Source organism: Ictidomys tridecemlineatus, chromosome 7, assembly GCF_052094955.1.
Source record: "Ictidomys tridecemlineatus isolate mIctTri1 chromosome 7, mIctTri1.hap1, whole genome shotgun sequence".
Lineage (NCBI taxonomy): Eukaryota > Metazoa > Chordata > Mammalia > Rodentia > Sciuridae > Ictidomys > Ictidomys tridecemlineatus.
In genome coordinates this window covers 168,345,319-168,489,497 of record NC_135483.1, presented here as the reverse complement: position 1 = coordinate 168,489,497, position 144,179 = coordinate 168,345,319, and the positions used below count along the sequence as shown (strand labels likewise).

At 39.4% G+C, this 144,179-nt stretch overlaps 1 long non-coding RNA gene across 2 annotated transcripts; it reads left to right on the top strand.

Moving 5' to 3' along the window:
- Window positions 1-47,107: 47,107 nt before the first annotated feature.
- Window positions 47,108-124,331, top strand: LOC120892797 (uncharacterized). Of its 2 annotated transcripts, none has more exons than XR_013423651.1 (2): window positions 47,108-47,316; window positions 123,157-124,331. It is a non-coding gene; the product is annotated as an uncharacterized LOC120892797 (long non-coding RNA). The 2 variants fall into 2 exon arrangements; XR_013423652.1 differs by lacking the exon at window positions 123,157-124,331 and adding an exon at window positions 53,591-53,899.
- The last annotated feature ends 19,848 nt before the right edge of the window (window positions 124,332-144,179 follow it).

Here is a 144,179-nt window from a genome sequence, read left to right as displayed (position 1 = left end):
AACAAAAACAGTTTGTACGGTGTTGCAGGCCTGTAATCCCAGAGGCTCAGGAGGCTGAAGTAGGAGAATTGCAGGTTCAAGGCTTCTCTCAGTAATTTAGCAAGTCCCTCACTACTTAGTGAAACCCTGTCTCAAAGCAAAAAGAAAAAAGTATGGGGATGAGGCTTAGTGGTTTAGTGCCCCTGAGTTCAATCCCTGGTTCTAAAAAAAAAAAAAAAAAAAAAAAAGTGCAAAGGAGAAGAAAAAGAGCAATGGAAATGATGTACGATAAATAAAAGTGTGGCAGAGTGATTGAAGAATGAAGAAGAGATACACCAGAAGAGATACTGAAGGCTCCCTTTGTCTATGGATTCTGCATCCACAGATTCAACCAAACTCAGATTAGAAGAAGGAGGAGGAGGTGGAGGAAGAGGAGGAAAGAAGAGAAGAAGAGAAAAAGAAATAAATTGGAAATGAACATGTTATTTTTTTCTCTTGTCATTTCTTTAAACAACACAATAAAACAATTATTTACATAGTATTTACATTATATTAGATTTTACAAGTAATCTAGAGGTGATTTAAAGCATATATAAAAAGCATATGCCTTTTATATAAGAGACTTGAGCATCTTTGGATTTTGATATTCATGGTGGGGTTCTGGAAGCCTCCCTTGAAGATACTAACTGTAAGTATACAATATAAATAGATATGCCATCATTAAAATTAAGAACTTCTGCTCTTTGCAAATACAGTGCCAAGACAATGAAAACAAACACTCAGATCAGTAGACAATATTTGCAAATTACATAACTGATAAGACTATTTCCAGAATATTTAAAGAATTCTCAAAGATCATTAATAAAAACCACTGGAAGTAAAAATGGGAAACAGATTTGAATAGGCATATCACCAAAGAATATAAAACAGATGAGAAATAAAGATATGGAAAAATGCCAAGCATCATTAGTTTCTAGGGAGGTGTAAGTTAGAACCTTAGCAATATATTAGAATCTCTCAAATTAAAAGGACTGGTCATATCAAGTGTTGGTGAGAATGTGAAGGAACCAAGACTCTCATGAAATGCTGATGGAAATGTAAATGGTGCAATTACTTTGGAAAATAGTTTGGCAGTTTCTCAAAAACCTAGGCATACATCTACCAAATGACCTAGACTTTGTATTCCCAAATATTTACTAAAATACAACTTTTTCCCAAATTGGAAAAACTCAATCCTTGGAACTTCAACTTTGTGATTTAATTTATTTCTAAAGGAAATATCATACAAATGTTAATATAGATAAAAATATTATTGATATTTTGAACATACATGCTCCTATTGCTGGTTGAAGAGCCATGTGCCTCCTCTAGGTTGGAATGTCATTTTATGTCTTTCAAAAGTCTCAACATCATCTGAAAAGCATCTTTCATTCATTCAACCTTTATTAAGCTTTCAATAATTATTCATAAGCTTTTCCTCCATTCTTGCTTAAAGACCTTAAATAAACATTGTTAACAAAATTATTAACTTGAGTACTTTTAGATTTCTTTTTATCATGCCATTATTTTGTATATTTGTATATTCCTAATACCTAAAATCCCTAATAGTGCAATTGTATTTGGAGTATTGTTTCCGATTGCCCAGCTCAGTTCTATTATGGTCTCTAGTTTATATTTTCCACTAGGAAAAAACATTTTTTTTAATTAAATACATATTCATTCCAGAGACTTCAAGACAAAAATTTCAGCCACCAAGAACCTGACTGATTATTTTGAACCTGAAAACAAATCTGATGCTTATTTCCTCTGTGCTGTTTTGTCTCTGGACATGCCTAGCAGCGAGGCTTCCTGATCCAAAGGTGTGGTATGAGGAGCACATTGGGTCAAGTCTGTATTTTAGCATCAGGGAAGATCAGTTTGCTCTTTCATAAAAGCGGAGCAACTTGTTTTCCAATCCCTGAGTCTCCTGCAAGCACTGGCATTTCCTTTTGGTTTGTGAGGAAGCTCAGCCTCCGAATCTCCTGCTGTTGTGACAGTCTTTGTCTCTGCCTCAGCAGCCCAAAGACCAAAGGAGATCTCAGAAAAGGGGACTGGTAGCTGCTTGCCTTGCAGTGGCGATATCTACATGATTTCACAGTAAGAAAAGATATCTGATCTTTGTAGTCCTCTTTGTTCCCCCTCTCCAAGTTCTACAGCCCTTTTTATCTGTAAATAATAAAAAAAAATTGTACATACATTTTCAAAATGTGCTGCATAATACAACTTCATACATTTAGGAAGCTGACAGCTGCCCTCTGAGGTATAGCCTGACAGCCTAAAATCCAGAAATCAATCATTTAGATATAGCGATGCTATGCTCTTGCTCCCGGTATGTATTGCGGCACCCAGGAACCACTTATTTGAGATATGCCATCGTAACTCTGATAGATTAAAGCTCCACATCCAGGAAACAATTGTGTGTGGGGGAAAATGCTATCATAGATCTGCCATGTTATAGCCCAGAATCCAGCAGCCAGCCCAGCAAGTCTGTGCTGCATCGGAGCTTCTAGAAACCTGTGAAGCAGCAGGATGACAGTTCTGTTCTTCAACAGCCCATTATGAACTAATTAGCATACATGAATTGCAGATTTGAAGCATTAAAGTGATGTACAAATCATTAATTTTTTGTCAAATCCATGTCATCCTTGTGTATGCCTTCCTATTTTAATGTTGCATGACAGTGAAAAGAGGTAAAATCCTCTGTATATAAAAAGGAAAGATTCGGTGTAGCTGATATAATGAGATCTATTTAAACACTATGTATTTTTCAGCTTTGAATATATCTGCTTGGGAAAAATGCTGCACTTGTCCCATTAGGGTTAATTGTGAAAGGATGTTAATATATTCAAAACCCCAGGGGTAGATCTACATGTTGTCTGAGCGAAACAGGGGATATAAGACCAACTTCACATTTGAGATTTCTTTTTGAAAAGTCCTCCTTTTGATTAATAAAATCTTTCTCACTGAGTATGGAAGGTGTACCTATCTAAGATGAGAGCTGAGTCTTTAGGTGTGTGAGAGCTCCAATGTAGCAGTTCTATTCTTGTTAACCCAGTGCCAAACTTAATTTATAGAGATGTAGACTGTAATACGGTAGAAAAGGGAAAACAACATCAAAGCTTCCTTTCATACTGCAAAAGGCTTCTAAATATTAATTTGTGGTTTTCTGTATTGTCTCTGTGTATTTAATTACTAAAGCTATTTGTGCTTAAACAAATGCCTGGTGTTTCATTTGAATTTCTTGTTTCATATTACAGTGGAGTCACAATGCTTAATTTGTTAGTACTGTAATAGTTTCCATGGCAACAGAATCTAATGTTATATATAAATATGTATGTGGGATGTATATATGTGTGTATTATAAATGTGTACTATAGATGATTATGAGTTCATTCCAACAGAACATTGCAAAAGTCTTAGCTCTGGAGGAAAACCCTAATTAAGAATATAGATATACTTTGTGAATGTAGAGATGGTCACAGACTTGGTTCTCTTTCTTATTCGGGAAAAACAGGATTTCTGAGAAGTGGGGAGATGTTTGCCTGGAAGCAGAACCATTCATGCTAACTCTTGTTCCCACCCTCTTCCTCACCAACTTTTTTTTAAACCACACAAACTCTATATTATGAAAAAAAAAGCCAAACTCTGCAAGGAGAGAGAGGCAGGGTTGCTTTTTCCACAGGATCTTAAGCTAGAAGACCGAGTGATGCTTTGAGAATGAAGTTGTAAAGGGTAAGAGGATTTGCTCTGTTTGCATTGGTGAGAGAGGGGAATTCATAATAAAGAAAAATATAGATTTATATATCATTTGCATTAGGCATTTCTCACACTTCCAATTTTTATTCACTCAGTAAATAACTAGGGTCTATATTATAGTCATTTTAAAGATAAGAAAGCTAGGGCTCAGAATGGGTGAATGAAAACTGCCCACGGTTGAACAACTAGTCATGAAGGTCAGTTTTGCTAAATGTCACCTTACTTTTCCAAGGCTTTCTTTAGTGCAACATACCAGAGAAATAAATCCACTCTTTCCGGTCTAAACTTCATACCTGATCTCCCGTGCATTAGAGGCTCAGACAATGACAATAGCATACCCTGTGCTGGAGATGATTCTTCTAGAATTAACCTGATTGAAAGGGGGAGTAATATGGACATTTCTGTCAGGAAGAATTGTTTGCAGACCCATGTAATAACAATATAGCATCTATAGTGACTTCACTAAATAGGAGTTTGTTTATCGTAAATCATCCTAACTCCAAGGATAGGAATTGTCTCTCTCTCCCTTTATCTACACCTCCTTTCTCTCCCCCCTCTATGTAGTGAAAACACAATTTCAATATTGGATGCTACACATTGCATTTGGACTAATTTCATTTCCCTGGGGTGAACCTGCAAAGTGTTGAGCAACCTCAGGAACTACGCAGAAAAATGGAACACTAGAAATTTGCATGTCATTCTTACACAAGGATCATACTAATAATATGTACCATTTCTATTTTAGTATATGCACTACAAATAGACCACAAGATTGTCTTTTTTCTTTTATAGCAATTAACCATAAGTTTCCAGGTAGTCCTAACTAAAACCCTGAGCTTACTTATATGACATTGGCCCGTCTTTTGACATACGGCCATGCTGTAGATGGCTATTATATAGGCAATAAGCAGCAGTTATCTTCTGAGATGATGCTTCATCAGGAATACACACTAATCTGAGGAAAGGGGCCACTGAGGCATTGAAAAAAATATCAAGGGCATGTTATGGTACTGGGTGTTTGCCAGTGGATGTTACTCATCTTCTTGCTACTTCTTAAATTTTTAGTTTCCTTTCTCAGGCCCCTCCTCTGATAAGTCATTTCAACTTGGTGGAATACTGTTAGCTGCTGCTCTGTTTTGAATGTATGTCTCTCTCCAAAATGTATATGCTGGAATTTAGCCTCCAAGGTAATTGTGTTAGGAGGTGAGGCCTTGGGAGGTGATGAAGCCATGAGGAATCCACCCTCACTCATGGGGTTAGGGCCCTGGTAAAAAGGTTCAAGGGAACCTTGAAAGCATGAAGACAAGAGCCATGAAGAGATGATGATAGAGCAGGAAGATAGATCTTGGGTACCTGATGGCATCATGTAACTTTTAGATGGCCTCATGTAACTTTAGATGGCCTAACTCTAAATTTATGATATGACAAAAGGAACCCTTCTATCCCTTCTGCCATGTGAGGTTACAATAAAAGGCATCATTATGAAAGCAGAGAGTAAGGCTTCACCAGACACTGCATCTGCTGTTGCCTTGGCATTGCACCTCTCAATATCCAGAATTGTGAGAAATATACGTCTATTATTTATAAATCACTCTGTCTAAGGCATTTTGTTATAGCAGCAGGGATAGACTAATAGAGCTGGCTTATAGGTATTTGGTCATTGGCTTGTTCACTGGTGCCTCTAGGGCCTTATAATATGGCAGCTATGTACACAGTTTGAGCAGGTAGGTTTTTGCAGTGGTTGTGGAGTAGAGTGGTCTAGAGCTAAGGAGTCACACAGAATTGGGCTCAAACTTGAACTTTACCTGTTACAACTTGTGTGACTCTAAACAAGTTTCTTATCTTCTCTAAGTCTTGGTTTTCTCATCTGATAAACAAGGACAATAAAAACCCTTCTCCCAGAAGATCTCTATGAGAAGAAATTAGTCAAGGCACAGAAAAAGCACCTAGAGGTATTCCTAACCCATGGCAAGTACTTGACTCATGTTCATTGTTATGTTGTGACTATAGGTCAAGTTGTCTTGGATTCAAATCCAGATCTGCCATTTTCATGAACAGGTCATTGAAAGTCTTCGATACTTAGTTTTATCATGTGGAAAATTGTTAGTGTGCAAGGTTAGAGATTACCTTTAATATACAAGGTATATCAAAGTCTCAATTAATAATTGGAAAGTACTAGAAATGGCACACACTCTAGTTACATGTCAGTATTTTGTCTTTATTCCTTATCAGGATTTTACTATGTTCAAGATTATGATACACTTGGATAAAATTATTTCCTCCTCACTCCCTTGCAGATGGGAGGAAATAGTGATAGCAAAATTCTGGCCAATGTAATCTAAGTGAGATTCCTTGGACAGAGCTTTCTTAAATAAAAATGGCAAAAAATCTTGCTTTGTGAAAGCCCCCTCCCCTCTCTCCTTCCCCATTATATACCTGGAGGTGATGCCCCCATCTTGAAAGCATGAGGACAAGAGCCATGAAGAGATGATGATAGAGCAGGAAGATAGACCTTGGGTACCTGATGGCATCATGTAACTTTAGATGGCCTCATATAACTTTAGATGGCCTAACTCTAAATTTATGACATGACAAAAGGAACCTTACTGGCTTAAGCTGATATTCCTTGAGTACTATCATCTGTATAAACAGTCCATGATGGTATAGGTTTTTGTCATATTAAAATTGTATTCTCTTTCTTCTCCTTATTATTCTTCTCCTCCATCACCATCATCATCATCATCATCATCATCATCATCATCATCATCATTGTCAGCATCATCATTGTCAGCATCATCGTCATCATCCTCTTCTTCTCTATGAAATGACCCCAACATATCCATATCGATGTTCTACTTTTATGGACCATTTATCAAAGAGGTTGATTTGGGGCCATGGAAGAAATTTAGTCAGCAGAAAGTATTGATCAGAATTCTTTTAGGGTCTCCAGTTCCATTGAGGGAACTAAAGAAATTCTAATTGCCTCTGAGACTCATGGGCAAAGCCCAGGCAATAGTTAAACCAAGCCCTAGGGTCCTGAAGTAATTGCTAATCAGGAGAGTCCTATGTATGCATTGAATCCACGGAATCCTGAAGGATGTGTGCTCTAGAGATCTATAAGTCTCTCCCCTCTTTGCTAATCTATGTTGAAAGTAAATCCCTGACCAAATTTAGTCACACTTAAAGATACATATTAAAGGTTTTTCAGAAGCCAGAATAATATAGTTCAGATAATCTATTCTACAAGTTTGATGAAATTCTATCTCTTGACCCATTTAAGTATTCTAACTGCACTGGGGCATGCGATGCTCATTTGGTGCCGATATGAGCAAATTCTAGAGGAGGGGTTTAATTACCTTACAGCAGCTATCAAACACTCAGAAACTGAATACAGGGTCAATGGCCAAACCCACAACAATCTAACAATCAGTCTCTAGAAAATATCCCTGAAGGTACAGGACACAGGATTTTCTATATTTTTTATACGATTTTGCAGAGGGAGTCTAGAATATTCAAACAGTCCTCCTGTCTTTGACATTACCCTAGTCCTGGTATCCCTAATTTAATTGGCAAGCCATTGATTTCACTGATGAAAACCCATTCTTTTTAACATGGATTATGCTAATTAGGAATACTCTGATGTTAGTGAGATATTAAGATATTTGAATCCACCCTCCAGAGGGTGGACTTTCTAATTGAAAGGCTAATTGATGACACTTAGGTTTTTTGGTTAGGGCAAATGACCAGTTAGCTTAGGCTAACCAAAAATTTACATAATATTGTACTTTCTATAAAGTATAGGGGAGGTTTCAATTACACAAATGCTATTAAGTATTATATGCAATTGTTAAAAGACAAATTTCAAAGTCTTACTGAAAGACCCCAGCCCAACAACGTCAGGCCTAGTTGCAAAACCACCGAGGCATGTCACAAACCTACGCAGGCACCAGAGGTGTTATTCAAATAATTAGTTAGGTGTAACCGGTTGAAAAAGGACAGAGAACCAGGTCCCGGGGCATGCCTGAATAAGCAGGAACCAGAGTGCAAATATGTACCTTTTATGTGGTTCTTTTTCAGTAGCATACAGTGAAAAACAACTTTGCCCTTTAGGTAATCTATATGCTGGGTTTAAAATTAATAAGAAACCTATTGTTTACCGCGCGTGAAAACTGCCCCTTTACCCTATAAAAATTTCTGTATCCCAAGCCCCGTGTGCCAGCTCACCAAAGCTCCGGCTGAGGTTCTGCTGGGCACCCGCAGGCGCCTGTGTCCCAATAAACAAACCTCTTGCGCTTCTGTAGCCAGTGTTTCGTGTGATTCTCCTTGGACAGGGAAACGGGGGTCTTTCATTACCACTATAGCAACCCAATTTGGTGTTAATTCTACAAACTGTCCAAACTCATTGGTTTAAGAGATAACCTTTTTTAAGTTAGCCTACTAATATCATCAATTAGAGTAAAAATAATAAATTTGGTGGCTGATATTATTTTGGAGCAGTATATAAATAGAGCAAGGCAGGATTAAAAAAACAGATCCACAAATAGTGAATATTTGGATCCATATAAGATATCAAATGTAAAATTATTATTAGATTATTAGAAAATGAGAAAACATAAATTTCAACTAAGAAGTTCCAAGCAAACCTTATCTTGTTATCTTCCGTCTCCATTTTGACCCTGCAACATCTGTCTTTGCAGGCCTGTTCTGATTTCATAACAATTTATGTGTATCTCTTTGATAATTTCTTTTTAGTTAATTAGCATTCACTCCATGGTTTCTAAAAATTTATTTTTAAACAGGAAACCATGAGAAGGCAATTAATGATTTTCCAAATGTGATGACTGGTTTGTAGTGGTATTATTTCAACTTTCAAATAAACTAAAGATAGATTCTGATGAGGGACTTAAGGGTCCTCTAAGCCATAAAGAGATTCTGAAGTCACCATCCCCGTGCTTCCTGTTCTTCAGGACTGTGCTGACCACCAACACACCCACCCACACAGAGGGGAAGTGGCTCATCCCTGCAATTGCTTTATGGCTTCATGTAAATGTTTTTAGTACTCTTTGGCCGTTTTTGGAAAGAAAAATCTTTCTTTTTTTTTTTTTTTTTTTTTAACTGTGCTCTTTTGTTTGTTGCTTCATTGTAGAGGTGGATATTGCCAATAGAGCACATCTTAGTCTAAGTTCTTGCTAATAACACAGTGCTGTGGACTAGATAAGTTAGAAAAGAGGTTTATTTTGGCTCATGGTCCTGGTCCAAGGTCAGAGGATCGCACATGGCGATGGCCTTCTTGTTGGCGGAGATCTGAGGCAGTGCAGGGTATCATAAGACATGAGACAGGGAGCTCGCCAGAGACCTAGTCCAACTGGCTTTCAGAGCAGACTCACTCCCAAGATAAGCCATCAACCCATGTATCCATTAATTATACAAATGGATTAATCCATTCAAGAGGGTAGAACCTAATCACCTGGTCCTACCTCTCACTGTCTCAAAATGGAAATTAAATTTCAACTTGAGTTTTGGAAGAAACAAATCCTATTCAAACAAGAACAGAGAATATTAAGAGGAGTTCTTTCTACCAGAGAATTTGGTTCAGAAAAAAATAAGCACATTAATTGAAGCTAAAACTATGATGAAATTGTTGAATATTCTTGAGGATGTGATAGGGAATGGGTAGGAGTAATTTCTACTTAAAGAAATTGCTCTTTTACACGCCCCCACCATGAGATATTGATATTTCACATTTTCTTGTTCTGTAAAATACAGGTAATTTTTAATCTCCTTTATAGAAATAACAAAGACTTGTATGAAAGGCTTAGTAGATACTAAATATCAAGTCAGCTCTTAATGATAATCTACTGAAGTCTTTATGGCTTGATCTGCTGAGAATTAGAAACCACCAGGCCTTCCTTGAAACTCTCCACTGGGAATAGCATGTGGCTCCTAAATTCTGTGTAATTAACCTTCCTGGAAGGGAAGGAACTAGGAACCCCATAGACCACTGCTGAGTCAATAGATGAAAAAGCACAGCCACAACAATAATTAACAGGTAAAGGGGTTAAATGGCTAAGCAGTGACCATCTGCATATTGGCCCTTTCTCTATTAAACCTATTATCAAAGGATGAGTGCCATGGTAAGGAGTTCAAAAGCATCCTAGCTCCCAACAGCTTTGGAAAAATCAAGCTGGCTTAACTGATGCAATTATTGTGGATTCACTGAAGTCTGAACGGCCAACTATTTAAAGCACTGTCAGGAAATATTAAATCGCCCTTCTGAGACTAGGATTGAAAGAAGGTAGGGCATCTCATTTTTTACATTAACGCAGGATTGGGCCTGATTAGTGTATGAAATATTTCTTTCCCAATTTTGGGCAGCATTAGATTTGGGCTAGTGAAATATAAATGAACATCAATTGTACATGACAACTGCTGATCCAAGCCACTTAAAATTCCCCAAATGTTCTTTCCTTTCTTAGACCAGCTGCCAGGGTCTCGTCATCAAAGCCAGCACAGCCGACCAGAGGCAGCTGTGTCGGGGAGGCCCCCTCTAAACTGTGAAGGGTTAGGGAGATAGCTGTTTGCTTTGCGAGGACATGGATCACTATCAGGGCCATTACAACATTTCAAGCTAGGTCACAGTCCTCTCAGTCACTCTGCATTTTGCTCAGAGACTTGGAGCTCAGAGACTGTCCCTGCCTTTTTGTTTCAGTGGGAATGTTATCTGTTTGCGTCACTACTCCTTCCTGCCTTGGATTGCAACCAAACAGTTCAAGAGAAACATACAACCTCAAATGTTAAAGTCATGGGAGTAAGGATGGCCAGTTTACCTAATAAATCATTTTGCTCATGATTTGGAAAATGGGTGAAAACTGGAAAGTTTTAATGACTTTGCTCTCAGGTTTGCTCTTGGAGAGAAATGGAAAGAGTGTTAATCCTGGGTATCTTAATGGTTTCCTTGAAGCAACTTTTTGGCCAAAATAAACAGTTCATTATTTATGAACTAATTCAAGAGGTAGGACTGATTTGGCTCTTTAGAAACAAGGCCTTCATCCTTCTACTAGTCTAGGGTAGAAATAAATACCTAGCCAGATCCACCCAAGACAGCAACCCCTCTCCAACACTCTCCTCCCCTACCCAGTCTTGATTTCAAGATGGTATCTTTAAGATCTATCAGAACAAAGAGTCCATTAATTAAGGAACTCACTCCAAGACTATACCATTAGCCTGGGGGGACTTGTTTTATTCCATTAATTTGAGAGATGCCACTTTATATCCAGTGATAATTGGTGTAACTCTCTCTCTACCCACTTATAGGGGAAGACATGCTACCATTTACCTTAAATTCAACATTATACCACAGTTTACGCTGGTATCCTACATTTTTCATTGTTAGTGAACTTGAAGAAGGACCCTTTTTGGTGTTTTGGAAGATGATTTTATTTTTACCTATTACCTATGCAAATATTTTGTGTTTGGCTAAGGCTGGAGCTGATAGAACCAAAATGCCTAGCAGATTTTGGATTGATTCTGGTCTCCACAGCCCGGTCTGCTCTTTGCTATATGAATTGAGCATGAAAGGTCACAGTGAATCAATCCTGGCCGAGGTTTGCAAAAAATGTGAATAGAAGGTAGTCAGTCATGGTAGCTCCCTTTTGTGAGAAGGTTATTAAAGTTCACTGGAAAACAATTTCCCCAATCTCACATTTATAATTGAATACTGCTGTTGTGAAGTTTCAATGAGATGAAATATGTGAAAGTGCTTTGTAAACTCTGTAAAATAAAAACTCTGAAAGAAGAGCTGTATAACTATTAACTGTGGTAAGTGCTAAAGAATGGGATTGCCTGAAAAAGTCTCTATATAATTTATACATTTCTCTAATTTAAAAATTTTAAAGCTCAAGTATGTTTTATGTACAAAGTCAGCAAAAATATGTGAGAATTTTTCCTTGTTTTACATGTTTTCCACAGGAAGGGTTGTAATAATAGGGTGCATTTTGCCATAAAACTCACTTTGCCGGGGATGTCACAGGACTAAACAGGGATAATTATCAAGAGTTTATCAAGGGAAAAAATTTAATATCATACATGTAGTAGAGGGAAAATGTTGCTAGATTTTTCTAGAATCATAACATTCTCTGTGTGTGTGTGTGTGGGGTGTGTTTAAAGGGTTGCTGGGGATTGAACCCAGGGCCTTGCACACATGCTAAACACATGCTCTGCCTAGAGCTATACACCCTGCCCTGTAGTTATGATTCTGAAGTTATTTTTGACAGAATTTGAAATGAGATCCTGTTGTGCTTTCAGCCCAGTGTGTAAAAAACAAACAAACAAAAAAGCACAATCATGAATATTCTGGGGAAACTAAAATGAGAATTGTTTGGCAATTGAACATTGGGCCATTCCAAGTCTCCTTGAGAATTGCCCTGTGGCTTGATACAAGTATAATGAGAACAAATTTAAACACCATGGGGCATCCTAATGGGGTGTTCTTATGAAGGAGACAAGCACCTCATCCCTGTCCCTTCCTTAAGAAGTCCATACCTGCTGCTCTCTTATTCTTGGGTTTTCTCATCCTGAGTTCTAGATACTTCCTTTGGACTCTGGGGATTTCAGAAGACTGGAGTTGGCATCTACCTCTGCCATTTTGAACTGTTGAAGTTGAGATCTTGTGCTTTTAGCTGTTGCACATCTCTGTGGAAGGTCTGTGGAATGAAATGAGATTGGCAACAAAAATAATAAATGCATATTCACAAAGAAACCCAAGATGGAACATTACTTATTTCTTGTCCATTCTACCTTGCTGGCCAACATTTAGGCATCTAATGATCCATTGCCTCAGGACCTTGTTTTCTGTTGTTAATTTGATCAACTAAATGCTGCTTAGGAGTTGGTGATGCTAATGAGTTAACTTAGTACCCACCTCAGGTAATATGCTTACATCCCAAAGGAACTGAAAAGAACTTCTCCTCAGGCTTGGGAAGGGGAGGAGAGTATGGGAAGCTGGTCTATCTCTATTTGGCTCCTTGCCAGACACTCTGATGGAAATCCCTTATTCCTCAGTTTTAAATCCACACAACAAACCTATCAGGTATGTATACGTATAGGATTTCAGAAAAAGTATTGACCATATGTAAGTGGATCAATTCACTAGGGAAACTTAAGTTAACAAAATGATTGAATAGGAACTTACACTATGATTGGGAACTTGGATCTTAAGAAAAGAAGCTGTGATTTGGAATTTATGTATTATTTAGTGCTTTGTTTATCTTAATAATAGGTAATCAGGACTATTAGAATGTGTGTATAATCCAGGATTAATGATAGCACTGAAGGAGATAGAAAAAGAAAAGGACTCCCTCTCTCTTTTAGTAAAAATCCCAAACATAAAAACAAGAGAGAATAACATAGTGCCACTCCACATAGCAGATTCAATCCAGATTCAACATTTATCAAGATTTTTCATCTCTTGTTTCCTCTGCCCCCCCCTTTTATTCTGAAGTATGTTAAATCTAAGACTTCACAATATTTCTGTTTTATAAAGTGATGATGAAAAATTATCATTTTCTTTGAATATCTTTCCTTCATCAACCAGGATTAATTGATTACCCTAAAATACAGTTCATTATAGAAAAGTGAGGTTAAATGTTTAATTTTCCTCAAAAGTTGTTAATTGTCATAGTGAAGTATTATATACCAGTTACCTTCAGTTGTGACCAAGAAGGAAGTGTGTGTGTGTGTGTGTGCGTGTGTGTGTGTGTGTGTTGTGTGCGTGTTTCATTTTGATTTTACTTTTATTTTTTTGGCCACCCCTCTCTGTTTGAGTAGCTAAAGGGACCATGGTTTTTTTTGTTGTTGTTGTTTTGTTTTCTGGGTATTTATTTTTTTTTTGTAGTTAGTGTTTTAGCAGATGTTGTCCATGTCCTGATAATATTACTTCAGTGTTCACCATTTCTGCATATGATGATGCAAGCTCACCAGCTCTCCACCTGAGAGTTTTATCAAGCCCAGGACAGAAGAGAGTACAAGAGAATGAATGCTCCAGGAACGTTCTCAGTGAATAATGTAGGAGGACAAGTGTGAGGTGTATTTCACACAATTTCCCAGGATTATCACCAGGACTCAACCCCAGTTGCTCTCCACAATAATGTGCTTATTAAGATCTCTAATATTGACCTCCTACTTTTTCCTGTCATACTTTGCCACTCCCTTACCCCTTTCTCCTAGAACCATGTCCCAATAAACCGCATTCCCTCAATTCCTTATCTCGAGGTCTGCTTCTGAGAGAAATAGAGTTAAGCAAGCTAACCCCAGGGTGGATACAGGAAACATACATTCATACATTCGGGAGCACTGGAATAGCCTTCACTTCTGGCAACTGGGGCAATCATAACCCCTGGTAAGGCAGAGCACCAGAGTTTCTTAGCTTTCATCCATGGTCGATGGATATGGGAAACATGTGGTAGGGATATACTTGATACAGTAACTCTAGTGCTTGAAAAATGTAGAGCAGGAATAATTCGGAAGATTGGGCAATGTGTTCATGTCCATGGGAAAGAAGAAAATAGCAGTCAGGTCAGTAACCTATCAATTCAGAGCCAGAACGCCTCAGTGGTTGTGTTTAAAGAGACCCTCATCTTCTACATCCAGAAGGCTAACTTAACATTCAGGCTTGAGATTTAAATATAAGGCAGGTAGATCTACAATCTGAATTCACAGCTCTTGTGTCTTCTACATCAAAATTAGATGTAATTAGGGCCTTTAAAACTAGATTGAGAACTTCTGGGTGGATACTCTTGAGTATTGTCAATGCCCGGAAATTCCTTTGAGTCTTCTGAACCCAGATGTGGTCCACTCTTCCTGGCTAGTGAGAAGCAACCTTCCATTTCCTGGAGGCCATGCAAAATTTTGTCCGAGATGGATGTCCTCTCAGATAATGTTTGCTCTCCCTGAGATCCTTCTCCTGACTTCTTTCGTTGCTTCAAGACCTATGTTACCCAATCCAGCAGCCAATAACTCTATGCATCTATAAGCCAAATCAAATGAAACTAAAATAAAAATTATCCTTATTAGATATGATCTATGACTGCTTTCAAGTTTAAGGAATGGCAGAATTAAATAGTAGCAACAAGAAGCATTTGCTAAAAAAAACTAAAATATTTACTGACTTTTTTTAAAAAAAATCTATGAATGCCTCGTTTAGATCAGTTGCTGTATTGGACTTTCTACAATGATGAAAATGTTCTATAGTCTGCACTAATAAGAATAATTTAAAGTATTCAGTAACCACACGTGGCCAGTGATTTCCAGGTTGGACAGTGAAGACTACAGAACATTTCCATTATTTCAGAAAGTCCAATTCAGCAACTGATCTAAACGAAGCATTCATAGATTTTTTTTTAAGTCAGTAAATATTTTAGTTTTTTTAACAAATGCTTCTTGTTGCTACTATTTAACTCTGCCATTCATTAAACTTGAAAGCAGTCATAGATCATGCCTAAATAAATCGATGTGTCTGTGCCCCTTAATTTTACAATAGTTTTAGGTTGCCAGCTCATGGTTCCTGGTTTGTCAAGCCCTGGTCTTTACCAAAAAATTGGGGTCAAATCCAAGCCCTGTCCATGGCATGGAAAGAAAGGAAATTATCACTAAGGGCATATGTATGCCAACAAGTTTGAGGACAACCTGCCTGGGAATGTAACCTTAAGCTCCTCAGAAAGGATGATTATAAGGTTAGATAGTAAAGAACATTGATATGAATGCAGACAAGACTTTCAATCTGGCAAGGGCTTCTGGAGCCAAGCCTAATATACTCCAGAGTGACTCCTTATCTCCCAAACCTACCATTTTCTGGAGACCTATAGTAAATGAAGTGGAGATGCCAGAACTGTCTTGGCAGAGTATTAAGAGAAGGGTCAAAAGGGTCAGAGATGTGGCCATATTTGAATGCATTTATTGCAACACATCAAAACCTCAGCTATCTCTGTTCCCTGTGAGAGCCCAGAGGACATCCCTTCACTAAGGTAGCATGAGATGAGCTAACAGTTATTGTCACTTGTGGGCCTGGGGCTGGACTGGGAGGTTGTTGTTGACTTGGGCTACTTAGTATCAAAGGAGAAAAAGAGTTTCTGGCACACAAGAGGCCAAATGGCAGCACTTGACCAAGGTGAATGCGGTTTCTACAGTGGGTTAGCATAGCTCAAATGACAATGCAGAGTCCTAAACCAACATGAGTCTGTGAAGATATCTAATAGACCATGTTATTCCAATTGTATTCTTGGGTAAGAATGTTGGGCAGGCAATGATATGTTATTTGACTAGTACAACCCAAGAAGATCAGTTGTGGGTATGAAAAATCTGGTGTTAAATGCCATATTGGAAAATCACACTGTTCTTTGACCCAAAACTCCATGAATTGAAGAGGAAGGTGTTTAACTTTGAGAAAATACGCTATGATGCTACAGAGCACATTACAATAGTTTTCTCCCAATTTATCCCCCAAATTATAGTCATTTATCAGATAACTATATACTTGGGGAAAATGGATCATTCAAGGAATTTTGGGTATTTGATTATAGTTGATACTTATAAACAAAGAGAACCAGAATTCCTATGGGTACTTACTTCGACATGGAAGCCATGTGATAATTGGAGTCCCATCTTAGGTCCATTTCATACTGAATATAGAGGGTATGTGATTCCACCCAGTGATGATTTTTTTCCAGTTCCTTAGTGCATTAGCAGGGTGGATTTACCTAGAAGCTTTACAGAACCCTGATGTTCATTGCTTGACTTTGTGGTGTTAACTATATAGGAAGTAAAGGATATGAAGCAGGCAGAATAATGGCACTTCAAAGATGTCCATGTCCTATTCCCTAGAAGGTTAGGCTGTTGCAAAGGACAATTAAGGTTACAAATGCAGCTAACATTACTCATAAGCTAATCTTTAGTTGAAAACACATTGCATTATTTGTGTGTGAGAATGTAATCACAGTCCTTTGGAATGAAGAGAAGGGCACAAAAGAAGTCAGTCAGAGAGAGAGATGAAGATACAATGCTGCTGGCTTTGAAGGTTGAGGAAGGAGTTATTAACTGAGGAATGCAAGTGACTCCCAGAAGCTGGGAAAGTTAAGGAAACAAATTCTCCTTTAGACCCTCCAAAGTGAACATGGCTCTGCCAACACCTTGCTTTTGTCTCAGTGAGACCAATTTTGGATTTGTGACCTCCATATATTTTATTGTTTTAAGCATTACATTTGTGGTAATGTGTGGCAATAGCAACAGAAAACAAACATAGGAAGCTCTTGAATCTGAACCACTACCTTTCATACCTGTGGGGGATTAAAGCTAAAGCACTTATACATCCTGGATGAATGGTACAGATGAGTGTCATCCTGGAGAATCTAAAGGCTGTTGAGGTGAAACATCACATGCTCTTTTAATTCACTAGAATGGCTCCTGAAAAATTAAATAGATTAATTAATTTTTTAAAGATATTGGTTATTGTTGGCGTTGTTGTTTTGTTAGTTTTGTCCTATTGTGGCATAGTACTCCATTGTGTACATTAACATATGTACATCTGGTCTCCTGTTGATGGATGTTTTGTCTGTTTTCAGTTTGGGGGTATCATGAGTAAAGCTCCTATGAACATTCTTGAAGAAGTCTTCTTGTAGCTCTATGCACTGATTTATTTGGAGTATATAGCTAGAAAAAAATTGCTAGTTATCAAGTGAACATATATTTAACATTACTATAAACTGCCAATTTTACAAAGCAGTTGTATCCTTTTATCCCACTTAAGCAACATATGAGTTTCAGTTGCTCAATATCCTTGTCCATGCTTCATTTTATCAATCTTTTAAGTTTAAAGTTTTAGCTTCTCTTGTGTATACATAATAGTTCCTTGTTGTGGTTTTAATTTTTTAATTCTCTGATGATTGATGATGTCGAGTGTCGTTCATGTATTATTGGTATTTGGATATCTTTATCTAGTGAAGTGCCTGTTAAGACATCTGCCCATTGTTTTATTGGGATATTTGTCTTTTCCTTATTGGTTTGTAGTTCATTATATATTCTGGATATTAATCCCTTGTCAGATATATGTATTGCAAATATTATCTCATGGCCTAAGGCTTCCACTTTTACTTTCTTAAACATGTCTTTTTGATGAGAAGTTTTAAATTTTGATGAAGTCCAATTATAATTTTTTTGTAGTTACTGCATTTTGAATTCCCCCAAGAAATCTTCCTTTACCCCAAGGTCACTGATATTTTCCTCTAACAACTTTAAAGTTTATGTCCTTCTATTTAGGTCTATGATCTGACCCAAAGTAATTTATATGTATGAGTTAGTGGTCAAGGTTTCCTGTGTCCCTGTAGGGATATCTGTTGCTTCTGCATTGTTTATTGGAAAGACCTTCCTTTCTTCATTGAAATGCATCAGGGTCTTTGTTGAATATTAAGTGATTGAATGCATATGGGGTGTTTCTGAACTTTGCTATTCTGTTCCATATCCAAATACCACACTATATAAATTGTATAGCTTTATAACAAATCTTAAAATCTGACAATACTGCAAATTTCTTCATCTTCCAGATTGTCTTGGCCATCTAAGTCTTCTGCATGCATTTCCATATAAATTTTAAAATCATGTTAGAAATTTACATAAGTAAACCTTGCTGGAATTTTTATTGGGATTACATTAATCTATAAATCAATTTGGTGATTTTAGTAGATTGTTTTAATAGATTATAGATTCCTCTTGATTATGTACATAATCAAATCATACACAAACGAAGTTTTACATTTTTCTAATTTAACCGATTTATTTCCTTTTCTCACTTTATAACACTGGCTAGGACCTCAAGTATAGTGTTGAATAATAGTAGAAACAGTTGAAATTATTGCCTTGTCCTCAAGGCAATAATTTATCACATTCATTAACCTGTAAAAGGATTCCATTCCCAAACTTTGGGAGAAAAAGTGCTGGGTCCACTCAAAAACATCAGATTTCCAAGTCATCCAATAAATGGCTTGGAGCAATATTCCCAAATGTGATCTATGCTGTCTTACTTTCCACTTCTAGTTAGTATGAGACTTTGACAGATTGTTGTTCTTAGGGTGAAAATGAAAAATTAATATTAGAAAAGTCACCTTTAAAAAATATATTAATTTTTAGAGAATTTGCATGTCACAGTAAAACTGTGCAGAAAATACAGAGCATTCCTATTTACCTCTGGGCTTCTTCATACCCACAGAGCCTCTCCACTATCCAAAGGACCCCAGAGGGATACTGTTAGAGTTTAGATCTTAAATGTCACCAAAGGCACATTTACTAGAGGTTTGGTCACCAGTCTGTGGTGCTAATGGAAGGTGATGGAACCTTTAGGAGCCCAGTAGAAAGAAGTAGGTCATTGGAGACATGCCCTTAAAGGGAATATTGGAATTCTGGGCCTCTTCCTCTTGCTTTACTTCCTGGTTATTAAGAGGTAAGCAGCTTCCTCCACAAACTCCCTGCCATGATTTACTGCCAGTATAAATGTGAAGCAGAAGTTTTTAAATTTAACAAACTCCAGCTTATCAGTTGCTCCTTTCAAGGATCATGCTTCAGTGTTGCATCTAAAAGTCATCTCCACACCCCAGGCTGTCTAGGTTTTTGCCCATATTATCCATTTTGGATGGTGACCTACTTTGAGTTAATTCTCATGAAGGATATAAGATCTAGATTCTGTTTTTTCTCTCTCTCTTTCTCGCTCTCTCTCTCCCTCCCTCCCTTCCTTTCCTTCCTTCTTTCTTTCAGTGCTGGGGACTGAACAACCTAAGCCCTCACATATTGTAGGCAAGCAGTTGTACCACTGAGCTACATCTCCAGCCTTTTTTTTTTTTTTTTTAATGTGGATATCCAGTTGTTCCACCATCATTTGTTGGAAGGACTATCTTTTTTCTCCAAGATCATATATTTGAAAACACTGAAGAACTATGTAGTTTGCAAAGAAGTCTAAAGAAAGTAAATTCTAATAGGGCCTATGTGATGAACAGAGGTTTCATTCACCTTTGTTAATAACTCCATGAAGTAGAGATTATTATTAAATTGTTTGTTCAAGGTCACATCACCCAGTTCCTCTAGTGCAAAGTAAATAAGAGGAAAATCATCAGTGAGCTCTGACTTGTCAAAAATCAGCGGGAACACTTTAGCCTTTTTCTCACCAGCAAATATTTTGGTAATGTTAACTGAAACCTTCTTAAAAATTGTCCTCCAAAACTCTGGTGACACTGAATTTATCCTCTCTTCTCTCTTCTCAGTTCTCTTCTCTCATCTTGTTAGTTGTTGGTTTTCCCAAGAGTTTCTCTTATATCCACCTCTACTATACATTTCTGCTAATATCTCATTTCTTGCCTTTCTACTGAAACAGTCCCAAAACATCTTTCCTGTCTCCAGCCTGATTCCTCTCCAATCTAACATCTGGTATGTTGTTAGACTGACATTTAGTCATGTGTCTTCTCTACTTAACACCTTTTGAGATCATCCTCTAACTTTCAGAAAAAGAAACATCATTTAATATGGTTTCTAAACCATTCAGAAGTGACAGATCCCAATTCATCTCCAGTGTTATTTCTCATGGTCCCACTTGCATTTCCTTGAGCAAGCCACGTCTCTCTCATCTAAGGAACTTCTTGTGTGCTCTTTCTACTTCCTGGGAATCCACATTTTTTTTTCTTCTTGCCCTTATAATCTCCTGTTGTATTATTTACTTCGTTTTATTTTAATTAGGTGTTTATTTTTATTTTTCTCTGTTACATGGTAGATACCTTAGGGGCAAGCCCAAGCTGGCCTTAGCATTCACAGCCTCTGTAGCTTGGTTGGCACCTGTTAAATGGGTGAGTGAATGAGGTCCCCTCTGAGCAGATGAGCTTCTTGCTCTGATGACAATGACTGGCTCCTCTGGTGTTTTCCTGGTGCTGTCTGTGTCTCAGTATGACATTCTAGCTTTTCCTCAACCATGGAAAAGTTTTCATGGTCTGTTTTCATCATATATATCCAGTCCTGTAATGGTTCCTTTGCGATATTCCACTATCAACTCCTGACATCAGACTTCCTGCCTTTGAAGATCTAGGCATTGGCCTGCTGACTGGGCTTCTTTGTAGACAAATCTCCATTCCCTGTAATCTCCAGACCTACTTTAGTTCAGCTTGGAGCTTCTCTGGCTGCAAGGCAAAAATGTCAAGAATCTTCTTTCCAAAAAGCAGTTCTCTGCCACCTACAGGCCTCTGCTTATCACCTTAATAAGAATTGATCCTTGGAGTCCCAGCAGCCTAGCAATGAAACAGCATCAAGATCATTAAACTAAGAGTTTGGGAGAGCTGGAAGGTTATTAATTATAATTAAAGGTTAGAAATGAGGTACCTATCTGGTAGAAATTCTTGGCATAAATTATAAGGGAAAACAAGGTGACATAATTAGCAAATGGATAAACAAAATACCCCTGCCCCAGCCATGTATCTCTGCTGCAAGGAGGGAGAGAACCTGGAATGAATAAGCAATATAGAAAACAATGAGCAATGGAAAAGGAGAGCCAAGAAGCCTGATCCCTGGCTAGGATATTTCTAAAAGTAATTTTGCAAAGGATATTTTAGAAGAAGATTCTCAGCCATGGCATGAGGCTCAGGGCCCTCTGCCAGTGGCAGGTGAGGCGCTTCAGGCCCTGGTAAGTGGAGACAGCAGAGTGCAGGGGTGACAGGCAGGTGGTGGTCTTGAGGGGATGGCATGGGTGGCGAGTAGTTTCTGCAACGAGACTGCCTGTATATGCTTACTATGACACTTACTATGCCACCACTTACCATGACAAATCTATTTTGTATCTTGATTTTTCTCATATGCTTATTGGGATATTGTGGTTTATCAGAATCTAGTGAAGATCACATAAAACAGCTGATGTACAGTGCCCAGCACATAAGGTTTGGTAAATTTCCTTCTTGAGGAGTGAGTCAGCTCAAGAAAAAATGGTGGGGGTGCTGGGGTTATGGCTCAAAGGTAGAGTGCTCGCATAGCATGTGTGAGGCCTTGGGTTCGATCCTCAGCACCACATAAAAATAAATAAATAAAATAAAGATATTGTGTCCATCTACAACTAAAAAATAAATATTAAAAAGAAAAAGATAAATTGGTGGGGACTCAGATATCCCTACTTTAAATTGCAGGGTTAGATGGTAAGTTCCATCCCAGCTATCTATTCCTCCCATCCAATGCAGTCTGTCCTGGGCTATTTGCTCTCAGATCCATTCCAGCCCTTTTCTTGCTCAGTTTTATACTGCAGGATGGTGTTTCAGGTTCTCATGTCTGCTGTCTTTTGATTCATTTAGCAAGAGGCATAGGAAAGAAGATCAGAGGATGGAAGGAAAGGAACCAGCATATTCCTTCCCCTCCCTGTCTGACCAGGAAGTCTATGGTCGTTGCTGAGTCTCTTCTCTGGTTCCAGATCTCACTGGAAAAGCCCATCATGGTTCTGATTTCCACTGAGCTCTGCTGGAAACTGTCTCCCTTTTATCACTCCCACTGTAAGGTGGTGGCAGGAGATTCCTACTCTGGCTGATCTCTGTGTTCCCTTACTGTTTCCTATTTGGTTTTTGGTTCTTACATTACCTGTGCAACAAATCTTTACATGCAATTTTTTCTTTCTAAGAAGAGAGTGGGTTCTGTTTTCAGGCTTGGATTCTGACCAATGCCTTCCCCATTCCTGTCCCAGTCATCCTTTCAGGGGGCACTGCCTGAAGCTAAGGGGCACTACTTGGAGCTTGTGTGATATTAAGAAGCAAACTGACTGATTTCCCGCCCCTCCCCTTCCTGGAACTTCTCAGATTCAGAGGTGGGAAGTCCCTCAGTATGTACAAAGGCTGTTAGTCAGTGACATTCCCTAGCCTGAGCTGTGTGGGATGATTCCCCAACAGTCCCAAACATTGCTGCTATCTTTATGACAGCAAAGAAGTGTTTTGGCAGAAGCCAGTCTGGGCATCAAAATGCTGAGGCCCATATGTTTCTGCTAACTTCCTGCCAAAATGTTGTTGTTGAAGAGTACAACTTTTTAATTCAGAATAAAAAGCGGACTCTAACTCAGGGATATCTTTTAAGGGGGGGGAGGGAGAAAGCAAAAGTGAGTTTAAAATATAATACAAATGATAAGCAGGACAGAATGATCAAGACTGGGGATGAAGCAAATTAATAAAAGACTAGCATCTCCTACTATCTGCCTCCGCCTGGACCTCAAACCTCAGGAACTCATTCTTGCACAATAATCTGACCAACTTTCAAAACAAAATTGAAGATACAAGAATTACATCTTCTTGCCTTTGTTCAACCAACCCTTGTTCATCTCTGGTCTCCCTGATATTTGGATTCTTGATGCTTCTTCAGTGGGATAGTGTTTCTTCCCACTGTGGCTTTTGAGACTCAGCCATCTCCCCTTCTCCTTCCCTGCTTAATGGGCTCAGGTTCCTAGTTTGCTTTCAGCACTGCTTCTACCTGGAGTGTATACAACTCTTTGCTTTCAGGGTAAACAGTTCCTTGCATCCCTCAGGAATGTACCAGTAGGGCAAGCCTGAGTGCTTCAATACCCTCCTACCAAGGAAGGCATTTAAAAAATATAAACCAAAGAGTTGAGTGACCAAACCTAGCACAAAGAGATAACACAACAAGGGTCTGGGAGGTATGTAAATTTTCTAATGTATAACCTTTTCACTCCCTGTCACAAATCATCAATTTGCAAATTTTAAGGTACATTCCAGAGCTGGCAATAATGAAAAGGAGATGCTAGTCAGGAATTATGGATACACGGCCCCAGTGATTCAGAGATTTCAAGGACAATTATTTTAAACATAGGCTCTGTGTCATTGATCATATCCAGATCTCCAGGGCCTACTCTGAAGGTCACTTGCAGAGAGTTCCCAATACTCTGTTGGTGTCTTACCTCTCTCTGCCTGTTCCCTGGTTTGCTCATTTATACACCAGTCAGGCCAAAAGTATGGAGAAGAACAGCCAAAGAAGGAATCTCAATCATTCAGACACAGACATAGATGGAAAAATACCTAGGTTCTTTAAGCTCTGATGGGGAAATTATAAACCATCTTCTACAAAGCATTCCAGAAGTTCCCAGGCAACTCTAAGTTGCTCATAGTGATAAACCAGTTATTAACATATCTTTCATTTCGTTCCTTGTCTCAATTTCTCATTCCTCCACTGTGCTTCCTAAGATTACACCCCCTCGTACCTGCCCCCCCCCAAAAAAAAACATTTACACTGAAATTCTTGTCTTGAATACTTCTTTAGGGGAAATTTAACCCAGAGGCAATAGCATTCTTCATAGCCCATGAGTTGGCCCTTCCTACGTCATCCTTCAGTAGTTATTCAACCTACAGTTGAATTAGGACTTTTGAAAGTCACATCAATAAGAAATTCTGAGAGCAAAATGAAAAACTAAAACCTTAACATTAAGGTTACAATCAACAGACTTCTGAAAAAGAACTTGCATGGCTACTAAAGTCAAAATTGCTTCCTGTGATTATTTTATAAAGAACACTAAGCCCTGAGTAAGAATATGATTCCCTTTTCATAAAACCTAAATTAAAAATACTCTATTGAGGTTTTATAAACCTTCTTAGGAGAGCCAATCCTGTATCAGGAATTATGCTCAGTGTTTACATATCATGGTATTAAATCCTCACCATTTTTCTAGTATGATTAAATAAAATTAAGATCATTTTTAAATGGGGGAAATAAAGACTTAATGTTAAAGTGACATGCCCTAAATTTTAGATTTCCTTTGTGAGCATTCTTGGACCTAATATTCTTGGGATATATGTGATAGACTGAATACTCTGTCTCTAAATTCATATGTTCCAGGAAGTTTCTGACTTCTCCTGAACTGGAGCTATTTAATGGGGCTCTGGCCAATGAATAATAAGTTGATACAATGTAAGCCATATTCAGACCATCCCTAAAGTCTTCTAGTATGATTATTCAGCTCTTATATTCCCCCAACTTCACAACCTTGGAGGCCAGATATTCAAGATGGCAGCAGTATAGGATGGAGGAGGGCCACCAGTCATGTATTACATATTGTGTGAACTGGAAATAATCTTTTTAATGTCACTGAAATTTGGGAGGTTGACTATTCTGGAAACTAAGAGTGGATATTTTTTGCTTTGTTTTTATCATATCCCTGGAACTCAAAATTAACAGTATATAGCATTGGATTTATGCACAACTAGTAGGTAGTGAAGACACTAATATTAAACACTGGAAATTTTTGGATTCATTTTATGTAGAGGCAAAATACTTGGAAATTCACCACCTGAAATAATTTGCAAAATATACCATGTGATTACTGAGCTGGCACCTGTAGGGAGAAAGGCTAGATTAGGTATATTAGTTTATACTGGCTTTTAGCTGTGTTTGGCAAGATATTACATAGAACAGATGAGTCCAAAAGAGGACTAACCAGTTTTACACATAGAAATCAAGTCCAGGAATTGAGACATTGTAGGATTGAAAAAGCCTACTGCTTCTGGGTTCTGAAAGGTAAGAGGTGATGTTTAAGAAGGTGTTTCACAGTGAACACCCAGTAGGATGTGGAGAAAGTTGACTCTGAGCCCAGATCAGATTAAGGGAGTGGTCTTACTCTCCAAATTTCAAGTGTCAGCACAAACACAATGCAGTTGAAAGAGACAGATGTAGAGGTAAGAAATAGAAATAGAAATATATTTGAGAACTATATCTAGAAGTTTATTTTAGATGTGTTTATTAGCACATGGAACTGATTAGAATCATACATATTAAAGGTCCACTGAATTTTTGAGGAAATAGTATTCACCCCCCAAAAAAACTATAAGCCTGGAATACAGAAGGACTTTGACGATTTGAGATATAGGAACATTTGGTGCCCAGTAATCCATAAGCAGAAGCAAGCAGTGAAGGCTATATATCCTGGAAGAATGATTCCTCATACCCATTTCAGATGTGGCTGAAAAAGGTAATAAAAATAATAGGAGACTTTCCTAGGGGGCAAAATGGAGACTAATCAAATGACATCTCTCACTTGGTGGTAGGGAGATCTTCAAAATGTGTCTGGCAGGATTTCAGAACTATAGATCTGTGATTGCTTTATGCATTCTTTTCTTCCGTTTTCTGAATGAAGCATTGATCTAGTGTTCTGTACATCTATTCTACCACTGTACATTGAACAGGGAAGGTAATTCTTCTTTTTAAAGTTCATTGGTCTCTGGACCAGGAGAAACCACATTCAGGGACTTGATAGAAACTGATGCATATCACCCAGAGGTCATGGACTTCAAGCTGAATGCAGTGGATTTGGGATTAACTTTCTTGCTGGAGGGGAAGTGACTTCACCAGGGAGGAAGGAGCACAGGGGTGTATGGAAACAAAGAAGCAGGCTGATGCACAGCTGTATTGTTCTGTTGCACATGCTTCTGTGGATTTCCCAACTCCCTAGTAGTTAGGTCATGTGACCACTGGGAGTAGACAGATGATTTTCTACCTCCCTCTTCCTCCATCATGGTGACCTTGGAGGCCTGACCTTCCTGATGATGGGCTGACAAGATGAAAGAAGACAGTCACACACACATTGCACTTCTTATGCTGGAGATAACCATTCATGGAATTAAGTTATTGAGATTTGGGAGATTATTTGTAACCATGTTTAATATATTCTATCCTGACTGATATCCTCTCCTATTGTATCAGAGAATAATACTAATGTGAAGGATTTTGAGACACTTGTTTTTTATCCTTTATTTTATTTATTTATGTGGTGCTGAGGATCGAACTCAGTGTACCATTCATGCATGGCAAGCACTCTACAACTGAGCCACAACCCCAGCCCTTGAGACACTTTTTAAAAAAATTTTTTATTAGTTATTGATGGACCTTTATTTATTTATTTGTTTATACGTGGTTCTGAGAATGGAACCCAGTGCCTCATGCATGCTAGGCAAGTGCTCCACCACTGAGCCACAACCCTAGCCCGAGACACTTTTTAAGGATAAGGAAATGAATAATTTTGAAGCATTTTTGTGACTACTAGAGGCTGAAGTAATACAAATAGGTGACTAAGCAAATTTAAGATGAAGGCAGGCAGAGTTGTTTTTATTTCATAGTATAAATTATGTGTAAGATGAGATAAGATTTTAGAATTTTGAGATATGACATTTTATATAAATGGAAAATTAAATCCAAAGGTCTATTTCCACACAATTTTTGGAGAAAAGCTATTTTGAAAAAGGTTGCACTCTGCCATTGCTAAAAATATTGGTTTAGCCCCTCTATTAGATTTCTCTTGCCTCCTCACCATCTGGTTTGTCTTCATGCTTATAGCATTCTCTCTTCTGATGCACAAATTCATGAATTTGCTCAAGAAAAATTTTTAGCAATGTTCGTTCATCTTCTGGGTCAGAAAAGAGAATGACAACACCGTGTTTAGCAAAAATGAACAACGTAAGGTTTCTTCAAACTGGAAACATCTTTAAAAACCTTCAACAATGCTGTAGATGGACACTCCTACTTGGAATGATGGAAATTTTATTATCAAATAATGTAGAGTAATTATACATGTACACTACTAGTGGCAAAATCCAGTGTCAAGCATTGGGAAATAACATCCCTTACTTAGCATTTCTTGATTGGAAACGAGAAGGAAGATTATTATTAGGATACCACAGTTCCTGCCCTATGAGGATGTCTGGAGTAATGATTAAATAACCTTATCAATCCTTATTGCTATAATCCTTATCTCACATATATCTGGAATTGGACTTTTATCAGCTCTATAAAGCTGGAATGATAACCACAGCTTTGCTTTTGTTGACCAGATTGTTGATATGAGGCTGGAAATGTTCACATAGGAATTCACACCCCATTATCCTCCACTGTGATCTTATGTCCAATGTTATATGGACAAAGAAGAGTGCTGTGATCCATTGGAATGATTAATGATTTTCTTGTTATGAAATTAAAGTGCAGATCAAAAATTACTTGCTCCAGCTGTTGGCCTCCCATCTGCTTTCTAGTCACCAGAAAGAACAAAAACAGAAAAGGCTTCTGTTTGCCCTAGACTTTTGCATTCTCTACTACCTTCTCTGTCGGTGCTCTCACGTCCTCATGGAGACATCTCTTTCTAAGAATCTACCTAAAAATAAATTCTTAATGCTGGCTGACACTATGGGCCACTCACAGATTCCCCTTCTTTCTTTCAATGGCCTTGTTGTTTTTCAGATCTCTGCCCAATCCCTAAAACTCAGGTTTTCCCTGAGATACTGTGCTTACCACCTTCATGGCTGGTGCTGCCAGGCTGTACTGGATTTATACTCTTCACCAACATGAAGCTCTCCTCTCTGGCAGTGAAGCTGCTGTTTTTCATGACCCTATCCTGGAGAAAGCGTCTTCAGCCATTTGCCCATGTTGGTCCCTCTGTGTGCAGTGATTTTCCTCCAAATAACCCATCACCATTTCCTTATTCTCTCAGATCTTGGCTCTGGCCTTCTCTGACTACCTGATCAAAGTTGCCGTTTCTCACTCAATCCTTTGAATTTATATTCTCTCTATCTAATACATCTGAAATACTATTTGTTTATTTATTTATTTTTATTGTCTCTTTCCCACATTTAAATGCAACTCCACGGAGGCAAAGTGTTTATTCACTGTGATACCTTCAACACTTCAAATTGTGCTTGGCATGAACAATACAATGTGTGGAGTAAATGACAAAACTAAATCCCACAATCACACAAGGAGCTGTAAAAGGTCAACACTTTGGGGGTGTACTCTGAGGAATGTAAGGGGTCCAAGAATGTAAGCCCAGCGCCAGGGTAAGCCATTTTGAGTCTGATGAAAATGGAAAAATCAGCAATGCTGATCTTGTCCTCATTTAACATTTTAATGTTTTGTTCCCAACCAGTTTTATCCCACAATCTCTTTTTCTTAAGTAGTGTATTAAGATATTATTTGAGTAGGGGGTTTTGTGTCTGTTTAATTTTGTGCCTAAAGCAGGTAACTCCCTGATCTTGCCTATTCCCAGCCCTGAAATGGGGAGAACAGAGGACCCTGGAATTACCACTGAGTATGAACTGGTTGATCCTCTGAAAGCCTGGAAGAACTATGGCTTCTCTCCACAAGGTGTTCTGGGGATGGTTCTGATCATACAGCATGTGAAGAAGGGAGAATTTCTAAATGCAGGTTTTTTAGAGGAAATCTGAGCACAATGCCAAAACAGGGGATTTGTGACAAGCCATTAGTGAAGATGGTTTTAATAATGGTGATGCCGATGATGACAATGATGGTATCTAGACTGTGCATGTCTCTAATGAAGGAATTAGAATATCAATTTAAAGATTAAGGCAAAATTGACATTTCACTAAATGTTTCCTTGATAAAGAGTCATTCTGGAAATAAGCAAGCAAACAAAAAACCCCAGCCAACCAACAACAACAAAAATAAATAAATAAATAACAAACCCACAGTTTTATATACACCTAACACAATTAGGTTTCCTTCCAAAAACAGAGTAATCAGTGTTTTTTCATGTATACACCAGATGAAGTAGCTGGCTTGCATTTAAAGGACATGGTATGTAACAAATACATGCTTTATAGATCCCCTGGGGGTTTGGAGATGCTTCTGGTATGAGAGATATGCCAGGGGCTGAGACTGACAAGGTAACCCCCAAATTCATAGCTCCCTCCTCATTCTTTTTTCTTTCTTTTTTTTTTTTTTTAGATTTAGATGGACACAATATCTTTATTTTATTTTTATGTGGTGCTGAGAATCAAACTCAGTGCCTCATGCGTGCTAGATGGAACACTCTACCACTGAGCCACAACCCCAGCCCTCCCTTCTCATTCTTAGTCTCATTTAGTGCCCACACAAATTAAGTAGATATTTGTCTTTGTTTTGATCTATTGATGACATATATTGAGCTGAACTCACCCAAGTTAAAGGTGTTAAGATACAGCTCTGCTATCTGGACTACTTACTATCTGCACACATATGCTATTGATTTATATGCATGAACACTTAGTTTTCAAAACAGCTGTCTGATGTACTGTGCTCACTATGCTTTTTGGTAAGAACAATGAGAACCAGAAAGGACCATTTCCTCAAAAGTTATATAATATATCTTGGCATGGAAAATTCAAGTAGGAATTCAAAGACCCTCCTCTTCACCACCCTTTAACATTGTCAGCTTTGGCCTTCGGGTCTCTTCAGTCTAAGATATCAGAACTTGACCTTAGTCTCATTCACTGACATGCCATGCATTATTTAGCCTTGTTCATATTTTTCCCACACAGTATATAGAAAAGATACCTGGCCTGTAAAATGGGTGACTTTTTTTTTTTTTTTTTTTTTTGCCTTGCTCTGCCACTAGCTTCGTTTGTGACTTCAGGCAAGTCTCTTGGTTTCTCAAAGACTGTATTAAGGTGACTATAAGATTAAGGTTTCATATTCGATTATTTTCATACCATCTTCACAGCTCAAACCTTTCATTGTTCTATTTCATGGCTAATGCACTTATAGTTGCCACAAAACTCTTAATTGAAAAAAGTCCCATGACAACATTTTATTGAACAGTTGCTACTTTCAAACCATTGCTCCAAAGCCAAGATAGGACAGAAAAGTGAGATAGGAAACAATTGCAGATAAAAAGAGAATTTCAGTGGAGAGGATTCACTCTCAGCCTCAAAGACATCCTTTGTCGGTATGTTCTCCAAAAGCCAAGAGTATCTATACCACGCCTTTGCTACAAAAGCAGGACATATTTTGAGAGAAGAGAGCTCTTTCACACACAGATACCTCCGTTGGCCTCCCACAGCTTCAGTGTCCCAAGACTGTGGGTGAAAGCAACTGTGGATAAGCAGCTGTTGTTGGAGTGACAGAAGTAACACTACTGAACTCTGTGCCTGGAGGAAGAAAGACTAAAGCTTCAGGGATGAGTGTTCAGTTATTCAGACAGACGAAGTGAAGGGTTTTAAAAATCAACACCAAAGCACCAGCGCCAGGATGGGATCCTCAAGGAAGGAGTTGGGCGAGAGATACAGAAGCACACGGTGACAATGACTATGGCCTGACACCTCTACTTCACTGAGACCTCTACCCACTCCTCAGTGAGGCATAATTCAGGGTTGAGGATGAAGCCACACTTGGCCGTGTTTATGGCTCGCCATGTGTGTTTACACATAACTGTGATTTTGCTGTAGGTGCTTCATTTTAGGAGATAAACTTTTCTCAATTAATTTTAAAGTCTCTTTATAATATTCCTCCTTCCTTCTGCTCTTTCTTTCTCCCTCTCCTTCCCTTTGGTGGCCTTATTTGTATAAAGATGGTGAACAAAAAGACATTATTCCTGTTTCATAGAGATTTTGGACTTTGGGGGATGATGCAAAATTTCTTCCAGTCATACTAAGGAAGAATAGGTGAACCAGTAGAAAATAATTGACATTTTCTTTCGCTATTAAGTTTCCTGGGACTCTAAAGGACTCCTCATACATTAATGTCCTGTTAAGTGACATAGCTTTACACAGCTCTCCTTTAAGTAACATCTACTTCACTTTCTGGTGAAGCAGCAGGTAAAATAATTAAAAGTGCAAGAAGTTTCAACAGATTTTTTCACTAAGTTAGGGACAGTTCCAGAACAATTACTTTAGAACCTTGGAAAATGACTATACAATCTCAGTTCATTTCTTCTCACATTTATTCAACACAGACATGGTGTCCTCTACCAGATCATTGGCTACAAATTAGCAGGTGAGCATCCATGGGGTAGTGTTTATCCCTGGAGATTCAAAGATGAGTAAGACATGGTTCTTGCCTCAACAGTGTTCACAATTTAGCTGAGAAGAAAACACATACATAAATCATTATAAGCGAATGCAACAGAGGACAGGAAAGCAAGTAGTGCAGAAATGAGGAAGACTAGAGAAGGTCTCCCAGTGTAGAATCCTCATGAAGAGGGTCTGAAAAGTAGAATAGAAATTTTGAGACCTGAGAATGGGGAACTAAGGTGGGTTGATACAGCAGAGGCATTCCAAGCAAGGGCACAGAGGTGTATCCTGAGGAGGGAACACAGAGCATGAGGCTAGGTAAGCTGGAAGAGGAGGGCTGAGGATGAGGCACTGCTCCCCGCGTGTCCCTTTAGAGCTCAGATTGTCATCTTCTAGTCTAGGTCTTAAGAGAGCGAAAGGCAATTGAGTTGAGTTCAGGAATATGATGATGTTACATTTGTTTATCCCAGTTTTTCTGAAAATGTGTCAAACAAAGACTTTTGCATGGGAACATGCAGGCCATGCTCAAAATTGTCTCCTTCCCCAAATCATCAGTCATGTGCCATGGTCAGGTGCTTCAACTTGCCTGCCTTTGGGGGAATCCGGCTCATGCCCCAGTATTCTCTGAAAAGCTGTAGTTAGCAGGTGACTCAATCTCATGTCCCAGGATCTGACCTTCCACCTCCTTCCCATTTCTCTCAGAGAACCCATTAGGTCCTCATGAAAATAACTTTTGGTCCTGAGAGAGTCTGGACAAATCAGTTTTCTCTTGGGGATGAATTTATATGTATAATGTGTTAGTTCTGATCTAGTGTGTTGAAAGTAACAAAATCAACTCAGTCTAACTCACTGAATGAATATAAGCATTTAAAAATATTATTTAAGGAGGCAGTGGTATTCAAGGAACCTATGTGCAGTCATATGTTCAGATATCAGGGAGAACTTTGGAAAATTTAGATGGAAATACACTTATCTGTATTCATGTCTTCTATAATCATTTATTTTTTTTCTCTGTAGATAAGATTTCTTGTTCATATGGAAGCATGTAGAAAACTTTAGTTTCTGACTCTATCATTAGAGATGCAGTTATATTAAAAAGTTCCTAAGTATGAATTTCCAAGTTTCCACAAGAGGATTTGATTATCCTGACTTGGGTCAGGCATGACTGCTGGTTCAATTAGCTGTCTGCAGAGGTAGATATCATACTTCCAACATGGCTACAGAGTCCCACACCTGCGACTTCAGGGATCAGATAAAAGGGGGGATAGTTCCAAAGTAAGGAATTCGTTGAGAGCTTGAAAGATACTCTGAAAGCATGTCCTACAAATACAAACACATCATACTGACCACACACACACACACACACACACACACACACACACCCCATCCCCATGTTCCCAGTAAAAAGTACTAATAACAGCAGCTAAATAAATTGGATCACTTAAACTTCTGCAGTGGAGGAGAAAAGTATTTTTCAAGTAAGATTTTACCATTATGGCCTTTTGTGTTTCTCCCAACTAAAGAATTGAGTTCTATGACTTCTAAGGTTTCTTCTAATGCTGTAAGTCTTTGATTAAAGATATGGGGGCTTGTTAGGTATAGTGAGTATTAATTTCCACATCTTGTAATTTCCAGCAGGAAATTAACTAAGGAAATTAACACTTTGCGTTGCACCGCTGCACTTATGGAAGAATACCTTACACTAACACTCAGCTGTTTGTTCACCAGTTACCTGGATCCGCATCTTACTAGACCATTGCAAAAATCGAACCTACCCTCAGACGACAAAGATTTTTCTGCATTGACCATAGTTGATAGAAAATGCTATTGGTCTTAGTAGCAATTACTACTGAAGTGTTACAATAATACAAAATTAAAAATAAAACCAGTATTGCTAAAAGCTAAAATGACAAAAAATTTGGCCTCTTGAGGTCAAGAGGTCTATGACTTTTAAGGCATCTATAAGTAAAAATCTGGATTATGTTTTGGCATATTTGTTTTAAAAAGTCAATACTAGTATCTTCTTCTTATTGTTGTTCTTACTATTGAAATTACATAGCCTTAATTAAATACATAGACATTAGGTTGGATAAAGAATTTGGATATTTGACTCATAGTTTTAAACACGTTTTTTAGGTACCCTCTTGCTTTCTCAGGATAAAAGAAGACACGGAGTTAAGAAAACACACAAAAAAGATCCCAAAGTATATATGAGTTCCCATGAAAATGAGAAAGAAAGAGAATAGACAATGTGCATTAATGTCGTCTCAGCCTTCTGCATAATTTAGGGCTCTCTGCAGGCTGATTCGGTTTAGATCAGTGGTCCTTCACATGACTACATGCACATATCCTTACATTATAAATCTACTTATTAATTTTTGCAGGAAAGTATTCTGGAGGCGGTTTCTACGCAGAGCTCTTCACCAGGATGATAATGGTAGACATGTCATCAAAAATTCTTCTGATTTTCTCTAGTCTAACAAGTCATTTCTTCCTATCACAAATTTAGAAGCCCTGAAGCGCACATGGGGCAAAGCAGTATTTTTAAATGGACAAAACAAAATCTTCATCCCATATATATTTCCATTAGGAAGAAAAAATATGCAAATCTCTTCTCAGAGCGCAGCTGAGGGATACACAGGCGGTTGACGAAAAGACATTCATTTGAGATACAATTTCTCTGCAGTTGTTGGGTCCCCCTCCCCACGCTCTCTCCAGCTGTCTGGATTAGATGGGGGAGAGGTTACTGAGCTATGAATGTATTTCCCATATTGGAGAGGAAGCAGGAATGGAGCTAATGTACTGTGTATTCAAATGAGACTCTTTAAAGCAGAGTGGAATTGAACTCACATGCAAATCACTGTGGCAGGAGCACTTTCTGCTGCCCTTTGTCCTTACTGTCTGTGTCCTTAAGCAGGCAGTCAAGGACTCCCAGCTGAGATGTTTAGCCTTCTGAGAAAGTAAACAATCTTGTCCTCCCTCCCTTAATACAGACACATTCCTGATGTGCCCTGCCTGCTGAAAACGTGATGGCCAGAGCCTTGGGGCTGAGATGGGGTGTGGTGGGGGAGGGGTCCTGAAGGACTGACCGGAAACAGCCAAGGAGAGTGAGCAGGCGGGCTCTGTGCTGGGGAACAGAGAAGCACTGCGCATAAATGGAAAAGAAGTGATAAGGAGAGAGAAGGACCTGAAATTCATGGCAGAGAAAGGAAGCAGGAAAAATGAAAAGGAAAGATGTCCTATAAAAATATAAATAATGATGCTGCATGGTGTTTGTAACTACCCATGATGAGTTCTCTGCACCTTACAAATAAATGCAAGACTGAAAAGCAAGCCCAAAGCCTCGTGAAAAGGGCTATTTCCCACACGAAATGCTCTCTAAACAAATAAAATGAGACAAAGAAAATTTACCCTTCCCCATTCTACCCCCAAACATGGCATATTTTAATTGAAATGATACATGGGCATTCAACATTGGTTCTTCAGGGAAAGAAGCTCTCCTATATGCTCTTCCTGCTAATGCTTCCATTCCTGAAAGAATTCTTGCTGGGCAAGGCTTTCCTGTCACACATGGTATTCCACAGGACAGCAAAGCAGCAAGCCCAGGTATGCTCCCCAAAAGTCACCTACCATCAATCAGCCTGTAGCTGAATGAAAATTTCTCATTCCACATGCTCTGTGCTGTCTTGGCCTCTCTCATCTGCCTCCTCCTTCTCTCATCTACTATCCCTTCCTTCAAATAAGTTAAAGATTCACTGGAAAAATGATGCCTAACATTGAGAGAAAACTATCCAGATCATTTGACTGGAAATGGAGCCCTAAACAGTCTTTCCAGGAAAGATTGGAGTTGGGGAGTTTGGGGTGAGGGGAGCTGTCTCTGTGTACTAATGGCTAAACTAATGCAAGAATAAAATAGCTTGCAATCTCCTTGAAAATTACTGAATAAAATTCAGCAGGCCAATTTAAAAATGAGCTAATTAAGTGTTACAAGTGAATTAAAAATATGCAAAATTTCACAAAGCATACTGATTTTTTTTTTAAATAATAATTTTGCTTCTGCTAACTAAATGTCAACTCCACTGGCAGGATCCTATCATATTCGCTTAGTTTTCAAGATTCTATTTATTATTCATAAGAAAGAAAAGATTCCCATTTCACAACACTGTAATGAGAAACATCCTACTCTGAATGGACATGAGAAGTAAAATTTTGAAAAGCAAGACACCTTATGGTTTTCTCTGAGGTACTTGGATGTGGCAACACTGAACATCACAATGTCTGTGAGTCAATTTGGGCCCAGTGTTCATGTATATAGAGTTATCATACGCTGAATGTACAGAGAAGTAGCTCTAATGGAATTTAATCCACAGCAAACATATCCCACCCCCTGTTTCTTGTTTATATGGTTTCTTTTTTAATTCGCCATTTTCATTTGTTCTTTTTAGTTGTACCTGACAGTAGAATGTATACATACAAGGAGTATAATTCCCCATTCTTGTGGATGTACATGATGTGCAGTTACACTGGTCGTGTATTCATATATGAACATAGGAAAGTTATGTCTGATTCGTTCTACTTATGTGCTAAGTTTTGATCCCAGCATCAAACCCATCACAGAAAGGGGCAGTGTTATTTTATAGCATGTGGTTTTAGAAGGCACACATAAATTGGTCCCAGCTTCCTTATTTTTCCATCACTGGTGGTAGTTAACAATTATTCCTCAGTGTGGGTAGAACTTCATTTGACTGAAAAAAAAAAATCATGTCCTATAACTTGTGGTGGATTGGAGGGTTGGAGGGTTGGAGGCTGTATTTTTTATTCCTGGAAAGAAAATTATCCACTCTCCCCTGCCACCATGCCAAGTAATATCTCTGTCACTTCAATCATTTTATCAAATGAAAAACCAAGAGAGAAAAATATGCAATAACACCTGAATCAGAGGGATCCCCAGAAGTCAAAAGATGAGTGGAGGACAAGAGGAAAGACTGTTTTTGGAAGACAGGGCTCTCTCTGATCACCAAAGGAAGGCAGCAGGGTCTGGCCTTCAGAACACTGGTTAGAGCTAATTCACAGCATCAGCAATGGGCCAGAATCATCACCAGCCTGCTCAGACAAATAAGTGGCACCCTCAGGCAATAGAAAAACCAAAAGTGATGAGCCAGAGGTGGATTTTAGCAGGCAGCATTTTTGCTTGCTGTCTTTACCCAAATGAGCTTCCTGTTGAGTCACAAAATGTAGCAGGTTCCTGTGGGGCTCATATATGTGGAAAGAAAATAGCATGGAATCAAGAGCTTGGTCTGAAAGATTTTGATATGCTCTGTCTCTCTCAAGACAGCATAGCTTTCCCCACTTTTCAATTAATCATCTCTTCTCAGAATCTTTCTTGGGTGAATGAAGAATGCAGCAAGATATTTTGTAGAGCTGCCAGGAGGTCAGAGGTCAGCTCTAGAAATGATGTTGAAAAATAATTAATTAGCTGACATGCTGGGAGAAAGCTCTCTTTGGAAAAAGTCTTCTATAACATTGCAGAAGGATTAGCTGAAAAGAAATAGGAAAAGAGAAAGGAAAGAACAGAGGGCGTCATGGCGTGGCGATTTACAAAAGGGAGACGAAATTGCTTTTATTTGTCCTTTCAAAAGTATTTGGAAGGGGATTTTCCTTCAACCTGCCCCACAATATTCCTAATCTGTTCCCCCAGTGAATAAACAGCAAACTGCTTTTGGAGAAGTGAATTGTATTGACTGCATACACAATTAGCCATAGTCCATGTATGCTTGCACATCTTTAATGTTGTTTTTGTTCACAGTCTACTTGTGTGGAGGAACTTGGGAAAATACAAATGGGCAAAACTCAGCGAAACCGACTCTGTCCTCTACTCAGGAAAGCCGATCTGCTCTTCCAACTGCCTGCAAGATGTCAAAGATGTCTTTGACCCTCCTGGAACAATGAAAGTTAAAGGCCAAATGACTGATTGTCTATCTGACTTCCCAAGACTTTTCCTTTCCTTTTGGGGGCTTAATATATCTGGCTGCAATCTTCAAGGACAGAGGATGTGTATGTTGATGTTTGCCCTTTCCATCACCTCCTAATTGTTTCTATTCTTTGAAGGTGGCCATGTGGCTGAGGAATGGGTGAGGTCCCAAGTTCCTGGGGGAGTTGGATACTGTGGTCATCTGCTAAATTTTAACTCTTCACTTACAGAAGGTACTTAGGAAATTTTCTCAGGGTGCCTCTGTTGTGTGATTTCTGTTTGGCAAAACCTGAGAAATGAGAAAATGATTACTGACAGGTGGACTATGTATCTGGCTGCATGTTTTGACTGAACAACTGAAATCAGTTAAAGGTAGCAGCATACGGGTCCAGATATTTTCACATCTGGAAGAAGCAGAGACCCAAGATCCCATATATATATTTAGGAAGGACATAATAATTTAGCTGCAGAATGGGGTCTGAGGTTTAGATTCAAATAATAGTAATAATAGGAATACTGACAAGGCAAGGCATTTAGTATAAACCTAAGGGCTATTTGAAATGCTTTAAGTGTAGTTAATTATTTCATCTGACAGTGACCCTATAAGGGAAGTAGAAGAGTTATTCCCTTCGTATAAATGAGGAACTCGTGGCTCACAGAGTTTAAGTGAGTCGAATTCTATAGCTTGTGAGTGGTGGAGACAGACTTGAACCCAGACAGGCTGGTCCTAGAGCTCATGCACTACTACGTGAACCCTACTCAGGCATAAAGCTCTGTATTCTATCTGTATTAACAGGAATTTCCCCATATCTACAGATACTTGCTTGCTGCATTGAGAAGATGTTTCTGACACATTCACTGCCACATTTTGAATATTCGATGACAGGAACATGTTAGCAAATAAAATGTTAAAAGATGATCTTTAAAAATCCTCAGTGAAACTTCTAGTTCCCTGGGTACTAACTCCCATGTCACTTGTTATTCAAAGTAGGCTTAGAGTGATTGTGAGATTGTACATTTCAGCCAGCTCTCAAGGAAAAAAATACAGTCTGTAATCTACACTCATAGCACCTGGATCCTTCTCAAGGAAGTTATTACAGTTGTAATGAATTAATTATTTGTTTTCCTATTTGTTCAATGTTCCCCTCCCTTGCTGAGTTCACCACTGAACTTCTGGTGCATATTCTTTGTGTGTCACTCAGTAAATGCTCAGGCCATATCTGTTGAATAAATGAAAGACTACGTGAAAGAATGAATGAACGAATGAATGAGTGCAGCTCAGCAGGATCTTCTTAGTTCACCAAAGTCAAATTTTCCCTCTAGTGGCTATTACCCCCATGGAAATGCGGGCAACATATGGAATGTTTACCCTGTGCTCCTACTTGGCAATTCACCAAGGAATTTTCCTGTTCACTAGCAGACTCACATGCTTGCTTTGTTTAAGAAGGATTTCAGTATGTCACACAGGGGACATTTTTTTTTTCTTCCTAAGGATGTGATTATTCCTGGCTTGATCCTGAGCTGTGATATGGCCACGTTTGGCACAGAGCTCACGTGGCATGGGATTAGGCTGTCCTCATTGTATGAAGTGACTTGGACACGTTGCCGTGCTTATTAGAGTGGGGTATTGTGGATCACTTTACAAAGGCAACAGCTGCAACAGTTATGTCATAATTTGGTGCATGCGACACCTCTGCACGGCTCACGCAACAAAAACATTTATTCTTCTCATCTGTCAATATATTTGTGCCTCTCATCTCTCTCTTTCTCTTTTCTTGCTTCTTTTCACAAGTGGCAGAATGCATCCCAATTCTTGAACAATTGGCTTCTCTGCAGAAATATTCTTAAGGCAGCTGCTTTCTTATAGCACATTTTTGAATGATTATATACATTTTTTTCTTAATAGGAAACAGGCTTTTTGAGATGCAGAGACAGTTTCAAAGCATATAATGATATTCAATTAACCAAATATGGGCTCCATGTCAGTGCTGTGGGTTAGCACAAACACTCTGCTTGACTCCTGAGGAAACTGAGACTTTCATGGGATTATCTGGTCTAAAAGACACTGAATCCTTGGAACAAGCCAGAGGAGGGCACTTTTCATAATGCACTCATTGCACCTCTGCCCCTAAGTGAGACAGGATCTGAGATGGTGTGAGATAATCCCCCAGTTAGGTGCTGGAGGAATCTGAGCTGAAATGGCTTATCTGAAGTCACACGGTTAATCAACACTGGGGCAGGATTAAGCTCAGGGTTGCTGGATCACAGCCAAGTGCACATTATACTCCTTTAAAGCCGTTAGTCTGTGAGTGAACTTGAAAATCGGTGGTGTGACCAGGGTTGAAACATTAGGCTTAGGTGGCCCAAGTCAGGCATGACATGAATGTATGGAGTAGGCACCACTGGGACGTGGAAGCAAGTTTTCCCCCATGATTCCATTTCTTCTTGAGAAATGAGACATTCTGCCCCTGTGAGCTGTTTGCCTTCCTCTACTTACAGACTTAGAAAATGTTGATGGCTGGTCTTGAACCTGGGAAGTAGGCTATTTGCACTGTGAGTGCTAGTCCTACCTGCATGTGGGCAGCTGCAAAGATGTGATGGATACCCAGGAGGAGGAGGTGGTATCCAAAGTTAGCAAAAGCAGTGAGGAGGCGGGAGAGGAGAAAGCAAAGAATACAGTATCTTCTGAGTTTCAGCCTCCAGCCAGGCATGATGATAGTTTGTGTTATTCTCATTTTGTCAAAGAGAGAATGAGGTTCTAAGAAGATACATGATGCCCACATTCTGGTAAGAGCACAAGGCTTTGAACTCGATTTGTCTGATTCCAATATTCTTGACCAGGATACTGCTTAGGGCTGTGTCAGTTGTGTTCTGATGCAGAGAAGCTGGGGAGAGGTAGTAAATGGGAGATGAGTCCAAGCAAGACTCTCTTTGCCACACTGCCCATCAGGAGACAGACATCTTTTGTTAGCAGCAGCACCTCCATGATTTCTACTTCATCCCACTATCCCCAGAAACCAGGGAGGGTGGTATTCACCTTTTTATTCAAGAACTAACAGTATATCCAAAAGCTTAGCCCCAGATAAAAGGATCACTTGAGATTTCAGGGAGGGCTTGCTTACTTTGCTGCCTCTATTGTTGCCTGCTTGTTTGCTGCTGGGTGTGGTGGCGCAGGACCCTTAGGTAGGTGTTGATCACAGTTGCAGAAGGCTCAGACCTTTCAGGTAAATCCTGGTCCAGAGGGAAGCAAGACCAGACATACCCAAATTTCCTGGAGAATACATTTGCTGAGTTTTCTCTTTGCCTTGCTTTTGATTCAGAAGTGTTAGGAGAAGTTTAGGAATAAAAGAGTTTTCAGCAAAGCTTGACTCTTCCTCCAACCAAGGACTCAAGATGAGTTGGTGGAAGTCGCAAAGTAGGATCATACAGACTTCTGGTTCCAAAGTGATTAGGAACATCTGAAAAAGCAAAAGTCTTCATTTCACCTGATCAAGTCAAACGATCTTTAATAAGTGAGAGTAGTCTGTATCCGAGGTCTAAACCAGACTCTGAAGCTACTTTAAGAGTATAACAATAATTCTAGCTGAGTATGGTGGCACATGCCTAAAAATCCCAGTGACTCCAGAGGCTGAGGCAGGAGAAGCACAAGTTCTAGACCTGCCTCAGCAACTGAGTGAGACCCTAAGAAACGTAGTGAGACCCTGCCTCAAAATAAAAAATACAAGTTCTAGAGATGTTCCTCAGTGTTAGGTGCCCATGGGTTCAATTCCTGGTACCAGAACAACAACAACAAAAAAAGAATATAACAATTCCAGCCAGACTGGCTTAAAACATAGGGAAATTTATTATCCCATGCCAAAGAATGCTCAGCAGTAGGGAAGGCTTCGGGATTTACTAATTTCACAGATCAAAGATATTTTCAGACCTAGGTTCTTTTTGGCTTATGGCTTTGCTATCGGTTGTGTCAACTTTATCCTAAAGCTGGTTCTCCACATGGTCACAGAATGGCTGCCAACAGCAACTGGTAGAGCATACTTATGTTTATTTCCAGTTGGATAGAGATAGACTCACTTTTTACTTCCAAAATCCCCTCTTCTTGCACCACATTGGCTTAAATTGACTTAGTTCTGCCCAACTCTGAACCAATCCTGGCAAGAGGGAGGGAACCACTCATTTGGCACAGACTAATTATCTGGAGTTGAGTTAATGTTGGGAATATTTCCAGTTCCCCTTCAAAGTGCCACACACACCCTGAAATTCCCACTTGTACACATATCTGTCAAGGTTCACTCTGAGAAGCAAAACTGCTACAAGTGACATAAACTATAATATTTTTTCTAGGGATTAGACGTTATTCTGTTGTAGGAGCTGACGAAGCTGGCCTATGCAGGCTGCAGCCTCTGTCTCATCATGATGGGCCAACCACACCAGCGACGGGGAAGGAAGGTTCATCACGGGACTCAGAATCCAGAGGAGTGGATCTGAGGAACTGATGTTATGGTGTCACCTGTGCCAGCAAGACAAGCCAGCAGACCAGTGGCAGCAGCTAGCTCAGGTTGTCACAGTGCCTGATACTCCGCACTGAACAAACTTCAGAGCATCACCAAACAGCTGAGGTTTCACTCTGACTCCCATATCTCATGTAGAATGTCTCTTGCCATCAGTGATAACCTGGAACTCTATAAGGGAGGGAATTCTGGAAGGAATTAGCTCTGGCTTAACTAAGTTGATAAAACACAGGGCAATTACAATGAGAATTATCGAGTGTAATGATTACCAACCAGGTGGTTTTGCTTCTCGGAGCAGGGAGAAGCAACTGCTTAGGTTCATTTATTATTGGAAACATAGATCTGTATTTGAGAACTTAGTACATGCCCAGGACATGTGGCACCTGTCACACATGCTTAGTCTTAGAGGGCCCTTACTTAGACAAATAAACACAGAGGAGCACACCTTTAACCCCCAAGTTGATTTCAAATCCATTAAAAATATGGACCATCCTCTGTATTTCTTTGACTCTTTCCTAACTCCCCATAATGACTTGCATGCAAGCTGATTTTTCTTGGGTATGGGAGCTCAATCGGCCCTTTATATAAAACCACACTTATATATACACACAAAATCTCTTAAAGGCTAGAAGTTGTACACAACACCAGCAGCTGGATCATAGGCCTCTTGAGACATGTTTTACAGGTAAACATGGATCCTTTCTTAGGAGGATTTTTATCACATTGTAAAAGAGGATGGAATGCCAGCATTGATAATTCCAATTAAATTCTCAGTAAAAATTCTTCCTGGTGATTTAATGGCAACATTTGAGGCAGATGTCACTTGATTGATGAGATGAAAACTAGAGAAAAACCTAAGCCAAGAAGAGTAGTGTGTCCCTTCACAGCCTCTGTTTTCTGTTAGATTGTTGGCATTTCCAGGGAATTCCATGGCATGGATTCTGTCCTACCCTGGGAACAGTAGGAAATAGAAAAAGGTAAGAAGAGATACTGACTGATGGCAACTTGCTTATGGATCTGATGATGCTGAAATTGATTAGGACTTTCATACATTGAAGGAAAGTCTCAGCATTTTAAATAACCACCAACAGTATGTAATTAATAAGATGAAACATACTTTGCTGAATCAATTCTCCAGTATCGAAATTTGGGGATTCTGCTCTAAGAGAACTATAAATAATCTCCACTGAATAGATTGCTATGCAAATCATTATATGACTGTGCACTTGACTATGTCCTAAAGATAAAATTTCACATATGGAGTCACTGGGTAAAAGGGCATTCATAGTTTAAAGCCTGAGATCTTCATTTTTAAAAGGAGCAAATATTTCAATATGAATAGACTTAATCCTGGAGGAGGGTTGTATTTGAAGTATAATTATAGGACTTTTAGGATATAAGTGGCCCAACTCTATACTTTTCAAGAGTGTATGTGCCTGCTCAGAGTAAATATTAAACCAAATCTCAGTTCTGCAATCTGCTACTCAATTGTTCAATTCTTCAGCATTGCAAAGGGGAAAAATAGTTTGGATAGTGTAACAAACATATTGATCTATTGAAATATTACCTCAGAGATATTTAATTTCTGTAAAAATAATTGGGTCTGTGGGAATAATTATAGCTATCAAATAGTTTCTTTCAAATAAAAAGAGAGAGAATTTAGGAAAGGGGGTTAAACCATTAAGTATCCGAGTCTTAGATCTTTTAATCCTCAGGAAAAGAAGCATGAAACTTGCTCTGAAATTGGGGGTGGGCAGGGAGGAAGAAAGGAAAGGGGTAGTTCTTATTTCCCATCCTTCCCAAGTTCTAAGGGGTTGGCAGCATATCAAGCTCCATGTGTCTGTCCATCTGTTAGTACCTCTTGGCTTTGGGTGAGGGCTAAAAGGAAAAGATAGAGGAATGCTAACTAAGAAAGGGCCTTAAATTTTGTGCCTTCTGTATCACAAGGGCAAAAGCCACGTGGCTTCTGATTAAATAACTGGTTGATATACTTTCACAAATTCTCTTAATCATCAGCTATTCTCTGAAGTTTGTACCATTATGTCCATTTTCCAGATGCACAAAAAAATAAAAATAAAAAATGATAAAAGGTTGCCATGGTTTGCAGTTGTCATATAAGTTATAACAGAGCAGGAAATGAAGTTTGAATTCTCACTTTGTGATTCCAAGCATGTAATTTTCTGGTACTCCACTGGTCCATTTGTGTTCATCAACAACTACTATGTACCAAGTACTTTCATATAAGAAATTGTGTACATTTTATCCTCAGAAAATACTCTGAAGTCCGTGTTACCATCTATGTTAGTTTGCTAGGGCAATCACAACAAAATGCCACCAACTGAGGGGTTTAAATAACAACAATTATTTCTGAAACACAAATCTCACTGTCTAGAGGCTGCAAGTCTAACATCAAGGTGTTGGCAGGGCCATGCTCCCTTTGCAGGTACTAGGAGGAAAGATCTGCTCATTCCAGGTTTCTCTCCCAGGGTCTTCTGGCAATACCCTCAGATAGTTTTTTGACTTGTGATATGGTAACCCCAATCTTCACATAACATTGTCCCTGTTTCGGGGTATCTGTCTTCAAATTTTCCTTTTCTACAATGATACCAGTCATGTTAGTGCCCATCCTAGTCCAAAATGATACCCTTGAGTTCATTGAGAATAACCTCATTCTGATTTAACTTATTTTATCTTCAATTACTTTATTTCCAAATAAGGCCACAATCAGAGATACTGGAGGTTAGGGCTTCAATATATAATTTTGTGGGTATACAATTCAACCCATAATACCATCTTCATTTTTCACAAAGCAAAATTAATTGATGTAAGATTGCTGAGCATGCAAATGTCAAGGGCAGCGTTTGCAATCAGTTTCTCTGACCAGGAGCCCACAGATTTTCACTGTTATAGTTCCCCTCCCCCTAAATAAATATAGATTCAATCAGAGTCAATCTGACTGAGGCATAAGCAATTGTTATGCAAATTGTACATTAGCAATGCAAATGAAATGTAATTACAGAGATGATTTAATCCCAGGCCAGCCCATTTGGTGGATTTAAATGGGCTGCAAAAGGCATGTAAGAGTCTTGGTTTGGAGAATATAGGGCCTTCAAACATGTGGGGCCGCTACAGGAAAACAGGGTTGGAAGCTGGGAAGAGATTAAACTGACTCTTGAACCAGTTCATAGGTGCTACTGAAGAGAACATTGAAGACAAAGTGCTAAGTGGGGTGCAAAGAATTCATACCTGAAGCTGCATATCCCAAAATAGACAACTTGTCTAATTTATGATAAATCCAGTTGTTATGGTTTAGATATTAGAAGTCCCCCAAAAGCTCATGTGTGAGATAATACAAGAAGGTTTAGAGGAGAAATGATTGGATTATGAAAGTCTTATACCCAATCAATGTATTAATCCCTTGATGGTACTAACTGAGTGGTAACTGTAGGCAGGTTGGAGGAGGCAGATCATTGGGAGCGTGGCTTCTTGTATTTTGCATATATTTTTCCACCATGATGTTCTACCTCATCTAGCTCCCAAAGGAATGGGGCCAGCTGTCTATGAATTGAGACCTCTGAAATTGTGATCCCTTAAATAAACTTTTCCTCTTCTACAATTGGTCTTGTCAGGTCTTTTAGTCACAGCAGTGAAAAAGTTGACTAAAATACTAGGCTGGGCCCTGGTGGGGATTGCTGAATAATCCCAATAAAGTTACTATTGATAAATAAATAATCCCAAGGAGGCCAGTTATTTGAGCTAGGGTGACCAGTGCCCTACTCTATCTAGAACAGAGGGATTTCCCAGAATGGAATTTTTGATGCTAAACCTTACAGTCTCAGACAAAACTGGACAGTTGTTACCTACCAGGGAGTGAAATCTTAAAGTCTACAAGAGAACTTGGTTAATTAGCAAAGGAAAGCCCTCTGCTTTAAGTCCCAGGGTCAATCATTTGCAGCAGGAACCCTTCAACTTGTGCTGGAAATAAGACTGCTGTAAGACACAGCAGCTAATCCATATATAGCATTATTCCTAGAAACATACACCATATTTGCATTATGATGCTCTCTTCTTAGTGGAGCTAGAGGTGTTAGGAAATGGGTGGTCACAGATAGGCATTGGTCCTTAGTTAGCAATGTGAGCTGTATCAAAGGCTAAACCCTCCCTCACTGAAGGGCCTATTCAACTCTCTCTCTCCACTCCCTTCTCTGATCCCTTATATGAATAGCAAAGAGAGAAGAGAATTTCTCAAATCTTTTGGATCATAAAAAAATCAAATAAGTCCCTTATTAAAAAATACAGATGCAGAGGCCAACTTGTTCAGAATCTCCAGGGGTGAACCTAAGAAAGTCTATTTTTAAAAATTAATTAAAATAAAGACATTTCCCAGGTGATTGTCAAAAGTGGGCATCCTTGGAAATTCTGGACTGGATGCCAGCAGGATACCATGTTCTCATGGTCCTCTCAGAAGATATGGGAGCCCCTCCCCTGCTTTATACCCACAATCAGGTTGTGCTGGGGGGGGAGGGCATCTGGAGATGCTCTCGGTGCTGCTGTCCACAAGCAGATTTTTTTTTTCTTTTTCTTTTTCTCAAAACAAGCACCTAGGCAAAGGGGCAGATAGGGACTTTGTTTTCCTTTTATAATTTATCCATGAGGCGTTTTTTAACACAGTCTACCTACAGGAAATGTTTTTGGCAGCCAAAGAGAACTTGGGAAGAGATAGGATGTCCTTCGCCTTGATCTGGGGCTAGTGTTATCTGGGGGTACTCAGGGGACGACAGCGCAATGTGAGTTAGAGGGGTTTCCTCTGTGTTGTGCTCAGGTTTGGGCGGAGGAAGGGGAGGGTTCCAGATTGTTAACCAGTGGCAGCTGGCAGCTTTATTGTTTTTTAATTAAATAACCCCCAGCTACACAAGCACACACCAATCCCCCTCCTCCTCCTCCTCCTGAAACCTCATTAAGCAAGAGGACTATAATTAAACCCAGAATCCAGGGTTGACACTCCTACCATCAGTCTATTGCTTGTGCAGCCTGGCTGTGGGCAAAAAAGCGGCCTTTGCATTTTATGGGCAGAGGGTGATAACGGGGAGAGGCCATCTTTATTTGTCACTTAATGGGCAACTTGGCCCTCCCTTCAGGGCAACCAGATGTGTCTCTTGTCCTTAACCACCTCCACCGTGGATGGATGGCTGCCCATCAAATAAAGCAAGACATCTGCCTGGAAGGGCCAATTTACCTCAAACAGGTGAGGACTTTGATTCCGAGAGCGAGGGAATGTTCCTGAAGTTACTTTGCAGTGCGTTTGGGCCCAATATGTCAGGAATATTTTCACATGATTGGAGGTGGATCGCCATGAGCACTTTTAACTTATTATGCCTGCTTATTTCCTACCAGGGACATATGGCTGTAGATGAGGATGCTTTTCCTACCCTGCCACTCATTCTTTCTGCCCGCCTCACTTGCTCTGCCTCATCCAGTGTCTTTCTCCATCTTCTCCCATTTCTGAACATTTTCCTCCCAGTTTCTAACTGCAGAGTTCATTCACGTGCTGGCTCTTCTCATTGATATTAGGAAACTGGTTTCTTAAGACAGGAGCAGATTTCTTTAAAATTTCTCCTTCGTGGGGAGGGGTGGAGGAGGAAATGAACACAGAGAGGCAGGGCTGTTTCCAGATGTAATCTGTTCTGTAAGGCCAAGTTTCGTTCCCCACCCCCAGCTTGGGCAAAGCTCTGGTAATACTGTTTCCAGCTAAACTCCCAAACCCAGTGAAAATGAATTTATCATTTACATCATTTCTCTTTGTAGCTCTGACAATTCATATTACCCCAGAACCTGACATCTCCACTTTCCTCCAATTGATAAATAATCTCTTTTTGATTTCTGTAACTGAGAAACATCATAAGCCCAACATACAAAGGAAGATTCATGGGTCTTTTATTTCACATGTGAGCTCCTTGAAAAATGGAGTCTGCCTCGCCATTTGGGCATTAATTCCTGACACGCCACTTATCATATTTTGATTGTTTCTAAGAGAACACCATATTTTAACTCTTTGGGAATGATTTAACTGATCAAATACACCGGCATCTGGTTGTTATGGTAACTATAGTTCTAAAAATAATATAAAGAAAAGACCACCTTTAATTGAAATCACAAGAAGTTGTTATGGTAACTGGAATTTTTTTTTAAAGTAACTAGGTTAGACTACATTTCATTTTATCTAGCACTTTGCACAAACAAATTCTGATTAAAATATCAGGTTTAATTTAATCAGTTAATTAATGTCACTAAATGTCATTTATCTTAAAACTCTCATTTACATTCAGTGCTGAATTATCCAACTTGCTAATTTGTAACCGTTTTCTGCCTTCGATTTAACATTCAGGGACCTGGGGCAAAGTGTGCAATGAGTGTGCCAAGCTGTGTTTTGCTGTGCACTAAGGTCTGACCCTGCCCCTCCTTAGACCCTGGAAGACTCTGTTTCTTTAGCTGTGTAGTGGGGATGTTATTACCAGTTCTGCTTTTGCAACATTCTTATATGGAACACATAAGATTGTGTACCTGAACATGTTTTGATATTCCATAATTTACTACAATGTAATGCTTTATTATTTTATTGTATTCCTCTGTTTGTACATGTTTTGGATATTGAATTTTTAAAAGGAAACTATATGAAAATAAGCTGGAAATATTTATCTTACAACACTGACTACAGAACTTTGGTTTAGTGACTAAATTAATTGAGGAATGTAATGCATCACTCTTATCTCCCATGCCAAAACCCTCAAAGAAAAATTGGAGGTGTCTTATAGGCAAGGATAGTTCTAACCCCTTCTTTGGTATCCCCTAGAGTGTCCTGCGTATAGATGGTGCTCAAATGCTACTTAATGAATTTACATTAATTGGCAGTGTTTTAGCAATGTGTTCCACATGCCTGAGGACCTATGGTGAAATATACTCGTAGGACATTCAAATTATCCCACCTTGAGAAGGGAAGTGGACTTGTTAATAACTATTCTCACGTCAACTTTACACTTTCTATGATGGAAGACGGAGAGGTTGGCTCTGCAGGAAGGTGGGTGGTATGAGAGGATTTAAGAAAGTCCCAGTGAAAAGGTCACCCTTGAAGAATACATAGCAAGGCCTAGGAGGATTTGTGGGTATTGGAAGTCATTCCATTTGGTGAGAACAGTGTACATGGTGGGCTCGAGCCTATTCCAAAATTTCTCCTTGGTGATGTCCAGAGAGACAGTAGTAGCTGGAACTGGAATATTGAGGGCTCTGGGTCATTTTCACCATCTAGAACTAAAAAGGCTAGAACTTAGTGTCTGAAACCAAGAAGAAGAAGAAGAAAAAGAAGCAGCAGCAGCAGAAGCAGTAGTCGTGGTTTTGGTTCCAAACAGAAAAATGTAAAATTGAATTCAATAAATGTTTAAACATCTACAAAATCTAACATTGAGCCAACTTCATTAATTGTCATGTTTACTATTCCTAAATATTTCATTACACTTAAAAACAATTTGAAGCTTACATTTTTCTCACTTTGCAAGAACTCCAACAACACAAGTGATTGCCAGGAAATCATAGCCAACCTCAAATTAAGTTAGTTATCCGTAGCCAAATTATTTCAAAAGTGAAATCACATTATTGTACCCCCCAAAGTAGATGCATGTTATTACATTCAATTTAGTGTAGAGTGGAACTTCCAAAAGTAAGAATTCCAAGAGCCTATAAAATTTTTTAATATATACACAGGGCTTATTTTTTAACATAAAAAATTCCTAAGAATTAAAAATAAGAGGAAATGACATAGCAAAACATAGACAAAGTCGGGGATATGAGTGTCAGAGTGATAACCACACAGACTTAGTAAGAAGCAAGACTGTGTTACAGAAACAGTGGTGAACTGAGAGAAACACCTGAGTTCTATTCCTGGTTCTATTACCAAATGGGAGACTCTGGATGAACAGCTGGACTTCTCCAGAGCTCCCTTTCACATGCTGCAGTGTGATAGGCTGCTGTGATCATATCAGCATTTCTCAAAAGGAAGTCTTACAACTTCCTCACTCTCTGAAAGCCAGTAGCAACACTGAAAGGGGGGCGGGGGGTGAATTTTCTGGTCTTCTCTCAATCAGCCTTTTCAAATATTTTATAATCATCCAATCTCCTGCATTAAATACCTTCCTACCTGAAATACCTGAAACTGATTTTCTTTCTTTTTTTTTTAATATACTCTATTTTTCCTCTTTTTCCTCACATTTTTTATTGGTTGCATTATAGTTGTACATACTGATGGGATTTGTTGTTTCAGATTTGCACATGCACACAATATAACCATATAATTTGACCAGTGTCACTCCCCAGCACTTCCCTCTCCCTCTCCCTCTCCACCTCTCACCGCTTGGTCCCTTTCCTCTACTGATCTCCCCTTGATTTTTAAAAGATACACCTCCACCTTTCTTTTCTTTTTCCTCTCTAGCTTCCACATGTGAGAGAAAACCCTTAACCATCTGAGTTTGACTTACTTTGCTTAATATGACTGTCCCTACTTCCATCCATTTACCTGAAAATGCCATGATTTTTTTTTCTTCATTTCTGAATAAAACTCCACTGTGTTTATATACCACAATTTCTTTATCCATTCATTCATTGATGGACACCTAGGCTCATTCCTTGTTTGACTAATGTGAATTGTGCTGCTATAAACATAGGTATGTATGTATCACTGTAGTAAGATGACTAATTCTTCAGAATAAATACTAAGAAGTTATATCACTGAATCATATGATGATTATTTGCCTAGTATTTTGAGGAACCTCCATACTGATTTCCATAGTGATTATATTAATTTATAGTCCCACCAACAGTGAACAAATGTTTCTTTTTTTCTCTCCATATCTACTCTAGAATTTCTTACTCTTTGTATTCTTGATGCCTGTCATTACGACTGGTGTGAGATGAAATCTCAGTGTAGTTTTGATTTGCATTTCCCTAATTTCTAATGATGTTGAACTTTTTTTCATATATTTATTGACCATTTGTATTCTTTTAAAAAATATTTAATGTTAGATGGACACAATGTTTTATTTATTAATTTTTTTGTGATGCTGAGGATCAAACCCAATGTCTTACATGTGCTAGACGAGTACTCTACCTCCGAGCTATAACCCAGCCTATATTTCTTCTTTTGAGAAGCATCTGTTTAGTTCATATGCCTATTTATTAATTTGGTGCTTTTTAGGGGGATGTAAATTTTTTAAGCTATTTATATATTTCAGATATTATTCCTCTGTCAAAAGAAGAGCTAGCAAAGATTTGCTCCCATTCTGTGGGTTTTCTCTTAACATTCCTGTTTCCTTTTGTTGTACAAAAGCTTTTTAATTTGATGTTTTCCTCTTTATTAATTCTTGGCATGATTGCTTTATAGTATAATTTGAAGTCAGATAGTGTATGCCTCCAGAATTGCTCTTTTGACTTAAAATTGCTTTGGCTATTCTGCGTCTTTCATTCTTCCAAATGAATTTTAGGACTGTTTTCTCTAGTTCAGTAAAGAATATCATGGTATTTTGATGGTGATTGTATTCAAGCTGTATATTGCTTTTGGTAGCATGACCATATTTAACAATATTAATTCTGCTACCCATGAACATGAAGGTCTTTCCATCTTCTCAGGTATTCTTCAATGTTTTATAGTTTTCATTGTAGAGGTCTTTCACTACCTTGGTTAGATTTATTCCTAAATTATTTATTTATTCACTTAGAATAATGTGAATGGAATTGTTTCCTGATTTCTTTCTCAGAAAATTCAATGTTGGTATATAGAAAAGCTACTGATTTTTGTATGTTGATTTTGTAACCTTCTATTTTGCCAAATTTGTTTATCAGTTCTAGCAGTTTTTTTCATTGTCTAGGTATAGAATCATATCATCTGCAAACAGTGATAATTTGACTTCTTTCTTTCCTATTTTTAACTCTGTTATTTCCTGTCTTGCCTAATTACTCTGGCTAGAATTTCTAGCACTACGTAAAACAGGAATGGTGGGAGTGTACATCTTTGTCCTGTTCTAGATTTTAAGGAAAATGATTTCAGTTTTCCCTATTACTATGGGGTTGGCTTTAGATTTTTCATATATAGCCTTTATGATGTTGAGATAGGTTTCTTCTATCCTAGTTTCTTCATTTTTTTAAAAATCATGAATGGTGTTAAACTTTGTTGGAGGCCTTCTCTCTATCTATTGAGATTACTAAGTGATTTTTATCCTTAACTCTATTAATGTGATGAATCACATTTATTGATTTGCATATACTAAGCCATCCTTGCATCTATGGAGTAAAACCAATTTGGTCCTGGTAGACAGTCTTCTTAATATGTTGTTGAACACAATTTTCTAATATTTTACTAAGAATTTTTCTTTCTAAGTTCATTAGGGACATTGGCCTGCAGTTTTCCTTCCTGATGAGTTCTTACCTGGTTTTGGTATGAGTGTGATATTGGCTTCATAGAACAAATTGGGAAGTGTTCCATCACTTTCCATTTTATGGAATAACTGGAGAAGTATTGACATAGTTCTTCTTAAAAGATTTGGTAAAATTCAGCTGAGAATCCATATGGTCCCAAGCTTTTCTTTGTTGGAAGATTTTCCATTTCTGCTTGTGTCTCATTGTAAGTTATCGGTCAGTTTAGGTTTTCTATGTCTTCTTGATTCAGTTTTGGACGATCATATTTGTCTAGAAATGTATCAGTTTCTTCTAGGTTTTCAATTTATTGGAGTATAAGTTTTCAAAATAGTCCCTAATGTTCTGGATTTTTGAGATGTCTGTGGTGATTTCTCCTTTTGCATCTCTAATTTTATTCATTGTGTTTTTCTCTGCTTTTCTTTTGGTTAGTTTGGCTAAGGGCTTCTCAATATTTTTCATCTTTTCAAAGGTCCAGCTCTTTGTTTCATAGATTTTTTTTTTTCAATTCTCAAGTTTATTGATTTTGGCTCTGATCTTAATTATTTCTTTCCTTCCACTGGTTTTGGAATTGGTTTGTTCTTTTTCAAAGGTCTTGAGATGCAGCATTAGGTTGTTTATTTGGGATCTCTCTAGTTTTCTTATGTAGGTGCTGTAGCTATAGACTTTCCTCTTAGAACTGTCTTCATAGTGTCACAGAGGTTCTGGTATGTTGTATCACTAATCTCATTTGAGTCTAAGAATTTTTAAAGTTCTCCTTTGAATTTTTCTAGCATCCACTTATCATTCAACCTCCATGTGTTTAATACAGTTTCTGTAGGGTTTTTTTCATGTTGATTTCCAATTTCATCCCATTATGATCTGATAAGATTCAAGCTAAAATTCGGTCTATTTTGGAGAAAGTGGAACTGATTTTTCTGACATAATTCTAATATACTATAATTATTGATAGAATTATTCTCCCCTAGTCTTAGGAACAAGATTTTGTCTTTTGAATATCCTTTGAACCGAGTGACTTGTGAAGAGATTGAATATGCCTTTGTTCTATTTTCTTCTTTGTCCAGTGCAGGAAAAATTGAAAATCAGCTGGCTTACCCAGAATATTTTCTTCCTTCTCAATACAGAGCTCCAATCAGCTACTCCCAGTTACGAGGAGATGGTGTTAAATATGAAATAAATTTGTCATTCCTGACCCAGCTGGGGAAAAAAGATGTTGAAAGAATAAATTAGTTCATGAATGTAAAATAAACTTTAATTTAACTCTTTACTCTTTTAAAGACAAAGCACACATCACTTAGCCTTCTGCTGATAGCTGTGGTTGCTGTTTAGAGAAAGAACAAGTAAAAATAAAGGCATAGAGAATTCTGGAGAAAGTTTCTTTCTTGTTTTTCTTTGAATACAGAAACTACAAAAGGATTAATTCGATAGGCAATATGAAAGTAAGCAAAATGGTATTTATAATAATGATTTTATATATATGCCTTTTACAAAATGTATCTCTGGTTCAATCTTTTTATATCCATTAATTAGTACATGTCCTAAATATATGCATGCACTATTACATGAAGGAAAGACATTTTCTTTGCCTTTTCTGAAGAACTAAAAACAGGATGTCGATAAGGTGATACTTTAGTTGATGGTTTATGAGGCCTATTAATGTAATAGCTTTTAAAATTTTTGTTTTTAATCATAAAATCCTTAAACCAGAGAAGGTCTCTGGGGGTCTGAGGCTCTAGCCCTCTGCCTGTACCTAAGTGTTCCTAGACTAATGATCATCTTTTCTTCCCCTCAGTAACTTACTTCAAAGAAGTTAATTTTTGGTTTTACTTTTATCTTTTAAAAACCCCACTTTTGTCACCATTTCTCCATAATTAGCATATATGTGTTTAATTGGCTTACTCATGTCCCATCGCTCAACTGGTTCTTTCTTTTTTCACTGATTTTTCAAGAACAGCTGCCCAACCTTTGAGTTGAACTTTGCTCACCAAGTCATCATTTCACCTACACTATTTTTATGACTAGGCATATATTTAAGCAAAGATAGTTAATTTTATGCTGTTTCACAATAACTTTTGTTTAAAAGAGTCTGGAATTATGATGCTGTATAGTCCAGGTAATAGTGACATTGTTTGCTTATGTATTAATATTACCCACTTGTGCATTAACACTTGTAGAAAGGCTATCTTAGAAGTAACTGACTGTGGTTTCCATTTGTAGTTATTGATATCAGAAATGCCCCTTCATTGTAAATAACTAGAAACCAGGAGGTATTCTCCAGCTATTTGGGGGCACTGGATAAAAGGCAGCAGAGGACTCTGAACCAGCATAGAAGGTACATAGACAGGTGAGATGTAGAATTACACCGACTTTCTACCTGAAAACATTTCTGGATTGTGGCCCAGGGAGGGGAAACCCAAGCACAGCATGACAGTCTTGTTAAATTATAAAGACCGCAATTGGAGTTTGAGCAAGCTAAGTCAGCTGGGATTTTTCTTGTAAGACAAATCACTGGAGAAGAGAAAGATAAGAGTAGATATGACTCTAATAATCAATTCAATCTCAACGGTTGCCTCATTCTGTAAGTTGTTTTGTTCTCTTGCCCTTCTTTCTGTTTGTTACTAGGTTTACAATATTCTTGATTTATTCTTGATTCAGGACAAAAGCAAAATATAGAAAGTATAATATGACCAATTAGGGTATCTAAGGAAGCAACACCATGAGTTTCTCAAGAAAAGCAGAAAAAAAATTTTTGACAAAATTAAATACCACTTTTTGATAGTCTCTCAGAAAATTGGGAATAGGAGAAAATGTTGTCAATCTGACAAAAAGCATCTACAAAAAAGAAATGGATATCGTTCTTAGTAATGAAAAACAAAATGTTTTTCTCTTTTATCAGGAAGAAGGCAAGAGTATCTGCATTAACTACTTATCTTCAAAATTGTACTAAAAGACTTAACCAGTGTAATAAGAAAAAGAAATTGGCATACAGGGTTGAGAAGGAGTGAAAAGCCAACCTCTTTACTTGCAGGTCATGTATGTAGAAAATCAAAAAGTAGCTAAAAAACAAAGTTGAAAAGGAACCACTAATGAGTCAATTTATTAAGATCAATTGCATGTAATTGTACACAAGATCAACTGTAAAAATCATTTATATTTCTATATACTATCAACAAACAACTTAAAAATAGTTTAAAACAGTTTTCAAAATAGTTTAAAATATGAAAAAACCCAACATACTTAGACATAAATTTAACAAATTTAAGATTTATACACTGAAAACTACAAAATGTTTCTGAGATAAATTTAAAAAGATAAACATGAATGTAGACATATATCAGAGATCATATTAAAGATCATATTCCCTAAAGTGATCTTTACATCTAATGCCATTGTAGTCAGAATTTCAGCAGGGTTTCATGTAGATTTGACAAGTTAACTTGAATAGCCAAATAATTTTGAGAAAGAAGGACAAATTTGGAGGTCTTGCTAAAAAGCTCAAGTAATCAAGATACAACGACATTATTATGAGAATAAACATATAGACAAATAAAACAAAATAGAGAATACTGATTTGAATCCACACAATATTTCTAACACAGATTGCCTAGGAGACCTTTCCCTATCTTTTCACTGAGGAAAGTAAAGTCTTCTCAACTAAGGATTGAAAATTGGAAACTAGATGTCCACAAAGAACACACAAAAAATTTGAGCTCTTCCTTACATCTGGACTCTTTAACTCTAAATTGATCAAATTTTTAAACATAAAAGTTAAAATCATAAACTTTAGAAAAAATTTACATAAAAAGATTTTGTTCTTCGTAAGTAAGCATTTTCAGAGTAGAAGGGCAAGTCACAGATTGGTCACTAATGCATGCATCTAACAAAGGTCTTGTAAACAATATATGAAGAACACTTATAATTCAGTTAGAAGATGGAGTAATAAAAATGTGCAAAAGATACAAACTAATATTTTTTTATAAAACAAGATATATGAATGGACAGTAAGTACATGAAAAAATCCCTATTTCATTAGTCATCTGAGAAATGTAAATTAAAACGTGAGGCTACTGCACACTGTTTTAAATGGCTAAAGTGGTAAAGACTGACAGGCTGGGGGTTTGCAAAGATGTGATGCAACTAAAACGCTCACAAAATCCTGGTGGGAAAATAGCTTGTCAGTTTCTACCTGAGGGAGAGGGAAAAAAATATATAGATAGATACATCTGGATACAAAAACTTCTAAATATGTGTTCATAGCAGTTTTTAAAAGAATACCTAACTACAGCAATCCCCATCAGCAAACTACAGAATAAACATAATGTGATATGCCATACAATGAAATATCATTCAACCGTGAAAACCTAATGCTTGATATATACAACAATATGATTAATTTGGTTCATCCACTCTATTGTAAGTAGCCTGGCACCACTAAACAGCCTGATAGAAGCTGCCAGCAGGGAAGAAGGAGGGGCTAGATAGCAATGGGGATGATTAACTGTTCCTTGCATCCCACTCAGTCTGATCCACCCTGCTTCCTGTGACTAAGGAGTCTGATTGGAAAGAGTGGGGTGAGGAGCAGTTATGGGAGCTCTGAGATAGCAGCAGTTCTAGGTTCTAGTTTTAATTTATGAAGATTGAGCAAGGATAATGCAAGGGATACCAACAACATGAAACAGATATAGAATAAGGCTCAGTCCATTTGGCTCAGGTTTAGAGATTGGCACTTGTTGGCTCAGGTTCTGGATTTGTTCATTCTGCCCAGTGACTAGGTAACACTAAAAAAAGTAGGTACTGCCCCAATAAGATCAATATAATGGAATCTAGAGTTTTATATACCACAGAGATTTAGAATTTAGCTCACATTAAAAGGTTCTTAAATAAATTTTTGAATTTTGGAATAGGTTTGCATAATAGATCTAGATTTACAGAAAGGTTTTGAATACAGAGAGATCCCATATACCCCACGCCTAGTTTCCTCTTTTTGCATTTTACATTAGTATGGGACATCTGTCATAATTAATGAACTAACATTGATATGTCATTAACTAAGCCCATACTTCATTCAGATTTCCTTAGTTTTTACCTGATGTTCCTGTATTATTCCAGGACCCCCTGTAGAGTACCACATTAAAGTTAGTCACCGTGTCTCCTTAGGCTCCTCTTGGCTGCAACAATTTCTCAGACTTTTCTTGTTTCTGATGACATTGCCAGTTTTAAGGAATACTGGTCTATTTTAAGGTATAGCTTGTAGATTGACCCTTGGATAGAACTATCTGATGTTTTCATTATGACTGAATTGGGGTTATGGGTTTGGGTAAGGAAGAACACAAAAGTAAAGTAAAATTCTTAATACATCATATGGAGGGCACATCCTACAAATGTGACTCAACCACTGTTGATGTCAACCTTAATTGTATCTGTCTAGTTTCTTCACTGTAAAGTTTCCATTTCCCTTTCTGATCCATAATGTACTTATGTTAATGTTAGCTTTCCTTTATAATAAAAAAACACCTGAGATAACCAACTTGTAAAGATAAAAGTTCATTTTGGTTTACAGTTTTGGAGATTCCAGTCCATGATCAATTGGCCCCATTGCCTTTGAGGCCAGTGATGAGGAAGCACATCATTACAGAGAGTGTAATGGAGCAGAATTGCTTACCGCATGATCAGGATGCTACAAGACAGTGAGTGGAAGGGACCAGAGTTCTACAATCCCCAGTGATATACCCCTAATCACTTAAAGACCATCCACCCACTAGACCCCACCTCTTAAACATTCTACCACTTCCCAATAACACCTCCCTGGGGACCAAGACTCCAAAATGTAGGCTTTGGGGAAACATTCAAGATCAAAATATAGCAATATTCTTTGTAGAGAAATCACCTGGCACAACCCACACATGCAGAATGGGATTTATGCTCTGTCTCCCAGAGTGCAGACTACGTACATAAGTTGTATGGAATTCTTCATGGTAGCTCTGTCTCTTTTCACCTTGGTTATAACCCCAACTACTTTATTCTCTGAAATTGTTAACATTTTAGCTATGGAGAGTTCTTTCATTGACTCCTCTGTCTTTCTCATATAATACCGTTATTGTGTTTTTTGAGATCTTCTTTATCTTCTGGCACTACAAGATGCTTCAGACCCATCTTATACATGTCCTTCCTCAGGTTTATCAAAAGTCATTTCTCGAAGGAGCCCTGCTTTCTTCTATTGGAGAATGGAATCAAAAAACAAATCTGGGTGTGAGGTTTGCCTATGACAACTGAAATGTCATTGTCTTTAGGCCTTCTCAACTGACAGAACAAGGAAATACATGTGTATATGATAACTCATGCATATATACATATCTATTTTTCTCTCCTTCTCCCTCTCTCAAGTAAAGCATGAGTTAATCCTGAGGTTTCTGATTCAAATCCATTTCTACATGTATCATTCCAGACTTCCTTTCCTGCTCCTCTGTAAGCCCAGCCTCAACAGTGAGAAGCCTGGCTCCCACCCTCTCGTCCATATTTCCATGGGGAAGACTTTATCAACCGAGTACAATTGCTTACGCAGTTCTATTTACCTTACAGACTCCACTCATCTCCAGAGTTATTTAGGTTAGTATTTTTCCCCTACCCTCTTCAGTTTCACAGATTTATAATGTAGTTAGATTCTTTTGACATTTCATCCTGAGATCCCACAGTTTTCTAATTTTCTTTTAAATATTTATTTTTAGTTGTAGTTGGACACAATATCTTTATTTTATGTATTTCTATGTGGTGCTGAGGATCAAACCCAGGGCTTCTCTTGTGTTAGGTGGGTGCTCCACTGCTGAGCCACAACCCCAGCTCCTATTTTTTTTTAAATTCGCATACTTTACAACCCACTTTTCCCCATAAAGTTCTGTGTTGTGATGAATACATCATACTGTATATCTACCATTACAATGTCACCATCCTAAAATTATACTGTGCTAAGACAGTAGAATGAATGAGACATAACTTTCCAATGTTCATATGTGGATACAACACCAGTGGCATTCTACACATGTAAAACCAAAGAAAAAATGGGATCATAATTGGAATAAGTTATACTCCATGTATACATAATTTGTCAAGATACACTCTACTGTCATGTATATCTAAAAAAGAACAAATAAAATTGAATTTAAAAATTTTACTGTGTCTCACCTATTCAACCCATCCTCATTTACCTCTTGCCCCCACAATACTGGCAACTACTGATCTGTTTACCACCTTTATAGTATTACCTTTGTGCAATGTTATATAAATTGCATAGTACATATCCTTTTTTTTAGGATGGCTTCTTAGAACATGCATCTGTAATTCTTTCATCTTTTTGCATAGCTTGATAGCTTATTCCTTTTATTACTGAATAAATATTCCATTGTATGGGTGTTTCACATTTTATCAATTGACCTATTGTAGGACATCTTGGCTGCTTCCAGATTTTGATGATTATGAAGAAAGCCACATTGCATGCAGGATTTGTGGTTTTGAAAACATGTTTTCAAATCAGTAATTTCACCATTTCTATGTTGTATGATAAGACTGTGGTTAACTTTGTAAGCAGTAGTCAAACTAGCTTCCAATGTGACTGTACATTTTGCATTTCTACCAACAGTGGATGGGGATGCTCTGCAATTGATATTGTTTTGGATCCTAGCCATGTAGCTATAGGTTTGTTCTGGTTCTGTTTTTTGTTTTAATTTGTATTTATCATATGAAAATATTTTTATATGTTTGTTGACCATCTGTGTATCTTCTGTGGAGAAGTGTCTGTTCAGATCTTTTGCCCATTTTAAATTGGGTTGTTTGCTTTCTTAATGTTGAGTTCAAAGAGGGTTTTTTGTACATTTTGGTTATAAGTCCTTTATCAGATTTGTGTTTTTCAAATATTTTCCTCCTAGTCTATGGCTACTTTTTTCTTTTTATTCCATTAAAATTGCCTTCACAGAAAAGAATTTTAAGATTTTAATAAAATCCAAATTGCAAAAAGTCCAATTTTAATAAATACAAATTGAAGGGTTTTTTTCTTTCATGGGTCATGCTTTTGGTATTGAATTTAAAAACTTATTACCAAACCAAAGGTCATGTATATTTTCTCCTACTTTTTCTTTTACTAAAGCTTTTTAGTTTTTATTTTAGTCTTATTAGAGTTTTAACTTTTTATAATGTATTATTTTTTAAGAAACTGGATTTGTTGGAAATGATAATTTACTTGACAAGGCATAGTTTTATTTCTGTATCGTTAGAAAGTAACAGCATCCTCCCATATCCCCCTCCAAATGGAGTAGAGCAGAAAAGAAATAATGAGCTCTATATGAAGATTTTGATGAGTTTGGAAAGAACCTGTGTCTAATATGACTATAGAAAATGCTAGGATGAATTCTTTTAATTGTTACAATCTTCCTATGCTAATTAAACTTGATATAAAACAAAAAATAAAAATCCATATGTAAATCCTAAATTTTTCGTCTATGATGGGATTGACGGAAGATTGGGGAATATCACCACAGATCTAGGTTGCCATAAGAAGGACTGGATTTTACATAATGAAATCATTCCAGTCCTCAACATCCACCTAAACCTCCCTCTTATGATGATGTTCCTCTCATAGTCACATCATTAGCTGGGCAGTATTTTTCTTATCCCTCTTTTGTTTAAAAAAAAGTCATTAAAATTTGTTAATTTTCTTCTGAATTAATTACTTAGGCCACATCCCACAATTTTGATATTTACTGTTCTTATTGATGTTAATTTCTAAAGTTTTTGTAATTTTCTACTTGACTCAATAATAAGTTCTTGCTAATTAAAGTGTACTCTGTACTTTATCTTTTTGTAACTTTACTGATGCATTATCACTTATTATTTTTAGTTGATTAGTATTAGATAAAAGTATATTCTATATTTGTATGGCATAAATTTTGACTGCCTTTTTTTTTGGACCTGTCAAAAAAAGAAAGAGACATATTAAATCTTCCCTTTGATATTATATTTCCATCCCTTTCTTCTAATTTATATCAGATTTCATTTTTGGTATTTTAATGTAATGTTATCTGATGCATAAAATTGTATGACAGTTTTAGGTTCATTGTAAAGTATACTTTGAGACTGGACATGCCTGTTTCATTTAATATTTCTGCCTTAATTTCTATTGTGTTTGTTATTAGCATTGAGATTATTTCTTATTGTATTTGCCTGATACATTTGCCCACTTTTTAATCATTTAATATATTTTTTGTTTAATAATTATTGATCATATCTTTGGAAAAATGTCACATAGGTTTCTTTTCTCTTCCCTATAATCTAAAAACATTATCTTTTAATGAAGGAGATATTCCCAGTTGAACATATTTAACTATATTTTGTGACATATCTTGTCTTTTTTTCCTCATGGTTTGCTGGCTCTTTTTTCTCTTGTTCTTTCTTTCTCTTTCACTTAAGCCTTTTACTATATGACTTTATTTTGCTGAGTGCCTTTTACGATATTATTTTTTGTCTAATGCCTTTTTCCATATGACCATATATATTTTGACCTTCCTTTGTATTTTGGAAGGAATCTATCCAATGTTTTCTTTCACTAATTGTTACCTTATTTTTAAATCTCCTTCAACCAGGAAGGGATAATGTGTGATGTCATTCTCTTCCCATGAAGACAGTAAATGGATCACATCAGTTTCTGACTAAGCACGGATGTGACCTCAACAAAGTCCTTAGGTGATAATTAACAAGGGTGCAAACACCAGCTGAAATGTACTTACCATCCCTGCTTTTTACTATGCAACACGTTCAGCCAGTGGTTTCCAAACCTTGCTGCACATTGGAAGTAGCAGAGGGGCTTCTAACTGCACCCCATATGAACTGAGAATGCTTGAGGGTGCAGGACAGAGTCAGTGTATCATAGAGGTCCCCAGCTAGTTTCAGTGCTTAACAAAATTCTTCAACTACTGAGTCTAAGCACATTTTTCTGTCATTGTTAATGTGATTCAAATGTAATCTCTTTCTTGTTCTCTTCACCCACTTCTCTCTCTCTCAATTCTCCTTCTACTTCTTTGTTCTCTTTCCTTACCCCTTTCCTGTCTTCCAACCATTTATGTGTTTTCTGATTTAAAAATAAGTTTTGAAATTGGCATTTACTTTTATAACCACATTTACAAAAATCAATTTGGATATCTCTCAATTCTAAATGGTTCAGTGCTTACAGCCAGTTCTTTTATACAATTATCTTCATATTTTGAAACTTCTAAAATTTTGATCTATCAGGCATAACTGTTACAGCTTCAATAAAAATGTTTTTTTTTTCCGAGAAATTCAAGAGAACCATACATTAAACATTGGAAAGCATTTTCTTCTTTTGCCATCATACACCAAATTCAGATAGGTACAAAATTCTTAGATGAGAATTATTTCTCTTTGAAATTCTATAAGCATTAGTGTGTTGTCTTCTGTCTTGTTGAGTTGCAGAAAAGATGCTGAGGCCAGTCTTATTTGAATTCCTTTCTATTTGTATATTATACTTTTTGACAAATAGCTCACACATTTTCCCCTTCCTTCCTTCAATTCTCAAAGTTGGTCAGATGTGCCTTGATTTGGGTATTTTAAAATCCATGTTGCCTGGGTATTGGATACTTGCACTTAATCTGCAAGTACAAAAATTTTTTTCCAGATGAGCAAGACTATTTTTCAAAAGCTTTCTTTTTTCACTTCCATTTATATTGTTCTCTTCTTTGAGAATATCAAGGAACTGTTTGTTCTCCATTTCATTCCTACCATGTCTACCCTATACCTTTTATTTAATTATTCTGAGTTTCCTTCTGCAATCCAGGAAAGCTTTGCATGTTTGCATATCATATGACTGATTCAAGTTTCACAGCATTAGCCAGGAGTGGTGGTGTACACCTGTGATACCAGCAACTCGGGAGGCTGAAGCAGAAGGATCTCAAGTTCGAGGCCAACCTCAGCAACTTAGTGAGACCCTGAACAACTTAATGAGACCCTGTCTCAAAATAAATAAAATAAAAAGGGTTGGTGGTGTGGAAAGCATCCCTGGGTTCAATCCCTAATACCAAAAAAAAAAAAAAAGAGTTTCACAGCCTCAGGTAGATTTTGGCCACCACTCTCGTGAATTCTATCATCCCATTGCATTTTATCCCAAAGACCCTTTTATTTTCTGTTTGTTGTTATTTTGCTTCTTTGTCCTATTTTTAGAGCATTCTGCTCTTGTTTCACATATGCAAATCCTTTAGATTTTGGAAGAGATTAATTACAATTTACATTTTAATGTTCTCTTCTCTGTACACATTGCCTTTTTATTAGTTTCCTTGTCTCTCTCTCTCTCTCTTGTTTTCTCTATTTTTCTTTCATACTAAGTGCTTTTCTTGGATTAATGGAAAAACTTCATTGTTTGCTCATATTTAAGAGTGGGTGCTGAAAGACCAATTGGAGGATCCAATATACCTGTCCTCTGTGAATCACTGAAGAGTTTTTATTATCCCCATTGTCAGTATTGGGGGGTTCTAGACTATGAATGGTCATATCCTCTTGAGAAGACTCATCTCTCTCTTTCCTGCAAAGTAAAGGTTAACATTCTAGAAGCCAATGGAAGAGGGAACTGGAGCTCAACAGTCAGTGGGCAAACATGTTCTTAGTCCTGTGTTTGACACTGAGATTGAGGGGTTTCATTGCTGCCCCAGGCCTAGAGATTCCCTTTCTCACTCTGTCTGTATGGAAACCTTCAGGCTTTTCTGGGCCTAGGACCCAGCAATGAGTAGCAATAGGGGGAAGGGAAATGGGAGGCGGTTATGAGACCTACTTCTTTCTTAATATTCTGAATCCTCCAAGTGTTTTGTCCTGCCTTTCTTCAACCTATTTTCTAGAAATATTAGCGCTGCTGATTTCTGAATTTCCTGTCATGGATCACATCAGTTCTCAGTTTTCCCCATCTACATTTCAGGATTTGGCTTTCCTCCGATCTATTACATCATTTTTCCATACATTTGTCTGTTTTCCAGCTTCAAACTTTTGCCACTATTTTCTCTTCTTCTATTTTCTCTAACCATGTGGGTTTCTATATTTTAAAAAATAACAACTCTGTTAAAGCTGTCGTTTTAGACATTTTGGAAACAGATGTGTTTGTGTTAGGCTCCATTTTTACATGGAAGTCCCATAAACTTATTTTGAGGGTTCCATGTTGTATTATTCAGTTTTGTATCACTGCGACCAAAATATCTGACAAGAACAATTTAGAGGAGGAAAAGTTTATTTGGGTTCAGGGGTTCCAAAGTTCTGTCCATGGTCAACTAACTCCATAGGTCTGGGCCAAATTATATAGAACTTCATGGCAGAAGGGCATGGAGGAGAAAAGCAGTTCAGAACACGGTAACCAGGAAGCACAAAGAGACAATATATTAACCCCCAAGGCAAGCCACAGTGACCTACTTCTTCCAGACACATCCTATCTGTCTATAGTTACCATCCAGTTGATCCGTATCAATGGATTAATCCACCAATTAGGTTACACATCTCATAATCAAATCCCATCACTTCTGAAAATCCCTGCATTGTCTCCCACATGAGCTTTTGGGGGGACACCTCATATCAAAACCATCACACTTGTCACTTTCTTCCTTTTACATCTTTTGGGTTCCTTTTTAACTTCTTAATTTTAGTCTCACCTTTAACCTCGACTTTCTTTCTCCCTAAGTTCCCAATTTGTAGTGACCCATGTAGTGACCATTGTTTCAATAATTCTTTTGAATTATTGTTATAGATCGTTCTCAGAGATGATCTATAACTTCTGATCTTCTTTGACTCAAATGTTTGTTTTCTGTTGTATTTGTCATAAGTCTCAGTTATGTTTATGGTATCCTTACTCATTCTAGAACAAGGGAAGATAAATCCAGACTCCATCTTTAAATATTTTAAGACCCTCTCCTCCCAGCTCCTTTTCTTCCATGCTCCTTCCTCCTCTGCCTCCTCTCCACTCGTCTCACAAACACAGTTGTTTACAAGTTTTCATTTGTAATCTAGATATGGAAGGATGAAGTGGTAGAAGGGCCAACAGGACTCATTTCACAGAATAGCACCATAAAATAAGGGTGGAACAATTGCCTGCCTTTTCTAATTGGGCCTTGGAAAACATCTTTCTCTTTTTAAGATCCTCTCTGTGAAACCTAAGTAGATATTTCTCATCCAGCTCTACTTCTTTATAATTTGCATAATTTTTTCCAGATGCTAGCATGAATTTTATTGCTCATTTTACATTTGGGATCATAGATTTGAGTTTTGGCCACAAATTTGGACTTCAAGAAACACTGGCCCTCCTCCCCAGCTGGACCTGTGGTCTTAGTTGAGATGCTTATCCCCTCTCTCTCTACAAAGTGACCATATACCTCTCAAGGAATGTGTCTTCTTACAAACATAGCCAAAGGCAAGAAAGGAAGTTTCTCTCCTAGCATCTCTTTTTATCAGGAAAACAAACAAATAACAATAACAAAACATAGCTGAGAGCTTCCAAGCACTCTGCTCTTTGGGTTCCATTGGCTTTGATTAGGTCACAAGTTGAAACAAGTCTGCAAGAGTGGGTATCTGCCATTTTTCATTCCCTGATGTATGATCTCATGATGGCAAAGGACAGTGTTTATAGCAAGGAAGAGGTCAAGGAATGACTGTTATATACATAACCAACGGTCTTGCTACCACCCTATGAAAATCTTCACAAATACTCTATACAGTAGACACTGTCTAGAAGAAATCAAAGTCTTCTTTATATGAGAAATATTTATTTCATTTCCATACCTGGTGTAGCCCTCCTTTCCCTGAGTATAATCAATATAGACATAGACAATCATAGAATTAATTGATCATGTTTCCGGCTCTGTGAAGCCATCCAGAAAGTTTCAAGATAAATTTATGGCTCCTCATGGTGTATATTTTCTAAACCTATTTTACTTTCAGCTTTGTTTGAACTTCCCCACCCTTAATTTTCCCCAAATCCTTCTTATATAATTCTATTTTATTGCCTTTTGAACTATTAAATGTATTTTTGCAAGTATTATTACATCTTAAACCATTTTGGAACAAGGCCAAGTCTAAATAACAATTAATTAACTACTGATGTTTTTATAACCTGATATTAAATTATACTTGAGAATTGGGAGTATGTCTTGCTGTTTTTTATATATCCTGTGTTTCCTTGTATGTAGTAGCACCCAATAAATGTTTGTGGAATTGAACTGATTTGTCCCCAGGGCTGTTTGACCCCAGCAACCCTCTAAAAGTGGCCTTCCTTTTATTTTCTAAGGGATCTTAGGATTACAGGTATCAACCAGCTGATCTTGCATGCACGGTCAGATAATGGGAAACAAGTCATTCCCATCCATGTGGTTCAAAGTGTGAATCCCTGAACTTGACTGAGATTATTATATCAAACGAATGCTTAGAGAATTATTGATCTGATTTGACTAAATAGTGACCCAGCCAAGCCTGCACACAGCTGCCAGAGTCACACTGGGCCACAACAGCTGGAGACAGACATAGGAAACTAGAAATTATTCAGTTGCAGCCCCTCCAAACCATGTTTGACATGCTATTTATCTTCTTTCACTGAAACTCTCTCTTTCCAAATAAATAGGGGTGGGTGATAGCTTGGGGGTTGTTTACCTTCTATTGAACAAACAAGTTTGAATTAGGAATTAGAATCAGTGAGTCTAAAATGATGAACACGCTTACCCTGGCATTACTTAGAAAATGGGAAAAATAAATTAGATTACTACTTGGAAGGACTCATTGGTTTGGAGAGCAGCAGGGACTTAATTGCAGGTCTAAAGCAGCACAGCCTCCGTTTTTCTCCAGCACGAGCTAGAACCATCCTCAGGGCAATAGGAGGGAAAGCAAGCCAGGGGAGACAGCAGGATGGGACCTGCTGCATGCCCTCAAATGACAAGGTGATGTCACATTTCCATGGGCCCTGGGATTATTACCTGGCATCTTGTTTAACACATTTACTGTCTTGGAGAGCTTCAGGGCACATCTTTTTGTTCCATGGGATATGTTAGGAGCAACATAGTGACAGAGCTTATGATGTGAATGAAAAGATTTTTATTTCTTAGGCAGAGTAAACAGGATGCTTTACTCCATCAACAGCTGTCCTTGATGTGGTATATTCTTTTGGAATAACACATAACAACATAATGCAGTTCACTTGAAATTCTAATTAAAATGAGGTACTTGTCTCCTGCCTCAGCCAAATGAAATTATGGAACACGACTTATAAGCAGCAAGGACTTGTTTCCGCAGTGCAACAGGGTTACAAAGTCAGAGTCCCCCAGCAACAAAGTCAGCTTTCAGAATTATGGGACTTGGGTGGCTGTTGGTCTCAACATCCATCAGCTAAAAGCATATGTGTGTCTCTCTGTATGTGCACATGCATGATTTTCCCTTCTTCTTCTTTTATTTATTTATTTTTTTAATGCCCACAGACTGGCAAACTAAGGCCTTTAAATAAGCATTCACATAACAGTCATAGAACATATGCTAATACTGATTAGTATTATAACACAGTAGAAGCTTCCTGTAATGCCAGTCTGTAGCTACATGGCAGAAACTGACCTTTTAGGTAAAACTAACTTATAATTGGGTCCATTTGTTGCTTCAGAAATGATTGCTCTGGCTGAGGCTCAAGTCTCACCAGTTGCATGTTGACTGTCAATAAAATCCTGATGTATTAATAAGGAATGGTATTCTTTGTCTCCATATAGTCTCTGTGACATTGGTGTATCTTAAAACCAAACTCTATAAGAAATCAGAAAGAGTTCAGAACTCTATAGTCTACCTATATCTGAATGTTATGAACATGCCATATAGTTTACCAAAAAAAGAAAGAAAACAAAAAATACTGATATTATATTTATGTACTTATGGTTTTATATTGATATCACATGCAAAATGCAAACATTTGAATACATTTCCATGGCTTCTCAAAAGAATTCCCGACACATTGATACACAGGAGGTAGCACATTCCAAAGGGTTTAGTAACCTGTTCAAAGTCATGTAATGAGTGGCAGATCTGGGATTTGAAATCAGACAGCTGTTCCAGATCCTAGGCTCTTAAATCCCAACATGTATATACTATTTACTACGGGCAAGGAACTAAGTGCTTTGTAGTTTTGAAACTCAATCCTTACACTGATGGTATTAGATAGATACTTTAATGAATCTTGTTTTTATTGGTGAGATAAATGAAGAATTCGGAGGTCGCATAGCATTCCCAGGGTCAAGCACCTGTTAAATAGTAAGGTGAAATAGGCCAACAACTGTGTTTGCACTATGATGCTATCTTCTGTCCATACCATGTCATCCCATACCTTTAGCAAAGCTTCCTGACACCTCTGTCATAGGTCTCCATGAGCAGCAGTTTGTTAGTTCTGAATTTCTAGACAGCACTGTTTCTAGACTTTTCTTATTAAAACCACAAAAAGCCTTTTATTTTAAAATAAAGGAGTTTCCCATAAGTATTCCTTTTATCTGACTCTGCTTCTCTTTTGCGGTTGTAAGCTGGCAACTGGGAGAAAGAACAAAACAGGTGCAACAGGCTTAGGGCAATGGGGATATTACTGGACATAAATATTTGAAAGCCATCTTTCATTTTTAAGTCCCCTGTGATTTCTTAGCAATAAATGAGTGGTCCTGCCTTTAACTATCACGTATACTGATATGGCCAGAACTTCTGAGTGATCAGGTGTCTGAATAGTTTTGCAACCACAGCCAACATCTAGGAAATCAAATGAGGTAAATTAAAAACAAGAGTGATCTTAGGAGGGGTCTCCAGTATAAGAAGGTCAATTGGTGCTGATAGCCACACCACATACAAAGCCAAAAAGCTGAAGAAGAGACAACAATATGGACAAACCTGGACTCAGAGGCCATGGGAGAGGCACAGAGAAGACAGAGGACCATGTGATAAATTATATTGGACATCTATATCAGTGTGTGCTCAGGGAGTGCCAGTTCATCTTACTAGTAATCTGGAAAAATATAAATAATAGAACAGAACTCCTTGCATAAACTTCAACATGGTGCAAAATATTCAGAAATAAACTAAGAATGCCATTTCTGCTATTTACTTCTTGAATGTAAATTGCACATGTAGATCAAAGGTTGTAAAAGCAAATATAATTATTGGCTTTCCATGGTTTTAATGAAGAAATAGAAACATTGGTGAAACTCAAAACTAACAAAATACCATTTCTTTATAAACATATAGAAAAAATGTTCAGGTAAATAGATGTGTACACACACATTTAGCAATATATTCATCTGGGTATTTTTCTTCTCAGGATATCACTTCTCTTTCTAGAAACTGTTGGTTACTGTATTCCTTCTCTCAAATTGTGGAATCCAGGTTACGTCTGGACTCATTAATAATAAATATGGCTTATCTGGCACCTACTATGGGCTAAGGTCTTTTAAGCTATTATCCATTTATCTTCCCAATAACCCCAAGGGATTTACACTGGTTTTATGGATGAGGAAACTGAAGCTTAGTGAAGTTAAGCAACTTGTTCAGGGACCCAAGTGTTGGAACCACCTGGGGAAGTAAACTCAGTTCTACTGGATTCCAAAGTACTGAGTCTATTATCCCTAGGAGAACTTACTTTGAAGAGCATCCTACCTCAGGGATACAGCAGCATCACTGGGAAACCCTATGGAAGGAAAGTGACCACAGCTATCAACATTGTAGAAACAACTCTAGGGAGGCACTTGGAATGAAATCCACCAAACCATGCTATGTGCATGCACAAATACATCACAATGAATCTCACTTTTCTGTATAATTATAATGCACCAAGTTTAAAAAAATAAATAGAAAGGAAACCAGTAGGGAAATGGGATTGGGGGAGGGAAGAGGAGAGGGAAAGAGAAAATACTGGGAAATTAAATAGAGCAAACTATTATGTGCATGTGTGAATATGCCACAAGGAACCTTGCTATTATGTATAATTATAATGCACTAATAAAAAACATACTAATAAAAAATTCTACTTTGGAAAGGCATCCTAAAGATATTCTTGCACATGGGCTTCAATATGTTCAGACTTGTTTGAAATAAGAAAAATATATAAAATCATAACAATAGAATAATATGTAAATATACTCTGATTCATCTTTAACATGGAACACTGGCTAGCTATTAAAGAGAATGAGGAATCTGGTGTAGCTCAGTGATAGAGCACTTGCTTAGCACATGCAAGGCCCTGGGTTCAATTACCAAGACGAGAGAGAGAGAGAGAGAGAGAGAGAGAGAGAGAGAGAGAGAGAGAGAATATGAAGTGATAATAGCAATACTGATACAGAAAAAAGAATCTTTAAGTCATATTTAACAGTCAAAGTGAGTAGTAGAACAGTATTTTGATATGATCCCATGTATGTTTGTTAAAGAAATGCACATAAGTACAAATATATTATGAAATCATGAGGAAAGTATCAGAAGAGGACATCTCTTTTTCTGGAATGGAATAGATGTGAGAGTCTACAGGATAGAGGAGGGGAAAGAGAAGAGAATGAAGGATGACTTTCAAATTTGGTTCGATAAATTTGCATAAAGGTTTGAGTCTCATAATAAGAAAGGACTTGTTATTTATTTAATGAAAACAGAAATGATGTGGATGTCTTAGCAACTACAGACATCTGGCAAAAGTGTGTTTTTGTTTTTACTTTTCTGGGAGTCTCTTAAATCCTTTCAATCTACCCCATAATCTTTAGCCAATCTCTGCACTTTAGGCATATGCTGGCAAGGGACAGTGAAGAAGAATAATCATTTCAGAGAGGAGTCTTTCTTCTACTCTGTGATGTGTTGTAAAAACATCAACAAACAAAAGCCAGCAATCTTAGATCTCCTGTTCAATAATTCCACAGAATGAAACATGTGATCTGGGAACATCCTATTGATAATTCTAGTGAGGTACAAGCAAGAAGGGGAATCAATGACATATATTTTGAGAGTTCATTGTGAGAGAACTGAAAATTCATCAGAGATTTTCAAGATAGCCATTCATTCTCCAAGAAGCCTCTATCTTAAGAGGAGGAAGCAGGTGGAATGGCTTTTGCAGAGAAAATACCATATCCCAGGACACATCTCCCTGAGGATTCACAGAACCCATAATTGGGGCTATTCAGGACATGAAGAAAGAGTGGCCTGATGGTTTTGCCTTTGTGCCAGAGAAAATGTACCTCGTGGACTGGTCCTCATCACCCCAGTAAGTGTAAAGACCCGTGTTAGAGGTATAATCTGTTCAAGACTGGGAGGTCATGGGACATAAAGAAAATTGTCCCATTTTGCATTGACCAAAAAAAGGGTGAAAATGTGACTTTTTCTAGCTACTAAATGGCTGATGTCAGATTTGTTAAAGCGTTACCCAAGTGACAAACCAAATTGACTAAAAGATAGCTGAAATTATCAGGCAGCCCGGTCCACAGTCTCATTATTTTGATAGTGCAAATGTGGCCTTTAACAACACATTGTCATTGTCATATTTGTCTCAGGAACATCAGATGATGATGGCTATTAGTTTGCATTTTTGAGAATATGTCTGAGCTATCTGATGGGGTTTACATACGAATTAAAATAATAACAAGAATGCAGGCTGGTGGTTTGTCCTGAGATTGTCCAGGGTAATATTATAACCCACGATGACATTTTCCACCCCCATTAGTTCCTAAAGCCAAGGAGAAAAATATCTATAATAATCTGTCCTTTTGTTTTGAAAATGGAAAAATCTTTTAACAAACAAACAGAGTGTGCCATTTTTCAGGCACGCTTCCATAACACGTAAAGAAGCTGGTTCGGTTTTACCTCAGGGATTAAAGACTTACATATGAAAATATCTCACTCTTCACAATTCTAACACATCATGCTTAATACCCCCTAAATTTGGCTTTTGTTTGGTTTGCTAATTATATTTCCTCCTAATCTGCAATTATCAATTTGCCCATCCTGTTTTACTTTATCCTATTATCCACGTAAGTATCATCTATTTAAGATTATTATCTCATGGAGAGCCACCATCAGCAATATTTTTACATTGCATGCCAGAGAGAGAGAGAGAGAGAGAGAGAGAGAGAGAGAGAGAGAGAGAGAGAGAATGTTGAAGAAGAAAGGGGGAAAGGACAGACAAAATAGAATGGGCAGTGATTACAAGGGTTCTAAGAAGTAACTGCATAGACATGATCTCACTTTCCTCTTGCCAATCCAGTGGAGGAGGAGGCCCCAGACATTGCAAAAAAGAGAAGACAGAGGAAGCCATCTGGCAGAGGGTAGGGCAAGCGGGGACCCAGCAGCATCATAAACTAGAGTGCAAGGCAGGATATCATCAAGAACCCCTTCAAATGTAGCTTCTGCTCTCCACCAAAGGGACCCATGCCCCCATTTCTCTTATCTATTTTGTGCAGTGCTCAATGGCATGCCATGCACCTGAGGTTTGTTAAAGTATATACGATGATGGTAAATACAGATTAAAATAGAGTGCTCAGAAGCCAAGCCTATTAGCTCACCTTGAGGTCCTTGCCCTGGTAGAGAAGCCAGGCAGAACAAATGGCCCTTTAATGCTCCCAGCCCAAAGCCCCCAGTGGGAAGACTTTGCAATCAGCATGTGTGGAGGAATTAACTACACACTCCCTTTAATGTTCATCAGAACTGAACGCTGCTAATTTACAGCACTTCAGCACTTCAGGGCCCCTTAGAGTTTTTCCAATTATGCTAGTGGGGAGGTGACCGGGCCCATGGTCCCCATGGTGAGACTGTGGAAGCAGAACCTAGCAATAGAATCCTGGGGTTCTTTTGCTCCCATCCTAATGAAGCCAGATTGTTCACTCCATTCTTAGTGCCCATGACCCCTGAACTTGCTTAGCATTTCCTCCTCTGCCCTGGTTCCTCTGCCGCCGGTACCCACAGTGGAAAGGAGAAATGGAGCATTCATGCGCCAGCTCTGGGATCAGAGTGTGTGTAGCCTTATATTTCTAGTTAAAAAGCAATAAATCTTAAGTCAGGTAATGAATTCCATTATGAGTAATTTCATTATGGACATCTATTCAAAGAGTCTATATAGCACAGGCAGAATGACTGGAAACCCTAGTATAATGTGCTGGCTTTTTTCCCTGTGCCAAATTAACAGTGAAGGCCTTTTAAAAGGATGCTTCATTTGGGCTCTCTTATTATCAGAAATATTATACAAGCTGGAACTGGGGCCTGAGTGCAGTTGTACTGCCGAGATAACTCTGGCCGTTGGATCAATGGCTGGCAGGATTCCACCATTAAAAGAGCTCTGAGCAGTGTTGCAGGCTGGTACGGAAAGGCCTCGTGCATTGTTCTCTGCTGGAGCCAAGAAGAAGGAAAGAAGAGGGGAAGGATGTCTGGGGAAGTATAAGTGGCAAGTAGACTTCTTCCTATAATAGTCCTACAGGACCAAATAAGATACATCGTGCAGGATCTATTTACTCATTCCATCTTATATTCAGTTAGCAAATTGTTCTTCCTAGGCCCCTAATTAGTTAGGCTATCACCATTGAGCCTTCAGCTACTCCTTATTAAAATGAAGAGATTTAAAACATGGATTCCTAGCTCCAACCCATACTAATGAAATCAGAATCAGGATGCAGCCCTACCACCAAAAAATATATATATATATATATATATTTTTTTTACCCTGAAATTCAATGTGCTTCCCAAACTTTAAAGTGCACCTCACTTCTGGGGGTCATGTGGAAGCTGTAGTTATGATTCAACAGTTGGGAGGTGAGGTCTGAGATTCTACATGTGTAATAAGCTTCCAGGAGGTCCACACTGGGAGGAGCAAGGCTCAAGAACGTTGATTCTTAAACTTTGACTTGCATTAGAATTGCCGATGGGGTTGTTAAACAGATTCTGGGTCCCAACCCAGAGTTTCTCACTTAGTAGGCCTGGGATAGGGCCCCAGATTTGCATTTTCTCCACTTGTTCTTAGGTGCTGCTAAATCCTTGCTCTAGCATAATGGTTCCCTAATCTGACTGCATCTATATATTATCTGATTAAAAATGAAGAGATTTAAAAACATGGATTCCTAGCTCCAACCCATACTAATGAAATCAGAATCAGGATGGGGCCCTACCAGCAAAATATTTTTCTGCTTTAAATATACATTGAGAATTGTTGCTTTAAAGCATGGCATTCAACACAGCCTCCATAAAGTGTCCAGACAGGAAAAAAGACCATGTGCTCACCCCAAATTTACCTTGTGTTGTCAAATTACAGAACTTTAGTGTAAACTGAGGTTTCTCCCTGGGATGATCTTCTCTATGCCCTGTCACAATCCCATCCATCTTTCTTGGTGTATCTCAAACCCCAGCTCTTTCATCAGGCCCTTCTAAGGGCCCACAGGCAGCTGAGAGCACCCCATCCTTGAGCTTCCTTGGGCCCAGTGCTTTCTCATTTCAGTCAGGATTCTGAGATTCTCACCTCCCTTACTTCGTCTCTCCTTCCTATGCCCACAGTTCTCTTGTGGAAAATTCACAGCTGCTTGGAAAATTTGTGCTTCTGCTAAGGATATTTGGGTACCAACAAGCCTTCCTCCAGGAGCTAGCAAATGCCTTATGTTTAGGAACTGAGTCTTGTTCACACTGCTGATCTCTCCCAAGGTTTTGTGAGTGCTTTTTCTACCCTAGAAGTCCCTCACTTAGTATCTAGTGTTCTGCGTTTGTGTTTCTGACCTTGCCATACACACTTTCCTAATACTGCTGCTTGAGTATTTGTCTTTATCTTCCTTACAATATATGACCTTCTTGAAAGTAGGCATATACTGCGTATCCTCCTAAGGAGAACCTAAGTTCTTGCTACTCAAAATATGGGCAACAGGCCAGCAGCATTGGTACAACCTGCCATTTGCCAGAAATGCAGGCACTTGGGCTGAGGGGTAGCTCAGTGACAGAGTACTTGACTAGCATGCACATAGGCCCTGGGTTCAATCCCCAGCATCACCAAAAGAAAAAAGAAATATAGATGTTCATTCCCACCTAGACATACAGAATCAGAATTGCATTCTAACAATCACCCCAGGTGATAATGTGACACTGTTTAGAATAGCAAAATAATTAAAATAATTGGTTCTGTAAGACTTTGAAGCTTGGGATCTTGGGCAAGTTATGTGATATAACCTATATCACATTTTCCCCATCTATAGGAATGAGAATAATAATCATTCTTGCTTCATGGAGATGTGGGGGCATTGACTAATGTAAGTAAAACAGAAGATTATAAGCACTCAATAAGACAGTATCAACTATTATTACCCAATTAAAACTGGTTAGCTTTAATTGAATTTGAACTGCCACCTAGAAGAGACTAGAAAATGAAACACAATTCTGCATGGATTTCAGAAACATGAAATGTAAAAGGTAATAAATAAAAACATTTTAAACCCCTTCAGCAAATGTTAAGGAGCATGTCAAATAATTTTTGTGTCAAACTGTAAGCAGTTTGGTGATGGAGCTTTAAAAATTACCATCCCCCAATTTTCTGCTGTGTCACCAGATTTTCTTCTACTGTGCAGTTCTTCAGGGGGCCTTTATTCTGCTCTACCTAAAGAACAACTTCACAGAGTGCATTTTGTTTCTTAGACCCCCAAATCTCCTGTTGCCTTGGAATCACCTCAAGGGCCATAAAACGCTCTCTTGGCTTGGCTGAAACACATGCACACACTGCCCCCTAGGGGATCTCCTCTGTCATGACGCCTAAGACAAAAACAAAAACAAAACAAAAAATCCCTTGGTATATGTGTAGCTGGCTCAGAGGAAAAAAACAGAAGCCTTGACTGTGAGGACCTGTACAGCTTTGTAACTCCCTCTGAACCACTGTGAAGATTAAGTAAGAATAATATGCACCACTTTGGAACCTCATTAGAATTTGTGAAACCCTATCTGATATATATGATCTGGGTGTGTTTCCTTCAACTGTTAGGAATAGGGCATTGATTAACTACCATGAGAGTCTGGAATGGAAATCCACATTTGAAATTAAACCTTGAATGTTGTGTTTACTGATATGAACATGGAACATTCACACTATAGTATGCCCAACACCTAAGATGTTGGAAGAATGATTAACAGTAACAACTGATGAAATCCATTCAACACATGGTGATTGAAAGGCCACTGTATACCAGGCAGCATTCCAAGCTTGTGTGGTCTTCACTGAACAAGAGGACAAAGACATCTGCTTTCATGGGGTTGCCAGTCCATGACCATCTGCTCTCCTGTCTGCTGTCCCCTTCAGCTTCCTCTGAGCTTTGCTTGGCTCTGGGGAGGTGCTGAGTTACCTTGGAATGGAAGAGAAGGGCAGCTATTGTGTCCTGGTTACTCCAAAAGCATCTCAGGTATTCAACTCTATCTCTTTTATACAGCCTAATGGGGTTTTTCTTCTTCTGTCTTTTCTTTTTCTTATCACAGTGTTCTATTGATGTTAGTATTTGTTTTGTTTTCGTTGTCTTTGCTCATTCTTGGCATCTTTCTAAGCCTTTGGGAGCCATACCAACCGGGTAAGAGAGCAATGTCTCACAAACCAAAGCCTCAGCCCAACACAACCCTCCATCCTCACCTTGCTGGATTCTGTCTCCTGTGGTTCCTGCTAGTGTTTCCCTAGGTACCAATTCAGTTTTTCTTTTCTTGACTTAGGTGAACATATCACAGCTGCTCAAAGTGAGAAATAAACATCCAATATACAGATTGCAGTGTTGTTATACAAATGTGCCAGGAAAGATAATATTTAATTTGGAGGAAAAAAAAAGAACTTAAGAACATGCATATGTGTATGACAGTATCTGACCCTTATCTTAAATCTGAAGTGAGGAGAGAAAAGAACTATGAGGATCCTTAGAACAAGGGAGATTTTACCACTATGCTTCCTGGAGACAATCAGAGGAATTACTCTGACTTCCAGTCATTTTAAAGCCCTCCAAAGTCTGTAATGGCTTCAGTTTATAGGGCTCTATTTAAATCCATAAATGTAGTATGTTTCTTTTCTTGTAAATTTGTGTCACTATCCTCATTCTGAGCCCATCTATTGGTCTCCTAATCTGCCTCCCGATAGTTCATAATTCTTTCCTGGTCACCATTTTGGAGAGACATTGTCCATGCCCCCTTTGCTCTTGGTGTGCCTTGGAGATGGGGAAAATCACTTTATTTGTAAAGTTGCTGGGGGCTTCACTTGCTGTGACCACTGTGTCTTTCCTAATCCTAGAACCCTTCCCTTGCAATGTGGACCATATGTGCACATATCCTAGGTGATCCTGCAGGTCACAATTTCATTCTCTGCTTTTCAGGGTTCTCTGGAGATTGAATCAAGAACTTTCAATGAAAGACAGTCTTCCACATCATTCTGAGTTAAATTTCAGTTACAGAGCTTACCTGCCCTTTCCTTCTACCAACCATTAACAGAAAACTATGTGTCTTGCTCTGCGTTGGGCCTTGCCTGTCTTGCTTTTTACTGAGGCTCCAACTCTTGAAGACTACTGAGCACATGGAAAGGCGCTCAATAAAGAGAAATGATAACTGCATCTGGAGGATACTGATGGTGTGCCAAGCAATATTCACTTTTTATCTTAATTAATCTTCCTTTGTCTCACATTTGAGAAACAGAATCGTACAGAGCCTAAGCAACCTTCTCAGTGTCATATGGCTGTGCATAGTGACAACGGTATTTAAATGCAGGAAATTTAATTTCAAAGATTTATCTACTATGCCATGCTGCTTCCCCTTGGGGTAGGGGCCCCATATGAGAACCTCCTGTGCCTTGTTTGGGAAGCAAACCTAGTAATTCATTTCAGTCATTAGGGATACTTCTTGTAATGTAGGCATTAAGTGTTAGATCAACAATTATTTCTCTTTTCTCCCATCCTTCCACCTTGAACTGGAGTTCAGGCATCTCTTCCCAGTTTTATTCTGCATCACTCCAGCTCAACAGGATACCCTTCCCCTCTACTGCCATCAAGGCAAATGTCAAATCTCAGCTGTGGCTTCTTAGCTCGAGACACAATATGAAACTCGGCAGCACTGAGTGCCCCAGGAACCAGCGGCAGGGACAGTGCTATAATCCACTACTTAAAGTGCCTGTCAGTGGTTTCCTAACAAATGGCTACACTTAGACTCTCCTTCCTACAGGTCAGCTGCTGCATGTCCACCCGAGGCTGCTAAAGGCCGTGCTCCTGCACTCTCTTTCCTGTTCTGGCAAATGACACTGAAACGGTAATGAGCCTAGAGGAAGCCAACCAGACAGGAAATAAGCCCACTTGGGTGCATGTGCTTGTGGAAGAGTTTTGTAAGGCCACTCATCTGCCGGGCACATACTTGTTGGATACAAATAAGGCCAGGAATCATTCCCCATCCCATTGGTGGGGAAGGCAGGTGGGGACTGATTTAAAACTGAACCCAGGCTGAGAAGACAGGTCGGGTGTGGCTCAGAGAGGCTACTCTGAGGATGGCCATGGTGATGTAAGACGCCCTCCGGTCAGGATTTCCTAAAGCAAGGGCAAAGAACCTTATTTTTAGATGGTATTGATATTTTTAGTGAAAGTTCAACAGCTTTTCCATTTTTGGAGGTGCGGAGGGAGAAGGGGTGATTTCCTGGAGTTAGTCACTTCCTCTCTGCTGGTAAAGCAATTTTGTGGTGCTCCTATGTCACAGGAAGTGCCTGGTGATGGTAAACAGTGCTGACATAATGGGAACTTATACTGCTGATGTGTCAGAACACACATATTTCTTCCTGGCCCCTGGGCCAGGTGAGTGGGGGATGCTTCCTGTTTTCGGCTCTAGGAAGACCTTCCACTTCCGGGAGCTTCTCTGGAGAATAAATCCTAAGAACTGCTGGGCTAAGCAGCCAGGGCTGCAGATACCAGACAGCAATTTGGTGGAAAGCATTGTTGATTGTGCCCTGACAGCTCCAGGAACTGCTGAATCATCTTACCCTCCATGAGGTGGACATGGAAGCCAAGTCAGTTTGGTTCCAATACCATAAAGTAATTCTCATCTGAAACTTGCTTACTTGCCAGAAATGCCTTTAGTGCCTGGATCTCATCCATTCCTAAATACGTTCAGCCCAGCCCACTGATTTCTTCTCTGAAATCTCTTGAATTTGCTTCTTCCACTCTACTTCTGGGATGTCAGGGATGTCCATTGTCTCTTCTAAAGAGTGGTAAGTCATTTGCTGTCCTTGACAATGATCTCTCTCATGTCCCTTCTCCACATGGCTAGTAATACCTGCAGTCATGGGAAACACATAGCAACTTCCTTACCATTTCCTTTCTCCCTTGTCCATAGCAGACATTGCTGATTGGTCATGGCACTTGAACTGCTAAGCCCAAACTTAAGTGACCACACAGTCTTTCTTAACATTGTCCTTCAGCTCTCATGACCAATCAATGGAACTGGCATTGGACAAAAAGTCACTTTGCCATATTGACGCTCATTTTATCTTCCTCAAAACCAAATCTTATTGTGGTTCTTACCTGATGAGAGATTTCCTCTGTCTAACTGATGCCTACAACATGAATTCCAACTCCTTGGCAGGTGACTGGACCTTTCACAGTCTCAGTTCTCCCTACTTGTGAACGTAGATGGAGATTATAGAGGTATATCCTTCATCTTGTTGCCTTCCCTTCCCCAGTTTCTGCTTTTCCCCTAATGCAGGCTTCAGAGAACTTTTTATTCTTTGCCCAAATACTCTTTGCTTTTGTGTAACTCTTCACTTTGCCCAGGGTGTTCTCGATTTCTAGTTTTTCTTGGCAAACTCTCAGGTTTTCTTGTCTCTCTCTGTCTCTCTCTGTCTCTCTGTCTCTGTCTCTCTGTCTCTCTCTCTCTCTCTCTCTCTCTCTCTCTCTTCAAATCTTCAGTTAGAGCACAATCAAAACCAGTGTACCCTCCTCTCTGTTCCCACGGGCTTCTGTTTCTACCTCAATTAAAGCAATGTTATCATGATGTGTGTGTATGTGTATGTATGTGTGTGTGTGTGCGCCTGTGTGCATGTGTGTTATGATATATTGTGGTTATTACAATTACATGTGTCATGATCATGCATTTGCTCATTAAGTTAACTATTTCTACTGTCTTCTATGTGTTGTATTACTCACCAACGAATTAATACACAGAATAGATAAGTAATGAACATTTATTGGGTGAATAAATGGTACTTCCTTGATACTCTAAGATAATTTTAACCTTTGTTTATTTAGAGTAACTTTTTAAAAAGAATAGGCATTTAAGTCTTATGTTTTATAGAAACTTGTAAAAATAAGTATTTTCAAAACTTATTTTTACAAATACCAACCAGATATATAATTTTCCATGAATGCATATGACTACATGACTTTCATCATACCTTTTCCCCCTTCTTTCTTTGCTTTTCCTTTCCCTCTTCACCCTATATAACGACATCTATAGGGTGACCTTCAATCATAATTTGAGACTGTCCCAATTCTAGTATAAAACCCCACTTGCTGGAAAAACTCCTCAGTTGCATGAAAAACCAGAATAGTTGGTCACCCTCCCCTTCTATGTATGCACCCATGTTTTTTCCCAAAGAAATAAATTTTAAAAATCAAGTCTGTAATCCTCTATATTTTTCTCTCTGTTAATAGGTTTTATAATTGTCATTGTTGTTTTATAATATGAGGTCATGTGAAATTATATTATTGTTTTAGTAAACTTTTTTGCTTCTGTGACCAAAAGATCTGACACAAACAATCTTAGAGGAGTAAAAGTTTATTTGGTACTCATGGTTTCACAAGTCTCAGTCCATAGATGGCCAACTCCATAGCTCTAGGTCCAAGGAGAGGTAGAACATCATGGTGGAAGAGAGTGGTGGAGGAAGTGGCTCAGGATATCATACCATGAAGAGGAGAGACAGAGAGGGGAGGGGAGGAGAGGAGAGGAGAGGAGAGGAAAGAGAGAGGAGAGAGGAGAGTGTTCCCCTCAACATGGATAACATATATACCTCAAAGGTACCCCCCCCAATGACCCACTGCCTCCAGCCACACCCTACCTGCCTACAGTTAACACCCAGTTAAACCTTATCAGTGAATTAATGACTGATTGGGTTAAGGCTCTCATAACCTAATCATTTCATCTTTAACTTTCCTGCATTGTGTCAAACATGAACTTTTGGGGGTATCTAATATTGAAACCATAATATTTGCCCCTAGTCCCCCAAAACTCACCCATCTCATAATGCAAAATACATTTAGTCCATTTCCATGAGTCCCCATAGTGTTAACAGTTTTAGCATTGCCCAAAAGTACAAGTCCAAAGTTTCCTTTGAAACTCAAGACAAACTATCAGTGTAAGCTCCTATAAACATTAAAATCAAGTTACATAAATCCAATATATGAAGGCATATAGTAAGCATTTTTGTTCTACAATGGAGAAATAGGGGCATAGAAAGAGGGGATGGAACTTAAACAAGACTGAAATCCAGCTGGGTAAACAAGTCCTATAGCCCCGTGTCTGGCATCTGGAGCACAAGGTATTGTGATGTTCTCTCCAAAAAGCTTGGGTAGCTCATCCCCTATGGCTTTGCTGGTGGCAGCCCATATGGCCTCTCTATTGGCTTGTCTCTACCCAACTCCTGTAGCTTTCCTTGGAAGACATCCCATAGTATGGGCATCTCTTAATCTCAGGGGTCTCCACTGCAGCTTCACCTTACCTTCCTCTTCACATCTCCATGCATCACCTATCAGGGACTTTGACCCTGATGCACTTTGCCAGATCTCCAAGTCCTTCCTTTTAAAACTCAGGGGAGCCTTATGACCCGCTAACTCTAGCAGACTGACCCTTGTAGAACCAGCACCATGTGGTTGACACCAAGGTCTGCCACCATCTCAAGCAAAAACCAAGCCTCCAGGGATCACAGCTACAGCAGCCTCTGAAAGCCTGGGTTACTGAGCATGGTGAAACAATTTCCTAGGCTCTCCTGTGCAAGCAGGGTGCCCTACTGGTCTTTTCTCAATTTTTACCTTTACTTCCTTAAGCCTGAGATAGGTGTGATCATGCCAATTCCTGGGATGCCGTAAGCTATCTTTCCTTTTGTCTCTGGGAAAAATCTTCAGCATTTATTTAGTGGCTGTAATGTCTTGAACAACCACACAGTTCTTCATCCTAGTTTTACTCGCAGTTTTCCGACCAAACTGAAAGTATTTAAAATCTTTCTGCTTTGCTTTCTGCTCATGCTTATCATAATAAACTTGGCTAAAAGATACCAGGCTACCATCTGAACGCTATGCTGCCTGGAAATTTCTTCTGTCAGATTAAGAAGTCCATCATCTTTAAATTCAGCCTTACAGAAAATCTCAGAACATGGGCAAAACGCAGACAACTTTTTAGAACATCACATGAATGACCTCTAATCCAATTTCCAATAGAGTGCCCCTTTTCCTCAGAAACATGATTGCTGTCTTTACTGACCCCAGACCTACTGGCATTTTGGTCTGCTGAACTCCCACCACAATCACCCAATAAGGTCCACTTGTGGTAGTCCAAAGTGTTTCAAGCTTGCATCACTAAATTTTCCAAAATTTCTCCTACAAATTCCAAAAAGCTCCAAAACTTCTGAACTACATGGTCAGAGCAATGACCCCATTTCTCAGAACCAATTTCTGTTTTAATCAGCTTTTACACCACTGTGACCAAAAGACCTGAAAATAACACTTTTAGAGAAGGAAAAGTCTATTTGGCATTCATGGTTTCAGAGGTCTCAGTCTATAGATGGCTGACCCCATAGCTCTGGGCCCAAGGTGAGGCAGAACATAATGGTAGAAGAATGTGGCAGGGAAAAAAAAGTGGCTCAGGATATCCCAACAGGAAGCAAAGAGAAAGATCCTTTCAACATGGAAAAAATATATACCACAAAGGCATGCCCCCCCAATAACCCACCTCCTTCAGCCACAATTGATTTGCCTACAGTTTCCACCCAGTTAATTCCTATCAGTGAATTAATGCACTGAGTAGGTTCAAGCTCTCATAACTCAATCATTTCACCTCTGAACTTTCTTACATTGTCTCACACATGAGCTTTTGGGGACATCTAATATACAAACCACAGCAATTATATCACATTTTATCATACACACTTTTTTCCCAGTCTAATTTGACTTCCAAAAAAATTACTCCAAGTCAACTGATATAGCTCTAATTCATTTTTTTAATTTGTTGTCCAATACTTCATGGAATAAATATTCCATAAGATTCTGGCAATTCACTTATTGATAGGTATTTGTCTTGCTTCCAGATTTTTTTGTCACTTTGAACATTGGTACTATGCACACACATATATAAATACCTTCACAGGTTGGTGCTTTTATTTTCATGAGATGAATATTCAGAAATGGAATCACTGAGTTGAATAATACATATAGTTTTGATCTTTGTGTTACTGAAGTGTTTTCCTGAACAACTATAATGAAACACATTTCTGCCATCATTTGTATGAGTACCTTTCCATCATATCCTCTCCCATCCATCATCACTAGGTGTGATAATTCTTAAGAACTTGAATTCTAATAGTTATAAAATGACATCTCATTGTTACTTTAATTTGCATTTCCTTAGCTACCAGTGGATTTGAGCATCCAAAAAATGTGTTGGGCTATTTAGATTTGTTCTGAAGTGATCTATTTGTATCTTTTACCTACTAATCTAATGGATTGAGTTTGGAGAATGTTAAGAGTTTTTTTTTTTTTGTATGTTACAGGTACTAATTCTTTTAAATCTGGTGCAAATATTACCTCTGATATTTGCCTGTCATTTTTTATTTTCTAGACCTTTAGCCACAAACGTCATCTTGATTTTATTTAATTATGCCTATCCTTCTTTCTCTAGTTTCGAATTCCAGGCTTGGTTAGGAATTTCTCCTTAACCCATAGAACATTTTCTTGAAATGTAGTTTCTTATTTTACTTTTGACATTTAACTCCACAATTTTTGTCTTGTATAATTTGACTGACTTACAGCTGATTCTTATTTGATCTCTGATCTGATTGATCCTAGCAGTGTTAGACTTCCCACATTTGTGGTGTGACAGGCAATTGTTAGATCTCCTTCCAGGTATCCAGAGACCAGGTGAGTCTGCCCAAGCTTCCTTCTTCTTGCACATTTCTGCACATCTTTCATTGGGTCTCCAACCCAAAGGCGAATACTTACCAGACTCTTGAATCACCTTTGTGCGAGTGCAACTGCAATATTTTAGAAACATGGACTGTCATACAATATTTATTTTATTTGTTTGTTTATTGTTTTGGGTAGAACCCCAGGGAGGGTCTCATGTGTGCTAAGCACATAAATTTTAGTCATTTAGCTTCTACCCCTCCTCCTCTTTTCTAAAACCAGTATTCTGATTTTCTTCTGGGAAATAGCTCTCTTACCCATTCTTGGTCCTGAGCTTTCAGGTGAGTTGATGCTGGGCCTAGATCCAGAAAAGGCTCATTGCTAAGCCATTGGGGACATTGCCTTGCCCTCACCATCATGACTGCTCAAGGAAGTACCCCAGCCAAAGCCAATGAGACACAGGAGGGTATTTGGGCAGGGTTCTGGGAAAGAGAAGTTAATTTGCCCTCTCTCTCTCTCCTACTGGTTATAAACAGAGAATGCTATACTACTGGGATGTGTTGGCAGTTATCCTGGCACCAATCAGCCTGTTAATGGAGCCAAGGAAATGGAGTCAACAAATGGAAGAGTAGAAACTGAACCATAGTCCCCTCCATTGAGTGCTGGATCAAACTCTGTCTGAATGGATCCCTTGGTTGCTTAGTTAAATGAACCAGCAAAATTCCCTTATTTAAGAATAAACAAACTAAAACTATTTTAGATGAGTTTTTCTACCTCTTATAACTGAGTCTTAATACACAAGGCATTTTCTTCATAGCTATAATAATTTAATGATGTTTAAGGAATTCTTCATATACTTTCTCTAGTTATCACACGTGGTGAGAGTTGTCTCAGCTGTAACATAAACCACACCCCTGGCAGAGACTGAAATAAGTCCAGTCACATTAGTGAACTTGTGTGGAAAGCCTGCCCTATGTGTGTTTGCACAGGTCAGAGTTCAGTCTACACAGAGAAATCCACCCACTCACTCGAGGGCGCACTTTGGTTGGGGCACTTTGGTTGGGGACGGGGAAAGTTCTAGCCTGGGGCTGTCCCTGGTTCCCCATGTTGATGTCTTCAGAGAGAAGAGACTGTGTTAGTCATCTGTTCATTGTTGTGACAAATACATGAGAAAAACCACTTAAAAGAGGAAGGCTTCATTTTGGTTCAGTTTTGTAGGTTTCAGCCCATGGCAGCTGGCTCCAAGGCAGAAACATCATGGCAGAGTGGCACAGGGAGGAGAGCTGCTCAGCTCCTGGCAGATAGGAAACAGAGAAACAGGAGAGGGAGGAGCCAGGGACCAGACAGCCCTTCCAGGACACACCCCCAGGGACATACTTCCTCCCATAAGGCTCCACCTTCTATGATTTCACCACCTCCCATAATGCCGTCAGATTCTTAAACCATCAGTGGATTAATCTGCTGATGAGGACAGAGCCCTTGTGATTCAATCACTTCCCCCAAAGTACCACTTCTGAACATGGCTAAGTTAAGGACCAAGGCTTTAAGACAGGAGACTTGGGGCGGGGGGACACTTCACATCCAAATCATAACAGAGATTGTACACGAAAATGGAAGTAATTCACTGTGGATTCCATAAGACTCCATCAAATGAGGGGGTACCACATTCCCATCCTGTAACAGGTATAGTGACCAGTCCTGATATCTCTGAGATTCAAGAACAGTAGAGTGGAAAGGAAAAGGTAGTAGCAGTGGAGAAAGGACTGCATAGGAATTCACTGACTCCAGGCATCATTGGCGCTCAGGGGGCAAGAGAGGCTCTGCTGGTGCAGAAGAACTCAACAGAACTGGCAGTGGTGACAACAGGCACAACACAGCAACACCTAGTAGCCTCTAGGCTTCCTTGCAGAGGAAGCCAGGGAGGGGAGGAAAGACCCATGGATCCACAGGGCAACTCACTGCACTTCTCATGAGCAACTAAGCTACCTCTTGGAGATTCCATGAAAATTTTTGGATGATAGGGTGAAAGGGGAGTGGATTTGAAGACCTGTAGTTCTGCATTGGTGAGTGGGAACAAGAACTTGCAAAAGAGTTTACCGTCATAAATGACAAGTGAGAGCCTGTTGTCATTGTGACTTTTCTTTGCTGGGCTGTTGGTGGCACAATTCCTGTATCTGTCTAGGTTTTCCATCCTCAGCCACATCCTCTTGCTAAAACCCTACCTCCACTGCAAGAAAGTATACCCTGATGTCAACTAAAGCAGAGTATCACACATCCTGCTCTATATTCCCATAATACCATTTAAATACCTCTATTTGTAATGTGTTTACATACCTTCTGTGATTTGCTTACATATGTGTCTCTCCATAATACTCTGAACAACTTGTGTTCATTTTCTATTTTCCTTGAGTGGAGCTCCATAACTGGTACATAGTATATGCTCAATAAATGTTTATAGAACTACCAACTGGTAATTTTAATCCAACTGGATTAAAAACAAAATAGAAACTATTCTATGTTGTTGAGATAGAACATATTTTGGATGAAAATCTGGTTGAACTGGTAACCCATTTCATTCCTAAGAGTTTTGTGTGTCCAAACTGAACTTGGTTTTGCTTTACCAGGAAATCACAGTCCTTCTTGATATTTTTCTGGACAAGAGGGGACATGGCTAGAAATTGAGGGCACCTGACTAGGTTTTTTGAATTAGTGACCTTAATCTCCAATGCCAGAATTAATCTTTCTTTTGTGAGGACCATTTAGTTGAGAAAGAGTTAATGCTGACACTACTTTAGGAACAAATTGCCTCATTCAGGAAAGGAAAAAAAAAATTCTCCCAGAAAATTGGATGTCAATGGATTATTCCCCCTCAGATCCATGGATTAGTGTGCGTGGGGAAGGCATCCAAGTGGAAAAAATGTAATATCAATGTGTTCGAGAGCAGCGGTACTTTTTCCTTCACCACCTCAATCACAGCCCTCTTTATCACCAGCATCAGATGATGCATATCTTGGTTCCTACTTCACTTAAGCCTATTATGGAATTTTTTATTATTAAATATTTGAGAGCTCTTTGGAATTAGGATACACTTGCATCAGTATTGACTGAATCAGCTGTCTTATTTTTCTCTCTCACACAAACATTGTCAATTTAAGAATTCTTTAAGATGAAGAGGATCTTACAATTTCCTTCCTTTACAGCCTTATCATAAAATGTAAGTTTTCTGTAGTGAAGATGCATGGGTTTGTAAACTATAAAAACATGTATTTTTTATTTCAGAAAAAAAGATTCCCAATTTATGATGTTCAATGAAAAAAATAAAGGCTTAATAAATAGGCTTAAATAAAAAAAAATAGGCTTAATAAACCAAAAGTCAAGTTACTGAATAGCAAGTAAAAAAAAAAAACAAAAAAACTTTGAAGTACAAGTGCTAATTTTCCTTGATCATTTAGAGATGCCTTGTAGAGAATCTTTAAATGCATTCTTCATTACTAATGACACTTTTATGAAAGCGGATATATTTTATTTAACAGTCCATCTATCTCTCCTGCATACTCTCTACCTTCCACAGCAAAAAACTGAGGACACATTTAAGTTTTTACAAGGTGACTATTAGAATAATAGGCCTGATGGATATTCCAGGACCTTGGATTTTTCTCTTAAAGATTGTCACTCCACCAGTCCTAAGAACATTGGCCAGAGGAAATTTCTGCCTGCAAGGAAACAGACGAGGAGTCATTAACACCCCCAGGAGGAGCTGCAGCTATCGATCTATGGGCTCCTGAACATGTCAATCAGAGTAAACACTTGATGTCATCTCAGGTGTTTGAAAGCTGCAATTGGTGCAGCCGACCCTGTAATCCCAGGCCACTGCTGGGCTTGAGAATTATGGTGACACAAAAAGAAAATGAAGCTTCCCTATAGGAGTGGTGAAGGAGGGGTTCAGATGAACAAAGAGCAGAGCTTTGGCTAATGTCGCACTCTTCACATCTGAGCAGGGAATGAGTAACCTATTTTCTAAATAAAGTCTTTTTTTTTTTTTCCAACGCTGCCTTTAATGTGCCAGCTGTTCATGTGTACACATATGAGTGGTTTCTCAGGTATAATATCTGCTGAATCAATGAAGTTCACTGGCAAAACACTTCAGTGGCCATTGGATGTTAGCAACAAGGATGCCTGCCAGCCCCAAACTAGCGGTTGCCCCAATTTCTCACCAGGCACACTGCCCCGTGGAAGAATGGCACGTTCCCAGCTTCCTGGCATCTGAATGAGATCAGACGTTCATCTCACCAGCACGAAGAGATGAAAGTGAAAATAAAGTGTGAGGAATCAAAAGGAAGTTGCAGAATGCATGGCAGATGTTGTTAGATTTGTCTAGCAAAGCCCACGTGCCAAGTGCATGATGGGTGACATTAGCAGGAGAGGTTAATAGCTCTGGACGCTGCTGCTTGGGTTTTTTAAAAGTATCCACAGAACAAATGATATGTCTACAACAGGAATGGCCACATGAAGCAAGTGGGATTTTCAAAACAAATAGCTTGTCATCCACTTATGGAACATCAACTATGGAGGCATAAATAGTAGTCATGGGCCCTGCAATGACTGGGAAGAAAGGGTCCTTTGCTAGCTGGCTGCCTTGAAGGTGACAGGTTTTGAGTGACAAGCAGATTACTATGAATTCTGCAGGAGGCAATGACATGCATAGTTTACATCATGAATATTTTGGCCTTAATTTATGCTGTGCACAATGGCTGAGCCCAGGTCCATTACGTGCCCACTGAAGATGATTTATGTGGGTTTCATGTAGTTGGACTTTAATTATTCACATGATTATCAATAAAAAATAAGGGCAAAACAATGTTGAATGTGAACAGGTTGGCAGGGCGAACAGTTGACCATGGAGACTACATTTACATAGGACAGGCGATCCCTGCCTTTTTCTCCACATCAGGTACGAGAACAAATTCATAAGCAGAATTTACACTTTTCCTCCCTTTTTTTTCACAAACATGCAAACTGCCAACCTGTTAATCAACTCCCTGATGGCAGACAAATGTCTCTAGGAAACATGTGCCAAATATCAATTGTTATTGGCTGAAACTCAATAGGATGAAATGAATTGATGCTGCCATTCCATTCCATGCAATGCGATTGCTGATCAATAGTGAGTAATTGAACATCACTCTGCGAAGAGGAGAATGCTGAAGCAGGGATATCGCAATGAGTTATGGTGCATATTAATCACTGTCTAACCATTTCATCAATATCATTTCCTTGCAACAACCTGCTATGGGATGTAACTCTATGTGTATGGGGGGAGAGGCTCCCTGTCCCCCCTACAGGTATTAATTTGAAGGTTTAAACTGCATGTCTCAAGAGATTCTAGTTGAGTGCCCTCTCACACCTGATTTGTGGTGAGTCCCAATATGTCAAGTTATAACCCCACACAGCTAAAAAAATAAATAAATAAATAAGCTCTATACCTGAGGGAAAGGGAGAAAAATGGGAATGAACTAAACAATAGAAATTCATCTGGAATGTGGTTATGTGGTTTTTTTCCCAGAAGCAGCATTTGTTTGAGCACTAGTTCTTCCTCTCTCACCTAAGAAATTGCCAGGGGAACAGCAGAAAGAGAGAAAAGAAATATTTTGTAGTCAGGCCTAAGAGAAAGTTGAACTATTCTGACTATAAAAAATGAAAATGCTCCATAATGTTCCCTTCTGAGATTCAACTGTTTGTGCAAAGGCACTTCCCAACTCTGGGCAGTTGAATGAATTAGAGGTTATGGTGGCCCGTGTGTCTGGAGGTGGTTCCAGAGCTCTTTCTGCTAGAATGGCTGTCGTGTTGAATTCAGTAAATTAGTTGGTGTAATTACTGTTGAACAACGGCAGCCCTGTTAAGGAGCAGAATTTTCCTGGGCTTGAAAATTTAATGGTTAATTCTCTTTTGCTTCTCTAGCCATTAGCCCTCTCCTTCCACCAAAAACCTGTTTACTTGTTTTTCTTATCTTAGTATTTTTTAATCCTGCTTTTTTTTCCCTCTCTTTTTTCGTTCTAGTATTTTTGAGATAAAACAATTTTTACATTAGCAAGAGGAGAAGCCTGGAAAGAGCCACAATGGAATCTTTCTGAAGTAGAATCCCAAAGAAGTTTTTCTAGTAAAACAATATGGATACCTAGGAAAGGGCCAGCTCCAGGACTCCAGGAAGCTGTCTCACCAGGGGAGGCAGTTTTGAAACAAGAAAATGGCAGGGGATCTTGGAAGGTGGTGGGAACACACACAGTGGCAGGAGAGTGGCTTCCCCTCCAGTTCAACCGGGGCCCCTGGGAACTGGCTTGCAGTAGGGATGTGGTTTCTTAATCAACACTTTCCCAATTAGTTAGACACTCACGGAGTTAAAGAGACATTGTAAGAAGAGAGAGGAGAAGGTTGAGTCTCTAAGGGCCCTCTGCAGTCTCTCCTTCCCTAGCCTGCAGCCAAGCAAATGACACCAGCGTGTTGTAACTTGAGTCATCTTTCAGAACCTGTTGTGGAGTCTCTTGGGCAACTATCCTTGCCTGCCTTTTAGCCATGTGATCCCTCCAACTTGTTTTTTTTTTTTTGTTTTGTTTTGTTTTTTTTTAATGAGAACTATTTGGGAATAGTTGGAGCAGGATGATAGACTGTTCACCTGGATCCAACTGAGCCAAGTGGTGGACAGAAGCTCTCGGAGGTTTGCCCAGGTTTGAAATTCTAGTTGGAAGTCCTTGGGATTTTCAGACTACCAGGAAATATTCCAAGGCCAGACTTCAACGTGAAATTCCCTAAGCTTCCTCCTTGACAGTGGGCTAAAGATGTGGCAAAGAACAGCCACACTTAGAGATTTGGGGGTTTCCTCTTGTCAGCCCTGACTCTACAGAAAGAAATAGAGAAATATTTTTGAAAAATAAAATAAAATAATGGTAAAATTTAAAAAAAAAAGAAAGAAATAGAGAAATAGAGAGGTGTTCATATAAAAATATCTTTTCAGTTAGATGAGGAGGCACATGCTTATAGTTCCAGCAGCTCCACAGGCTGAGGCAGGAGGATTGTGTAAAGACCAGCCTGAGCAACTTAGTGAGACCGTATCTCAAAATAAAAAACAAGAAGGGCCCAGGATGTGGCTCAGTAGTAAAGTACATCTCCAGTACCAAAAAATAAAAATAAAAAAATGCATCAAGATACCTTTCCATAATGATGTTCTACACTCTATCATCATTTTTACTGTTGGCAGCATTTCCATGCTTTATTTGATACGGTAACTGTGAGGTAAGCAGGGCAGGGAGTTTGATTGCAATTTACAGGCAAGGAACCTGAGATGGAGATAATTCTCTTTCTAGGAACAATAAACTAAAAAAAAAAAAATTGATCTGTAAATGATAGTTTTGTGCTTTAAATACTGCTGTTTCCTCCTTTTTTATGTTGCCTCATAATTTTTATATAAATTGACAACAGAGGATCAATGGGATTGTAAGTCTGGTTTAAATGTCTTGCAAAGAACAATTTTGAAAATGTCTTCTTAGTTTTGAAACCAAAAGATACTCAGAAAGAGATTATCTGGTTATATCTTTTCCTCTGTTCCCTCCTCCCCCCACCCCAAGTGTGAGGCAGAACCTTTAAATCATTCAAGACAGCTAAGAAAATCTCCTCTTTTTAAATATCCCAAGGGAAGGAGATTCCTCAACCCCTATGGGTAACTATTCCTGGTGTTTAACATTTCTCAAAGTCAGGAAATTCTTTCTTGTGTCCTAAATCCCTAATGCTTGAGCCCGTTTCCTCCCGGTTGGTCTTCTGTGGAGATGCTGAACAGCTGGCTGCGCTCCTCCACGTGAGAGATCATTTCAAAGAAGAGGAGGAGGCTGTTAAATCACTCCGCATCCTTTTCTTCCACAGGTTCAATAATCCCTGTTCCTTTCACTATTTCTCATAGGTCTCATTTTCCAACCCCTGAATAGTTGTGCTGCTTTCTCCCACATAACTCAAAGTTTCTGTTGAGGTAGTAGACTGAGGGTTTTCTTGGGGTGGGGAAATCTGGAAAAAGGAGTAAACCGCCAAACCTTTTTAGGACTGGCCTGCACCCAGGTCCCCCTGAATGCTGATGATGGCCCTGTGCTGGCACTCAAGAATCTAACATTCCTAAAGAAATTGACTTGGATAATGAGTGCATTAAATATGGAAATACCTCTGAAATTATAAGGGGGTGTTTTCTAAAACGCTTCTGGAATGTCTCCATTTGTATTGGTGTACCCAGTTCTTTGGGATGAGGAAAAATCTCTAACATGATATCAAAAACTGTATGAAAATGACTCATTGGAGAATTTTTCTGGGATGGAAGTTTCCAGAACAACATTACTTATTCAGCATTTCAAATGTTTCTTATATCTTTACTATAATACAAAATGGGCCCATTAAGGCACAGGCTTTATATAGAGTGCCATGATTTTTATCATGTATTTCATATTTAGTCATTGACTTTGTCATTATTTATTATAAAAATCGCATAGTGAATAGGATGTCAAACAGCTTTAAATAAAGAACAAAAACTATGGATGACTTTTAACTTATGGCTATTTTATTTTCTTGCTGGATTCCTAAAGAAATAGCTACAGGTGTTCCTGGAACAAGGTCAGAAGGTCAGATGGAGGATGTGGTGATGGGGATGAGTCCATCAGGGGAAGTTGCTAAGCACTGTGTGAAGCTGTTATACATCCAATTCTGGGTAGGCACACAGAGCATCTAGAGCTCTTTAACTAGATGATGTCAACAGCCACATAATAACTTTGATGGGGATCAAGTTGGCCCCTGTCAATAAGCTAAAGCTGAAGTCATTGGTTTAGTATTTGGGGTGAAGTGACTAAAAAACAAACGGGCATCAGAAGCCCATTTATGTTTTATTCACTAAAATTTCCCATCCGAATGTCCCCCGCTGGCCTCACCACTGGATGGTGATTTACCAGATGCTTCCCACCCTCCACACATACTTTTTAGTCATTAATTTAGCCAAACATCGTTACTGAAAGTCTTTTGACACAAGTCATAGAGAAATTTAATTTTTGTTGTGAAATATGATTGATAAGATAAAATGGAGGTTGAAAAAGAATCTATTCATAAGACCTCTTCACAAGGTCACCCAAATGACCTTTTTCTGGGCAGGAAACAATTACCCATTTGTTTATCTTCTTCATTAAGACCAAATGACCCTCTTCAAATAATGTCCTTTCATTTCCACTGGCTCTTTGGTTCCTCCCAGGGGGCTCAATAAGAATCAAAGCCCCTGGGGTTGCTATTAACCACCTGAAATTTTTTTCCTTGTCCCTGTTCAAGACTAACTGTGGGTAACCAGACTCAGAGCTGGACTTCCCTAGTTCTTCTAGACTTCAGCTTCTTTATGCTTGCTACTCTCTGTCTACACCATGTCCTGGACAAAGTAAAAAAAAAGAAAGAAAGAAAGAAAAAAGAAAAAACAATCAGCCATAAACCCAAGGGAAATGTCTCAATACCATTGGTATTCCTGGGGCCCATGGCATTGCCCAACAAGAAGCAGACATACAACTTTAAGGAGGATTCAGTCCTGGGGTCTGGCTGCTCATGTGGGATCATGATTTAACCACTAATGACCATAGTGGCTTGCCCAAGTTACTTAAGTTTTCCAAATCTCAGTCTTCTGCCCTATTAAAGGATCTAATAAGAATCCCATAGACTTGTAAAAACAAAACTAGGCATTCCATGTGAAGTTCTTACGCTGACTAGCACAAGGTAAAGACTCAGAAAATATCTGCTAATATTAAGACATCGTGACAAATGAGCCTGTAGGTCTGAGCCTGAGCCAGGCCTTCATTCCTTTGCCCACCTCCTCCCTGCCCTCGCCATCTCTCTCAGGCAATATGAATGCAGACGTTTTTGTCTTCAGAGCATCGACAGCCTTCCTGTTCTCAGGGTGCTCCTTGCATTTCGGGAGGTGCACCTATTTATCCCTGGACTGCTTCTGCTTACAGCCTTTGCCTATCATTTCCTCAATAATAGGCAAAGTATTTGAATTGTATCTGAATTCATCTGAATAAAAATGCTACAGCATGGAGCAGAGCGCATAGATGGGCTTGCCCTGGATCTACAAAACCTCGGTGTTCAGAATGCCTTAGAAGTCCTGGCATAGGATGCCCACATCTTCACTTATGCTTAACTTCCTGTAGCATTGAGTTTAGTCCCCTTACACTGTGGTTATTTAAATAAATATCATCTGGATACTCACAGACTGCCGGTAGGCACTTCTAATCCAGGTGGAATGTTACTAAGCCATCTGATTGGGGCCAGGCAGTACTTGTTAGTTGACTGGGGAACATTGATTGTTAGCCATCCCTCCAGAAATTCCCTCTAAATGATGTATGCTTTTCCTCACTTCTTGGAAGAAACTCAGTGTGGTCTTTCCTATCTAAAGGTAAGAGGCAGCTAAGAGGTACCAGGTTTTTATTCTTCTTTTCTTTCATAAATCTCTGATCAAAGCAAGAAGAATATCCCTGGAGTTCAAGGCTCGTGGGGTACTAGAGTTTAGGATCAAATCTCTCTTTATAATTTTCTTCTCCAGGCACTTTCAGGGGAAAATCATTTAGTCTTGGTACAAATGAAAGACTTGTTTGGGTTTGACCTGCTTAATTCTCCCTGAGTTCAACTGCATGTGAATAAAGAACCCTTTAAAGCTGATCCAGACTCTGTCAGGAAACCACAGCTGGATAAAGAAAAAGAAGTCCCTTCTAAAACACCCCATTTTAAAGATAATAAGAAAGAGATTTTTCCGTATAACTTTACCCCCCACTTGTGTGTAAAGGCACTGAATAGCAATAGTGTATTCTTTTTTTCCTTTCTTTCTCATGTAATGGTGCTTCTAAAACACATTTTAGTGGGGCGAGGAAAGTGGTAGAAAAGAAAAGTCTAATTTGTTATTGCTAAAGCAGGTTGTGAATTCATTTCCTTCCCTCAAGTTCACTTCTAACTAGCATTTAGTGACAGTTGGCTTTCCATTACTATAACAAACACCTGGAATAATCAACTTACAAAGAGTAAAGGTTTCTTTCCTTTTCTTTTTCAAGGAAAAAGAGATTTAATACAGTAGTCCCACCTATCTACTTTCTGCTGTTTTTGTCTTAATTTGTTTATTTGTTCTTTTTAGTTGTACATGTCAATAGAATGTATTTTGACATATTAGACATACACGGAGTATAACTTCCCATTCTTGTGGTTGTACAGACGTGGAGTTACCCTGGTGGTGTTTTCATATATGAACATAGGAAAGTTATGTCTGATTCATTCTACTGTCTTTCCTATTTCCCTCTCACTTCCCTTCATTCCCTTTTGTCTAATCCAATGAACTTCTATTCTTTCCCTCCTCCCCCCTTATTATGTGTTAGCATCTGCATATCGAAGACAACATTAGGCCTTTTTTGTTGTTGTTGTTGTTTTGGAGTTGGCTTATTTCACTTAGCATGATAGTTTCCAGTTCTCTCCATGTTAAAGGTTTATTTTACTTCAGAGTTTTGGAGGTTTTAGCCCATGATCATTTGGGCCCATGGCTTTTGGGCATATAACAAAGCAATACATCATGGTGGAGAACATGTGGTAGAGCAAAACTGGCCTCATGGTCAGGAAGCAGAAAGAGCAAGAGGAAAGGGTGGCCTCCTACGATCCTCTCCAAAGGCACAGCTCCAAAGACCACTAGGCCCCACCTCTTCAAGTTTCTATCACCTCCCAATCGTACCATGGTAACTTTTATTTAATCCCATCGCATCCTGCCATTTAGAGGACAATCTTCATTTTTATTATGAAAAATGAGCCCTCCATGTTTCTGCTTTCTCCTATTTACCTGTTGACCTATCTCTATTCCTCAGGTGTTTGGCCCCACCTAAATGCAATGGCATATTTTCTGTACATTCTATTACAATCAGTAATCAATGCACATGTTCTCTGTGACACCATCTCAGAAATGGTAGTCTCTGATCTTATATTCTAACCAAAAATTAGGGAAAGAACACAGAATTTGAAATGTGCCCCTGTGTTATGACCTTATACAGATGCATTCATCTTTCTAAGTCTTAGTTTTCCTATCTGTAAAATGGAGATAATAGAACTGATGGGTCATGATTCTGGGTTCCTTTGATCTTCCTCCTCTGAGATACTCTCATAGTTGGTTGTTTTGAAAAAAAAAAAAATACTGTTCCTTCAATTGTCTCGACCTCTTTCCATTCAGGAAGAAAGGAAGAGAGTAGGTGTTAGACAAAAGGCATGTCTTGTTTGTCAGAAAAACAGTCGCTTTCCTGAGGGTCTTCCTGGGTGGACTTATGCTTTCTACTCATAGGCCAGGTTATGTCCTGTGGTCTTCCGTAGTTGCAAGGAAGCCTAGGAAATTAAGTTTTGTTTAGCTGGCATATTGTCAACCTGAAAAAAAAATGCAGCCTGCTATTAGTTTGGGGGACACAAGAAAAAATGGATATTGGAGGCCACGGCAGTGTTTACATTCACCTACTTCCCAGCATTGTTGTGAAGATAAATGAGACATCTGTGTTGAATGCCTAACCATCTAAGGAGCGAGGTATGGGGTCCTTTCACAACGTGACTTTGATGGAGCCACATCCCTCACATGGATGTGGGTGTGCACAGTTCAGGAAGAAAGTCAAGCACATGCTGATGGGCTCCCCAGAGGATTCTGATGCCTTCTAGCAACACTCTTGACCCTATTCCAAGGCCTAAGGAGACTCATGTCTGGGTGGTGAAGCCTCTCTCCCTGAGGAAACTTCCATGGGTGCAGAAACATAGATCTGCCAAGACCTCGGCTGGTTTCAGAGCCCTACATCATCCTCTGGGTTGCCTACATCTGAATATAATAATATGTTGATAAAATACCTTGTCAAGCTCCACAGCAGTTTTCTGCCACACAGTCTCATTACACTCCTGCTTCATAATTAAAATTGAGAGAACACAAGCCTGCTGGACCTGTCATTAGAGTGTGGAATGGCTGCCATGGAAGGAATATCACGTTTGATTTCTGGGCCTGGACCCATAGGCTGGCAGGGGCCTGGGGCCTGGGGCCTTTGTTCATGGTGGTGATTCAACCTTCTCCAGTTTCTTACCAAACAAATGTGTGTATGTGAGGTGCTGCTTTCCTGCTCTCACTGGGGCGTGTAGGATAAGAAGCCTTGTGATACAATAAGGTGGGAGATTAAAGAGCCATATGAGGAAAAAATAACCTGGGAAAGATACCAAACTAGTCTCATGTACTGGTAAGAAAAAATGCAGCCCTTCAAATATTCCCATGCTATTCACACAAAGTAGGACCTATTCAGAATATCTTTTAGCTTACATTTCTGAAATACCCGGAGAGCTGGGAAAAAATAGAAAAATAGACATGTTTGGGTCGCTCTCTTCATTTCTAGTATAAGCTGGGACATAGATGGACCCTCTAGCCTCACAGCTTGCAAGTCAAGCACAAAGCTGTCGATCTCATGGACTAAGTTTGGCTGCAGGCATGCCTGCCCCTAGGAAGAAGGAGGAAACTGAGTCTCCTAGATTCATTTACAGCTTTCAGAATCTGGTTAGTCTTCTCATAGGAAAAAGAAATTCTGCCACAGCTGATGGAGACCAAGCCACGTCCCCTACAGACCAAGTTCAATGACTTCTTGTGTAATTTGTACTTTTGATAAAATTTCAACTGTATCTTTTATGTTTATTTTTTTTTTATGTTGCAAAAAGCTATTTGACTGAAAGCCAGTTTTTCAGGTGCTAGCAATGGCAGTATCAGTAGCAATAAAGAGTGCCATCAAGAGGGAGGGAACACATCTGAGATGGCTTCCATGACACATATATTAGTCAAGGCTATTCTTGTTTCAAGTGATAGAAACCATGTTCAAATATCTTTTTTTTTTTGTGAGAGAGGAGAGAGAGAGAGAGAGAGAGAGAGAGAGAGAGAGAGAGAGAGAGAGAGAGAATTTTTTTTAATATTTATTTTTTAGTTCTCGGAGGACACAACATCTTTGTTGGTATGTGGTGCTGAGGATCGAACCCGGGCCGCACGCATGCCAGGCGAGCGCGCTACTGCTTGAGCCACATCCCCAGCCCCATGTTCAAATATCTTAAGAAAAAAAAAATGAAACGAACTTGTTGCCTTGTGAGTAGAAGCTCCAAAAGTAGATCCAAACACTTCAGGCAGCAGCTGGATCCATGGGATCAAGTGGATTTGCTTTTCTCCTTGTCACTTGGTTCTGCTAGCCCTTACCTGGCCATCTCCATAAGACAGCCACCAGTAACCCAAATTTATGTTTTCTTCTTATGTAAAGAAAATGTACTGGTTACCTACCAGTTTTTAAAATTGCTGTGTAACAATCACAAAATCATAATAAGATGGCACAAGAATCAGTCATTGCATCACTTTAGTCTGAGGCAGCCTGAGATGTTTCCCTGAGATGTTTCCTTTGACCAAAGATGAAGGGCAGAAGTTCCCTTCTGAAACTCTTCTCAAGTCTCAGAGGTACAAATGGGTAAATCCCAAAGCACACACAAAATTTCAAGCCTCTGCTTGCTTCATGCTTACTACTATCTCATTTCCTTGCTGCTTGACTTTGACTTGGTCAAGCAGCAAGGAAATAAACTCACCATTTATTGGAGGAACTGCATAGTTACATGGAAAAAGGTGTGGCTATAAGAAGGGGGTGAACATTTAGAATTAATAATTTGACCACAGAAGACTCTCCTCTCCAAGGTCCAGCTATCAGTCTCAGGGTAAATGCAAGTTGACTTTGTTTGAACATCATGCCCATTCTTGAATTGACCTCGAGGATGCAAATAAGGAACTCTGAGTGGCCAGCCCAAGTGAGCCGGTACATTCTATGGAAGTGGTGTTCATGGTGGCAACAGGGCATCATAATGTTAGCTCCTGAGAACCATGAGAAGTGCAGGGAGAATTTTCCAGAAGAATAAAAATAAACACAAAAATAACATGCACAGCAAGTAAGAGTCAGAGCCACCACTGTCTATTTGACACTGTAAGAGAAAAGGGGTCTGAACAATAACAGACAAGAGCACCTTTACTCCTTGACTCTCTGGCAACATTCTTGAGATGGGTAGCGGGGTAAGCATGGAAGGGAGACTTATGTTTATGATTCTTTGTCATGAATTCCATTAGTGCCATGTTCAAGGCCTCCACATTTATGTATTCAAATTTACGCATACATGCATTGCTATGGCTTGGTTGCACTTTGTCCCAAGTTTTTGTGTATTGGAGGCTTGGTCTCCAGTGTGGCCTTTAAGAGGTAAGACCTAGAGAGAGGTCCTAACCTCAGAAGGGATTAACATACTTCTCCTGGGATCCGCACTGGTTCCCTCAACTGTGAGCTGTTATAAAAGAGCAAGACTGGCCCTCCCTGCTCTCGGGGTTTCTATCTTTTCATGTGATTTCTTCTCTCACATGCACTCCCACCATGATGCATTTGTTACAATGTGATAGAATGAAAGCCACTCACCAGAGCCTACTAGATGTAAGTGCCGTGTTCGTTTTTGTTTGTTTGTTTGTTTGTTTTTCTGTGGTACTGGGGATTGAACCCAGGGCCTTGTGCATTCAAAGCAAGCACTCTTCCAACTGAGCTATATTCCCAGCCCTAGGTGCTATGTTCTTTTACCTCCAAACCTATGAGCTATATAAACCTCTTTTCTTTATTTGTTTCCTCAGTCTCTGGTATTACAGCAATGGAAAATGGACTAATACATATAAACACATGGACATTCATGCATATATACATGGGAGTATGATCTTACCCTCTATGCTAAAATCATTATTCTAATTAGGAAGTTAACATTTTTCTGTGATTGTCACTATTACCATGGGTACATAGTAAATTATCCCCAAATGCAATGGCTTAAAGCAATGACAAAATTAATTTGGTCACAAATCTACAATTTGAGTCTGGCCTACATAGCTGATCTCTATTCCAAGAGGTATCAGCTCACAACCTGTGAATCTGAAGGGTCACTACGAGGGACAGCAGAAAGCAGATTGCCTTTTATGACCTAACTTGCAAACTTTACAATATCACTGATGTTGTACTCTCCTTATCATGATGGTCACAAAGGCCCATACCTGTCCAAGGAGAGGAGAGTCTCTACTTCTTGATGGAAAGTAATGCTATTGCCAAAGAGTGTGTGGGACTGGAAATACTATGTAGCCATTCTTAAAAAATATATAATCTGCTATAGTCACATGAGATTTGAAACCGTTCAGATGAGAGTTAAAATTCTGGCTCTACCATTAATTGGCTATATGGCTTTAGTCAAGTTTTTCAGCCTCTCAGGGCCTTTATTTCTTCATAAACAAAATGGGAATATGTATGTACATTAAGGTAGGCCATTGTGAAAATTAAAACAGTTTCTTCTTAGAAAAGATCCCAACCCAACAGAGTACTGTTTCCTATTGCCTGACATGTCCTCAAGGGTTTTCCTCAGTCATTGTGGTGATGGGTGTTATGGGCACAATTTTTTCTTGACCACTGGAGCATAGAGAGTGTAATATCTGATGTGAGTGAGCCAGGAACTGGAATCTGCCCAGTGGCAGACAGAACCTATTGCCCTTTGGGTCTATAGATCTTTGAAGTGAAGTCAGCAGATTGTAACCTAATTTATAAGTGGTAGAAGGGTACATGAGGTACTGGATGCTAAGTTCAGTTTAGTACTATGTTTAGTATAAAAGTTAGCTCAGAATTGGCAATAGTTCTGTGTTTCCCAATCCTATAAAATAATATGAAAACCCAGATGTCAAAAAGAAAAAAAAAATTACATAAACAGTTCTGTTCTAAAAAGTTTTCTAATTTCTAATACTTCTATGTGACACGTGTAAATTAGTACAAAATGCCATCTATTGGGCCAGACATCTATTGGGCTCTCCGGTGACTCCTCTATCAAGAGCCTTTCATTTGAGAGCATTCTCAAATTACCTTTCTCCAAAGATAAATCTTCTTTTATAGAAGACAAAACCTTATTGCCAACTTCTTCCCAGTCCACCTTGCACTTCTAATGAAGAATTACATTCTTCCAAAAAAAAATGGCTTTCTACTTTGATGCAACTAGGATTTTGCAAAGCCCACACTCCAGCTCTTTCCCTGGGACTCTGTTCTCATAAACCAGAGCTCCCCAGGGTTAGTCCCTGCCTGACTCACTCAGGCCTAGAGGACTTCCAGGAAAAAATGGATTTTGTTTGGGGTCATCTTAAGATTTTGGTTCAGGGCGTAGAGTTAGATATTCCAGGCCATTCTGGAAATCTAAATACACCCACTGACCTAGTAGTCTCTTCAAAGTCCTTGGGTTTGGCTTAGATTCGAAGGCCTCAACACTCAAATCGAAGGTGAGAGATGTTCAGAGTAACAGAAAAGGAATTTGCCTTATTAAATGTTCCTCATGACAGACCCCCTATTCTTTCCCCAGAAGGAAGGCAGAGCCCAGTGGGGAGGCTGGCTGGTTGTGAAATGACACACATACGGAAGAATTGTTTTCCAGATATCCCTCAACAACTAATTTGTCTCCTGAAGCATGAAATTTAATTACCCGTGTTGGACATACTTGCATAATCACATATTTTTATTGCACAAAACTGTTCAGTCTTTTAAAATGTTAAGAACAGAATCCTGGTTGCAGAAATGTCTTTGACATCAGAGATTTGTACAAGTAAACATTTAGTGCAAATAACTGTTTTCTCGTATTGATTTGTATCGCTGCCTTTTGATATTATTGAGAATTCACTCACACTCATATTTTGCTGTTATGTTGACAAAGAGGGACCGATGAATTTTTATTAAACTCTCATAATGCTGAGGCCTGCTATCAAATTCATCCTAATCTTTTGCTAATCCTATTCTTTGCTGCTTCTCATAGTACATAAATCTTCCTCAACCTCTGAGCAAGATCATGCCCTTCCCCAGCATTTTTCAATCTCAGCTCCACTTCTCTTGAAACGAGGTGACCAGAAGTAAAAATGAGACTCCCCACAAGGACAGAGGTACACCACCTCTTCAAGGGGAAACCAATTAACTGTGAAATGACCAGCCATATTTTTAGCACTCTCCTCTATTTTATAAAAAAGATGGAGATGTCACATACAGGAGGCTAAAAGCTTCTGCTCTTCAGAAAAGCTGGATTGAGCCCCAAAGTGGCGAATTGTGACAATTAGGGCAAGGGGGCAAGAGATTGACCCCACTGGGAAGCCAGGATGTCTGTTTGAAACTGTTTCCCAAGTTCTTTGTGGAATTCTATCTGGATTCTAGGGGTGTAGATAAGGGGGCAAGCAGGAGGCTAAGACTTGGAAGGAACAAACAGTCCACAAAAGGGCCAGATGAGGATCTAAATGTCCAGTATTTATCTAGAACTACATAAGTACCTGCATCTATTTATAAACTACTTCATTTACTCTTGCCAACACTTTCAAAAAGTGGCAAATTGTGTCTCAATCATTTTACAGAGGAATTTTCCTGAAGCTCTCTTTGCCAACGATCTTAATTTTAATGTCTCTCACATCATTACACTTTTTCTCACCTAATCTCAAAATGATCCTAGGAAGAAGGTAGGTACTTTTCCTTTTACAGGTGGCAACTGAGTCCTTGAGAGATTAACTAACTTCCTCAAGTTCACAAAGCTAGCCACTAGCAGTGACAAGGTCCAAACCCAGTTCTATCTGATGCACTAAATAGACTTTCTTGGCAAATAACTTTGGGGCTGCTGTGTGGTGGTCACTGTCTTAATGTTTCTATCTGAGGGTCCATAGGAGCTGCAAGTCAATACCTTGCTCAGGGACACGTGTGAAGTCCTGGGGTGTCACTGGACTTCCATCTTTCTCAGTTCCTGTCTTGTCTTTTCTCTCTTTGGAGAGAGAAAACTCTCATGGGAGTTTCTCTCTTTAGAGTTTGAGGAGCTCAGGAAGCTGGCATTTTAATCATGGCTCTGCATTCTTGGGAAGCTCAACTTACCTTGTTAGTTCTTGGGGGGAGCCAAGTTTGGAACCAATGACTGAGTCCAGCAACCGTGTGCTATCAATAATCGATAAAATCCTAACTTTCAGGCTGTCGCTAGAATGTAACAGTCCACAGTGGTATAGGGACATCTCTCCACCCCCACCCATGCCTGAGATTCCAGCTGATTACCTGGTCATACCCAAGTCTCTGCCTTCGGCAAGGGTAGTAAACTACACTTCAGATGTTAGGGAGTGGGAAGAAGTAAGAAGTCTTTTGAGGTGTGTTCATCCTGTGAAGACACCCAGGTGTATGGCTTTACCTAGGTTCGTTATTAAGGCTGTTTTATAGGTGGCAAAACTGATCTTCTGAGATTTTAAATAACTTGCCTACAATTAATAATGAAAAACCAAGATTATGTCATATTGTCAACTTTGAGAGTCTCAATGAGTTAGCATTGGACCCCGGGCCTACCCAGGTCTCCAATCTGTTTCCTTTGCTACTGAATAAAGCAAATGCCACAGTCCATTCTCTAGCTTTTCTGCTTGCTCTTTGGGGGGCAGTTATCTGTGTCTTCTATTTGTTATTTCCATACTGCCTTGAGGATTTGCCCATAATGGAAAATGAGACAAGAACAAAAGCCCTGTCAGTTACTAAACCTTCTCTCAGATGCCTGTTGTCATGGAGAACACAGTTGTCAGCCGTTGCAGAGGCTACAGCTGAATTTCCCCAACCTGCTAACTGAAGTCCATGTATAGCTGGTCCAGTGACCAACAGAACAAAAAGCTACAAATTATCTCTACAGAACATTAATAGAAGGTCTCTGCACCATAGAATCCTTCTCTCAATTAGAGAGCTGTCTTGGGAGTAATGTTCTCTCTAAAAATCATGATATACACAGCTGTATAAATCGATGAAAGACTTGTGACCATTAAACTTAATTGATACTGAATTTAGAGGAATGCATTTCAATCATGTTGCCATTTTATTTGAAAATTAGTTTCTGGCATTACCTCTTTCTTCCTCTTGACATGCTGGGGCACGTAACACCCTGAAGTGAGAGATCTAGGAAACAGGAGAAGCAGCTCTGGACAGAAGGCCTCAGAGCAGGGCAGACAGGCAAGATATTTCAAGGTGCTGTAAACAAGTAGACCTAAAACAGGAAATAAAAGCTGATTTTAAGTAAAACCAGCAACTTGGTTTTATATAGTACCCCATATGGTATTTTACAGTGGAACAAGGTTAAAAAAAAAGAAAAAAACTATCCAAAGACCACACAAGGAAAATAACTTCTTGAATATGTTCTCAGGGTACAATCCTTTTCTTGAGAGTACCGTCCGAAACAGTGCTAGGTAGCTATTGTTTTCTGTAATTGGCTCTGGACAGAAACTGTGCCAAAGAGAAAGAGAAACACAACTTGTAGTTAGTGCTGGGAGTGTGTGTGTGTGTGTGTGTGTGTGTGTGCGCGCGCGCGCGCGTGTGCATGTGTTCATAAGTGAGCTGCAGAAACTGATCTTGCTGTATGTAAACCCTCCCCAACTGACATCAGATCACCTGATCTAGAGTCATCGCTGAAGTACTCAGAGAAATCCAGAATTGCTTATGTCAAAGTACCCAAATACACTTACCATGTCGCCACTTTCTAAATGTATTCATGGAAGAAGAAAAAAACTGGGAGAGAGACACAAGCTTTCTTTTCAAAAGAAAACAAAAAGTACATTTTATACAAAACCTTCCGGAAATGCATGATATGTATGAAATTTTTTTCCCAACGGGCCACACTTATCCCTGTCAGTGAAGAACTTTCTACATATGTGGAGTTGGGGTTTTTTTTCCTAGCTCTTCTTTGCTGTCTAGAAACCCTATCCTATCCTTATCTGTTATTAAGGTGTTATGCTTTCTTTAAATCCATTTCCTCTGAGAAATAAAATACATGAATAGAGATGATTGACTTTCTCACTTAACTTTGTCTAATTTTTCTTTATTACCTTCTCTGATTCTCTGTATACATGAAGAACATTTATGCCTGCAAACAAGTTTAAAATGGCAAACATTTGCCACGAGAACAATGCTTGTTTATTTACAGGGACTGCCCCTAGAACTCCACCTATAGACACAAAATGCTGCCCAAATACCTAGAACATCCAGTTAAATGAGTCAAAATAAAATTGCTAATTTACTCATTCAACACATTTAATTGTTAAAGTTTTGACTTTTTAATATTATTTCCTTGTTAAGTCGGAGATGATAGAATGTAATCTGAGATAACATAGTATCTTATCAGACAGTGCATAGGTGGGGTTTTAGAGACAGGAATATGTATTTGAAGAATTCTAATAACATCAACTTGAGTAAGAAAGATGCATGCAAATCCATTTTATATATAGATATAAAACAAATAAGTATTTTTCTTAAAGCTCACATTCTATGACAGATTGAATACAAAAACAAAAGACCATTTTTTTCCAATGTGGAATGTGTATTTGATGTAAGAAAGGAGGAAAATGGTATAAAAGGTCAAAGAATGTCAAGGTCAAATCCATTTTCCAGAGGTTTAGGATCCTCAGTGATGTCTTGATACAGGAGTTGGCATCTAGAGGAATATGAAATCTCTGGTGCCTAAAACTACAGCAGATGTCAAACTCTTAGCCAGATTATATTACTGGGATTTTTTTAGCTTTCTTTTTTTATTGGTGCATTATAACAATACAAAATAGTGGGATTCAGTGGTATGTATTTGTACATGCATACGATATAACAACATAATTCAGTCATTTGTCTTTCCCAGTACTGACCCTCTCTCTCCCTTTTCTCCTCCCTCCTCTTGGCCTCCATCCTTTATTCTGATCACTCTTATATTTTCATAAGATAACCCCCATAGATAGGTCTTTTTTAAGCAAGGAAATTGAATCAAGCTGACACATGAATGGAAAAATGTGTGACTAGAGAGAGTCAACTAGGCCAATACGATTGGAATGTAGGAAATATAGAGGATGGAGACAGAAGGTAAATTGAGGAAGATATTCAAGGCACCTTTATTGCTAGGATGAGAAGTTTATTTTAGCATATGATCTGGAGCATGGGTCAGTGCAGAGGAATGATGTGATCAGCGCTGTAACATTGATTATAAACAAGGACTAGATTCACCTACACTTAAAGAACTTTCTTGGAAGTATATTTTGATGCTCTGAGAATCAAGAAGAAGATTGAGAGTAAGTCCTGGGAGATAAGTGAAGATGTTGACAATACAGCTGATTGTGCTGCAGAAACAGTCTGGGTAGAACCAGACCCCCATGGCCTCCCCAGTGGGCACTGTTGGACTCCTGACTCCATGGACACCACCACTCTGGACACTGGTTGTAGACCCACTACCCCTGCATGGTGGATGTTAAACTGTTCTTATCTCTTTGCATCCCTGGCTCCAGGAGAAGACTCCTACAGAGGCCATGGGATCACCTGGACTCGGGTTACATATGCTCCCCTGATGTGCCATTTCTTTGAGAGCCTTCTTTTCTATGTCTGCTGCAGATGTCTCCAAACAAGAAAGAGAATTCAGATATTAGGTGGTCAAAAAATCCTACACCCATCATAGAGCCATGGTTGAAATCATGTTTGTGCAGGGTCACGGAGGGCATTGAGACCAAGAGATAATTGCCCCATGTTTCTGTAATGTAAAGAAAGTGGGGACAGAGAGAGAGAGAGAGAGAGAGAGAGAGAGGAGAGAGAGAGAGAGAAAGGTGCAACTGGGCATTATAGTTGGAAGGTCATCATCACTGACCTGATATATTTTTTATAAATTTCATTTGCATATATCTCAGACCATATAAATGCGTATTCAAATTACATGACATGAAACTCTGAGGCTCCAATATTTTGCTGTACAAATTTACATTTTGAGAATTTGGTATATCATTTGGAGAAGATTATTAACTCTTTTCAGTCAGCAAGAAGCCAAACCATCTAAATCTATTCATGTGTGACTAGGTCTAAGTCTTAAAAGAGGGTAATATGTTGAATAATGTATGTCCATATATATATACACCATGAGAGTCTATGCAAAATTGTAATCTGTCTTCAGGATGATTCCACAGCTTTCCTTAGCATTCTCATAGCCATTCTTTTAGAGTTAAGCATTCTTTGTGGGTATAAATTTGAATCTTAGGAGAGACAAGCAAAACTTTGTTAATACTTCCTAATTTGAACAGAAAGTGAAGCGGATAGCAAGCGAAAACCCACAAATACGTTCAGAAAATTTATAACATGGAACATCGCAGCAATTGCCAATATTTAAAGGTTATGTCCGTCATGTTGGGAAGTGGCATAAAGTTTCCACCCTTTTCAAATAATTGGGCATCATACTGATGGGTAAAATTGTGCATGTCAGTGATTCCTATGCTGATGTAGGGAAATTGACAGACACTGTTTAAAGGAAGCCAAAGTTTTTGTGCATCAACATGTCATGCTGGGAATAATTATACAACTGTTTTGTTACCCTCAGCACTGTGCCATATATTATACCATCCACTGATTCTCCCAGAGTTCTTTTGTTTGTTTTGCATAGCACAGCAGTTCTGGAAAATATATATTTGTAAAACAATTGTTGCTCACACACTTTATAAATGAAGCCCAAAGCTCACTAATACTAAAAAACATTGTCCTTACTGCCAAGGGTGCATTTAGATATGGCCCTCACTTTATATTCATTAGCTTTAGTATCATCAACATGAAATTATAGGCTAATAGGTCTAGAAAGGACCTCAAGAGGCCAAACAGTGTTTGCGGTAACCATCAGGTAAGCACTCACTTTATTCATCCATTCTCATGAGAATCATCATCAATAAATTCTTTAGTACCCACTATGTATGTGTGTGTGTGTGTGTGTGCACATGTGTGAGTGGTGGCGGGGCAGCTGCCTCGAGATCTCTTTAGTAATGTCAACTCGAGTAGCTTGTTATTATTTACATAGCATTTCATATTTGCAGAGGGATTTCCCAACACTTATTAATCCTCAGAGCAATGGTGGAAGGAAAGTTCTTTTTCCTCATGTAAAAGCAAAACAGTTCAGAGGCTTGAAGAGGTCTGCAAGCTTGTGACAGAATAAAGATCAGAATTTAAAATTCTTGACTCTGGGTTCTTTTCAAACCCATACTTGAAAAAAAAAGTATTGTCTTTTCAAATTTCACTTGACATTATTTTAATCTATTAGATTCTGAGAAATCTAGTGGGACCAGAAGGATTGGGCAAAAGGGAATTAACATGAGACTTCTCAAGTGTAAGGCGTGTGTTTACCAAGTGATGAGATGACCAGAAAACTCAGCTTCTGCGTGATTCACACCACTTTGCACCACTGCCAGACTAGCTCACTCATGGCCCTGGGGAGGGCAAGCCTGGTAATGGAGGTACAGAGGGTACGGAGCATGCTCTGTGTGAGGTGACAGGAGTTTATATGCAAGTATACTTGACAGGCAGGAACTAGAAAAATGTAATATGTCTAGTTAAAAAAAAAAGAACATATTGTAATAAACCAAGACCTTTGACTTTTGTCATTGGTGTTAACTAATACTGTGGGCCAGTTGTAGTCATTGAGCCTACACAGGTGCAATGCAGGGCTGGGGATGTTATTCCATGTTGCAATAATTATGAGCAGGCAAACCAGTTGGAATGAGAACCGGATGCTTCTTATTCTTAAAGCTTGCTTCAGATGTCCCTTTGGAACTGACAAATTGCTCAGGTGAAAGTCATCCCCTGCCAGTTTTCTGCAATTTTCTCAGCTTCGTGCAACTTTTCATTTTCTTGTTTCTTGTCATGAACATAGAAAAAGAGCCACCTAATACCTTTGGGATGGCATTTGCAGCTTGGCTGCAAAGTAGAAGTGCTGGACAAGTCAGCAGAGAGTTGTCTTTTACAATAGGATTTTGGAATTTGTCAGCTCCTTTGCAACCAGCTGACAAATAACAACATGGGGTGATTTCTACTATAGATAGGAAGCACATTTGTTCCACGGATGAAAGCTGGGGAACACTGATTTAAAACTCTGTGCCAATTGTGCACACTTGCCCAGGAGGTAATCAACACAGATGTGATAACACCAGGTGAGAATTAAAAACTTACAGGCATGAAGTAGAAACTTTAGCCTGGGAAGATAAACCAGGAAATCTCAATATGTGTAATCAAATGATCTCAGAGATTTGACAGCCAACTCACTGCTCTACTTTGAGGCAGTCATTTCTTACCTTTGTAAATGAACTTCATATATTCATAAATATGTTTAGCTCTGAGAAGAAAGACATAAAGTGGGTGGTAGTGGCCCTTCCGTCAAGCTGTGATATTTGGTGGGCATGACCCTCATGCATTTGGATCTGGGCATTGGAGTCCCACAGCAAGTTACACTCGGTCTATTATCATTTTCTTTGGTGGTCAGACCAAGCAGAAATTGGCCCATCCAACCCAAATGCCCATAGCAATTATTTATACAATAAAGCACATGTCAAAGCAGTTTACTGACAAGAGAATCAGACACCCTTGTTGAAGGGGTCTTGTGTTGACACAAACCTTTTCTTGAAGGGGCTTGTGTTCAGTACAGGTAACAGAAAACCTTACTAGGAGTGGCTTAGCCAAATACGGATTTGTAACATGTAGTCTGGTGGGAGGAGAGTTCTGGGCTTGGCAGTGATCCCTGGGCATCTCACAGAAGACTCTAGAATGTCTGCTCAGCCTTGGCGCACTGTCATTTTGTCCTGATGCTTATGGCTTCATGATCCCAAGATGGTGTCTTCATCTTAAACCCATGTGGCCACATGAAAGCAGGGGAGTTGGGAAGGGAGCTTCAGTTGCCTCCTTCTCCAGAACAAACGTTCTTCAAAGTCTCCCAGCATGTGCCCATATCTCGTTGATCCTACTGAGCCCTGTGGCCATGGTGAATAGGTGAGTTGGAAGAAGTAGATTTCATTTCAGTCTTCTCTGTAGAGAAGGGGAGACTGAGATCGGGAATGGATTTGGGGTTTATTAACAGCATATTACCTAAGAGGCCCCCTGAAGTGTTTGGAATTTCTTCATTCATTTGATCAATATTTCTGTATTCACCATTTGATCTAAATTAGGCATAAATAGCTTCTGATAGCCATGTATTTTCTTTTTAACATCTGGTTGCTTCGCTCCATTTCCTTGGAATGCTCATCATGTTCTGACTGGCCAGGAAGAGCTGGGGTCAAGGCTAGATCCTAAATTCTCTTCTCACTTTACTTTGTATTCCTAGGTGACCTGTTTTAGGCACAAGCCTTCAATTAGCATCAGAGATTTTACAAATATGAATTTCCAAGCTGTGCCCTATTTGGAAACCAGCTGTTGCTTTGACACTACCTCAAAGGCAAACTCAAATTTCACATCTTTTTAAATGAGCTCAAGATTTTCACCTATCACCTCCCTTGAGCCTTGTCTTCTTTGAAAGTTAACAGTTAAGATTGAATAAGACCAATCATGTATGCGGCTCCATAAGCCAGAATCTTCCTTTTTTCCCATATCCAATATATTGTCTCTTCTAAGAGCACAAACCCATTTACTTTAAGCTCATCTTCTAAGTTACCTTGCTCAGAAGACTCTAACCTTTTCCCAAAATCTAATTTTGTCCCTTACAATATCAGCTGGGTGAACCCAAGTCTAATACTGTCTTTCATCTTCTCTACTCATAAAACTTCCAGTTTGGAAAAACTAAAACCCAAATCTTGAATTTGGCTTTAAGATCCCCCTGGTGGCCTGGCTACTACCTACCTCTCCAGGCACATCTACTTCATAACTTTCCATTCAATTTTTTTTTCAATTTATAGATTTATAAATTATGGTGATCTTATGTTAAGTTGGCTGCTTCCTAATGGAAAGTATGAAGAAGTTGTGTCCTCATAAACAAGCTAGGTGCAAACCCCACAGGGTAGATTTGCTTTTAGGCATTTTTCTTATTAGACAGTTATCATAACTTCAGAGGTGTGCATTCTTAGAGGATTTTCTCATTCAGAGTAGAAAGTTTGGAGATGTCCCTAGACTGTAGGTCCATTTAAATTTGGGTCAGAAATACTCTCTTTCATACCCACATTACCACCCTTTGAAGAAAGTAGTTCCTAGGTAGTGGACAGAGAAAGAGCTGTCAACAGCTCAAACATGATGCAACATGTTCCTAGAAATGAAACACATTCTGTAAAAATCTGAAAAATGTGCTTCAAAAAGCAAAAAGCCAGTGGCTTTGTAGTTACTGTTTCATTATTTTTTTGTCAATTGAATTTGGAAAATTCCTTTGTAAATATGGGCAACTCCTTATAGGAAATTCATCTCAATTAGGTGTGCAAAGTTCTTTGGTGGTTTTTCTGGTAGGTGTGAAACTTCTATATGGCACAAGGACCTGAGTCCTCTGGTGGAGTCACTCTACCAGTCTGCCACTATGCCTAGATATCTCAGGAATGGTCCACTGAAATGAAAAAAAAAACATATTCTATTATAGATACATGTCCAATTTTGGCTGGCTGTTATAAGACTCTCCTCACTTGCTATTCCCCTTTGCATAGACTTTTTGAGTTCCCACTCTGTTTAGCCATAGTAGAAGGGTGGTTGGGGTGCAAGGTGTGTAGAATTTTTCTCTTTCTTTGACCCAGTATCTTCTCTCCTGAGACTGAGAACATGCAGCTGGTAAGACAATGAGGACAGTTAGGATTCAACTGAAGCAACCACATGACAATGGAGCTGATGGTGTTGAGTCACCAGTCACTCCTGCCAAAAGACAGGAGTGTATTTGTTTCTAAGTGTGATTTCATGAATGGTATAGTTTACAAAGATGCTAAATATGAGCTTCCCTGAACATCACTGCAAAGAGAGTTTACTCAGAAAGGTATCCCAGGAAGCAGAAGTGGGGTTCTGGGAGATTAAAATTGAGTGGAAGAAAATAAGTATATGGATCCATGAATGAGTGGACCACTGCTACATACAACTAGAGTTCAATCCAAGACCATCTGAAGTGCCTTATGACATGAGTGTCAGGGCTTTGTAGGAGATGGCAGGGGAAAGCATCCATTGACTCCCATCCTTCACTGATCAAAGATGGCCCCACACTTCTGGACTTCTTGGCTCTACAAGCAGGAGCAGCTGCAGTTGCAGCAGATGTTCTGAGGAGCTAAACAAGGTGTTCTGAGGACTGGGCAAAGCTGGTTGAGACCTACACGAAACTGGTGGCTGCTGCAACAGGGGCTTGAATAAGAGGGGGGCCCAAGAGTAAGTGAATGATGATCCAGAGATGTCCGATATTCCATTCTATATTTACTTTAAATATATACATAATTTTGTATCATTGTATATCATTGTGAATAATTATATACATAATGCAGGAGGTATTATTTTATGGGCTGATCCAGGTCTTCCAAGAAGAAGAGGAAAGAATGGGATTAAATGTGCAAGAAATGTATTCAAATTAATGCCTGTAAGAGAAAATGGAGAGGGAGCCACGGGAAGCTGCCAGAGCCATCTGGCTGTGAAGCAGGTCTGACCCTGAGTGAAGGAGAGAAGGAAGGAGGGAAGATCCTGTGGCCAAGTCTCAGACTGTGGTGCAGTTCCAGGGAGTTTGGCACGGCTGCCTTTGAGAGTCCTCAAGTCCAATCCAGCAGTTGTCAACTTAGTCACGCATCCATGTATTGGTTTCCCTCCTTTCCTGTTCCAGGCCCTTACATCTGCTTCCTGGGATATCTTTCCAAGTGAACCCCCTACCAGTTCTTTTCCTCAGCTTTCAGGAAAGTCCCTACTTCTCCTCTTGACAAACTATTGCATCTTTGAAACCACACATAGAAATAAATGTACTTGTAGCAAAACTAAACATAGGTAGCCTGGTATCCCAAATCAGCTCACTACCAAGTATACGTGTCCCTGAGGAGTAGCTCCTATGAACCCATGCGTGATAGTTTCCCTACTGCACTCAGTCATTGGCTGGTGCAGCTGGTGGGAAACATTTCTCCTTGAAAATGTGACTATGGAGTTCAGCAGGCAGAACTGGAATCCTCCATCAGTGAACTCCCTGAAATCAGATGTCCAAGACTCAACATTCTCATGGCCACCTCTGATTACATACAACAAGATTTAAAGTGAGAAATATATGACTGGGGTTTAAGAAATCTGGTTTGTGTTGAGAAACGGTTTGCTTTCAGGTGCTAGTCCCCCAAATTCTATGAACGAGGTGGCCCTCATGTTTCTGAGGCAGAGGACCACATGAGTTTGGGGCCAATTTCTTTACGAATCTGTCCTCAGACAGTTTACGTCTTGACCTAGTGACTGTGAATTTCTTTTCCTTTTATTGATCCACTTCTCTTACTTTTTGACATTTCCCCCCTCAAACCCTTAAGTGTTTCTGCTCTTTTGTTTTCTCCCTTGATCCTTCCATACTCAACAGAGGAGCTCTTTTGAAGTGAACCTGCATGAAGAAAAAAATAGTGCTGCTATCTGAATAACGAGGGCATCCTTGAGGAGGTAAGTGTTCTGTAGGCTTTGTTGCCTAGAGAGGAGGTGGGAGGAGGATAGCAGCAGGTTTATTGAATGAGTGCTTATTTAATTATTCTCCATCGATGCAGGTATGTTGGAATTCATTTAACACAAATAAACCTTCTTCCCCCATTCTCTCTCTCTCCTTTTGCTGCTAGTGAAGTGGCATCCCAGATCTGTCATTATAACCCTTGATCCCAGTTAAAATAAAAACCACCAAATGCAGAATAAGTCATATGAATGGTTCTAAAACAGACACGTGGATGCTTTCAGGTCTTCTTCACAGAAGAGGTTAAATTGGGAAAAATTTAGAACAATCTAGGAATTCCCTGAATGCTTCTGGCACATGAGTAGATTGTGAAAAACAAGCTTCTATTAAAGCACTATCCGGACAAATATTGAGAAGGATAGAAAATGGGTTTGAGCAGCCTGAGGCTTCAAGGAAGAGCAAAGCATCTTCAGTGGAACTTGTTTTTGGATACTGTCCCAGAACGATCACTCTTTTGCTCCTTCTGGTGCATCATGTGGATATGCAGAAGATGAGGAGATGATTTTTTTTAACACAGTACATTTTTAATCCCTTTCCTGTCACACCAAGTAAATAACTCACTGAGAAGCACTCAGGGGAGGATGCTAAACTGCAGTAGGATGTGCAGTCCTGTAAACTGTTCAGGTGTGAACATTAATAAACCAAGCCAGGCAACATGGCTTGGTGGATTGCCGTGGTGCCAGAAACACAGGCACCATTTAAAGGAAGTTTTATTTTCATGCTCTGTTGTCTCTTGCACTGCGAAACCAGGAGTCCTCGGAAAGCAACCACCCAGAAGCAAACACTACAACAAACTCACCTTCCCCCATCCCCAAAAGATTACATGCTTTCAACAAAGCCCAGGTTTATAGATGCACCCATCGATGTCTCCTGTGTAGAACATGACTCTAGTTTCCATTTTGGAGTAGCAAAATAGGAGTCTTGGAAAGGTAAAGATGTTTGTCCAAGGTTACCCTGCAGGACTGTTCCAGAATAATAGACTAGGAGTAGGGCTCAAGCCTCCTGCCTTTTATTTCAATATTTTAACATTCGAACTCCCCCACTATCTTGCCCATGACTTATGTATGAAACTCGTGTCCACACAGAGATTTCTCAAAGACCTATATTTAAGGGTACTTAGTTGCAGCCTAGCTATTCAAATGTCCCCAGTACAGCTACTACAGCAGAGAATGAAAACAAGGGAAGAATTTAATGCCTATTGAAAGCTGATTCAGAATGTGTAAAGGTGAAAGTGTGTGGTCGGAAGGCTTAGCTGCCTGTTGAGTTCTTTTATTCAATAACTCAAGTAGCCTGTTGTGAGCTGCTTTAGCGCTATTAACACATCTGGAGCTATTGGTCATACATTGGGGACATTTTAGAATGTAAAAGTAGCTTTGTAGGCAAACTTGCATTAGAAAGAAATACTTCTGAAGAACAAAGGCTAACTTTATAGAGTACACCCCTCTCTCTCTGACTCAATTCCACTGGGCTTCTGATGGAGCATGTGTTAAACCTATATACTTATTTGGAGTCATAAAAATTGTTCTCCTGTTTTGGATCGTGTTTGCTTTCAAAGTAGCCCTTTGGATCCCTGAGGAGATCCAAACATGAAACGAACTAACTAAACTGTCAACAGTGTGTAGATCCCACTGAAATTCCCTATCTGCTCCTGGTCCTTTTCTCCACCCTGCTCCAGGTCCGGAGCTGATCTGTGGAGAGAGCATGAGTGGGTTCCCTGCCCTTCTGTTGCTGATTAGGTTTGGCTGGTGGGAGTCTTTAGCAGGAGGTCAGAGACTAAGAAAGGAGGGAGATCAGATATTTATTCTATACATCTGGTTTTATCATCATCATCATCTCATTTAATCCTTTGCTTTTCCAGATTTTTGAAGTAAACTTCAGAATAAGAGTGCATCACGACTGTCAGGCCATGGTTTAGAGATTTGGAATTCCCATCCTGCAGTCCTGGCTCCTGGCAGACAACCCTTTCTAAAGTTCCTCTCTCTTGGTTCTGGCAACTGTATCCAAAGGGCTGTAGCTAAACCAGGAGAGAAACATGAGACCAACAAAAGCAAGATCAAAATGGCTCAGGAGACATAAAGTGAAAGGTTAAATTGGCAGGTGTCTTCCCTTGCCTTATTGGTCTGTGTATTGAATGCTGCAGGACTACTCTGAATTAAAGTAGAAGTCATACTCCCTTCTACATGGACTCTCCTCCTTGCTCACTCCTCTCCCAAGGATGAGTGAGGGTCAAGGGCAAGGGTAGTTACTGAACAAAAGGTCAGTCCATAAAGTCAACATGTTAACTCGAGAATTCACTCCAGAAACCTGGAGAGGTAAAGGATTAAAGGACACAGTGAAATAGACATGGGGAAGGTGATCAGGACATGCAGTAGCAATTGGTGCATGATAAGCAGCAAGGTCCTCCAGACAAGAAGGTTCCCTGCTGAGGTTCAGTGCCAAATCCACAGTCAGTTGTGGTAGAAGGCTCCTTGTCTGAAGAGAAGGTGGCTCTGGCAAGCAGACACAACAAAATATCATGGCAACAACATAACCGTTTAATAGGATTTGCAATAGCCACAGTCTCAGCAAGATTCTATCACCTCCAAGTAAGTAAAACAAGCCATGGAAGCCCTGGGAGGGAAACCATTTCCTCAGGCAGGACTGGGGATTGACTTACTAGAGATGACACTAAATACTGAGCCTCAGCTGTCGTTTCCACCCTGCCAATATCTGAGAAGGCCAGGATGTCTCTCAGTTGACTTCAGGTCCTATTTGACTTTGTGAAAGAAGCTTTGTCCCCATGGATCTGTTACTTGGGATGTAGTATATTGGCACTGAAATACATCACCTTCATATAGATTGTAGCAACTTTTAGGAAAAGCCAAACCACATTAGGATTGTCGTCTGACTGATGTCCCTTTCCTACAAGCCCATGAAGCAGCACACACCTGTCTGGGAGGTAGAAAGCTTTGGCTGAATAGGACATGCCACCACTAGAGAGTAATTCACTGACAGCCCCAGCCTGACCTCGCTTAGCTGCTGAGATCTGATGGGATCAGAGCAGAAGGTGACAAGGCTATAAGCTTAATTAAACGAATGGTTTTGTTCCATCCACGCTCATCCTTTCCCCCTTTACCCAGTAATGTTCCTACATGCCAAGAAAATCGCATTGGGGATAAGCTTATGACCCAGTGATCTCATACAGGATGTGACATTATCTCATTTCAACAGCCTGGGAAGGACAATGTTGTTTTCAGCTCTGGGAAGAATTTGACCAACGACAGAGCAAAATTTAGCCCTGACTTTTCACTTTCTTGTTCTTTTCCATGGCAAAGGGTCCCCAGCCCGCTGTGTCAGGGTACCCACATACATTCCCAATCTCTAATAAACAACTTATCAATAATGAAGCCTCCCTATCCACATGTTAGTGGGATCCACGTGTGTCCTAGAAGTAAGACATAAATTTTCAGGGAATGAGAAAATTATAAAAAGCATCCTCTTTCCAATATCTTTTTTTTTTTTTTCTTCCCAAGCAAGGGAAGAATTTCTTCTTTCACGAAAAGGCAGAGATTTCAACCTTTAAACCTCTTACTCAATATTAAAAGGATTTGGCTACTGAATGGCCTTAAAAGTATGGTCTTCTCAGCTTTCTGTTCTGATCTGATTTTGGTCACTTTCATTCATCTGCTCATGGCTGGCTGCCTGGATTAATTTTCTGGACTGAATACATTTCCTTGCATTACCAACATATGTGACAAATAACTAATCTGACTCATCAAAATGCATTAGAATGCAGTGTTCCAGTTACTGAAGGACATTTGAAATTCAGCAAGTTGTCTTCTTCCTCTCACTGCCAGAGATAGTAAAAAATTATGAAGAGGTAGAGATGATGCTACAGCCCACTCTGTGCCTAGAATTTGTATCAGTGTCTTTGTTGTTGCTGTTTCAGCAATCCAAGAAAACTTGGATCCACCTCTGTTTGTTTTGTACTTCCTAAAATGTTTTCCAAATTAAAATTTGAAATGTAACCGGAATAATTTCTGAGAAACATAACATAGCCCAGACTATAAATCATCTGAAACAGCAATAAGTGGAAATACTAAATATACCTAACACTGCTTAAAGTATTCTATATATATCATTCCTGTTCTAGGACTATTTCCACATTACACATTCCAACACAGGCCTTCTAAATCAGGCAATAGTTGGGCTGTCTGAGTAATAAGTCTAAATGAGATGCAAAAGAATATATTGGAAAGAAAGTGATGTAAGTGCCACTGTTTAATTGGGTGCAATGGGCATCTTACAAAAATTGCCTAATATATTTAAGGGGTCTACGGAAAACAGATTTACAGTGTCTCCTTGAAAGAAAAGTGGCATGCTTTTTACAACAGTATTTAAAATTATTATATCAGAAACTGTATTAGCATGAAGAGCTATCATTGTGGAGTCAGAATTCCAAGAATATGAAGCAGAATTGCTCCAAAAATGACAAATACATTTTAAAAATTTTGCCAATGTACTAATGAATGACTTATAATTAATTTTTCCTGCATAGTTTTGTCTTGATTTTTTTCTCATGGTTTTATCTTGTTTTTGTTGTGGATTCCTTTTTTGTTTATTTATTTGTTTGTTTGAGGTCTCATATGCTTTCACCATTACGTGCTTGGTAGTATTTGGGCAGGGGCTGAATGAAGAGCCTGCTGAGAATTTCAAGAACTGTCGAGGCAAACATAGATTTCCTAAATTTGAGTTTCTTCTTAAACTTGGAAGACCTGCTTTCTTTTTTTTCTCTATCTTTTTTTATTTGTCTATAAAAGGAAGATTGCACATGATTTGCCTCTGTGGGTGATTGTGAAGGGAAAGAAGTCTATTTCATAAATATACTGTAGAGTCCTTTTCCAATAGAATGTGTGAAACAGACTTAGGCAGACATTCAGCTGGGTGCACAGGGAGGCTACAGATGTTCATTATCACATCATAAAAGCTCATCCTTGATGCCTCTCAAACATTCTTAGGGAAAAGTGTTCTCCTGGCACAAGCTGGCATCATGCGCCTGCAGCATTTGATCAGCTCAGACCAGGAGCAGTGCAGAAGAGTGCAGCAGGGTAACTCAGCACATGGGGTCTGGGTTTGGGTGGCATAGATTCAAATCCTCCATCTACCACTTTTTAGATTTGTGCCATTTATTTAGCCTGGGTGCCACTTACTTAACGTTTCCAAGCCTCAGTTTTCATATATCCAAGGGGGATAGTAAGAAATAAAATGAGTTATGTGTATAAACCATTTAGCATAGTGATTAGCAGATAGTAAATACTGGTACATACTATTATTAATATGTGCTGAGAGATTTGAGGGTGTTCAGGAATAGGTAGCAAGCAAATAAAATTAAAAAAAAACATATTCCCCCATCTAAGAGACATGTAATCTACTTGTAAATAAATAAATAAATGCAAAAACAAAAGCATATATAATCCAATATGTAAAAATCACTGTAGGGTTTGGCAGGGCATAAATTAATCCTTGATTAAACTTCTGGGATTGTCTTATTCAGAAACTTAAAAGGATGGAAACTTGGCCACAACTTGGATATTGCATTTGAATTAACTTTCTTGTTAAAATTGCATTTGAATTAACCAGGACTAATGGTAGGTTAGGTCAATTTTTCTTTTGCATGGGGTCAGATTTTAGAACATTTTAAAAGGGCAGAGTCCCTTCAGAAAAAAATTACTTAAATTTTTGCCAGTTTGTGTGCTTTCCCTAAGCAAACCATCTCTAATGTATAGTATCTTTACAAAGGTTAGAATCTTTACAAATATATATATTTTCTCCACAATGAAAGTGTTTTCTCCCACAGAAATGGCTTCAATCCATTTACAAATTCCTTCTGTCTAACTGGGCCTGTGATAGTTTTTGACAGAACTCAAATTGTAATGTAATGAAATCAAATTAGATCTCATAATTTGAAGATTTTTGTTGATGTTTCCAGGGTGTCTTGACAAAAGGCAAAATGGGCCTTGAATACCATTCTGATTTCTTCAACCTCTAATTGTGACCTTTAAGCCAGGTATTGGGTCTCTTGAGCAAACAAAGTCACTAATCAGATTTTAAAGCACCTTTGATAATCCAAAACTCCCCACATACCTCCTCCCTGGTCTTTGCATTTTATTATCTATAAAGTATTTTCAGTTTGGGAGGGGTATATCAGAAGTAGGTATATCTGAATCTTGAGAGCCTCACCACAGAGAATTTACAAAAGTTCCCAGGTGATTCTCCATCATCTCTCTCCACCCCAAACCCCAACATGCCAGTTGGGAACAACTGCTGCAAATTATGATTTCAAAGTCCAAAAACTTTTGACTTGTCAAAACCCCATCTTTATAGGACTGAAAACAGTAAGAACATGTTTCAGTTTTATTAAGGAAAAACATCATCATTTAAAATTCCTTATTGTGTCCAAAACACTCAGTCAAAAAATATGAATAAAATTTGGAAGACAGGATAAAAAAGGACTGATGGAAGATATAATAAACAACAATAGAATTAAAAAGCCAGTTTGCCTGTTGAACTGAGTCATGCTGCAGAAATGGCTTGGGATTTTGAAATTACAGAAAGATAGTGTTCTATAGAACATAGAGATGGTCCAGTGTCGGGTTTTAAAAATGATCTGCCAAGAATGCTCTTGGCTACTAGTCTCTTCTCTTGCCATTATCACCCCTATTGCTCATCAAGAACATACTTGAGGGTTGGGGTTGGTAGAGCGCTTGCTCAGCACATGTGAGGCACTGGGTTCGATCCTCAGCACCCATCAAAATAAAATAAAGGTATTGTGTTCATCTACTATAAAAATATTTTTTAAAAAATTAAAAAGAACAAACTTGAAGTTCAATCATGGGCCAGTGTCCTGCAGAAAGGAGTTCTTGAATAAACAAAGGCTCAACTGCATTGGCAGAGTTTTTATCTCCATGGCTTAGCTGATAAAAGTACAATGTAGGTTCATTATGATTTCTCCTAAGAAGGCTCTCAACTTGGAAGAGCAAAATGGACTCTTCGAAAGAAAACATGGTGACTGCTTATGGCTAAGGAAGAAGATAACAGATAAACCAGAATGTTTTCCCTTCTAATGAGGAGATGAAATAAAAAGTCAGGAAAAAAAAAAACAAGGCAGGATGGCAGGATTGGGATTGGTATCCATGTGGCCTGCAAAGCCACTGAGCATAGCTAAGCCATGTCAAACCTACATAACTGTACATAGCAAGTACCCCTGCTCATGTCTTCAATAATCTTAAGTTAAAACAGTTGGTAGCTGGATAGGGAAATGGGTCCAGCAGAGGCCAGGGGACCCTAATCCCTGCTTGATAAAGGGAAGAAAGCATCTCTAACGGAGTCAGAGAATCCAGGGTGAGAAAGTAGTAGCTTTAATCTGAAGAGAAAGGGTAGAACTGAAACCTATAGTGGGAATGATGTTCAGAAAATACTTGTGTGGGGTGAGTTGGGGGAGATGGAGATAAAAAAGCCAATGTGGGGGCCAGGATATGTTATACACAGTGATATTATAATAAGTACTTTTTGGGTCTCTGCCCCTGGTTCCCTCTACACAGCTTCTAAAACCCTTGAAATCTTTTAAGTGATATATCTTTTGTATGCTGCTGAGATGACTGATGGCTGGGAGCTCCTGGATAGCCTTAGGAGAGGGGGCCAGTTGCCAGGGGAACCGACCATGTGATTAGAGGATTGAAACGCTGCATTCCACTCTCAGACCTCCAGGGAGGGGAGAGGAGATGAAGCTTGAGTTGATCGCCAATGTCCACTGATGTAATGATGCCTACATAAAGTAGTCTTCAGGAAAAACTCAAAAAGAACTGGATTCTAAAATCTTCTGAATTGCTGAATATGTGGAGGTATCTGGAGAGGACATGGCAGCTACCCACCCCTACCTGCACAGTTATGCATCTCTCTTCTGTCTGGCTGCTTCTCTGCATCCTTTATTATATCTTTCATAGTTTGCAGCAATAGAGCTACAGTGTTTCCTGGAGTTCTACAAACCATCCTGCAAGGTGGCCTCCAAGATGAGAGTCATGGGATGTCTAATTTACAGTTGGTCAATCAGAAACACAGGAATAGTGGTGAAAACCGACTATGTGTAGTGGCTTGTCTACTTGAGGGACTGAGCCCTTAACCTGTGGAATCTAAAATTACCATCAGGTGGATGGTGTCAGAATTAAATAATTAAATGATAAGACACCCAGGTGGTGTCCCCTGGAGAACTTCTTGGTATGTATGGGAAAAGTTCCCACCCACAATTTGGAGACCAGATTGTATTCAGAATAGTACTGAACAAACTAAGCAAACAAACTTTGGGTTTTTTGTTTGTTTGTTTGTTTTGTTTTGTTTTTCTGTTTCAAAGAGAATGAAAAAGGGAAACAAACCAGAAAGGACAAAGACTCAGGACAGAAGAGGAGCCTGACAACGATAATATTTGCAGCTGATATTTATTGAGCACTTATCATGTGCTATGTTCAGTCCTCTGTAAAGGGCCAGATGGCTTTGCAGGCCAGATGGTGTCTGTCACCACTATTTGGCTCTGCCTTTGTACCACAAAAGTAGCCATAGACAATCTATAAACAAACTGACATGGTTAGATTTGGCTGTTGGTGGGCCAGATTTAGTCCAAGGGTCACAGTTTGGCTAAGGTGGTGGCATTATTATTTGCATTGTAGACTTGAAGAATGAGGCTTAGAGCTCTGAGAGGGGAGTGGTTTGGTTTCCCCTTGGTAGGAACACCCATAAAGGGCCAACATGAGTGCACACAGAAAAGACTTGTGGAATGTCCAGCAAACTGGAAAACATGACACTGTACAGGTAACTAGCACACACCTGTCACCCTCCAGTTATTGCTCATATAATTACTAGGAGTTCCCAAAGTAAGAAGCAAAAAACTCTGCCATTAAATAAACTTCAGGGGTTCTCTATTTCAGAAACACATTGGAACTGAAGATATTAGAGAAGAAGGAGCAAAGCCTGTTGAATCCCTTGGTTGCATTCTTTGGAGGTACGTTCTCTTGACTCTTGGACCCTCCCAGCTCTGTCAATACAAGGTCAACCAGGGAACACATGAAGGGCCGGTATTAGGAAAGCCATCTTCAGCAACCTGCCTTCAGTCCCTGCTGGTCTTACTAATGGGCACACCATCTTGGGCTGTGGACAGATGGGCCCCTGACTCTTAAGAACTTGGAATCTAGAACAGAAGGCACATAACAGATTTCACATTATTGTGGATCTTCCTGAAGGGACTTTGCTATTGCATCTTCAAGACAAACAGTTTGGATCACATATTTGCTATTGACGTTCTGTATTTGAATCCTTGAAAGGTTGAGGTCTTCAGCTGTGTTACTTGGGGTGTTCACAACCTGACTCTGATCTAATAAGTGACACTAATGGAGTCTGTGCCTTAATTGCCAAAGGAACTGCAAACCTTCAATAACAGAAGAAAAATGCGGAAGAAAGTAGAGTTGTGGCACTTCACAGACACATTTCTGTTTCAGTTGAAATCTTAAAATAACAGAAATTTCACCATCAATAGCCAGTTTGGGCAGCTGTAGGAATTCACAGCCATTATCTGTGATCTCAATGGGTCCTTCCTTACCACTATTGGCCCTGTTACCATATTTACCTCCTTGGGACAAAACAGGAAACAATTTACAAATCAAGACTCCAAAGCCCGCCAACTTTCCTAACAACACTGCCCTGTGTGACAGAAGTGATTCACATTGGCCTTGGGTGAGAAGGGAGGTCATGCTTTGTCCTGTACCATAGTTAAGGGCTTGGCTTGAGAATGAGAAGGAGCCACTGCTGATGCTGGTAAAGTGTCTTTTAATTGGACTTTCTGACCTAAGTTTTCCATTATTCTTGAAGGAGTATGATTGGCAGTTTCACTTTTAAGCTGTGATTTCTACACATGAAGTTTGTGGTGTAGATCCTGCATGATCCAAATACAGTAGCCATTAGCTACATGTGGCTATTTGCATTTAAATTAACTATAATTAAATAGGGAAGGCAGTACCATCAAAGCACATTACAGGCATGTATGAAAATATCACAGTGAAACCCATTATTTTGCACAATTAATACATGCTAATCATTATAATAAAAATTACAGAAAAAAAGGTAAAAGAAATTAAAATTTATTTTCCTCACTATTGCTAACCACCCTCCGGAGAGATTATTAACTGCACTGGCTAGTTGCCTTCATATTGTAAGCACAGGTATAAAAGTTCTCTTAGGTGCTACTGTTACTAGACTAGCAAATGCAGATGGTCTAAGGCAGTAATGCAGAACATGCCTCCAGGGCACTTACTGCAAGAACTGGGAGCCCTAGGTCAGCACAGTAGTTCCTTATTATGAAAATCATTCATGTCTTTTTTTCACCTTTTAGATGCAATACCTTATCTCTCTAGGCTTAAAATTTACATGCAAACAAGGTAAGAAAATCTACATGAAAAAGACTGCAAGAAAACAGACTGAACTATCAAGCACAATTGTTTTGAGTGATGGGAATATGGACTATTATATTTTTGCAGTGAATATGTAGACAGTTTTTGTCTGCCCTTCCCATAACATTTGACTCAAGTGACATTTGTTGCTTGAATTCCTGGAACAATCCATGCCTGAAGCTCAGTCCACTCCAGCTGGATTTCCTGATGATAGGAGCGGGTTAAGCTGATTTGAGTTGGGTTTTCATTACTTACTACCAAATGAATACTAATTTTGCTACTTTAATGATATTTTGTATCTTCTACAATGTACATATATTTCCTCCTAAAAATAGAAAATATTAACATTTAAAAATGACTTGTGATAAACAGTGTTCTATTATATTTTGTGTATCATGTATGTGCTAATATTCATGAGCTCTTACAAAGCAATTTATCTGAATAAACTAGAACTGATTTCCAAAAATCCACAAGGCACACAGCATAACATGCCAAAGTAAATTTGTTTATTAAAAGGAAATTTGAGGCAACTGTTTGGTTGAGCTGTTTGGAGTTCTGGCAGGAACACTCTTCCCGCCCCCCACCAAAAAAAATTACAAGATTGAAACTTTAGTGACTCCTATTGTCAGAATTGGTTGTAAAATACAGGGTAACATCTCACTTGACCAACAAAACCCAAATTAGCATAATTTATCATCAGAGAGCATTCTCATTTGCTTATCTGGCTAGTTCCAAGGATACTAAATCACAATTTTCCATTTTTACAAATGAGCTTATTTGCAAGTCTTCTAACACCCATCGGTTTGGCTGATGGAAGGAATAGACCAGACTTGGCTGTAAGCACAAGCTAGGGTTTGCTCTGGGGTGCTGTTTTGGTTGGCAATGCTATTGGAAAGACTTTGAATTACCCCATTCTCTAGATCCTTCTTCCCTCCTAATTGACTGGCTAACAATGCAGTCACACAGGCATTCACATCTCTTCATCTTTGGCCACTGGGCTAAGCCTCAGCTTCCCATGTCCCCTTGTCCAAATTGTTGAGATACCTTGAGAAAAGCTATAGGAAAATAGCATGTTGCTGAGGCTGCCCTGGGTGGCTTCTCTTTTAGCCCACTCCTCTGTTTTCTAGGCCCTTTCATGAGTCTTGGCAGTGGGTTCTGCTAGGCCTTTAAACACACTAATCCTTTCCTGAAAGCCAAACATTCCACAGTTTGCTTAGAGGTGGCTCCAGTGGTGGGAGAATGTTGGGTGGAATGTGTCGCCTGCTGGCCCCAGCCCTCCTGCAGATGTGTCACTGGCTCACTATAGCAACCACCACCATGTGGTTTTATGCTCCCCCCTCCAAGGGGGAAGGCCAACCTGCAGAGCAGGGTCATCTAAGGGCAGGGCCATCTACAGCTGTGCATGACATTAAGGAACTTCATTTCATGCTCTTGGTACCTGCTCCCTACACAGTAGCCTCTCTTCCTACTATTGTTTTTCCATGGATTTTCCCTTTGGATCTCCAAAAAGCACCCTGTATCTCCTTCTCTTGGCAGCCTCTGCCCAGGGAGCCCATGTAGCTAGCCAGGCCTAAGGTATTGGTGGCTTGAATGAATTTGGTATTTCTCTTAGCTGTTATGTGATATCAATGACAGTGCTACGATTAGGGGATATATTTTCCAAGAGTCTTCACGTTTACTATCTCATATGAGCCTCTCTGAACTTAGGCAACGTGGATTATCACCAGTGTTTTAGAAATGAGGAGGTTATTGCATTTTTTTTTCTAATGGAAAGCTCATAGTCTTTTTCACTTGACTGTCCAGTTCTGAAGTTAACCATAAATGAGCATCCCAAAAGAAAGAAAGTTTACAATGCTTCATGGTCATTGGAAGAGTATCAGATAATAGAGAAAGTTTATCTCTGTTCCCTGCCTTCAAAAAAGATTTTAATTATCTGTAGCTGGCTACTCTTGTTTAGCTGCTTTAAGGAAATAAAACATATTATTTTCATTGGGAAAAATAGGCAAGCAGTCCCAATGATATTACCATTAGAAAGACTAGTAAGTAATATTTATGCTGGTATTTTACTGCATGTCAGGTGCTGTGCTAAACTCTTCACTCAGGTTATGTCATCTCATCCTTACAACCAACAATGCAGAGCATGTGCAAAGGAAAACCAAGACTAAAATGACTCTATCAAGGAATATATGAGAAGCGATTTAAACTTTGCTTAAGAGCACAGAATTTGAAATTAGAATATAGGTTGAATCTCAGCCCACTCACTCACTAGCTCTGTGACGTTGAGCATGTGACTTAACTTCTCGGTGTGGTTATTTTCTCATATGTAAAATGGAATAATAATAGAATTTACCTCCAACATTATTGTGGGAATGAATGGGTTAAAATGTTTATACATGTTAAGTTCTAAAAATTTTTTGCCCCACCCAACAAAAATGTTACATGTGTGTTGCTATGATTACTATGTATAATCACTGCTTATTAGTACAATATGAATGTTGCTTTGATTACACTGTGTGACACCTAACAAGATAAACTTTCTGTGCCTTCATTTCCTAGTTTTTCTATTTACAAAATAACATCACGTACTTAATAGGACTGTTTGGAGTATGAGGGAAATAATCATAAGCTCTTATTAGTTTTCTGGCACATTGTAAATGCTCAATAAATGCCAACTAGTATTGTCTGGGTCCTAAGTTAACAAAGTTGGGGGCTTAAGCAGTTATGAAGAATCTCACTGCACCAGCAAAGCTCTGAGTACCTGTATTTAAGTTGCTGAGTCAGTGAGCTTTAGAGATAGCTGTACTTAAAGTCATTTTTAGAAAAAGTAAACAATACCATTTGTAAAAATTATGTGTGCGTGGAAAGAAATGAAAACAATCTAATAGGATCACTTGTCAATTAAATCAGTCCTACTGCTTCATCTTTGGAGGCAACTCCACCAGCATAGTTAAACTTCTTGGTTAAAAACTTTTTCTTGTAAGAAAAGTGGTCTGCAAAGTTGCTGCTGATTGAGGCATTAAGCAATTTGGAAGGTCCTAGCTTCTGACAGAAGGGTTAGTGTGGCATGGAGAGCAACCCTGGGATTATGAGGACTTGGATACCAAATGAAGGCACAGACCTGCTCCACCGGAAAATGTTGTGTCAGAGAAAGGTAGGCGTGTAGTGCAGAGGGAAATCTAAACACACACAGAGCTCAAAGCTGCTCCTGGGTTCAGAGGATCTGCATGTGCTGAGAAAGGGTGGTGTGGGGGCCACCCACCAGCAGAAGCACTTCCCGGAGCCCTGGGAGCAGGTGTCTGGCGCCTCTCAGATCTGGAGTCAGTTTCTACCTCGGCTGACATTTAGAAGGCATAATGGCAGTGTGACTCTCTGCCAAGGATTGTGTGTATGAGATTTATGCAGCCTGGGCCCACCTACTTGCTCCATGTGGAAATTTGCTCTCCCGCCCACCCAATTAAAAAAATAAGACCTAGAAGATCAGAGGGAGGGATTGGTATTCTATTGTGGTTGGTTTTGGTCACAAAGTTGGTTTTACAGCCAAATTCTGGGTTGCCTGAAACAGAACAAAACAAAAACAGCCTTAATATCAATCTTCACCCTTTCTTTCCTCTGAAGCATCACAAAATTAGAAATCTTCACTGATCACCACCTGCAAAGACACAGTTTGACCTCTGCCTGGCCAGAAATCCAATACTGTGACAGTGTCACCGAAGGAGGGGAGTATGTCATCATTTTTTTGAGATACGGTGTGAACAAATCAAAGTCAGGAGCAGAGACTTGCTCTTCTCTGTTTAGAGCCATGTCAAAGCCTGCTTTCAACATGGTCCACTTCATGCTTGATGGAGTTTGCTCCGAATCCAGACTCTCCAATGAATTGGTAGTCTTGGGCCTCTCAAGACTCCCACGTGGAATTTCATTACTGAAATTCTTCAGGTCATTTCCCAGGGAAGTCATCACCCTAATGACTGTGCTCCTTCTGCAGGGCTGACACAGGGAGCCACCGTCCCACCAGAGGCTGTGAGCAGCACCTTCCATACTCTCCAGCAGTGATAGATCCCTTGGAGAGAGAAGAGGTGGCAATTTTTTTTTTTAATAGAATTTATCCACCTGGAGATATGAGCACCTGCACCCTGGCAGGGTCCTGTGACTGGAACAAAATTCCTATTAACAAAGACTCTCTGGGCCACCATGGGGAGAGCTCAATGTGTCCCTAAGATGTTGATGAGCCCTTCGTTCTTCCCATTTTCTGCTTGTACAAGTTTTGTGGGCCTTTTTACTGCTACAAGGAAAGTCCATGAAAAACACACTGGCGGAATTTTCTTAAAAGATCATTGAATGGCAGTGTGACAAAATAGCCAAACACATGGCAAACTCTCTTGTAGCTTAAGCTTCAGGAAACCTAGAAGTCCCCTTCTTCCAGAGCTTTGCACATTTAAGCCCCATGGCGCCACATGCTTCCTAACGGATGTGGCCAGGGCTGTGCTTTGGGGTGTTTGCCTGCCAGACACATAATTTGTTTAACACTCGTTTTATTGATAGGGTGAAATCTGTAGCTTTTGTGTTAGCACAACCATTAATAAGGTGGGTTCTGAAGGCCTGAGCAAATGGAGCTCAGGCTCCTGTCTGAGACGTGCTAAGTGAGCTGAACTCCAGAAGGCCCCACCTGGCAGGCCTGTGCCCGTTTGTTTTCTTTCTCACATTGGAAAGAGTGACTTGTTGGTGCTGGCGGTTGAATTTTTCAAGCCCATTTAACTCCAAGGGCAACTGTGAGTTTTCAGAGGCAGAACATATCCTGCCAGCACTCATACTTGGGCTTGAGCAGCGACTTCAAATTCTCTTTGATCCAAGGCCCCCTTAGTATCTGCCATCCCTGATTGGGGTGCTGAGTGATCAGTGGGACTGCTGCTGGTCCACATGGAAGACACTATGTGACTGAAGAGGCACCAGGATGGGCTCCCATTGTGACAGGAAGGGCTCCATGATCTAAAAGTCTGTTTCATTTAAAGTGGTTGTACTTAGGAAATGTTTTCTGAATTTTCCAAGTCTTACTGGAGAAAAACTAAAACAAGCAAAGAAAGCTTTGAACAGATCTAAAACTAAAATGTGTTCAAAGCCTCCAGTAAGCAATTTTTGTGCCACTTCTTAAAAAAAAAAAATCATTTGGGGGCTGTGAGTTCCCTGAGAATGAGAGCAATGGCACCCATCCCCACTGGTCTTCACCTTGACATGACAGTGGGTGCCTGGCCTGTTTTCATGATGTGTTCGCAGTACGAGGAATCCCAATTAAAAACCATAACACCATAAAATCCTAAGCATAGGGATCTTTATATGCAATACTTAAGGCCTTTGAACGTCTTGTCTTATTAGCAATCTGTGCAAGGGTACTGAATAAATCTGAGCATACTAAAGCATCATTTTGTCAGTGGGGATCCCTGATCCCTTTTTTGGACCCCTGGAGGCCATATGTGATGAAATTTAGGAATTTTAAGATTCTAGAAATGGAATGAATCTGATTAATAGGTCATCTATTGCTTAATGACCCACCCCCACCCACCACATCTACAGCTCCCCAGCATCAAACATTCGTCGATCTGGTAGTATAAATAGAACAAAGTTTCTAAATAGCCTCATTTCAGTTCAAATCAGTGCCAAATGAGTTATGTAAAACTTGTTCATTGAATCTTTTGGGATTCTGGAATTATGGGTAAGGAATCCTGGATTTATATTCTATGTAGAATCTCTTTCTCTCCAAAAGCAGAATTGTCAAAATTAGAAATGCTTTTCTGGGCTATTTTTGCTGATTTCTACCTATTGAAATATTTTAAAGTACAATTTGAATCAAAAACTCTTTTATACATAAGCACCTCAAGGTGTTAGTGAGTTGACACTTGGGGAGGTTAAATTTTTAGCTGCTTTCTTTCATTGGCAAATAGGTTAAACCAAACTTATTTTCCAATGCAGAACAATACTTCCATCCACAATTCCCTTCCTCATTCATTCATTCATTCATTCATATCAAACATTTATTTAACACTTAGTATGTGTAAAACACCATGCTAGGGTCTGACACAATCTCTGAATGATGTAGAAGTAGTAGTAAATAAAAATGGTACAATGCAGGAACTAAGACCATCAAACATAATACTCCACAAAAAAAAGTCAAACTTAGGAGACAGACACTTTGAATCAAGACAGCTAACAAAATTGACACCAGGGACCTCGTCTGTTGTGTTCTATGCTCCCAGGACATCACAAGAGGAAAGCTGCATGGACCTTCAGCCACAGTCAGGAAGCATGATGAGGAAGCACTGCCCTTCTTGAAACAAGCAGGAGTGAGAGAGACACTTAGATGCTACCTTCATGTGGAAGCCCAGTGCTAGAGAAGGAGTTCATGTCAGAACCTCTTATTGGGATAGAAGGAATTGCCCATCTCTAATACCTGGGAAGCCTTAAGAGGGTTAATCAGATTAGTCAGAGACTCCAAGTTATTGCCTTTAGGAGGAGAAAACCCTCTGAACCCTCATCTAATCTCCACCTATACCATGCTGTCACTTATTTCTATGTCTCTAAAATTCATTGAGAGAGAGGAAGAAGGGCTATTTTCTCTGAGGTTAAAAAAAAAAGGTATGAAATAAAAATTTTAGAGGAAGTAAGTGTATTAGAAAATACAGGGGGAAACACAAGAAAAGGTTCCTGGGGTAAGAAGAAATAAGACTTTGACCTTAAATAGACACTTGGACTAAACTATAAATTAGACATGCTCTGCTCTGTCCATGTTGCAGAAGTCTCCCTGGTTCTTTCAGGAATGCTTGGGTCGCAAACAGTGGTACAAGATGGGTAAGGACCAAGTGGCTAATTCCCAGGCCCTGGGTGCCACCAGGGAGGGAGCAGATGAGGCCAACAGCAGCCTCCTGCGGCTGCCATGTGGCAAGCTGGGCTCCATGAAGAACCCTTTGTCTTTCCTCTCGGTTGCCACTACAGTTGCTCTGTGTTTTATTTTCAATTAAATTTCAACTAATCCCAAACTACAGAAAAACATAGCTGTTGGCACTCCCCTTCCCCTTCAGAAGGCAATACAGTCTGCAGAGAAACCTTTTATTGTACAAGCCCTGCCTTGTACACACCATAAAAGACGCATATGCCACTGGTTTGCCGACAAGTGCTTTCAAAAAGGTGCTTAATGGGCCTCTGGACCCTGGGCTTCCAAGGCGGCCTGTGAATAGTGCCTCTTGTTAGGGTGGTTGCTATAGCGAGCCCTTGTTTTTAATTCAATTGCACAGTAAATAATACTTAATACTCGGTGGGAAACAAATGGTCACTACAAATTGCCTACCCTTCATTTGGTCAAAAAGGGGCATTTATGCTTTGAGGAATGAAGCAGAACACCTGCTTCCTCAACTTATTTGGATTTCAACTTTTTTTTCCCACCTGGCAAGGAGGTTCAGTGGGTTTTAAATACTGGCATCAACGTAAAAATCAGATTTATTAACATTTTTTTAAAACAACATTTTGCACAAACACTTCCCAATTTATTTGGACTGAGCTCTAAATGGCACGCTGGATTTCTACCCATCCACAGACCCTCAGAACTCTACATTCCGCGACATTGAAAAGGCAGGGACATTGGGGGAGAATACTGTAGCACTGAGAAACTAAAAATGTGGTTTGGTAAGCATCCACAGCACATGATAAATACTTGACAGCTTTGGGAATATCTGATTGTTCTGGAAACATGGAAAAATGGGAGTGGGAAGAAAGAAATCAGATGGGGATAGCAAGGGGGCACTTCTCCTGGTAGTACACAACTGGTGTGTATGTTTGTGGTGGGGGGGGGGAGGATTGTCCACTGCAGGGGAATAAAAGAATAAAAGGAGCATAGAGGTTAATAAAATGGGGACGTAGTCCTCTCTCCAGACACGGTGAGGCGAAAATTACTTATCACCTGCTGGAGTGGATGTGAGAACAGGCCAGCGACCGAGTGTGTGGCAGGGAATATTTTGTAATGGATAAGCAACCCACACGAAGCCCTGCAACAGGCTTCCCAGCAGAACAGCATCCTGTGGCTGCTGTCTCCTCATTAGAGGACAACAGCTGTTTCTTACTATAATTAACTCACAGTTCAATAGGCAGCTCCAGTCTCTCACACCTGTACCACACGCAACATAGAAATTACAGAAGCACATGTTGTTTTTTTTTCTTAAATCACCTCCACTTACACACGTTGTTAAGCATCTAATAGAAAACAACCATACCTTCCCTAGTTCCTTTCCTCCTTGGATGCCTTTTTTAAAAGCGAATTGGGAAAGTCTTTGTTTTTATGGGCCCCGGTTCCCATTTCCAATCTCACCTCCATGCTCCACAGCCCCCCTGAATTAAAGAAGGTCTCCAGTGTTGTCAACCAACCCACCATGCATCAGGCTATAAAAATCTTATTTTCAGCCACCTGCAGGATGATGGAGGGGAGAGGAAACTGAACTGAGAAAGGGGTGGAGGGAGAGCTCCAGCTGGCCGCTGAAGATGGTTTCAACAGAATTCTTTGGGGGGGTGGAAGGGTGCAGAATCTCGGGTCATTTCCTGCCAGGTCTGTGCTGCATGGGGGGTGCGGGGGGGAGAATCCATAATCATGCTGTCTCACAGTTCCATTAGCGTCAGAACTCATTAGGAGCCCAATCCACTCGGCAGCACTGGGCACACAAAGGAAAAGACCAGCCAAAGTCTGCAGACTACATAGTAGTTGTTAGAATTGGGGGACAGGCGGGAAGGAGGGATTGTAAAATTCCCGACTGGGTAATTAGAGTCAGCAGGGAAGCAAATAGGCAATAGCAGGCCTCTCATTTCTCTCTTGGCAGTTTTCAAGGATTGGCAGGGGCTGCTTTCTTCCAGGGGTGAGGCGATGCGCCTGTGTCATCATTCACAAAGAAAAATGATGGTCTGTTTGTGCTTGGTTCCTGGGTTAGGCCGAGGAGGTGGATGTGGTTACTGTAGTTATTGGTATCTGGTTAGGACCAGCAGCGGAGGATCCCGTGAGGTGGTAGGCTTGGGTGTTGTTAACCGAACCAGTTTAAATAGTTGACTAGCTGACATCTGATAAGATAATATGGACAAGTTCATGTTCCTATGCATTGGGTGAAGAAGCATGAAAGCTGTGGAGCTGCAAAATATGGAGTGTTATTATCTATACCAACTATCTTGGGCATTACAGTATGTCAGTCTGATTTTCGTCAAGGTCAACTGCAGCAATGAAATTAATGTGATATAGGTGAAGTACATGCAAAAGAGCTCACTCTGGCTGTTGTGTTTGCCTTTCATGTCGGTTTTATAAAATATGAAAACTTATCCACCCAAAAAGGCATTCACTTTTTTTTGTAATTGAAATATAATGTATATGCAATAAAATTCATCTATCCAAAATGTACAACCCAATGAGTTTTGGTAAATACGTGCCTTTATGTAATTACCACTGAAATCATGTTCACAGAATTCCTGTCTATCCCAAAAGTTTTCTTCTGCTCCTTTGCAGTTAACTCTCTTTCCTACCCCGATTCCTAGCCCCTGCCAACCACTGATCTGATTTCAGGATGATTCTTTTGCCTTTTCAAGAATTTTATGTAAATGGAATCATGTAGTGTATAGCCTTTTGAGACTGGGCTCTTTCAGCTAGTATACTGTTTTAAAGGTTTTCTGTGTTATTGCATTCTTCAGTGATTGATTCCTATTGCCTACTGAGTAGTGATCCCTTGCAGGAACATACCAAATTTGTTTATCTACTCACCGGTCAATGGGCATTTGAGCTGCTTCCAGTTTGAGGTTATTGTGAATAAAGTTGCTATGAACTTTTCGATAAAAGTGTTCTTAAAGATGTGTTTTCATTTCTCTTGATGATCTCCTCCTCATCTGTTATCAAACAGGAAAAATAACTAGAATCAACTGATAAAATTGATCAGGCAGCCAATAGAAGGAAAGTGGCCATTAGCCTTGCTACATTGTAGGCGCAAGTATGATTTTGTGTGTTTCAATGTGGCAGTGGAGAAAGAAAGGAGCAATGAAGAAATGAGAGTTGCTGGTGCCATCTCTCACACCGGCTTTCAACAGGGACCTGGGTAGCCTGTCGGTATTCAAGACTGTGTATGACGTGGTCCAGTTTGAAATCATTGAGTTCATCAAAGCAGCAAAACAATAGCACTCCTTCAAGCACTAAACTTGAAAACAAGTTTCCTTTGAATAACTTAGAATCTAAAAAGTCTACAGATCAGAAAACTATTCACAAAATAGCAAATGAAAGTGCAAAAAGTGAGGGGGGGAATAATTAAATCAAAAGGACTTTGTTGAGCTTCATTAAAACAACAGTTCTGAAGACCTCAGTGAACAGACTATTACCCACTGACTAGAAACACCGAGAGGAGGACCAATAGAGCAGTTCAAGTCGGAATGATTGGTGCTTGCATTCTACGGTTAACATGTTGGCTGGCCTGTGTGTCAGATCACAGTGGCACACTGCCCTGCTTGCGGATCCAGACTTGTGAAAAAAACAAATCTTGTTCTTGGGGCTTCATGCTGGAGCAAGGTGACACTCTGAAGCCACAGCTGTGCTGGTGTGCAAGTGGGTGTGCTGAGGAAGAGAATGGAAGATGGTCATCTCCTCTTGCTGCATTTGGCTGTCTTTGGTCATCATAAAAACCTCCTTTTTACCCACAGAAATAATTTCTATCATTCTCCAAAAAAACTAGAAAAGTACTGAAGCAAGAAACCATTTTTAAAAAAGCATCCATTTTTAAGCCAAAGCTTCATTTTCAAGAACACCTGAAACCATAATGATTCTGATGGTGTTGTTTTCCTAGTTCCTTTGTTTAAGGTCTTGAACTTAACTTTGCTATTATATACATTTTGGGATTTCTGGAGACCAGCTTTACCCTGAGGGAAAATAAGGAAACAAATAAGCTTTAAAAAAATTTTTTTTGACCTAACCCTACATCCAAAGGTCACCACTGAAACACATCAGATTGAAAATCTGCAAGGTCTAAAGGCCAAGCTCACAGGAAAATCAGGAAAACTAGAAGCTGTGAAGGACATAGATCTGCTGAATATATTAAGCTTGCATATGTGTGTGTGTGTTTTTTTCTAATCCTCTAAGGTAAATTTATACCAATCCATACAGATGTACTCTTTTCTGTTTATTATTCCCAATTGTGCAATGGAGGTTAATGTCGTGCAAAGGAAAAAAAAAATCCGGGAGTTTGACAGCACTCCCCCTATTTTATTTTAAGGCAAAACAAAGAAAATAAAAAGCTTGCTCTTTGGGCCAGCATTTCTCCCTCTCTAATTCTACCCAGACTGGATCGTCTTAAATCTGATTTGGGATTTGAGCATTATTTGGATTAGCTCATTAGTGGGGCACCGTTCTGACAAGCCACTAATCTGGGGCACTGGTGCATAGCACCATGACAGTATTATGCTGAAAATGAGAAATCTAATGAGATTAGACAGATCCTAGTGCAAATGGTCTAAAGGTGCTTTGTATGGAGATCCGCAAGCTTGGGAATGTAGGAGGCAGGCAGATTGAGGCATCAGAGCAGCGGAGCTAGAACACAAGGCTCAGCACCCACCAGTGACTTCAATCTGGAAGGCAGTGTCGCACCTTTTCTAAGCAGGTTCTGTGGTATATCAAGCAACTGCCCAGATTAAAATGTAATAATAATAAAAGGTAATTACCTTGGGGGTGGAGGGAAACGTGAGCAGAGAGGGAGTTTTATGGTAAAGTTCTGATGGCAATTTCATGTCTCTGCAGTGAAAGCAGAACAAGTCACAGCCTAAGAATTAATTGGCAGCTGGGACCAGCAATCTATTATACTCTGAAGTTACTTGCTGGGTACTGGTTGTCCAAAGAAATCTCCGCTGATGTTTACCCCTGTGTTACAATGGTTTTCTTTCCTCCTTTCACTCACAACTTTAGTTGTTTCTAAGCTAAGAAGAACATGCTGGTTCCCTTTTGCTTAGGTTGAGGCTGATGCTAAAATGCTGGACTCCAACAATGCATGATTTATAATGTCCAGATGTGGTTATGGGGCGGCAGACAACACACAGTGGAAAGGGACTTTGTGCCTCCCCCATCCGTCTCCCTGCTTGTTCACTAGAAGAGGAAAACAAAAGTTTCCATGGCATTTTCTTGCTTGTAAGTGGAAAATCAAGCCATTAACAGAGGCTAGGAGTTGGCCCCATGGGATGAAATTCCTTTTTCATATTGTGCTGGTCTGCCACCTAGTGGTGACTTTTAGGACTCCATGAAAGACCTGGTAGGTGAGAGTTCCCCCAATTCAGTATTCTTCCCTAAAGTCTAGAAAAAAATTCAGTGTCAACCAATTCTATGAACCATCTCAAAGTGAACATGTTTGGCAAAAGCACATGCATTTTCATCATCCGTTCATATCATACCAAATCAACCACCTGACATATATTTTTTTTGCCAGACAATGAATGAGCATTTTGACTAAAACATCAAGAATTATCATTTAAGTATTCATAACTCAACACAAGAAGAACCAGATTCTACTTTCTTGTTTTAGTTTTTCAAAAGTGTACAAGGATTTAGAGGAGAAAGTCATTCAGAAACTAGTGATGATGGATTTTCATGTAGTACCTCACTTTGTTGGAAATATCTTCAAGAGTGGATGAGGAGCCAGTTTCGTTGGCACATGCCTGTAATCCCAGCAACTTGAGAGGTTGAAACAGGAGTATTGCAAGTTCAAGGCCAGCCTAGGCAATTTTGTGAGAACCTTCTCAAAATAATATAATAATAATAATAATAATAGTAATAATAATAATGGTGGGAGAACTGGGGGTGTGGCTCAGTGAGTGGGTAAGCCCTTCTCTGTTCAATCTTTGGTACCAAAAATAAATAAATAAATAATAAAAGTCTGGGATATAGCACAGTGGTAAAGTGCCCCTGGGTCAAATCCCCAGTACTGCTTAAAAAAAGAAAAGATTAGGCTATTAAGGGTTTTGAGGGGTATTAAGGGTATTAGAACAAGCCATTACCATTACCTAAAACATATTTTAAGCCTCACTGCCTGAAAATAAAAGACAAGTCCAAAATACTTGTTGGAGTCTCTGAAAACACTGTTAAGAATCTTTGGGAGACAACTTTGGATACAGGGTTAAGTGTTTCTTTTGAAAGCCAAGCCTGGATATATCTGTAAGTTTCCATGTTCTCTAAACAGAAAGAAGGAGGGGAGGGGAGAAAAACTGAGGAGTGAACTATTCCCAAATTTTGATAAAATAGAGGGAAATGACTTATGATTCATAAGATCATTTTCCTAAACAGAATTGCTTAATAAGAACCTAGGCAGCAAGAGAAAGGCCGGTTTTTAACTTTCCCTTTCAACAAAATCCATTGTAGTTTTGTTTTGTTTTGTTTTTTGCCTTTTCTTCTTGAGACTCATGAAAACCCTTTGTCACTCAATTGTAGCTGAGGAGTAATCTATTATTTCACTTAAACACACACCAAAAGAAGTGCTGTTGATTAATCAAAGTAGAAGAAGCAGACATGCTTTGGAAACAAAAACTCTGTTAGTGCTTCAAAAGGAACACCCATTGGCCATGAGGAGCTCCGTTGCCAGGGAGATGGTTACCAGGCGTGGGTGCTCTTATGGCAGTGGCATTTACAGAGGGGCAGTCCCCTGGAAGCTTGTTTGATACGTCTGGACTAATGTCACGAATAAAGGGTTTTCAAATATTTAATTTTTCCTGTGTGCATTGGCAAGAAGGGACAGTACGGTGTGACTGTTTTTCAAAGGCATGATTAGGAAGGGAGAGAAAACTTGGGAGATGGAGGACATAACCACATAGTCATGCTGAAAATGGGAGATGGGGGGGTGGGAGATGGGGGGTGGGAGAATGTGTGGAAAATGACAGGAGCCCAGAGACAGCACACCCTGGCAGGTCTGAACTAAGCCCTGAGCTGGGTAGCAAGGCTGACCCATGAGGACAAAGAGGACATCAAGATGTGACTCCGTTAACGACATTTTATTAAGGGAAGATCGTGTACCACCTACCAGCCACTCTGCCAGCCCTTTCCCTTCTCCATTGTATTTATTCCACACTCACCAACTTGAGGCCTTATTAGCATTTAGCATGCCAGAATACCAATACGCAGTATCAGAATGGTGAGGCACTTGCCAAACGCTGATGTTATTTAAAAAAAATTTTTTTTGGTCTAATTTCTATTTTGTATCTCCAAACTGATTCTTCCAGGGGCTTTTCTGAGATTGAAAATTTCTGAGACTTATTAAATCTCACTTTTGCCAGGACCAGCTCTTTCTAATGAACCATTTTTGGATGAAGTGTGTGTACATATACAAGCTCAGTCTAATTGCAGACACAGGTCTTGCCTTTATTAGAGCACAGAACCTGGTTGGGAAAAGGCAGTGAGTGCAAAAATAACAATTTTTATCTGGAGAATTGAGGAGTGCAATAGTGAGGGCGGGTGCTGAGGAGGAATCTTAACTAAGCCAGAACTTTGGACAGGGGGTCTGTGTGGATTTCAGATACTTGAAGACAGAACACTTCCTGGTCTGGGGTTGTAAATCAGATAGTGCTGCAGAGATGAGTGAGTTGACATTTGATGAGTGAAAGAAGTCAAGTCTGTCTGTCTATGCTGTCCGGGGAAGGCAGGCAGACCTCAGTGAGGCAATAAAAGGGACTTTATGAAAGTGGTGATTTGGACTAAGAGGCGAACTGGGAGAGTTTGTGTGCATGAAGTAGCAGGCCTGGGATTGGGGGTAAGGAGGTGGCAGAGGGAAAGTGACTGAGAGAGAAGAAAAAGCAGCTGATAATCAATTTAGCTTTCTTCACTACTTTGCCTGAAATCGGTGCAGGTTGGTAAATAATATGCATATTCTGTCATGGAAGTCCCATGCTTCAACCAAGAAAAGAAAAACAAAACCGTAGCATAGTTATATTTTGTTATTTAATGTGTTATTTAATTAAAAATCCCATGTAGGCATGTTGGGGTACCACAAATTGGAAGACAGACATATTTTTGCCAAATCCAGTAGAAAGCAAATGCCATTTAAGGCAGCAAGAGCCCTGCATTCTCAGCGTTCAGACAGCAGGAGCTACAGTGTCTGCAGGGTGTGGGGTCTGGGTGGGGGGTGCTTTGCAGCAGCTGCAAGGCTCCAGCTGTGGCAGGCACACGTGGAAGCACTAGGTCATAAAGCCCCCGTTAGGAAAAGGTGAAGCACTGAATTATTTTTATAGCCTGAAAATGACATATCTCATTCATTCAGTGAGTTATTTACCCTCTAGATTGAGTACATGGACTTATGAGTCATACAAACAAGTCTATTTCTTTATCTTTGCAGACAGGAGGAGGGTAGCAGGCTGTGCCACATGAAGGGAGGGAGGAGCAGGGGAGGGACAGGCTGATGAGTGTTTCAAGGCCTCATTGAGAGGGTCTGATGATACTAGGGCCTGTTGCCCTCAGTTCAGTCTTATCCCACATGAAGGTTTGGAAGCCAGATGTACTTTGTCTCTGGAATAAAACTCCTCAATCACTAAAAATCCTGAATGAGGGTAGCAGGAAAGGCACATATCAAAAGAGAAGATTTGCTCTCCTGCAATTTGATCATTCCACCATTCTGGGAAGATGAGAGGGGAGGGCAGAGACTGTCCACAGGCACTGAAATCACTTCTGTGCTTTTTTTTCAAATCACACCAAATTGGACAAGGAATTTACTGACACCATGTGAAGCCTGCCTCACTGGTAATTATCTGCTGGCACATCTGGCTTTATCAAATTGCCATCTAAGAGGGAAAAGGTAACAGCCTGTGTGCAAATAACTTCCCTGCTCTGTTTGTTAGTTTAAAAAAAAAAAATCAAACCTCTCTGCCTTTAGTCCCATTTAAATAAAAACATTCACTAACCTCCAACAAGTATAATACATTTTCCCAGCTGACTGATGCTTTTCCATTTATTTTATAATGTAGTTTCTCCTCAGCAAGGGATTGTTCTCCAGAATGTCAAGGAGGAAATATTTCCCAAATCGTGTGCTGTGATTGGCTGGTTCGGGTCTAATCAGATAGTACAGATAGGGAGATGGGAGGTAGAGGAGGAAGAGAGCAGTGATTTGTCACACTCGTGCTCCAGTGGTGGATAAAGAGGTGTTTGTAATTCCAGCCCGCCCGATCTCTAGGCCAAATTTTCCCTTTCTCTCCCATTCTCTCTCGGCCCTCCCTCCTTCTTCCTCCATCACACACACACACACACACACACACACACACACACACACACCCCTTACCTCTTCTGATCTATCACTGACAGAATAGTTATTAAACAAAATCTCAGCCCAGGGAATTAATAATCTCAAAGATTCATTTCCTTATCAAATCTGTGGCCTGAAGGAAGAGTACTTTGCATCTGCAGAAAGTCCAAATTATATTAATCACCTTAGGGGAAGAGGAGGGGCTGGTGATTTTTAATACTTGTCAAATGAGGAGAGGGAGAGAGAGATTTCAGGAACTGTTTGTAAACACAAAGAGGTCACAGAACTGGCTTCTTCGGCAAGGTTCACGGTCTCATGGGCCCAACAAGGTTTTGGTGGGAGAACAGGGTGTGAGATGGGGGGACAAGGATGGTGATGGCACTGGCCGGTGTGGGCCAGCCACAGATTGACAGGGAAGTGTCATCAGCGGATCTTTGAATCTGAGAGTTGGATAGTTCTCCTGCCTTCAGAGTCAGCCAGTGAGGAGGGCTGAGAGCTGCTGGGAGGTCAAGAGAGTCAGGGAAGACAAGAGCCACAGATGTGAGCGACAGGATGTTTAACCACATCACAAGGTGTGGAACGCTTATAGCTCAGCTCTGTGCTTGCACTCATTTTGGCAGGAGCTGTCATTCCCCGGCACGCAATTACACATGAAGGATATGAAGTTTGGGCAGGAAATAACCTCTCTTTGTTCCTCTTGACCTTATTCACTGGGACACTTGTGACTTGTCACTCCTGTGATACAGGAGGAAAGAGAAGTCAAGAGGCTCACGAGAGAACTAAAATCGATGCATCTCGGTAAGAAATGCAGGGCAGGCTGCTCCGTAGTGATCAGCATCGCAAACTTAAATTGTCAATTTGAGCAAAGCTGTGATCATCATCATAGACAAAGGGTATCTTCATCGAGTGTCTGCATTTCCTATTCTGAACGTCTGATTATTGTGTGAAATGTGCTGCCCGAGAAGTTTTCTTCCTGGTGGCTGAGTTGCAATTACAAATCAGAGCCACTTGTTCATTGCTACTCCCATTATTATCATGTGGAGCGTCGGTGGGTGGCACTCAGGTTGTTGTCTGAGAGGCTGTGCCGGCTGCAAGGATGGGGGAACCGATGCCCCAGGGACAATTCATTACCACGGGAAGATGGGAGCTATGATAAATACCACAGTCTGTCCTTTGATAGATACTTCTGGGAACACTTCTTTACACTTCCCAAAGTTCCAGCCAAATGGAGCCCCTTTGGCCTGCAGCAGCAACCTTGAGAATGTCCCTGGATATTGGCTTTTTCTTCTTCCCTGTCCCACATGCCTCCACACCCTTGCTCTTTCTTCTTATGATCATCTCCCAAATAAGCCACCTTCACCCAGGTCCTTGTTGGAGTTCTGCTTACAAGGGAAGTTGACCTCAGACAGCAGCTGTGGTCCATGCAGGGCACCCATACATGTGACAGAATTCTCCACTAATGCTTCCTTTCTCAAAACTAAGACCCAACTGCCAGAGCTGAGTGGTATTTAGTACCCTCCATTCCTGGCATGGGGAGCAGGAGGAGGCCAGCCCTGAAGGTGGCCCAGTAGCTTGCCAACATCAGGAGCATCTCAAAGTCTGCAAATGCTGCTTCAGGTGTCATGGATGAAATCATTTAGTCATGGATTCATCAAGTATATATTGAAAATATTGCTGAATCCATCTTTATCTTGACCTTTAAATGTTCCTTCCCTTTGTCTTATAATGAGTGCATAATTTAAAAATAACAGTGTGCATATGTGGGATGGCTTTCTCCATCATCTTACTCATGGGACCTGTGAATGAAGAACCTGGAGATCCCACAGCAGTGTCTAAGGAAGGTTTGCTTGTGTTCAGATTCAGCCTCATCAGATACAAGCTGGGTGTTTGGGGCAATTTACTCAGTCTTGCTGTGTCTCTGTATGCTGACCTCTTAGCTAAGAAGGATAATAGTAATTGCTTCAAAGGGTTATTGTGGGCAATAATTTAGATAAAACCTATAAAGCATGTAGGATAGCACGTGGTACATTGTAAGCACTCAAAGTTAATGGTGACTATTGATGCTATTAGAAGTTTGTGAAACCACCTCTCTTAGCTTTCTTTCTGGTTCTATGAGCTCAGAAGTTGGTTCTTTTGAACTTTCCTGGAAAACAATAATTTCCTGGAAAATAATAACAATTCTAATACTTGTTTAATATTTCTTTGTCTTGTTTTATTAGTAGCCCTGATGTTAACCTTACACTATGAAACAGCAGCAGTGTTAAAAGGTTGCCTGGTTTCTTCCTCCAGGAGAGATGCTTCTACTGTGTCACTGTTAAGTATGATACTTGCTATAGAGCTAGGAAATTAGCAAGCTACAGAAGATGACTACTATTTTTAGGTTGCTTAAAAGGTTTTATTTTATGTTGCAGAAGGAAAGTATCCACACCCAATAATTGAAATAAAAAGCTGAATCCATTACTTAAAAAAGAAGAAGTACACTGACTAGCCACTCTCTCTGAGCAAAGCAGCCTGCTAATCTTAGGAACTGGAGTCAGCAGTTGCTGTGGGATTATGCTGGTTACTAAGGCAATAACCGGTTATTACCAAACGTAAAAGTATGTTTGGTGGGAGGCAAGTATTATTGATTGGCTAGGATTCAGAACTCCGTGGCTAATAGGTTGACCCTCAAAAGTATGGGACTGTCACTATTTCGTTGGTATTCAGATGGGGGCTTAATGAAATGAGTAGCCATTGATTAAACTGTAGTGAGTTGTCATTGATTGACCAAACAGTGGGTAGGACATTGTGTCTGGAAAATATGAAAACAGCAACAACAAAAGCTGAACAAGCAGCTGTCACACAGCAGTTATCTTTAGAGAGACCTAGATAAACACTAATAAGACGGCACACATGGGGACATTCCTGGGCCTAGGAAGTGGGTTTGAGGTTGAAGTCCAGTGAAACAGACTATGCTATCTGGAGAATATGACAATAACAAAACCTGGTTGTCCTGTTTGACCTCGTAAGCCATTGTCACAATCAATGGTAATACAGCCCAGCAGAAACAAGAGGCAACTACTTGGATATCTAATCAGATGAGCACACAGGAAAGAAAAGCTTTAGCAGGTAGTAGACCCTTGTTTGAATTTCAAGCTCCAAGAATTGGGGAACAGTTATCAAGTAGTCTAGGGTTTAAATTCTAGAAGGTCTGGGGTACCGCACTGATTTACACATGGCAAGAACCAGGTCTACCCTCACAAGACACACACC